Below are 122,073 nucleotides of genomic sequence, written 5' to 3'. Positions count from 1 at the left end.
AGAGATACAATATTCATATAGAAACCAAAATTGACAACTATATTATTTAGTATTTTTTGATCAGGTTGTTAAACAATAATTTTCAATAGTATACGCTAAGGCCAACCTCATCTATACTTAAAAACGAAATTCAATGAAGCAGACGTGTCCTTAAAGTTTATTGAATGAGAACGATCTAACACGGCCTAAAAGTATTGCTTAATAGATCAAGGTCATAGAACAATAGTGATGTATCAAAGTAAAACGAGACACGGGAGCTCAATTAATATAACTGCCCACACATCCCACGCGCATGTTACATTCCTCTCTGGAGATGATTTCATTTTGTGTTTCTACAACAAAACATTTGCAACGATTATTTTTGAATGCACTCTAAAAAAGTAATTTGGTTGATATAAGTTATTATTTTGTAGTGTCTGAATAATATAAAAATGAAATTGAGGAAGATTAGTTGTATTAAAAATTTAAAATCAGTTTTAAATATTCAGATATGTTAAAATACTAACTTTTACTTCAATTTTGTTCTTTTGTCGTAACATAAAAAATATTTCAAAACTCTGTTCGATGTTAGGTTGTGCGTCAGTCTTTTAGAATAACTGCCACTTTCTATCACAAAAAAAATCGATTTATGATTATAATTATTATGCACATAATTTTTTACATGGGAATCTAAAACTGCAGATATTAAAATCTAAATACATGTAAATAAAAATTAAGAAAATTGTAAATACTGTTTACTTGATTGTAAATAAAAGCTAGTAATAAAAAAAAATCAATGTAAATTATGTGTGTATATTATGTAATAATAATAATAATAATAATAAAATATACCTAAATTAAATATTTGTCTTATGACGTAAACGCGCCATCTAGATGGTAGATATAAAACTAGCAGCTACAGTTACTTCTTTGTTATGTTGACAATCGCGCCATCTATACAAAATTATTAAAATTACTTCAAAGCAGGTAAACGTTGGTTCGGCAGTGTTACAAATATGTATTAATTATTTATTGGTTTCATGGAGACCGTCAATAGGTGGCACTAGTAACCCAAAAGTATATTATAATTTCGCTGACTAAAGCTTGTTCTGTATATGAAGCAGCTATGCCAAAATTTATTTATTACTTTAATTATTTGTTACTTTAATTGCGTTGCTTTCATACTACAGTTATTTAATTCACAGGAAATAACAAAGATTTTATATTTTCCACAAGTTGTTTTATCAGCGATAATAGAGACTTATATGTTAGTTTCCGGATTGAGTCGGATAAAACCAGACAACGATGATAAGAATGAAAATCTGTGAATGATATTGGTAAGTAGGTACCTAAAGCAAACCAAAAACTATAGTTTTCCAAAGTCGTTTAAAAATGTTGTTTCGCGTAGGTATATTAAATAACATGCTTTTCAATTATTATAGATTAATTGTCTTTGGTAATATATTCTACCTGTGTACCAGATTTGTGACTTACATAATATAAGCAAACTTTTGAATCATCGTGATACAGAAACCTAATCACATTTTGTATTTCCATCACGTGGGTCTAATAAAATCGTCACAGCAAACATCCTCCATATCTGTGTACCTGCTTACAAAGCAATATATAGGCTAGTACAAACGGATTTTGTAATTATTATTCTGCTGCATGTGTAGGTATCTAATCAACCGGATATACCTTCATATCGAAAAGAATTTAACACAATTCTAAGCGGACAGCTTCCCATTGGAGCTCATTTGACTTCGTTCGCATGGAACAAGACAATAACCCCATATAATACTTCATATAAATATCGTGTGTCATAATATGTGCATAGAGTTACCCATAGCTCGTAAAGTAAGGTAGGAACGCGACACGTAATATTCGATTCATGTATTTTGTAAACAACCTCTGGCTATTTACTAGGGTGTTCAATAAAAAGTGACGCAATTATCTTTTATTAGATGTTATTTTAATTTGCGACTTAGTCATCTACCAGGTTTATACATGTTGTATATCTTTATTCTAAAGCTGAAATTCCCTTTTAAAAAAATCTTCGTAATCCCTTGAAAATCGTGTACCGCGGCAACTACTGCGTCGTCGTCTTCCAATTTATGGCCCCTAAGAAGTTTCTTTAATAGCGGAAATAGGTAGATTATTGGGAGCTAGGTCCGGTGAATATGGATATTCCTTCAAAAAGCCAGCTTTTTGATGGGCAGCCAACGCAACTCTGGACTTGTACGCGAAAGCGTTATCTTGGTGAAACTTAACAACTATAGTAAGTTTGCCACGCCGTTGCTTGCGTATTTCCCCTCGCAAATTTTTTATTTGTACTGCATTCAAAGTCCCCGTAATAGTAGCTTCGAAAATCGGTATTTTGCTTTGGGAGCCCAGCGCGTCCTGTGCTCCCGCATGTCCAGAATGCACGACACGATGCAAAAAAATAACTTCTATGTTTCTTGGTGATTTTTTAAATCATTATTACCTATATCTAATGTTTGGGCTGTACACACCAGTATTTATTATTTTTTTATTTGCAAGGAGAATGTATCGCAGTCTTACTATTTATTGAACATCTCACGTATGTATAAAGAATAATGCCGAGAAATAGTGTTGAATGCCGAGAAATAGTGTTGATCGTGATTATATAATAACAACAATAGGTAGGTACTTGACATATCCACAACGAATCAAATCGATTTACTTATAAATAACAATAGTCGATAAACTGTTCGTAGAAATTTTTATGCGAGAGGCAAAAAAAAATATATTTTATTTTGATGTATTTATTGCTTTGTTCCGGCTCAGTTTTGTATTTGTATTATATAGTCGCAACTACTGAACCAATCTCGAACAATTTTAAGAATACAAAATTAGAAATTAGAAAGGGTTTAAAGAACCACAATCAAAAACAAACGATCGCCTTATTTATACAAATGTAGCTATTGAGAATAGGTATATGGTACTATGAATAGGTACTCATATTTTGGTGGTATGGATTGTTGGACATCATCCAACATCTTCAGTAAGACAAAGTACAAATATCTATTACCTAACAACCTACTTGCGTTACCCGTTTGCGTTATTTAGTTTTCGAAAGACCTCCCAGTCGGCATAATACATCTTTATTGAAACATAAAAGTGAATTAATTTATTGTTCAACAATACACTCTATGACAATATAATACTTAAAACAATAATAAATGTTATACTGTTCGGCGTAGTTGTGAGACTGTAATTCTAGTCTCAATTTAGATAAAGATTATAATATTATTACTGTGGTACTAAGATAAAACAGTTTATTGAGGGAAGTTTGTAGAAAAGTCATTGTGGAAACTTACATTTCTCAGATCGTTATTGAGTGTGCAAGTGTTTACATCCATTGACGAGTTCTTCACGATGAAAGATTCCATTTGCCCGAAAGTAAGTATGAAAAACACTAACAAAATGGCTGTAATTACTCCAGTCAAATGAAAATATAAACCACAATTTCGACAACAAAGTTTGCATTTTAGATATATTGTAGTTTTTTTTTAATTTTATTATATGGCTGGTAACGAATATATTGTAGTTTTACGGTATGATACAAAAACAATGTGTAAGATTCGCAACCCTCGGCAATGGTTAAAAAAATTAAGAAGAGTTTTTTGGCAATTACTCGAAAACGGTAAAATTTTAAATTAAAATTTGTAGAGCTTTAAATTTTACATATAGAAGGGGCAATAGGATTCGTAAATTAACACTATTTTATTATTCTTCATACATCTAGCATAAATTTAATAAAATAAATTAATGTCGATAACAAAATAATTCTTAAATTTAAAAGCGTGGATATAAAAATATGTTTTCTTTTTATTTTCCTAGCTATGTTTTATAACGCTGACATTTTTTCTTAATTAACATTACGTAATAAAATATAGATAAAATGAAGATTGCTAAAGTGATTTTTTTTTTTTGACCTTGACAGCTCAGCTCGGGCTGTAGTGTATTAAAATCATATTAAACCTACTGAATTAAATAATAATAATCCAGTGTTGAAATTTGCTGTGTGTTGCCTGTTTCTTGGAACATTAACAGCAAACGATCATCCTTCTAGGGCTTGAGACAAATTAACTTTTCTACAGGCGTGACCCACTAACGCTAAACGAATTTGAATGGGATTGACATTAGCTAATGCTTCCTAACACTACAATTATTATATTAAACAAATTCGTTTGGCGTTAGCGGGTGATGACTGTCGAAAATTGATTAAGTCTTCAGCCTCTGGGCTCGACACGTCATGATTTTTAGCACTTCGACATGTTGGTTTCATCACGATGTTTACCAGCATCGTGAGGGCTAGCGCACACCGGTTACTTTTGTCACTGTGACTGTTTCCTCACTCATAACAAGTTTATGGATACGTATGTGCGCATGTTACGACGTGACAACTGGGTGATACTTATGTACACCGACCGGCGGATAAGTTGTACAAAAAAGGTGTGAAATTTAAGAGCTTGTTTTTCACGTGAGCTACGCGAGCAAAAATCCACAAAGTAAGGCCAGGCCGCAAAAAAAAGTAAAATGTACAAATATTTTGAACAACTTTTATTCCTTGTTCCAAGCATGGACACTCGAGAAACTTCAGGAAACGCAGAGGACATTGATGAAGAAGAAAGTAGGGATGCTGATGAAGAGGAACCACAGCGAATCCAATATTCCAGAAAGAAATATACGAAAACAATACCTTACGAAAAAAGCCTTCTAAATGTTTTAGAGAAATGTGCTGACGATAACAAATTTATTGAGGCTATGACGAATAACAAAAGCAATTCTGATGACGATGACAGAGAAAAGCATTTTAAGCTATCTTTGGTGCCACTGTTAAAAGCAGTCCCAGAGGAGAATAAATTAGAAGTACAGTTAAGAGACAATACTCGATGTAGTATACCGAAGCACACTAGTGGGGGTCAGTCGACTGTCTACCGCCGTGGCGTGCGGACGTTACTTGAGTTCTGGGATCGTACCTCTTATAAAGTGTACCTATCGGTGGTGTTTCTGAGTATTTTACAAGTGGCGACGAGGATGGGATATCCTGCAACCCTAACTTCCGATAGTGGCAATCAATTTACAAGTGACAATTTCAAAGCGTTTTGTAAGGAGTGCGGAATTGTAATTTACAATACAATACCCTATTGGCCACAGGTTAAGTAAAACAGGTTAGGTAAAAAGGATTGGAAAGAGGACCTTCTAGAAAACCTTGTAATGTACAACAGCACCCCTCATACAGTAACAGGAAAAACCCCGGCTGAACTCTTCTTTTGTAGACAGTTTCGAGATAAAATTCTCATGGCATGTACATGGAACATAAAGTCATATATTCAGATTTTATAGACAGAGATAGGGAGAATAAAGAAAAAGGAAAGGAATATGCTGATAGGAAGAGAAAAGCGGCTAGACTTCAAAATATGACAAGAGAAAATAAATTGGCTCCTAATTGTGGTCCAGAGTCTCACACGGTAACAGATGTAACGGTGGAGACATTAGGGTAAGAAATGATTCAACGGGGAAAGAATACCGCAGAAATGTTGTCCACCTTAAGAGGGTTAAAAATGGTGAGTGGCAAATCATTAACCACCACGCAGACGACGAGGTAACGAAAATCAAGATTAATGACTTATCATCCTAAAATGTAAAAGAAACAAAATTAAAGTTAATTTTCGAATCATTTGATAAGTTTTTATTAATTTTAATAAGGAAGGGATGTAGTATACCGAAGCACACTAGTGGGGGTCGGTCGACTGTCTACCGCCGTGGCGTGCGGACGTTACTTAAGTTCTGGGATCGTACCGCTTATAAAGTGTACCTATCGGTGGTGTTTCTGAGTATTTTACACTCCTACAGCGCCCAACGAAATTATTCTCCTATGTATCCATCTACAAGTTACATAGGAAGTCCTTAAAATTCACAAATCAAACCCAAATATTCTGCCTCTTTGACTTTGCCGAAATCGGAATATCATGGCAAATAGAAAAATAAATTTATTTTGTGGGCAATACTGGCAAAATTGGATGAAGTGATCTTGATACAGTTAAATTTTTATTTATGTCTTTAGTATTAATGACCATGAAGTTATTAGTATATAGTTATATTATTAGTTATATAGTATATTAATTATTTGTATGAAGAATGTTGTTATACATTGGGTTCTTAAGATAGGAAATTACTTTTTGTACTAATTTATTATATATCATTTCAATCATACAAATAACTTAAAACCTTATTCAGACCTAGAAAACGATTCCAAGAACTCCACTTGCATTTCTATTTCTTCATCAGATGATAAAGATAAAGAGGTATTTATCCACACAATTTTATACACACAAGACACAAATCGATGTGCCCTCAGCTACGATTCGCCGTATATACCTAAAATAAAGTCTATGTATCAAAACCACTCATTCCAACTTACCGGATCACATATTTCAGAGTTTGCGCTGACTATAATGAAGATTCCCAGGTTTATGACATTTGCCAGGAATACAGTAACAACACAGGAAATAATTGAATTGATCCTTGCTTTTAAATTTAAAATAATGTTGTATTTTGATTAAAATAAACATCATCTAAAATTAACTAATGTATTTTTTTTACTTACCTCAAAGTTACAGCGAGTCTTTTATCAGCTGTCACAGACATGCTCGTATTTTTGTATGTTAGTGCAGGTCCTAAACAGCGAAGTAATTCAACAAACATTTCTTTGGATGTTCTCGAAGTTTATAGAACAAAGAGTGGAACTTTCCCCTTAGTAGCCTGTAACTCCAAAGGGGGTATACCAAGTATTTTTTTCGCTTTTTTTTCATAGTTTCAGAGTTCACAGACAATGACTGTCCCTTCGAAATTCATATCGGCAAATGACGTTTCGATTTCAAAAATGTTTTGTCACCCTTCGTGAGCGCACTCTACTTTAGAAACATGACGAGACAATAACAAAAACTTTTATGTAACGGTGACAAAAGTAACCCGTGAGCGCTTACCCTTAAGAACATGCCGTGACAATGACAAAAACTTTAATGTAACGGTGACAAAAGTAACCCGTGCGCGTTTGGACTTCAAAACATGACGTGACAATGACAAAAACTTTAATGCAACGATGACAAAAGTAACCCGTGCGCGCTAAGCCTAAAAAGTCCGTTGATTTTTGACAGCTGGGATTAGAACGCGTTGAAAGTTGAAACCTCTAGCCCAAAACTGCTCTATAATATATTTAAATATTTAGGTCAAATTAAGTGACCTTGGCCTCTTTTTTGAGTAATATTGTAATGTACAAAAACTAAAATACTGGTTGTTACAAAATGTTTTGGTATTAATTAAATAAGTGAATTGTTACTAAAAAATAAATAGTTCATGTTATATGGTTACGGGTTGAATGACTGACCGTGCTAAAATGATAAAATTAGCACGAGTTTGAAGTTAATTATAACTGTTTTTAAGACTCGTGTTCTAACCGTTGCAATGTACATATTACCTATAGGTAGGTACTACCTATACTTTAAAACAATCTTATTCATAAAAAATAAAATGCCCGTTTTCCTTATTTAAGTAACTAAAATAGTAAAAGTAAGGCAAATTTATCACTTTCAGCCATATCTTTATTACCTAAAATGTCGTTATTTAAAACGCGTAGGTAAGTTCCCTGCAAATAATGTGCAGACTTTAGAATCACAGAAGTCGTTCTTAAGGTGTTTTCTACTAATTGTATTTATTTAAAATGTGTTATATATTATCTACATATTAACTTTTATGGTCTAAGCTATAGTAAAAATATCGAAAAAACAAAAGCTTTACCTAAGTTAAAAGATTTAAGGTGAATATTATTTGCAAAAAGGAATGGATTTCTAATTTACCACAGATAAAATTTTAAAACCGCCTTTTATCTACATTTTCCTCTATTCAAAACATCTCTTCTATCAAAACCTAGTCATAAAGTTTACGATGAGATTAAAATGGAATGTCTCAAATACACTTGAGAATAAACATTCAAACACTGGGTTTTACTTGTATCTCTAGTAAAAAAAAAAGTAGATATTCAACTGCAGTGCGAACCTGCGCGGAGGCACGTCAAACCACACCCACATCGAAGCAATCCTTTCACAATGTCTTATTACCCAACACATTCGTCCATATTTTAAATTAAAATACATACAACTTGTTAAAAGGTGTGTTAAGTATTAAAATATCAACAAAATTTTCAGTTCAAAAATGACCTTGACCAGTGCACCTTTCTTTCTCTTTCTCTCTTCTATTATAAAATATAGACAACACGGAAAAGTCAAGGTCTTTACCTTGTACGTAGCGAACGTGTTTTACAATTTACAGAAGTTATATGGATGTATATCTAATTAATATGCAAACTTAATGTATTATGCAGCTCATTCAACTAAGTATTAACATTGCACGTTTTTCTGCATTTGTCGTGTTCATAACAATACATATTTATTTTCCTTGAACTTCGCTTAGTACAGCAATTTGTCCGACACGTGTTAAATAAACTTGTAATGATAACTTGATAACTATGTAAATGTTTATAACAAGATAGTAAAGGTCCCTTATGGTATTAAATGAAGTATGTATTGACATGCGTTGCGTGATATTTACTGCATTTTATTCATCATTCTGGTTTCACAAGTATAAGTAAAGTTGCGCCGGAATATTATGTTGCGTTATTTTGAAGCGCAACATTGCGTGAAGGGCGTCACGTGGCGCGGCCGGCGGCAAGTACATGAACGGTCGGGGGCAGTGTTCACAACCTGAAGCCAGGCGGTTATCGTACCAGGGCCGTAAAATTATCGTATATGTGATCCATATACGATAAATTATCGTACAGTCAGGAAAATGGCTAAAAATACTTTAAAAAATCATATGAAACGTGAAAATAAAATGTTGCAAACGCTTTATAGTTTCAATCTTGTAAACTTGTGTTTTTCAAATTGAAAAAAAATAGTAATAATTCAATCTCTTCCGTCAAAGAGGAACAAAAATACGCAATATTTTCTCGTTGAACAATATGGTGTTCGTTCTAAGTGATATACCTATTGTCCGTAAACATCGCATATTATTTTTATCACTTAAAATTCGTTAGGTATTAAAATATTATCGAAGACTTCCAAATCTGCGTCACCATACAAATCGTGAATTTTTTGGCTGTGCATTCTGATGCGTTTTTGTGTTTGTACATTAACGCTTTGTTCATCTGCTGTAGTTGCCTTGTGACAGCATAAGTTCCTAATAGAATAATAAGCCAATAGATGGCACTTACACTAAAAACTGTAATTGTTATTGGGCTATCTGTGTAATCATCAAATTTTTTATCAGACTGGAAATTATCGTACAATCTGCGTACGATAGTCATGTACCATCGTACATCGTACGTAGTTATGAAATTATCGCAAATGTACGATAATTATCGTACGGTTGTGAACCCTGGTCGGGGGCCGGGTGTGACGTCATTCGACGCGCGGGGGGCGCGGCGAGGAGGGCCGAGGGTGTGGTGCACATGCGCCAGCCGCTTCAAGGTGACCTTCGACTAGCAAAGTTGCCTCTTAGCACTCGCGCTCACGTCGTCGGTTCCTTTCACTTATTAAATATTAACGACACCTTCACGGTCTAGACTAGACGAACCGGTATTCGCCCAAGCGGATATCATCATTTTTCTGTACCCTGTGGAATTTATGCCATCATCCTGTGGACTCCAACGCTTCTCGTTCATCACCTTTTATCTCAGTCCGCGAGACTGACAAGACAAATCGATATGCGTCAAGCACGAGACGTCGTAAGTACACATAGTTCATACAATATTTGCTTGAAATTTTCCAAACATTTTTAATGGTTTCGTAGTTTTTCTAAGGAAAACATGATGATAGGACACGAAGTTCATATATTATAAAATTATACCTATTCATGTTAATCAATATAAATTCAGCAAAGCTTAGCATTCTTTTTTTTTGTGGTACCTTAATGTGTTAGAATTTTATAAAATTATGTATTGAACAAACTAACTCTAGTACCTAATAACCATAATGTTTGCCTGTAACGATATCGTGGTTGATACAAAAGCATATATCTGATGAATTCTGCAACTTAAACATTTTGTCGATAAAAAAGTGAGATAAACTTTTACAAAAAAATTATATTCGTAGGATTCACAGAAGGTCAATGTTAAGGAAGGTCAAACGAAGGCATTGTTGATTTCTTGACATGACAGCTACAACCTTACGCAATTATCCTTTAAGTTTCGTGTTTTTTTGTTTATTAAGGATGACTAAAGTATGACTATAGTATAAGAGTATTAAATTGAAGATTCAAAAGAATTTTCTTTGCTTTAGGAAGTTTGTAATATAAAACATAGACCTTTAAAACTGGATTTTAATGTCATTAGGTCAACCAGAACGATATAATATCATGATAAAATGTGTGCTAATGTATATTCTTTATAATTTTCCAAGGATAATTCTCGCAAAATTCAAATTTTAAAAGAGGCATAGCAGGGTTTTCGCTACCTAACTTTTTACCACTACATGTTCAATAAAAACGATTTTAAATTTATATTCGTAGATAATCGTGAATGGTTTAAGCCGGTTATAACTGATTTTACAGGCGATTATTAAAATGCTAACATTTTAAATTGAGAATCGCGACCAATACTGATGATCTAGTTATCAATCAAACTTGCTAATCTGTACTCAAAATAACAATATAATCGTGGCGAACATATTTTAACGTGATGCGTCATGAAAGATTTTTGTAATGTCACAGAATGGAAAGTTTTTTAACAATTTAATATAATTAAAGTCATCATAAAATTGCTATCACTGATAAGACCGATGCGGTACTTTATCCGAATGTTATAGTATGAAGTGCTGATAAGACAGTCTAGGTAGTTTTATAGATAAAATACTGAAAAACGTTTTAAGGTAAAATGATTTTTCTGCTTTTTTATAAGTAACTTTCCGATTTACAAAATAGTAAGACGTATTTGATTTTCAAAGATCATAATAATTATGAATAAATAATCATATTATTATTATAGTAAATATTTTATAAAATACATAACCAATCAGCACAGTTGAAGATTATAGTTTTTACCTAGCTAAAAAAAGTCTTCTAATTGCATTCCTCTAAGTTTTCCTTAGTAGTTTTATTATACATTTAAGAAAAGTGCGCGCGTACAAAGTATACATGTCAGAAGCAAACTAATTTTCTAGTCTTGTTCATATAATTTTTTACAAATCTAAAACTTTAGATTTCCGAGATTTAGTGATAGGGAAAAGGAAGATATGTTAGGAATTTATTTAATTTAATTGTCATTAAAATGATAAGTGTCGAAAATTAATACAAATAATAAATTTAATTGCTTTAATTTTTTTCTTCGATAATAAAACACGTGGCATTTTAATATACAACTCGTTATTTGAGATAAAATATACAATACTAATTACTAATATTTCATAAATTCTCTTTAAGAAATTTTAGTTTTAAAAATAGAATTTCTTCTCACTCTCTCTCAATCGCTCTCTCTCTTTTCTTCGACAAAAACGCTGCACTTCGTGACGTTTCCGTAAAAATGTACCCTCATGCGCCTAAAGAAGTTTCATTTCAAAAATCGTAAAAAAGAAGACCATAAAATTATTAAATATCAGTATAACTAAAACATTATCTGTGATACTAATCAATCCGTAGCTTTCAGTTATTACGATAAAGAATTGATTGACGTCATAATTTCTCGTTGCTCTATGCCTATTTTAGATAATATACATTTCCGTTTGTGAAGTGGATCAGAAACTGTCACGAGACAAATAAAAATAAACATACGACATGCGACTATCGTAAGAGCTGCCAAGAGTGAGCGACTCTGACGATAAATAACGTCGAAAATAAATAATTGTGAATGTATGTAAATTAAAAATTCTAAACTGATTCATATACTAAACATTTAAGGCAATAATATCTGAGGCAATTTGTAAAACTACTAATATTTTTAAATCTAATTCAATTTACAATTTAATATAAATTATCACAATGGTTTTTCTTCATATTTTTGCCATCAAAATGGTGGTCAAAACTAATTTTGCGGAAGTAATTGCTACCTGCATATCTAATTCCACCTTTTAATAAAACTTGAATGTATACGCATAAACTAAACTATTCTGATTCCGATTTCTAATATGTATTCTAGAAATAAATAAACATATTTTTGTTTCACATATATGTATAGTATATATGTAAGGTAAACCGCCTTTCTATAACATTTCGATTTAATTCCGCATTCAAAACTGGTTTCCCTGTATTATATATACCAGATTTTTTCCTTTATGGATTGCTTTTCGGAAAACCTACACTAAAAATGTTTGAATTAGATTATTATTAATTTGAACGGCTAACTGAATTGTTGCCGTTACAAAAGTTTATTATTGATATGAAAATTAATATACAGGTTAAAGGTGGGTCATTACTACTTTTTTGAGACAAAAATAATTAAAATAACAAACTATCTTATCAGTCTTACTTTTATTTGTATCTTTATCAATACAATAATTTAGAAAAATATTCTGTAAAATACAATGATCACTAACTCTTTAACTTCTCTCAAAGGTCAATTACACATTCAGTCTATTTTCATAAACTAAAATACTAAAAATAGACAAGAAAAATGCTTACAATCGACACAGCAAACACGCAACATCGATGTTCAAACCTATTGAAAATGAACATATAGGTATTGCATTTCTACATCTCTAATAGTGGTAGTTTAGGTAATTCGTGATAGACATCATTAAGACCGCTAACACACACGGTTTATTGTCGGTCATGTGCACGCATACAAATGCAGGCTTTGCAAATATAGAGACACCTTCAACTCGGGGAATTTATCTGACGTCACAAACGAGCCCACGCTTCGTCCAATCGGAGCCAAATGTAAGAAGGCGCGTCGGAGAGGGAATGATAAATATTTCAAAAAGCTTTGCATACATTTTGTTTATGTGATAGTTCATCAATCGTAAAATTATCAACAATTTTATTCAACTTGGCTGAAATTTGTATTAAAATTACATTTCGATGGGAAACGCTAGCTGCGCTATTCTATCACATAAAATATTTGCACACGTGAGGGAGACAACATCAGTTTGTTATCATGAATGAAAAGAATGCGTCAGTTTGTTCAACGTACAAACGAGGTACAGACGGCGGCCAGAGCACGTCATAGCACATTCGATTGCCGTACTTCACTTCATAGTTCATATTACCTTGCTAGTTGCTACTAAAGCAAGTCGTGCGTTAGCTTAGCGCGTGTGTAATTATTAAAAAAATAAAAATGGGTATGGCTATTAACAACCTACCTCAGGTGAGTGATGAGTCCCTTGTTGAAATAATTTTTAAATCGAGTCGTAGTCGCCGGTTCTAGGCGAGTCCAGTTCTGTGTTAGAAAATTGCATACCACGAATTTCATATTGGAAAGCAATTCTATAGCAGTAGCGACAATAGTACGATAGTAGTGTTGTAATGACCGCTTTGACCTTGTGAAACTTGTTCGCGATAAAATGGACGGTTAGCTTTGACGGTTAGCACTGGCCACTATACGTACATAGAAAAATTACAATTTAGATGAGTTAAAAATATTCGGTTTTATTATTAAAAGTCGCGGTAAATTTTTTTTATCGACTTATTACTCATTCTATATCGTCATGTACACAGATTATTAAACACAACTTGTCATCGTAAATTTTAATCTCTTGCCAAGCCTCTTTCCTCGTTTTAACGTGCCTCCCGGTAACTAGTAGGTAGGGATTATCATACCGGTAATTCCAATGACTGGTTAAATAACCATAATTTATATTACGGTTTTAAGTTTGACCATGTTAATGTGCAGTACAAAGTATATATGTATTTAAATAGAAATTAAAAAGAATCAAGCTTATGTGACCTCGAAAATTAATCCTCGACATTAATATGTCGAAACTATGATTGCTTAATGTATTGAGTATAATAATGTGTTATAATTATTTTAACTCTGACGAAATAAAATACTTAATGCTTTTAAAGCCACTAGCATCTTATTTTATTTATAATTAGTCACTAATTAAAGAATTCTGAATAAATATGTTATTATCAGATAGCCTTTATTTCCTTTCGATTGCGTTTTAGATTCGCGAAGAATGCGAAGTATTTCACATGTCGGACAAGCAGATCAGGGAGATAATGAGCAGACTCCACAACGACCTGATCAAAGGTCTCGGAAAAGACACTCATCCAAACTCAATCGTCAAATGCTGGAACACATACATTCAAGACTTACCTAATGGAAAAGGTAACTAATTAATAATACAAAATTTTTAGTTCTCAATTTTCTTTTGCATGCATAATTAATAAAAATTTACATATGCTAATAATTGTTTTTGTTATAGAACGTGGTAAATTTTTGGCGTTAGATTTAGGAGGAACCAATTTTAGAGTTCTTATAATAAATCTTGGGGAAAATCATTTTGATATGAAGTCGAAAATTTACGCTATACCTACTCATATTATGACTGGAACGGGATTGGCACTTTTTGACCACATTGCCGAATGTTTATCCAATTTTATGAAGGTTAGTACCAATGCATGTTTTAATCAGTAATACGGCAGTTAAAATTTTTGATATATTGATTCTTTAGCTATATTGAGATAGCGTATCTTTGTAAATGTATTAATTAATCTATGCGACAATTATTGAATAAAGATTAAAATTTAATTACCTTATTTTTTAGGAAAATGACGTTTACAAAGAACGTCTAGCCCTTGGTTTCACGTTCAGTTTCCCGTTAAGACAACTGGGCTTAACTAAAGGATTGCTACAACGTTGGACCAAAGGTTTCTCGTGTTCCGGAGTTGTCGGAGAAGACGTTGTTCAAGGTCTTAAGGATGCTATCGCTAGACGAGGGGTAAGCTATCTATAACGTTTAGAACTGGGAATTCTGTAGTTTATTATTTATTATTGTTAGTCACACATGACCAAACTTCTTTGATACACGACGGGTTTATATGAGAGAATAGTATCGGTCTTCGAAATTCAAAATAAGGCATACGATTTTACAGGACCTAAAGTTGTCTGTGATGGGCATACTTAATGATGCAACGGGGACTCTTATGTCATGTGCATTTAAGAACCCCCATTGCCGAATAGGAATCATAATTGGTGAGTTGACGATGATATAAGCTCTCCAATAGCGTAAGGCATGATGAGAGAGCCAATGGAGGCTTTCAATAATTCTATTCCTCAAAATTCTTATCTGAAAAAGCCACTGTTAAACGTTTAAAACTGCATGCGAAATCTTTTCATCTATTGCACGTTAGGTTATTGAGGTGAAACTTCTTTAGGCGCATAAATTTTTAATATACGTCACGAAGATGTGCGGCGTTTTTGTCGAAGATAAGGGAGAGAGCGATTGAGACCGATTGAGAGACAGTGAGACGGTTGAATTACGTCATAGAAATTCTATTTTTTAAATTAAAATTTCGTAAAGTGAATTTATGAAATATTATTGCAAATAATTTATTGAAATCTCAAATGACGAATTGTAAATTAATATGCCACGTATTTGTATTATCGAAGAAATCTATATATATAAAAGAAAGTCGTGTTTGTTACAACACTTATAACTCGAGATCGGCTGGACCGATGTTAGTTATGTCTTTTTTGATGGATTTTTTCCCACTCCGAATAGCAGAATAAGTAATAAAATATCGGATAAGTTATCGAATAACAATAAATAAATAAATAAATTAATTTTACGAATGCACACGGCATGTGGTGACATTTGTTGACAAAACTACGCATCATTTTACGTCGAATTCGTGTCACTTCAAGAAATTCCGAACTTGAGGTAAATGAGGAGATGCATAACCAGGCTTTGATCTTGATCGAAAACATGTGTTACCTCATCAAAAAATGTTGTAAAGCAGAAAGTGCTTTAACATGCAGTATCGCAATATTGGCGATAGAGAGAAGAGGCCTAATGTGTAAAACTGCCATTCTTCTTTTGCAATGGCAAGCAATAAAACATTTCTCTATTTGCAAAAAAAGTTATCTCCTTAATGAAATCCTAAAATAAGTTTAACTAAAGTAACAACGATATTATTATTAAGGCGGAACGAAGTTAGCCGGGTCAGCTAGTAAATTAATAAAATTCATTAAATTCCTAACATATCCTCCTTTTTCCCTCCCTCTTAGTCTCGGGAATCTAAAGTTTTAGATTTGTATAAATATTGTTCATATTTATACATATTTAAAAATTAGTTTGCCAAAAAAGTTTCACTTCTGACGTGTACTTTGTACGCACGCACTTTTTTTATTATAAACGATGGGCAAAATACGTTACAATATTTTGGGTTGTTATTGGTTCAAGATTGAAAGCCTCTCAGTATCATCATCAACCACGGGTTTAAACATAGGAACCACTTGGGAATTGGGATTCAAGACTGCAACATAACAGCATGTTTCTCATTGTAGGATGTACAGATTGATATATGCGCTATTCTCAATGACACCACGGGTACTTTGATGTCTTGCGCGTGGAAAAACCACAACTGCAAAATAGGACTTATTGTTGGTAGGTTTACTTTATTTATAGAGGTTTTATTGACTCAAATTAGTATACTAATACATAACAGGGGTCTCCAAACTACGGCTCGAGGGCCACATCTGGACCACAGACAGATTTTGTCCGGCCCGCGGAGAGATAGCATACTTGAAAACTCCTTTTAGAGAACATATTTTTTATACCAAATTAAATTTAGTTTACTGAAGTATTCTAATTTTATGTTGAATAATTATTAATATGACATTGATATGGTCATGGGCTAACTACTCATAATATTGATGTAGGCTTATTGTTATTGGTTTTGTGATAAAAACATAACTTATAACAAGCATAATGACATATGGTTTTGGCCCTCGGAACTTACTGGAGCAATCAGTATGGCCCTAAGGCTGGAAAGTTTTTGAGACCCCTGTACTAATGTCTTAATAACGTTATAAGAACTAACGTTGCGTTCATTATCATTTCTAACTACATTATTCATTGTATTTAACCTTTCACATTAAACATCGAGAGTATGTTTACTCCGCTGTATACTGTTTGGTCCGCTTGAATACTTTCATACATTTCATGGTCGAATTACCAGAATGTTTCATGTACAAATTTATATGACCTAGTTTTAATATTAATGGATAAAATAAAACAGGTACGGGTAGTAACGCGTGTTACGTGGAGAAGACTGAAAATTGTGAATTATTTGATGGCGAACCAGGAAAACCTGAGCTTCTAATTAATACAGAGTGGGGAGCCTTTGGCGATGATGGCACATTGGACTTCGTCAGAACGGAGTTTGACAGAGAAATCGACACTAAATCTATCAACCCTGGAAAACAGATGTAAGTCAAACTGTTGTTTTTTGAATTTTTATAACGAAAGTGGCAAGCGAATTTATCGTATACTACTAGATTTTTATGGATAGGATTTTAATGTATTAAAGACATGTCAATGCACACACACACAATGCAAACACTCCAGTACAGTTTCGTTTTTTAAATAAATTAATTCCTCATTTAACATTTTATGTTTCCCGAATTTTTGCAAACATACGTTAATCGTTTACGTAAGCTTCTCAGTTGAATATGCTATACTTATATCAATTGAATATCAGATTTCATATCATATCCTAAGAAAAATATGTCGTTAAAACGTGATGCATGTAGGGTATAGAGTATCGTATAATCCAGAATTGATTGTCAGCGATACTACAATCAACAGAGTTGAGTCACACATTGAGTCATTACATAACAAATAAAGTACTATGCTTTCTTAATAATATCACAGATATTCAATATTCAACAGCAATCTTTCTTCTATAAGCGAAGACGTAGTTCGCTTAGCCGTTAAGCTGCTTAGTAAACGTTATTAATTTTAATTGATATTAATGTAAAAAAACGCGCGAAAATTACATTATGATACGTGACAGTTTATATAACATTTTGTTCCTAATCCCATAAATTTACTTCACCATAGATAAGTAAGTGTATGTAGATTGTAGAGTAATGTCATTAGTTTTACTAAGCAGAAATTGTGTTTTTATCAAGTTTACGACATATACAAGTGTATAATACGCTCGAAACTGCTTGGAGTGAGTCAAAAGAAACATGGATAAGGAAAACTAGGTTCTGCCCCGACATAATATCAACAATTGATTATTATTATCTATTGTATATTATGGTGACATTTACAGTATAAGGATATTTTTTATGTAAAGTTGAAATTTGTTGGCACATGTTTTATTCCGAGCTTACGTTAATTTAAATATTAATCTTCAATAATATAAATTGCAAAACGTATTACTAATATATGTGATAAAAGACAAAAAGTTTAAGTAAAAAATTAAAAGAAACTTTTGCAAATACTCTATACAAAAAATAGGGAATATTTTTACTTTGTGTTAAGGTATTTCCGTATATTTTAGATCTTATAATTATGTTGGAAATCATAGAGCAATTTTAAAAATGCATTATTCCCTAACTCGTATTTTAAGATTGAGAGGAGAGAGATGTCATCAAAGGTATTTGATTTTGACATACGGAAATCATAATATTTCGCGCCAAGTTTCGACTCTAAGGACACCCAAAATGGCAAATATCTTGTTTTTGATGTGGTTTTAGTATCTTTGAGATCTATATGATTTTAATACTATTTACAGTCAAGAGAAGATGATATCAGGCATGTATATGGGAGAGTTGGTGCGTCTTGCCCTCGTAAAATACACACACATGGGCCTCTTATTCGGTGGTCGTGGATCTGATCTACTCTTCCAAAGAGGAAGCTTCTACACTAAGTACGTATCAGAGATCGAGTCGGACAAACCTGGTGATTTCACAAGCTGTATGGATGTACTTGAAGAACTTGGTGAGTTGCTTTGACCATATTTTAGTCTAGTCGTAAAAGCATTATATTATCAGCTTACGTAATAATCTGCAAGAAAACAAACGAAGAGCTCATATCGATCTTTAGAACCTGTTTTACTGCTATCGAATTCATTTTTACAAAACTGTTATACAACATATCTCTCGTAATATATATGTCTTAATCTTGTCGTATTCCGGTAATGTGTTGATTTCTCTAGGCTATTGAATATCTAAGGGCATTGGGGTATTACCAGTTAAAGTTCACTGTTATCAGAAGTTGTAAACAAATAGTATGAGGATGTCAATATAACTTTACTTATGTTGAATGGTTACGTAAGCGCCCGATTGTCTCCCGTTTTTTCTTTAAATAAGATATTAATTTAAATACTTATTAGCTCTAAATTAATGATAAATTTGAATTACGTCGGTTTGCGATAAAAACGTGACGCACATTTTGACGTTAATTTGGCACCAGGTGATGTTTGTACATTATATAATGAATATTAAGACGTTTTTGCAATGGCGCTATCGTTTGGTAATTTGAGATGAGGCTACGTGAAATAAATAAATTTATAATTACGAAATTCCTCTGTAGTTGTGTTGCGTTTATAGAGTACTAATTCTTATTAATTAGTACTAATAATACTAATTAGTATTATTAAATATATAGTTTTATTACGACAGAAATTAATTAATATATAATTCAATTGTTTATTAATAAGCAAATTATTATTAATAATTTTTTATACACACCATAAATGTTTTACCTTTGACTGGATATTGATAAAACGGAATAGCTAAATTTGTTTATCTGAGAGACGAGAAAGTTTTCTATATCCACATACTACATTTAAAGGCCGATTTATATTATCTTAGTGTTTAGGAGAGTGCTTTAGTACAACTTGAAAGGCAAGTCCTTTAGCGTAGCGTTTACTAAAGCAAGTAGCGTTTACATGTTTCAACTAAAGTACTATCCTAAAGCACTCTCCTAAACACTAAGATAATGTAAATCGGCCTTTAAATTCCGAAATCCATATTCCAGGCTTGTCACACGCAACGGAAGCGGATATGGCGGGCGTACGACACGTGTGCGAGTGTGTGTCGCGTCGGGCGGCGCATCTTGTCTCTGCCGGTATTGCCACTCTACTCAATAAGATGAATGAGCCCCGAGTGACAGTAGGAATCGATGGCTCTGTGTACAGATTCCACCCACATTTCCATGCACTTATGTGCGAGAAGATCGCCCAACTCGTTCGACCTGGCATACAGGTGAGTTATCCTTAAATTACGGGTTTTATAAGATGCACTAGAAATTCTACAATAATTGTTATCGTCTTTATATCGATTTGGCTATGGTTTACCTAAAATTTTATTAACTTAAAAGGAGTCGATTCTCATACATTCTCCCTTCGCGTATAATTTATTTTCTTTGGTATCTTTATCAGGTATTTGATTTGATATTGTAGAAATATACCATTAGCTCTCGAATCATGTTGAATGTGTAGTTTATTATTTCGTGTTGCGTAATAAAAATGCCATTAAAAAACATCATTCCACCGTGAAGAACGTAGTTAAGAATATATCTTTGAAACCAACAACAAAACATTCTATTTGTTTGTAAGGTCCTAAAGATCTCGATTGTTAGCGCTATATTTTTGTGGAAAAAAGTTAAGTTACGATTAAAGAGTCCGATTCGAATAGATTTATTGGGCCACCCATTTCGTGTTGACGTCAAACAATAGTTTAGTAACTAAAGTGATAATAGTACCCAAAGTCGTGGCCTTTAAGCCCTCTATCAAAACGAGATAGTGGCCGAGCCCCCGTGTCAATGTCGAAAAGTTCAATAGATAAAAATGTTTTAAAACAATAAAATCAATATTGCGTAAAAATTGTTTATTCATTAAATAATATTTGTTATTGGAAATCACGTTAACATTATCGTTGAGCGTCATATTGTCGTCATTGGCGGTCGATGACAATTACAAATAAAGGCAAAACTGGGAGATTGGAACATTTTCCTGTAAATGTGGATTGAATTTATAACATATATATTATATATATTACAGACACATTCACCTATAAACATTATTCAACAATTAAGTAATATTTCAACCGCCACGCCCCACTTTTTTAAAAACTTATTGTCATGGCGGAAAAAGAACCTTATATATTCAGATACAGATAAATAAGCATATTTAAATTATAATGGCTTTCATAGAGATTTAATTAAAATATTGGTTCCGCTAACATTTGGAACAAAGAAACCTGTTTTAAAATATCAACAACCTTGTCTCGCGATAAATGTCTATTGAAATAAAATAATGTTACCGACAGCCTCGGCCTTAATTAAATTAAGAACTAGATGGTTGTGCCTTTTTAAAAAATTTACCTGTTAACAATATTGGTTAAAGGGTATTTTATTGGCGACCTACGCGACTCCTCAATTCATACCCAAAAGCAGTAATCAATAAAAATACCTAACTTTCATTTCCTGAATATAGGCAAAATATCATATCGAAAAATCAGAGTAAATCGTTAGATATTTACATAATAAAATACTTTATAACGATGACAAGAATTATTTTATATTGATACGACTAAAATCCTTATCATTTACTTCGTTTCGGTCACAAAATACTTTATAGTTGTGTAATCGCATCTATCGCGTCTTTTTCCAATCAAATAGATCTTTACTTAATTTGACTTAAACTTTGACTGTAGTTAAAACTACTAATTCGTTGTTTTTTTTTTAATTTTCAGTTCGACCTAATGCTGTCGGAAGATGGCAGCGGTCGCGGGGCAGCTTTAGTAGCTGCAGTTGCTTGCCGGCAACAACTAAGCTACGCGTAAACATACCTTAATCCTACTACGCGGTGCTACGCTCAGTGATCGCACACAACGAATTTATACAACAAACATCCTACAATATTCGGTAATAGTGAGTTTGGAGATTATCCAGTGACTTTTTGAAACCAGTTTAAAGACTTGTTATTTTTGATGTAAGTGCGATTACTTTTAGCCATTTTCCGCGTCTCGAGTGGTATAGACTGGTGGTCATCATTTAGTATTAGTTTAGCTATTTTAAATTAGCGCTGTGTGCTTGGACTGGCAGTCTTACGCATCGCTCTCTGTTGGATAGGAAATTGTAGTTATCATGATATTTATATGAATTAGATAGACGTCAAGTACTTTATATGTAGACGTCAGCTGATAACTACGGCATTCCTATTTAATCCCACGTTAAGAATTAATTGGCACTAAGATCCAATAGGTCAATTGTTAATAGAACACTTAAAATGTCACTTGTACTTACGATTTTAGAATAGTCTAGTCAGTTTAACGAATACTTAATATTTGTACAAAAAAATTTCATCGTGTACATCGTTACAAGACTGATATTTAACGGAATGCTATATTGGCCTTAGTGTCATTTAACGGAAAGCGCCCTCTGCATTTGTCAGTTTCACCCTCAAGTCAGCGAGCACGCAGTTTAAGTGACTTTATTTAAAAATGTAGTTAATTATGAGTGATGGTCTTGTAATATAAGAGTCTACTTTTATACAGAAGTTTAAGATTAAACAAAACACGACGAAAATTATTTTTAAAAGTTGTTTACATTTCTTGCAATGGATGAAAATTTTAAATTAATTTATTATGGCATTACTATATTCGAATGTAGCAATACATGTGAATCTCAGAAATTATGCTAATCACATCACAATCCACATATGATGTTGTAATTGTCATTCCATTGCCTGATTATTTTATTCATTATTACACGTGAATTATTATTATAAATTAATGAAGATATTATTTTAAGTGTGTCGTTATTATATTTGAATGATTTAGGAAATAGTTTTACGATTCTAATTCGATTAGCGTAGTGAAACGATATTTTCAACAATTCTGAATAATTGTGTTTCGATATTTTACTGTGATAGAACTAGGAATTAATGTTTAAATTGTTTGCTGTTTTGGTTTCTGATTATTTTAAAGTATAGTCTATATGTGTTGCAGTCGAAAGGAAAAAACGCCGGCCCTAATCCCGGAAATAAAAAAATATTCAAGCACAAATAGGAAGTTTATTGGCAGCAATTTGATTTATTCAAATATTAAATCAACATTGTTTGTAATTCAATTTATTTATGATTCAGATTACATTAAATTTTTCATTATAGTTCCTAGTTAAAAATAGGTGCATTTTGTGTTAGTGTTGTATTTTTGTTGCATATAACAATATAGGTGTTTTAAACATTCGTTCCTTCGCTAAAATATGCGAAGGAGAAAGTGTGTTATGTAAGACCAATTATAGTTACTAGTATTAATTATTGTATGACATCCATTTATGATAATTTATTTATTCACATCTACAGTGGATTTCTAAGAGGCCCAAATAAAGTACAAACTCTAAATCTTTCAATATTTAGTGCACAAAGCAAGTGTACAAGTTTTTACATTTTCCCACAGATATTGTTTTGCTCAACATGTCATTGCATATAAGGTTCAAAAGGAGTTTGTATACTTTCTGCAAAGCTACATTCCAAAGGTATTGAAACATCTATAAAATGGCTTAAAATGTTTTTAAAGCAGAAGTACACATATCACAAAAATTGCTTTACAAGACCATTATGTATTAAACAATAAAGTTTTAGTAAATAAAGCTGGTCTTTATAAAACATCATCATTGTGTATATATAAATTCAATTTTATAACCAAATTATTTTGGAGAATAATTTATTCCTGTAACTAACCTCAATGAAACCATTCTAGAAAACAATCATTTTAATATAGCTAGCTCAATGTATCAACGAGCTGCAGAATGTTACTTATTTGGAAAATAAATTTTTTAAAACAGTTTTGTTGTTTTATACCATGAAAATATACACAAAATTATTTTTATCACTTTATTGTCACAATACATCGATGACTGTGCACTAAAATACAAAGTGAATCTTACCCTCCTACAAAGATTAGTGCATAATATACTGATGAAATTGTATACATTTTTGGTGGTATAAGTCTCTTCCACAGTAAAATATAACAAGTATGTAGTTTATTAAAGCATAAGTTAGAATACTTATTTGCTCTTGCACATTATTGTTGAAGAAAGTGATAGAAATAAAACCTTAAATGTTTAATTACTGGTTACCTACTTGCTTTATTTTAAAGGGAACAAATAAAAACTACTTAATGACTAATATTCACTTGGAAGGAAAAAATTAAATAAAGGAGGGATCATTATGAGATTGTTTTAAAACATGTCACGGAATGTTATTTAAACATATTTTAGTGACAAAGAGAGCACTGGAAATATATTTCTCAACTTTGAATGTCTTATAGAATTCTTCAGCTGAGCTAATCAAATGATTTTTGAAAGAGGAGAATTTTACACCACAACACGCTAGATACAATATCCGGAATTACGAACATAATGATACATAGAAAAATATTTACACAAAACTTAAAGTGTTACAAGTCAAGATCATGCTCCCATGGTTTTGTCAACATCATCAATATCAATCTTATTGCTTAGCAATGCTTTGGTATTTGTTTATCTGTGAATATAAATTGAAACCGAGAGTATAAACTCTAACATTAAACTATTTGTTTGCTGTCTATAGCTCAAATAGAGAATAAATTGGCACTCATGAATAGGTGAAAGATAACGTTTGCTGTATTTAGAGAAAAACAATTCTATTAAATTATTTTGGTTATGTTGTAAGTAGTGCTATCAGGTGTAAAAATTCAATTGAGTATATAACTTAATTTAATTTTAAAGTCTTTCTACGACTAATATTGAAAAACTATACATCACATCCAGTTATTAATGTTGAAAATAAAATATACATTATTCTTACTACAGTCATCAATCAGTACTTAAGTGATTTTCAATTTCAATTAAAACTTATGAGACTCAATCCATGCTTGCAATATCCAAACTTAGTTGGAATACAATTCTTATATTAAATAGTGTCATATAAACAATTTTTTACATGTCGAAGACCTAGACAAATCTTGGATGTAATAGGTAACATTCACTAACAGTATTAAAATTCATGATTAGAGAATTGTGTAACATTATAGAATCACTCACATTTTGTTGTTTAGTGAAACTAAAAAATTATCTACACACCTATTACTAATATCCATTCCATTTCATGACAGTCTTCTTTAGAACTTTCCAATACAAAATATAAATTAATTATTGTATTAAACTCGGCAAGCACAATCTGATGGAGTCCTAGATGGACGCTTTGGTGCAGATATTCTTTTTGCAGTTCCAGTTCCATACTGAATACCAGATCCTATTCTCTCTGGATCTAATTCACCAGTCTCAATTTTAGCAAGAATTGTTTTGGAGCATTTTAGAAAAGCTTCCTCTACATTCTCTCCAGTTTTAGCACTTGTTTCAAGGAACATCAGCTCTGAAAAAACAATGTCAGATTAAACAGCTTCATTTATTAAATATGTGTAAACTCATATACAGAGATGTCATTAAAATATGAATTCAATACAAATTGTATTATAAACTTAATGTTGGAATTAATTTAACAGATATGAAACTGTCAAAATAAAACCACAAAAAAATCTTAACTTTTCATACTAAACAAATAAAGTGTCAAACTAAGACATTATCTATATTAAGAATTAGTGATCTATGAAACCTTCAAGTCAAAGATATAAAGGAGACTGACACAGGGTTTATGCTGTATATCTACTATCCATAAATGCTGTTTTTTCACTTACCATTATCTTGTGCAAACTGGCTAGCCTCTGAAAATGTGACTTCTCTAGATTCTTCTAAATCTTTTTTATTACCCACCAATAATATCACTATGTTAGGACTAGCTAAGGTGCGAGCATCTCTTAGCCAATTTGCAAGGGCATTATAAGAATCACGGGATGTTGTATCATATACAAGCAGAGCCCCTGCTGCTCCTCTGTAATATGACCGTGTTACAGATCTAAACCTTTCCTGGCCAGCTGTGTCCCATATTTGAAGTTTGGTAGATTTTCCACCAATGTTAACAATTTTTGAACCAAACTCTACGCCGATTGTGTGGCATCTATCTTCTTTAACTGAAACAAAACCATATAGTAAACCAACAAAGCTTTTTTGATCATAGCTTGACAAATATATTCACATCTACAACATGTATAAACATATTTTTTACACATTACTCACATTTGTTTCCAATAAAATTGTTAAGAAGACTAGATTTTCCTGTGCCAGCGCTTCCAATGACAAGGAACTTGAATAAGTATTCTGGAATATAAAAACTAAAAAATCTAGTGACGAATTTAAGAATTATATATAAGACTTAGTTGTAATTATCAATCAATAGCTTTAATTTCAAAGCATACCATGAACATTTAACATACCATACGATTCCGTCATCTCAAAAACAAACTCTTCTGAAGCTTTATAGCAGCGTAATTAAACAGCACTGAACTAATGCTTCGTAGATGTATCAGAAAATATTTTATAATAATAAATTTATGATCTACGTAACATATTCGTGCAATGTTATCATTTTATTTTGAAAGACAAACAACAAAATCAAAAGATAGACATTTCACATTTTACACTTGAAATTTGACTCATGTCGCATGCTATGCTATCAGCTATGGTTACTTTTTTTTATGGCTCTGGCACGATTTATGCATTAGCCAGCGTCAAGTATAGGATTTTTTATAATTCGTGCTTGTCTTTAGAAATTCCACCGTGTCCTCCATGTACGGTTTAGGCACTCGCTCGGTACCGCACAACCCTCCCAAAGGCCGAGAACAAATTTAAATTAAATTAAAACTTGTCCTCGAACCGGGAATCGAACCTGGTACCCCTCACCTAGCTGCTGCCACTTAATAAGACCGCTAGGCTATGAGGCCCCTATATCATATATGGTTACTTAGAATAGAACGTAGACGGACTATGGTATGGTATGGTTCTATACTCTATCTACGGAATAGAACAAGGGCCTTAGTCAAGATGCCTTAACAGTAGTGTATTTAGAAAGTCAAAAACTAAATTTGTATGGAAATGACAGTTCGTGTCGAAAAGTTTTATACTACTTGAGGCATCTTGACTAAGGCCCCAGCCCCCAAGTAATTTCATATTGTGTATAAAGCACAGTGCCCACGATCAACACGATATTGCCATATTAAAGATATAAATTACTTAAAAAAAATTAACCATCTTCCAAATTCATTAAAATGTATATACTAAAAAGTTAAATGCATTAAACGATAAATAATGTATTTATGTTCATCCCATATATCAATAGAATAGTCTAGTATGAAGATCATATTGGGCAGCGGAAAGAGAAAACACAATTTTTTTCAAGATGAATGATGATTTTAAATGACGAGAGCTAAATAATATAGGAATCAAAAAAAATATTTATTTATTTTTATTTCTTGATTTTTAGGTAATTAAAAAATGGATATGACAACTCTGGAAAATGATTTTTCTTTTATTCATGAAGATAATTCCCAGTTATTATAGAGCTCTTTTCTAATAGAATGGACTAGCGGCTATAGCAATTAAATAAAACGCAAATAATAATTGAGAACATTGTGTTTACTTGTATGAGAAAATATATTATATTATAATAAAAATGACACCGCACATCTCAAAATAAAAGAACATAAAATAAATTCAAATACAGTGCATCATAGAAAATTATATGTGGACAGCATCACGACCTTCCAACATTTTTAAGTAACAGTATTTAGCTTATTCTTAGCTAATTACATTCAAATTAGGCCATACGCGCTTGAATAAGTTGTTACGTGATTTTTTCGACGATTTATTTCTTAGTTACAATTCAAATTCATTGGCGGAATAAAAATACAAAACGAAAAATAATGTTAGTAATGTTTATAAAAATGTATACTAATGACTAGTATTAAAACCGGTGATGATGCTAAAGCCTTATCCTACCGGGTAATACATATACAATATACATCTATAGGTATAATAGTTTTGGCTAGATCGAGTAGAAAGCGCTTCATGAAATAAAAATACAATACAAACATGTGTGTTTTTATTCATGGTTTTCACAATTAAGTTTAAATTATTTAGTGATTTATTTACTTAAAAATTTCCCTCGATCTAGGGAGATTTCATACCAAAACTAATGAAAAATGATTTTGCAAGGTGGCAACTGGCAACACAAATTTTCCCAAAGTCAAATACAACACTGATACGGGTAACGGGGTAGTGGCCTAGCGCCTAGCGGTCTTATTAAGTGGCAGCTAGGTGAGGGGTAGCGGGTTCGGTTCCCGGTTCGAGGGCAAGTTTTAATTTAAATTTGTTCTCTGCCTTTGGGAGGGTTATGCGGTAACGGGCGAGTACATGGAGGGCACGGTCGAATTTTTTAAGGCAAGCAGTGAGTATGCTACCTAAGAAAAGAGACTGTGAATGTTTAGAACGTAGCAATACGTTCTAGGCCGAGGATGGCAATAAACAAGTGCGAATTATAAAAATACTTGACGCTGGCTAATGCACAAACCGTGCCAGAGCCATAAAGGAAAAAAAAAAAAAACAGTGATACGCAAAAAATTGAAATTGGAGATCGTTTTAAAATTGCTTGAAAATTGATTCAGATTACGGCGACGTTCATATAAGATAAAACATGTTAGGATTACAAAAAAAGGTGACTATTCCTGACTTCGAAAGAGATACCTGTCCGTACATGATGCTTAATGAATATCTTTAATTTTTAATATTAATGTTTTCCAGTTACCGACTTTGATTACGCGACAAAATATCCACAAAACTCCCATACGAACATTTTGGGAATATGTGAACATGATGTTTAATAAGCCTGATCTAGAGCGCATCAAAACATTAGGTCCTGATCGTGCTTGCGCCGAATGGGTTCTACGAAATGGTGGCAAAGTTATATGGGCAGATGGTAAAAAGTTGGCAGATTACAATTCTCTCCCACCTGAAACAGAGTTTGATTCCAAAGTTGCAGTCATTGATGGGTCTGAATCCTCTATATCACATTATGGCTTTGCCCATTTAAGTATGTTCAGCACTTGAGTTCTGTTATGACTAAGGAACTAAATAATTTTTGTTTTTAATACTGATATGTTTAGGTGGATGTACACAGCTATGGAAAATTATCCTTCATAATAATAAATATGTTGATGATAGAGCCATGCAAGCATTGGAACATGGAAAAAATACTCTAACCAATCTCCAAGTATCACAGTGCATTAATGTGACAGATGTTGGTTTAAAAGAACTGAGTATTATGACAAATCTGCAGACATTAATCCTGTTTAATTTGACTAGTGTTGACAACATAGAAGAATGTATTAAACAATTACACTTAAGTTTACCTAAGTGTAAAATAATAGGTGAGGTTGCTTTTTTTCTGTATTTGTAGTTGACTCTAAGTCTACACTATAAGTACAGAATAACATATTATTTTTTGTATGTAACCTTCTTTCCTTCAAAAGTTCTTTCACTAATATAAAGCTATATTTTGTCTAGTAAAATATGTTATAAAACATCAATATGATATGGAGTGGAGCATCAAAGAATAAATGTTATGTTGATACTCCACTCCAATGTTTGTCCTTATGAGAATTTCTCTCAATTTGTTTGATTGAATGCCTCTCCATGTTTATCTTGAGATCAATCTATAATTGAAATATATTTTCTGGATAGTCCATTTATTGTGGACAGCTATATCATAACAGCAGTCTAAGACTGATATAACACCAATTACCAAGTCACAGTTATTGTATGATAAAACTATTATTACTAAATTGTATTTTCAGATGCTGAGGAGGAATTAAAGAACTAATAAGTCTATAATAAAAGAGATCTGTAGTAATGTAACAAAATAAAATTTATGCTGCTAATAAATTATAATATCAGAATTCAACTGCTTTTCCTACTGCCTCATTGACAGTGTTGTATCCATTTTGTTTTAGTAGTTCAGCTAACTCAGCTTTTATTTTAGTTACAATTGGAGGGCCATGATATATTAAAGCTGTGTATATCTGTAAAACACTGGCTCCTGCTAATATTTTTTCAAAAGCATCCTTTCCATTAAATATACCACCAACTCCTACTATAGGTACTTTCCCTAAAATGTTTTATACAATTAGGCCTACACTAATTGGCAAATATAAATTATAAGTAATAATATACAAACCTTGTGTTAATTTGTACATAGTTTTAATCATTTCTGTAGATTTATCTGTTAATGGTTTTCCACTTAGTCCACCTGTCTCTTGAGCATATTTACTACTATGTAGGCTAGACCTATCTATTGTAGTATTTGAAATTATAAGGCCATCAACTTTAGTTTTCTTTTCTGATATAACTGAAACAATATCTTTCATCTCTTCTATGCTTAAGTCTGGGGCTAATTTTAAAAGTAGTGGAGGCCTTTTCTCAATTTTTAATGATTCTAATGTTGTATTTGCCTCTGCTAATAACTTTTGTAATTCTGTTTTGCTTTGTAATGATCTCAATCCTGGTGTGTTTGGACTGAAATGAGATAAAATTTGAGATACTTTACATAGTTACCTACATTAATTAGTATTAATAGCTTAAATAAAATGGACTTAGATAATAACTTTTAAAATAAGTTTAACGATTTTACCTGCTAACATTTATAACAAAATAATCAGCCACTTTGTGAAATTTTTTGATTCCATCTGAATAATCCGCAGCAGCATCAGTAGAATGTTTGTTTTTGCCCAAATTGATTCCTAATAAACCCTTATCTAAGAGAGCTTTGTCAATGTTTTCTATCTTTTTGAGAACAACATCGTGACCTTCACTGTTAAATCCATATCTGTTAATAACAGCTTGATCTTCAGGTAATCTAAAAACTCTAGGTTTTGGATTTCCAGCTTGGGGTTCAGGTGTAACAGAGCCAATTTCTATGATAGAGAATCCTATTCTTCTTAAACCATTCACTGCATCTCCATGTTTATCAAATCCAGCTGCTATACCAATGGGATTGCTTAATTCACAATTTAAGAAAATTGTTTTCTAAAACAAAATGTTAAAACTGTAAAATTGATTTTTTTTTTTAATTTCATAATAAAACATATTATAACTTACCAATACAGTAGGATCCTGAAAGTTCTCAGAGGGAAAGAAACCATATTTCAATGCTGAAACACCTAGTCTGTGTGCCCATTCGGGATTTAAACGCTGACTTATAGGTTGTAATATATGGGTATAATATCCTTCAAAATCTTTTTTGTAATAGATAAACTGATAGGACATTGATCCCCCCAAAGTTAGATAGCAAAGTGATTTAATCTTTTTCTGTAAAAAGCGGATAATTTAGAAAGTAAGACTTAAATAATAAGGCTAAGATTAAACATTTCTTGCTGTACGAACCAAATTTTTTTGCGCTTGACTCATGGTGAATTCGAATTACGATAAACACGCATTAAAATTATTGTATAATATCAAATATGTTCCTAAGCATAAATATTCTTTTTAGGAACAATTATTTCTGTATTTTTTTAAGTTAAAACCACTATGTACTAAAATTCACAAATATATCAACCTTTAAATTACATATTTTTGTAGAATAAGCATAGATGAAAACAATAGCAAATATTTGAAGCTTTAAAGTAACAATGTCATAACATAGAATAGAATTTTGTATCTATATTCTATAATCTACTTCAAGGAAACCCTATAAAGACCCCCTTGCCCTGTGCCCTTGCCCGTGGGTCATAGAGTATGAGTAATAATAATACTATATCTGTGCAATAATATTGACAGAGGCAGAATTTTATTAATTTACTAAAAACTAATAATAATAAGATTAATATTCTTGAATTTTGAACTATTGAATTGAATATTGATTTTAGGGGGAGCAGCTCCAGCCTCCAGTGGCCTCAGCAACTTATCCTTCAAAAACATTAAAGAAGAATGAAAGCAATTTTGATATTCGATAGTGTAAACGATTTGCTATATTCAAAATGGGATGAAGAGTTTTTGTCTCGAATGAAATCGTTTAATGATCAAGTAAGATAATAATAATATTTACACACTAATGTAATCAGTTTAATATCATTTATTTGTGTATTACTATGATTAGAAAAACTAACTAAATATAATATTAAGTTCTTAACAAAATAAAAAACATATTACAAACTTTCAGGAGAGTAATGAAACTATAACAGACAGTCATCATATATCTCAACTTCTTTCACCTATAATAACATCACAACGAATAATGGCAGCTCAATTTAGTAATACTTATACTTCCATGCAATGCAAAGATAAAACTTCCATTGTGTTTGATGAGGTATGTAATTTTTTGTATTATATTTTTATAAAAATTGTTAATACCCATTAACATTTATAACCATAATGTATTTTAAATAATTTTATATTTATTACTTATTTTCAGTGGTTAGATCATGTATTTATGATTATAAGCGAAGACAACGTAGATGATTCACATCGTGAACTCCTAGATTGTAAAACCTTGGTGCAACATATTTGTGGACAGAACATAAACCTGTAAGTTTATTGAACAAGTAATTTAAGATAAAATCTATCTTAATTTTATGAGGTAATTGATGTAACATTTCTGTTAGACTTAATATTCCTCTTTAGCAAAACTCCAGTTGAAAATAACTTATATAAAATTATTATTATTACACTGAAATATTGTGTATAATAAACCAAATATTTCATGAATTGAAACATTTGAATAATTGTTGAAAAACCTTGGAAGAAAAATTTTATTTTCTTAATATTATTGCAGTCTTCACTCATTAGTATACCAAGACTGGTTGTCAGTGCTCCTTGACAGTCGACTGAAGGGTGATTCAATCCCAGGAGCAAGCGGTGTGATTGGGGAAAGTGGAGCTACAATAGCTGCCTTGAATGCCCTTAAGACCATCTCAAAAGAACTTAAAACTGCATCCCATCAGCATTACCATTTAATGCTTTTTGTTGGTGATAAGATATTGGCTTTGTATTCTAGGTAAGAAATCATATATACAAAATAATATGAAATATAAAATTAATATTAATAAATAAATAAAACCTTAGTAACTTTGCTTATCCACTATGTAACATGTTGCCTACAAACTTCAAACCATGAAATTTAAATATGACTACTATCAACAAGTATGACACTAAGACAAACTATGAGTAGCATAGAAATATATTTTTTTATTCGTAAACAACTTAAATCTACACACTTTACCAATATTATACACATTCTGCTTTATATTTCAGTCGGGGTAGTGATGACCTAATGCCACCAGACTTAATTCTTTTAAGTACACAGTGTATAGCAGCTCAGGAATATTGGAATGATTTGGATCAATTAGGTGGAACTCAAAATTCTCGTCTGCCATGTAAGTGACATAGGGAGCGTTCAAGTATTACGTAACGCAATTTTTGGAGATTATTGATCCTCCCCCCCCCATGTAACTCGCCGTAACGTTATTCAGTACCCAAGTACAGTACTGTACCCAAGTATAATAAAACGTTTCGTGACCACCTAGTGACTCTTTAGTTACTATTATGTGGTGTAAGTCGAAAAAAATATTAACGCGTAATTTAATCCCCGCCCCGCAACGTAACTTTTTACAAAAGGAAAAAAAATACGTTACCTAATACTTGAACGCTCCCATAAAGGTGGGAACTGACCAACGTTACGAGGTGTAATGTAACATGTAATGTAATGTTACACAGCGAGCATTCCGTGCAGTCAGTACGTCGTGTTACGGGGGAAAACAACGTAACACGACGTACTGACTGCACGAATGCTCGCTGTAGAACATTACATTACATGTTACATTACACTTCGTAACATTGGTCAGTTCCCACCTTAAGAGTACTTGTACTGGTGGTTTAATATCACTGAATTACTATAATATTAATATCATTTAAATAATATACATGTGCATTTTCCACTCAACTCTGGTGTTATTCAAGTTTTAAATTACTTTAAGCGAAATATAATTTGAAAGTAAGAGTAAGTATGTTTGTCAAGAGAGTTTGATTAAACTGAATTATTTTTTATGAATGGTTGTTTTTATGTCATAATAATCTTAGGATTTATCCAGATACCAATCATGTGTCTACCGTTATGTAATTTCACTAACCGTTGGTGGACCAAATGGTGTATGCGTAAACTTTTCATCTGGCAAACAAACCACACACTGTTTTCGTAATTCTTGCTATGTGTGATAGATTTCTTGTATTTTCACACTTTTTTTAAATAATCCTTTATTCGTATTATCAGGAAGATCTTTTTAGCAAACAGACCGCCTGTGCCTAGACATAATTTTAATTTTACTAAGGGTCTGTTTCACAATGTACAGATAAGTTCTACATAAGTTCCAAATTAGCTATTTATTACTTATTGGTAGGATAAACACTATTGTTGCGTTTCACGACTGTCAGATAGCGCTATTCGTCACATAAAGTCCATCATAAGTTATGAGGCCGATGAAGTGTCAAATAGCACAAGTTATCTTCCAACTAATTTATGTGTTGCATAGCTATTTGGTGCTTAATCCATACATTGTGAAACAGACCCTTAATATGTTAAGTGCCAAATAAAAAGGTGTTTGTTTGTAGGGTTGTCAGAACAAAACAGTGCTATAGTGAATATGTGCGCGGGCACTAGTGGCTCGCCTTGTGCTCCTCACTCGCTGCATCTCGTAGAAGTGGCGCCGCGAATTCTTTTCGTTGCTCTCATTGATATGGATCTAAGGTAATTTCAGATAATATTTAAGCGAGTTTCTTAAGGATTACTAGTGGATTAGTGGTTAATCTAGCTGGTTTCTCAGCAAAGCAATTTTTGTAATTGTAAATTCGTTCTTGATTAATTGTCGTATAAATGAATCTGAAATATATTTATCGAGATAAAATTTAGCATAGTTTAATGTATCTCCTTTTATTTGCGAATTCAGTAATTTAAAGGCATTATAAAAGGCTCGAAGGTTGGGGAGGGAGTTACTTAAGATTTTTCATTTGTTTTCAGAGAAGTAGGTATTGCTGCTCATCTGTCTAGTCAAATATTAATGAATTTGAGAAAAATTCTGTTGCAAAGGAATCTAGAATTATTGCCAAATTCTTTAGACACGTTGGAAGCTGCTTTGAAAAAGGTAAAAAGTTACTTTAAAAAAAGTATGTATGTATATATATTATATACCTATGTATATGGGTATGATAATTATATAATGGTCAATAAAAACAAAATTGGTTGATGCCAAGTAAAATAGGTATATTACAATCATTATTATATAAGTTTATAATTATTTAGAATTTTTTTAGGAAAACAAATAACATAAATGTTTGTTTGAATTAAAAATTGAATAGTATTAATTTACAAAAAAATTTTTTTTCATTGACGCTTTAAAAAAAAAAATGAATTTATTAGTGTATAAACTGAGAAGTTCCGCTGCTACCTTTTTAATTTTCTACACTACTTAACATAGAATAAAAATTGCAGACTACAGATGCCTTACGCAAAAACAAAGCAAATTCGAATCTATGTTCTCGTCTGACGAGCAGAATGTTGGAATTACGGAAATCGTGTACCACAACCACGCCTTTGACACCGGAAACAACAGCCACGGCAATGCATACAGCCTTAGATGCGGTCATAGAACTATTGAAACCGGATATCCCGAGCCTCCGAACGGAACAGCCTTTGAAAGACCTCAAAACCCTGCTCGCGCCATACATTGAATTTCTTCAAGTCAAAGCCAGACGATACTTCAGTTTGGGATCATATCCTTTTTAAAATTGTTAAAACTGTTTTGGTGTAAGTTATTGCAAGCAATGGTTTAGGTATTATTGGATGATTAAAATTAGTTAATTATATACTAGACAACTAAGTTTGTTGAATTAAAGATAGCTGCTTTAATTCCTTTTGAAAATTCCTAAAAAACAATAGGTTTGCTAAATACTATCAGGGCACTGTCGTAGCCACTAATGGCGACTATAACAACCGTATATCAAAATCTGATACATTTTGATGTCAGAATTAGCGCTAGGACTCATTTCTGAATCTACCCTAACACCCTTAGGGTAGATTCAGTGTGTTCAAATTCCATCGTACAAATAGACTTTTCAATTGATACTTTGTTCGTACGGTGGAAGTAAACATTGTGAGGAAACCTCATGACCCAGAAAATCTACACCTATGAAGAAAAATAACACAGAAATCTTTTGTTGAGATGGTTTGGTTTTAAAATACTAGGTCGCACATTACAAAAGCAGACAAAAATTGTGTATTGTAAAAACCTTAAAATAAAGCAATTAAATTTAATAATGAAGTCTGTTAATAGTAATAGCCAAGCCAAAGGATTCTGGAATTGTTTAGTGTTGTTGCTTGTGTATGCTTGCATTTATGCACGTAAGATTTCTAGATCTTGAAGATTATAACGCAATGGAGCATGTGATATTTCTAGGTATATTTCAATTGTTTAAGATAATCGGATAAAGTATTTTCAACTATATTATTAACGACGTCAATGTACGGTTTACGTACGGCGACAGTCAACGTAGCCTGTAAATAGATCCATAGTTTATTTCTGGTGAATCAAAAATGATTCTGAATAAACGCGTAAAGTGCTCATTACTTTTAACAACATTAACTTACTGTATTGTGCATGCTTCATATTGTATGTAATAACTTAACATGGGTGATACGGGTGACCTCGAAGGAAGTTCCCTAACCCTGCACAAGTATGTGGAAGAGTTTCCCGGTCTCATTCACTTCATATACGTGGATCGTACTACTGGCCGCTTCTTGGCTCCTGATATGGCGGATTGCGTTGATATGTTGACGCCGGATACGGTAAGAAATATTATTGTAATTTATATTTTAAATGTACAGTGTGTATGCTAAGTAATTATACAAACCTGAATGTTAGGAGTAGTAATGCAATGTCTTATATATGAACTCAAAGGTTAAATATAATTATATCGAGATACAGGTGCCAATAGTTAATGTTAAAGAATAGACACATAAAGTTTTCTTAATTTATATCTAAACCACTGCTGTTTAAATGGTGTGCTTCAGCGGTTCAGTCTAAATTTATAAGCATCATTGTGGACTGTGAAGGCTTAAGAGTCTAGAGCATTCTGGGATGGGCACGGGATTAGCTCTACGGTGTCTATAATATAGGTATGCCATGAATTTTTTAAAATCGAAAACAGATCCGCAGTATAATGCGTCGTACCATGTTTGCCCTCCGCGAGGGCTACGGTGCCGCGACATGGCGTCGCGGAGCCATCCACGTTTGCGCCGTGAGATGGTGGGAGAGGAAGGGCCAGCCCCTCCGCCCTGCACCACATCCACCCGCTGCCGTTAGAGCCTTGGCGCCTCCCGGTGATATATTGGCTACGTTTTACAGGTACTACACTTACTATCATTACATATTACATATCATACATATTCCCAGGTTCAATTATAAATTATACTCATAAGTTACCACTTAAAGAACTCTATCGAATGTTTTTAGCTTAACACTTACTTCTGCAAATGGGTCAAAATATTCTTCAATTGTTTGGTACAGATTGGTTTATACAATACAAAAATAAATATTTACAGGCAACTGATGGAATTGGTATTTCCAAACGACAGCCAAGGTGTAAGTATAAAAGAGTTAGTTTGTATTCATCTTGGCTTACTCCCAGCTTCTACTGCGGTACAGCAGGCACGTCGCCTCGCTCACTCTGTATATGAACTCGCGGGAGAAAATCCAGCAATTGCTTCCGATCTGCTCTAAATTTAGTTATTTAATAAGTACGTCTGTAGATTTCTCATAATTGAATTTAATCTCTCATAAATGTCGTGGCCGTAGAATTGATGTTCATGAAGTAAACAAGTAGACTTAATAAAATAGAACCATTTCATAAAATGTGAATACTATCCTACCAATACTCAACCAGCTTATTAATAAGTCGATACTATTCGGCTTCGCTGTGATATTCATACAATTATATACATATATTCAAATTTTTAATTTGTTTTAAATTGAATTTTGCTAGTCCTTGTTTACAATATAACCATATTAATATGTATAAGCTTTAATGAGTAATGTTATTAAAAATTATTTTTGTAATTTTTTATTTGTTAGATATATATTTTTATGTTACGGTTCTTGCCATTATGTTTTAATGTGTTACATACAATTTTATTACTGATTATTGTTGTTGTTTGATAACATTCCAATATTGCTTTAATCAACTCTTAGATAAAATTGTAAATTATTGTTTGGTAATATTACTTGTGTGACGTGACTCACAAGAGACTCCACTAGCTTTAAAAGTAGTAACCAAATTTATGTGAAAATATAACATGAACTCAATAAAATAATTACACAGTTAACAAGTTATTTAATTTCCTTTTAGGTAAAATTAAACAAAGGTATATTTGTAATATTCTTTATTCGAAAAATAACATTCATAATTGTCACATCCTAATATAAAGGATTGAAATGTTATTCTTTTGAGATGATTATGTACAATGTGATTTAAAAAATATGAAGATCAATGATATTTTTAAGATACAATAATATGAAATACATATTATTTAAGATATGTTCTAACAGTCAAAAGTAACAAAAATGTTTAACACTAGATATATTTGAAGAAGTTGATTTTAACATAATGGAAAATATTAAGTAGAAATTGGTAACTGTAATGATACACTCCTAAGGCACTTATAACTCAGGTGAACTCCCACCAAAACATGTTGCATTGTCATTTATTATAATAATTGGCTTTTGTACTGGTTTTTCTTCCACATCAAAGGTAATTAAATCATCACAATTATTGGGTTTCTGAAAAAATTTAATACCTATATATCCAACTTTTACACTAAATTTTATTAATGTTTATCCTGTTATTCATAAAGACTATGTTATACTACATTGTTACCAAATTATCTTTCTGTCAAATTATATTAATACTTTGATGAAAGAGAACAGATGAGTGCATAAGTAAGAGACAAAATTAAGGTACAAAATCGGAAAATGAAAAAAAACTAATTTGAGGTTCATGCAGCAGAATGGGATGTACTCTACAGGAAATGGCTAAACTTCACTGTATATACTTAATTTTATCTTATCCTACTTTTGTCCCTCTGATATAAATGTTTTGTTTGTTTTAATTAAACAGTCCACAAGTCAGAACACCTCCAATTAATAAACTGAAAAGTAACTATAATTAATGGCTATGACATAAGAAAAAGTTTTTGTATACTTACTTTACAAGTAATACTTTCAGAAGTTCTCTTTTTCAAAGCAGAAGCATAATTTAATATTGGTGATTTAGAACTTGATGGTAATGAGGGACTAGGAGATCTCTCAATCACATTATTTTCAATTTGTTGTATAGAATTTTCCTGGTCTGTTAAGTTTTGACTATTACTTATTACTATGTTTGGAGTGCTGAGCAAATCAATTATGGGAGTCGAATTCAAAGCCTCTATACAAGCGTCAACCATTTCTACTTCTTTATCTATATATTTATCATTCAGTAATTTATTGTAAGCTGTCTCCAAATCTGCTGCTTGCTTTTCAGCTAGTATTGAGTTCATTTGTTTTATTTCAGCCTCCAACTCTCTTAAGGTAGCTTCATTTTTGGCAGCAATTCTGGCTTCTTCAATTAGTCTAACATCTACAGCTTCTTGTATTATCAATATTGCATCATTAGCATTATTGCTGGAAACTTTACTTTCTTTAACTATTTTGTTAAATATACAATGGGGTGATAATCTATTTACCTTTTTATATCCAGTTTGTTTTTCACCCAAATTAGCAGTTACATCTTCAATGTATTCATACATATCAAAACAATTAATTTTTCCAAATCTATAAATTAATGTATGCGTTGAGCCTCCTAATGTAGCTTTTGTTGATAGGTTACAAGTAACAAATGTTTTCTTGCCATGATATTTTACAAAATATTTCTGCAGTCCTTTTGATATTAATTTGTCCCGAAATGTTGCTTTTAAACTACTATTTCTACGGTACTTGTACCAACCTACAACTTCACTAGCAGCATTGGAGAGTAACTCTTTAATAAAGTCTTCCTTAATTCCACCTGAAGGTAGGTAAAACAATGAAACTGATGGTAACGGTAATACCGTTCTTATTGCTATTTCAGTGTCTAAGCGAGCGCTATCGTTATGAGAATCGGATATATGGTTTCTAATCTCAGACGTCACATCACCAATCAAAAATCCTTCCTGAAAATTTAAAATTTACAATGAATAATACAATTACAATGATTATTTAGAAATGAATTAATTTAACTCTAGTATAACTCACTTGGCTGTTGGAGGAATTTAAACATTCATACAGTAAAAAGGAAAGCGCAGAGCCATTAAGTGACACCTTTTCTGTATAGGCCATTTGAATGAATTTATTTAATACTTAAGACGAATAATGAAATTATGGTTTATCTTATATTTAACAATTATTTGGATTCCATTTTATATTTAAGGAAACGATTTGTTTTATGTATTTTGTAATAAACCTTATGGTCACTTGGCAGCAACTAATCCACAGATGTATTAGAGAAGCCAATGAAAATTCAAAACTAAAAACTGTATCCACAGACCACAGACTTAAATATCTACTACTGAATCATTACTCATTTATATTTCTATTATATATTTTTTCCGAATAGTTAACAGGCATAAACTTTGTTTTATTTGATAGAACATTTCGTTTCTTTCGCAGGATTCGATTATTCCGAATAAAGTTGTGTTTTATAATAAATGTAGTTTTAGTTTTCCATGCAATGCTACTCATTTTAAGTATCAATAGTAAATGACTAAATACGTATAGTATTTAATTTCATAGAAATACCTACAGTTACTATCAATGTAAAAAATTATAAAATAAAATCAAGTATCAAGTAAGTTTAATCCACAAAATATATCAAACTTTCAGGGATACCATCCTATTTTTCTTTGAATTTGCCGCGCTTTTTCGTTATCTTCTTTCATTAGCCAGAAACTAGTAGGTGATGTATAAAGTAGCTTTAGCAAAAAAAAAGTACTTTCACAATTCACAGGCATATCGTAATGTTTCTTCTAAGCCTAATGGCAAATATATAAAGAAATAATAAATACCTTATTTTTTAATTAAATTTTTCACCAATAAAAATAAAACATCATATGGTAACTTGTTATGTAATCTTTTGGGATATTGAATTTATTACTATAACACATTATACTAATTGTTTAAACAATTTGACTTAAGTTTTATTACTTTATAATTAATGTTTTCTTTAAAAATACTTCATAATCATTATAACTTTTTTATTTTCATGGCATTAAGTTCCTGTGCTGATATTGCTGTTTCAAAATTAAGCAGTCGGTTGTTTTACATAATTCCTCATACTTTGTTTTTAATTTTATTTTATTGATGCTAAATCAGCAACAAATTGACATCATGTTTGCTTTGACAAAAACTACTGCAAACCTTCGTAAATTAAAATACGAAAAACTTTGTTGTGTCTCATTTTCTCTAGAAAATAAGCGACCGACATAATATTCCTTCATTTGCTTTTATTAAATTTATTCTTATTCTATTTTACCATTATTTTTTTAAGAACCTTACTTTATCTACTCTGTAAAAGTCTGTGCTTGTAATTTGTCATCTGCTGTCTACATATAAATAAATAATTTAAATTTAAATTATTTTGCAATCGTAAATTGTGATTTGATGCGTGCTGTGGCGTTACATTTACATATTGATTAATATTTAGATTGTTCTCTATTTAAGGGTGAGTTTAATTGTAACAACAGGAAAGTTTTTGATAATCACTTTTGCTATATTAATGTATAATAACTAAGTACGCCTATTAAAATCTTATCGCAGAATATTAACGTATTCAAATAAAATAATAATAGACGATAAGAAGTTATAATGCCTTTAACATATTGTATGTGTTAGGAAAGATAATAGCACTGTAATTCTTAATTTAATTTTTTTGTGTTGTAAGAGTTTAAATTATGGAACCTTTAATTTTTGTTGTAGGTCATGCAATCTAGAAGACAATAAATTTGTATGCAGACAACACTTAATTTTATGTGTACATTGATAAAAAACCAAAGGTACAGACCAAATACTTGCATTTTAACATTAACTATGGCTGAAATAAATGTTTGCAAAAAAAAGGATTGCTTGGCTCAAGATAATATTTTATCCAAGAAATATTATAGAAGAGCTGAACACAGGTACAACTACTTTAGTAATTATCAATTTATAATCTCAATATAAGCCAAATGTTTCTTCAGTTAATCAATGTTGTCGGAGTAATGTTAGTGTACCCTACTAGTTGAAATATCTTGTGAACAACAATGAAACTAAACTAATTTCTGGTAATTGATTTATTTGATAATGTGATTAATTCTGTTGGTACATATTATTACTTTATTGTCTTAAAATTATCTCATATGACAATAATTAGAAAATAATTACCGAGATTTGCTTAATTATGTTTAAACTTAAGAAAGTTCTGTATATATATATATATATATATTTCAAGTAATATGGAATTGAGTAATAAAACCTATAGAAAAATATTTTACCAAAAATAGTGTAATATTGACATAAAATATTAGGTGAATGTCAAAGTTTCTATAAATTTTAATCATATATATATAAAAGATAGGAAAATATTGTTTTTAAATAACATAATTAATTATATTTTCAACTTTTACTGGCAAGCCTTATTATTATTATGCCTTATAATAAAAAAAAACACTGCAGCTCAACATCTTAAGTCTGGGCCTCAGATTTCTATTATCTGTTTTGTGATATTTTTTCTCTTTCTTAATATACAAGGAGGTGATGCAGCCCTCTGTGCCTGACACAGGCTGTCGATTTTTAGGTTTAAGCAATTACCATACGAGTGAGAGTTAATTGTCGAAATAAGAAGCCTATTGGTGCATAGCCGTGAACGCACGACCTTTGGTTTGAGTGGCGCACGCTCTAGCCACTAGTCCAACACGGTTCAGGCTATAAGAAAATTACTTAATGAAGAAAATGATAGCATAGTTCGTGAATTTACATCATTATATTTATTACATTTGACCTGATAACAGTTTTATCACGATGTGGGGTCAGTTTGTTACGATCTATTTGTGCCTTTTTGACGTGGATATCAATAGTTGTCTGAAATACTTGGTAGTGAGCTGTCGTACTTTGTTTTAATTTAAATAAAATGCCCGACGCGTTTGAAGTAGCCTATCCACTTTCGCCGTCTGTAAGTGCGCAAGAGATTCGCGCACGCGCCAATTCTTCTTCACAACGGAAGCCAGTTGTGGCAATTCTAGGAGATGAAACCGTAGAAATACCTGATAAATCAATTGCCGGTGTTGACAAACCTCTATCGAGAAGGGAGTCTGAGTTAGGAAAATATTCAGAAATTATTCCAATAATGCACAGTACGTGGCTTGATCGAAGGCACTTGGAACATAGGTACGTATTATGACGCAAATGTTTTCAGAACTCACTAGAAAGTTACCTACAATATGAGGTAAAAAATATCAACTGTAAAGATATGAGTTTTTTGACCTCAAAACGGTTATATGTACGTAAATAACTACTATTTTATGTTTATTAAACGCATTATTTTAAAGTATATCGTAATAGTAGTGTACTGGGAAGAGATTATGATAAATTTTAAGCACCATTTATTTAAAATGCATAATAACTAAAATAACAAAATTTGTAGTTAATTTAAGTTTGATTGCTATTCTGAATTTTTATTTGCATCAGGTTGGCCCGCATTGAAAACTGTTTTATCAGAATTCTACACAAATCACAATAAGGTCAATAACAATATTGACTTCAGTCACTATCGCTTGTGCGTCATTTTCTCAAGCCATTAATTATGTTAAAAACTATAAATAAAAAACTATAGATAAAACTGGGATTTCGAAAACGTAAATTTTAAAATTTTGACAAAGATATATCACTACATAGTATAAAACAAAGTCGCTTTCTCTGTCCCTATTTATGCTTAAATCTTTAAAACTACGCAACGGATTTTGATGCGTTTTTTTAAATAGATATAGTGATTAAAGAGGAAGGTTTATATGTATAATAACATCCATTAAATATGGATGGAGAAATACTGTTATTTTTGAGGTTTCTAATGTGATGTCGTAAATCGTAAATAATTAAATTTTTTCCGCTTACATTGAGAACCCTACGAGATTTATCAAAATAATGTACTAAGTATTGTACACATTGAAAATGTCTACAGAAAACTCCGCGATGGTATATGTCTATTAGGGATATCCCACAATAATTATTTTTTGTCATTTACTTTTTACGACAAATAATGGCTAATTTTCGAAGCGATTTTAACCAATACAGTGTTAATCCATATCCAATTAAATACCTTAAATACATTGTTGATTAAATATAGATCTATATGGCCCTTTACAGCATGTGATTTAAATGAATATTTTCGAAGATATTACAAATTTAAAAATTGCGGGACGTAGCGTGTCGGAGGCCGCGGCTCTCCCTATACTCTATAGCACTTTGAATTTAGTATCAACATTCAGCATTGCATCCGTGCGAAGCCGGGGCGGGTCGCTAGTCTTCTATAAATTCAAATTAAAATTAAAATTGTTTTAATCTCGATGGAGCAATTATTATAGTCAGTGTTGAAGAAATATCAGATTCAGATTTGATCCTTTACCTTGCCTTAATACCGGCTATTTGTCATTTGAAATTTCGTATTGTGTTTGATAGTATGAATCAGCTGGCGTTGGAGCGGTCGCGGGGGAGGTTATAAAGGCCTCGTTAGCTATGTGAATGGTGTTCGTACTTCGTACTCAGTAATCGCGGATACTTTGCCGTTTGACAACGTCGAATTGTATGACAAGCGCGTCTTATCACGATAATCGTATGCCAACAGGTTTTCGCATAGTTATAAGTTCTAACAGTGACCGTGACATAATTTACATACATGTACATCATCGTTATACCGTTTATTTGTTTATGTGAAATTTGAATGCTGCTATGAGTTTTGGTGCTATTTCATATCCTTGACAGCTATCAGGTTTACCTTTCTATTGTGTATTATTATTGAAATTATTATTCCTGCTATACTTATCTTTGCTCTAGTAATTTTCAAGCGTTAAAAATTAAAATTTGAGTATTTGACAAGATTCATTTTGTAGACCAATTCCTTTGTCTCTATAAAAACAAATTTTAATAGAAAATTTAAATAGGTTAAAATTCTATGCGAGTTCAATACAATTTGACTATATGGGAGTGTATTATGTAGCCACAAAATTTTGTATTATCTTGATAAAGCTGATTATTAATTTCGCGATAAGCTCTTTAAACACTATACGGCTCATAGATGATAGAATGTCTGGCGAAATTATATTGATTCGTTTCTCATCGCTCCCCCAGACTGCGTCCTGCCCTCGTCCTCACAAATTAAATTATTCATCCGTAGCGTTTCAATGACCAACACTTTATAAACTATATAATCATATAATTTTTAACAGAATCATAATTTTTGTAATATTTGAACTAAAGTCTTTTGTCTCGTCCAACCAAACTTTGTTCTTGCAGTTTAAACTCATTCACACATTTGATCTATGAGATTTCACAGGAATCATTATTCTCTTAACCTTGTTGCTGTCAAGGATATTCAGTCAAATACTTCCTGTATTTGAATTCAGAGTAACACAAATACAGTTTGAATTATACTGCAACAGTTGATTTTTACTTCTTTGTTTACTAATATCGAACACAAGGTTATTTAAGAACGAAAGTGCAAGTGAGTTAAAAATAAATTGTAATGCCATGAGGTATCAAGAAGTGATGGCAAATGGAACGTCAGATATTCCCGGTATGAGTAATGGCTCTTCTTACGGAAAAGGAGATAGATATACTGCGGCTCCTAACGAGTGAGTTTTACAATGTTTCCTATAAGTAAGAATCTTAAAGTTTTAGTAAATTTTACCCCAATTCTTCATCTATCTTAGCAATTTTGTCACCGACAAGCGGATGCTTAGATTTGATATTTCGTGGTATTCTTTTATACTGTCTCGTTATCTTTGTTTAAAAAATTCTTTCAACGTCAACATCCGAAATGCTTTGCGTGTGATATTGAGCATAATATAAACACGATTCAGCAACTAATTCACTGGATGAAATAACTATTTCGAGATCACTGGAAATTCTGGAAATAAATATCATCTGCATTTTATTGGCATTGAATCTAATAATATTTGGCAAAAAGGTCATCGTGGCACAAATTTGTGTTTAGCTGTCGGTAGTGTCTTAGTCTATCCCATTATTAATCGGCCCAACGCACCTAGTGACGACAATGCAATTTATATCGGTGCTATCACCTGTCCTGCACAGCAAAATTGTTGACATTGGAAATAAATGTTATTTCAAGAATAACTTTGCATCTGTTAAAGTACCCAGTAATTTATCTGTGTTCTTAAATAGAACGAAAACAACACGTTTCGTAAGTCACATCTAGGCTTTAGTCGGTGAGAGTGTAGAAATCTGTTACAATATTCAAATTATGAATAGTTGTTACGCCTACCGCTTTGAATATATTATCGAGAGTTTGAATAAATTTCCGTCATAGATTTCTATTGCATAATATCTCTTATCTTTACCATTCTAATGAGGTCTGATGTAATATTTATGGAATATTTTAATGTTAGTTTCCTGTTTGCCCAAAGCAAAACTTGGTAAACAGTGTTTCTTTGCCCGAAATATACATCATTAATGGTTGTAATTACTTTTAACTCGTGTTAAATTAGCTAAATATAACTGTCATATTTTACCTGGATGTATGAATAAGAAAATTATATTGTTTTTTGTATTTATTGATATGCGGAAGTTATTTTATCAATAAGAAAGAATATTTTTAGGAAAACTAACTAAACTATATAAAACACAGTGGGCCGTTGCGTCATGTGTCGACTGTAAATAGGAATAATATGAATTCACTTTCCGCGAGCGTGTTAGTCTTTTTGTCCTACGTTTTCACATTATACCTACATGAATATGGTAATTGTATTTGAAACAGTTAAATGCTAATACAAATATTTGTTGCAGGATCTTTGTGAACAGATCTCTTCATTTAGAAAATGTAAAGTTTTATGGCTTTGATATGGATTATACTCTGGCTGGTGAGTGATTTATTTATAAAAACAAGTACTGAGTCATTGTCGCAGTGTTTGTTTTGTTATATATCAGTAGTAATTGTTTTATTACAGAGTATAAATCGCCGCAGTATGAGACATTAGGATTCAATCTTACCAAAGAAAGGCTAGTACATAAGGGATATCCGCAAGAAATTTTGGAATTTGAATATGACCCCTCGTTTCCTGTTAGGTAAGTTAGTGGTTTTTCATAGATTACAATTTATCTTTGTGTCTTACGGTGTACATACGATTTACGATGTTTTAATTAAGAATCGCCAACTTCGACAGTGCCACAAAGAGTTGGCTATGCACAATTTTTTCGAGAAACGATTTAAATATGAACTTAGCTAGTTTATTTTAAGTGTAAAAATGCTGTTATCGACGAGTGATCTACTCGAAATAGTGAATGATGTCATACTACTGTAAAATATTTGACGCATAGGTTTAATATTACGCTACGAATTTGGTCACTCGATACATAAATAATATTCTGAAATATTACTTTTATTGATATGCATCCTGAGCCTTAAACGAGATACAATTTTGCGTCTCTATTGAAAAGACATACATTTCGCCTTCGCTGTTAAAAATTTTCTAATTTCGATTTTTATTACTATGCAACATCTGTTTTCTAATCGATCTCTCGTTGTCCCTCGAGTAAGGCCTCTAGAAATACTTTCCGTTCAATTGTCCAGCCTTTCACCACATTTCCCTTGCTTTTTCTTTGACCCAAGGGATGCAATAAGTCAAGAATTCTGTCAACTGTCCCTATTGACACTTTCATGTATGCTAATATTTTTTTATTTCTTAAATTTAGTTTACGTTCTTGTTCAATTTGACTCACTTAAAAAATGAGATTTCGTGATTGTAATTTTATATGTTTTTCAGAGGTTTGTGGTTCGATACCTTGTATGGAAATTTGTTAAAAGTCGACGCGTACGGTAATATTCTTGTATGCGTGCACGGATTTGAATTTTTGAAACAGTAAGTAATTGTTTATATATTTTATTGAAATCTCTTTTCACAATAGATTATACATGGCAGAGCTAATATTATTTAATTATTTATTTATTAAAAATCCAACAAAATTGGTCTAGGCTTTAAAACAAATAAAAGACTCTTTGAAGTTATTTTAATATTTTTGTTTTCAGTTCACAAGTATACGAATTGTACCCAAATAAGTTCTTAACGTTGGACGAGTCTAGAGTGTATGTGTTAAACACGTTATTCAATTTGCCGGAAACATATTTGATTGCTTGTCTGATTGACTTCTTCACAAACTCACCTCAGTACGCAAGGTATTTAGGTATTTTTATTTACTTTTTGTGATGTGTATTAAACTTAACCTAATCTTAACGGAGGATCTTCGAACAGTCTAAGCACTGACTGACTCGAAGGCTCCAGTCGAGGATTGAGATACTGGGATAGCTCAATTCTGGGAATGATGTCAAGGTCAAAGATCTGTTTTGAATATTTATTTATTTATTTATCCGACTTAGTGTCTGTTTCACAATGTACGGAGAAGTTCTACATAAGTTCCAAATTATCTATTTATTACTTATTGGTAGGATAAACTCTATTGTTACGTTTCTCGACTGTCAGATAGCGCTATTCGTCACATAAAGTCCATCTTAAGTTATGAGTCCGATGAAGTGTCAAATAGCACAATTTATCTTCCAATTACTTTATGTGTTGCATAGCTATTTGGTACTTTATCCATACATTGTGAAACGGACCCTTACAAAGCTATCTTTATCATTGGACGTGTATTTGTAGAGATTTAAGAAAATGTTATAATATTTTTTTTTAGTTAAATGCATAAACACTAAAGCAGTTCGTCGACAGTCGTAAATGTTTCCATTAATTTTAGGGAAAAAACTGGAGTAAGATGCGAAGATTTAGCTATGTCATTCAAATCGATATTCCAAGATGTCAGAAATGCGGTAGACTATGTTCACATTCATGGGGACTTGAAGAAGAATACCATAGAAAATCTAGATCTGTATTTGAAGAAAGACAAGAGGCTCCCAACTTTCCTTTCAAGGATAAGAGATAGCGGTGCGAAGTTATTCATTCTCACGAACAGTGACTACAATTTTACAGACAAAATCATGAACTATTTGTTCGATTTCCCTCATGGCGCTAAGGTGAGTAAATTTTAATTAAACTGCAAGTTTTGGTATGAAGTATACTATATATCGTATTCCTATGACTATGTATAACCAAAAAATTAATCAATAGTTCTACTACAATACACAGAGACAAGGTAAACACACACACACACACAGGTTTAGTTAAACTTCCCAGCACGTAAGATGCAATCTTTAGATGCGCAAAAGACTTTGTCTAATAAATCTATACTTCGCGATTTTCCCCTCCCTCACAAAGTCTTGTAAAATAACACTTCGATACAAACAAAGGCGAACAAAAATAATATCTAAATAATATATTTTTTTGTTGGTGACTATTGAAATATTTGAATTTGAGCTATATTTTATCTTCAGATTACGTGTCAATAATAATATTTTGACTGATATAAAGTTATTTTCGCTGTGTTTCACATACCTTATAGTGACGAATTATTATTTATAATTAAATTTGTTATTAAGTTTGTAATTATTGATTAATAATTACAAACGGCATTGGTAATTTTATCTTTTAATCATCATCTTAAAACTCTGGGCACTATAGGTTTTCGATGATGATTAGATACATTGAACAAAAAAAAACACAAATTTTAAAAACTCATTTTCCTCCAAATTGTTATTACTTATCTGAAAATTAATTAGTCATAAACTCGTATATTCTAGTAATTCCAGACGTAGTTTAATAATACATTTCATTGTGCTATTTAAGTCGATTTAAAGTAAATTATGAAACGTCAAGGATATCGGATAATAAGGACAAAGTACTTAACTATTTTGCGTTGTAACATAATTACATAACTTTAATTACAATGCAATAGAATCGTCTGCGGTTTGAAAACAAACATCTCTAAGAAATATCTGCGGTAAATATCTAATAACACACGGCTCCAAGGCAAAAAAATGTTAATAGCAAGTTGTTTGTGTGGACAATTGTCTATACCTGTGAAGCATTGCTTTTTAAGTAGTGGTACACTCGTCTTGGAGCCTAAAGTCTAGATGAACTAGTATTTTTGTCAAGAGGCGATGTACAGAAATACAAGTGTTACAATAATAATGGTTGAAATTCGTTTGAACAAGTGCGCATTATAAATGGGAAAAGAAAATTGATATTCAACCGTAAACTTAAAATTTACGTGACATTTTATCAATTCTAATTATATCACGTTCTTTATAAAGTATAATTATTAATTAAGTATCAAATAATCAGTAAATATTATGAAGAGTTTGCGAAGTAGCGTTGTCAAATATCATTATTATTTTCTATACAATTATTCGACATAGTTTCATATTATGTCTTACGACCCTGACATACCATAATTTTTTGCACACAAGTGATATATGTATGTAACGTATACTTGATTTATTTGTCTTGTGTTTGTTACGACCTTGGCATACCAAATTTTTTGTTATACCATTTTATGTAGGTATATGTTTTCAGTTACCAATTGCCGTAATTATTAATTGCTCTAGAAAGAGTCATATAAGAAATAAAAAAATTAGTTTTGTATTTATCAATTTTTTCCTATTTCGATATCATTCTATACACATTCTCACAATCATCATTGCCGGGTAAAGAGTAATATCTAAAAATTCATCTTTATTAGAAAATTCATTAAAATATTTTCCAATGTTACATGTTTCGGTGTTAATACATTGAATTAAACATTTTATAATATAATTTAATACACTGATTTATATCAAGTTTTAAACACAAAGCGATAAATATATTAATGAAAAATAATAAAATGACCAATAATAATATATCAGTTGGAGAAAATACCTAGCGAATACAATAGTTATAACAGTAGAAAGTTGAATACTAATGATATGACGTTCTGATAATAAATTTATCGTTACTTTATTTTGACAAAATTAACAACAATATACCTACTCTACATCCGGCGATAATAATATCTCTTTAAAGCCACCAGTTTCAAAGGAAATAATTTCTAAAAACAAAAGACGTCTTCAAGACCAATGATATGATATACCCTATATAAAAAAATATTTCACAGCCCGGCGATCCTCACAGGAATTGGAAGACCTACTTTGACTGGATCGTGGTAGATGCGAAGAAGCCCCTATTCTTCGGCGAGGGCACAACTCTTCGGCAAGTGGACACTCGTACCGGGGCACTCAAAATGGGTCACCATGTTGGACCTCTGCATGAGGGTCTTGTGTATTCTGGAGGTAATTTCCTTACCAGTTGTTTAGGTGAATTGAATTAGAACTTTTGCTTGATATAAGGCCTAATTTCACCTTGAAAATATACATATTTTATTGATATGAGCTGTATTTATAGAATATTATTGACAGTAATGTTTGCATTAGGCAAACTTTTTTTACATGCGTAATAGTTTGAAAGATTAAATTACCTTAACTGTAGTATATCGCGTATTTGCGTATTTCCTTATAAGACATTTCATAATATAATTTTTGGAAGAGTATAAGCTTTTTCAAAGACAATTCATGCAATTTTTATACGCTTAATCTTTTAATAGGGAATTTTAGTTTTGGACAGCTAAACTTTAGTAAATACGTTTCCATATTTCTGTCCCTGCGCAGTAAATAATATTATCTCGTTCTTAATTGAATCAACAATTTTTATTTCCTGTTTATCATATTATTATCGATTATTTGAAGACAGATTTGATTGTTTGCTTGTATGCATCAAAAATTCAAAACTTATTTGAAAGATTTATTTCGCAATTAGAACCGTACGCTATTTTTTTAAACTAAGGTTTCTGTACGAAATTACGATGTAACCCAACTTGTGAAAAATACCAAAAGTATGTAATATATGTACATACGATGATTTATAGAAGACATCAATATCTACATAAAGTCCTAGATACCATGTCTCACAAAAAATATTATTTTTGCATTTCAAAGTCTATTTACCGAAGAAAACATTAGGCTATAGAACATCCTGCTACGACCGAATTAATGCTAGTTGAACCACAGAGCATATCCAGTTAAATTTAATTGTCGTCTCTGAGTAGTGGATTATGAGCCTGACACATTGAACTTAGCACAAGATTCCTTATAAGTATATTTCATCAGATTATACGTAGCTCAACAGAGTAGTCAATACCCATTTGGGTTATAAAACTTGTATTATTTAGGTCAGTATTTTAACGTCTTATAATATCTAGTGTGAATATTACGTGGCCTGTGGGTTGATTTGTGTTATAAGCAACTAGCGAGCACAAACGACCTTATATAGTAGCCGCAAATAGTAATGTTTTGTCTTGTCAAATAAAAATAAATGTTTAGTTGGATTTGCTTAATACAAAGCTTATATATTATGTATAGGTTACATAAAAAATCAAAATTGTGAATCTGCGCCGGTATCCTTTATATATAGACCAGTGCAGATAGCCTTCAAAATAAATAAAAAGTGAAAAAAATTACAGTAGGATGAAACCCATTAGAAAGGCAGGGGAATATGATCAAAATGAAAGGAAAAATAAATTACGGTCGATCTGAGGTCGGGAAGGGGTAGGGGGGGGAGTTTTAAGGGAAAAAAACGGTTTACCTCGATTTCCGGCAAAACTAAAAGTCCTATCGAAGAAAGTTAAATGGCAAAGTTGTAGGTAATAAAAAGATCTAAAACTTTTGTATTTACACATTTTTCACATAACCTCAAAATTGGTGTGAAAAATTCAAAAAACCAAGTTTTTGGTTTTTTATTTTTATCTTTTACAAAAATTTATTTTTTTAAACGAAATTTGGTGAAAACTTACCTTATTATGTCCCAAATATACTGTAATTTATTTGATTAAAAATATTTATTTGTTCGCGTTATTTTGAATTAATATCGAAAAAACACCCTAATTTTCAATCGAAAATTCTGACGTCAAAATTTCAGCTTTTTTCAAAGGGTTGGTGTGCTTTCAGTTCGTTGAAATCTCTACTTTCCTATGGTAAAAAAATATATATATATTACCATAGTAAATCTTCTCAGAAAACGCAAAAAATCGTATGCAGTAACGCCCAGACCTGTCATCCCCTTCCTTACTTCTCTATGAAATACGAAAATTTTAGCCCATCTAAAGGCTAAACTTTTTTTTTAGGTCACTCAGGTATATATAAGTTATCTTAAAATAGTAATAAATAGGCATCTGATTATAATTTAAAGAAGATTCATAGAGAAGTAGGGAAGGGTATGACGGGTCTGGGCGTTACTGCATACGATGTTTTGCATTTTCTGAGAAGATTTTCTATGGTAATATATATATATTTTTTTACCATAGGAAAGTAGAGATTTCAACGAACTGAAAACACACCAACCCTTTGAAAAAAGCTGAAATTTTGACGTCAGAATTTTCGATTGAAAATTAGGGTGTTTTTTCGATATTAATTCAAAATAAGGCGAACAAATAAATATTTTTAATCAAATAAATTACAGTATATTTGGGACATAATAAGGTAAGTTTTCACCAAATTTCGTTTAAAAAAATAAATTTTTGTAAAAGATAAAAATAAAAAACCAAAAACTTGGTTTTTTAAATTTTTCACACCAATTTTGAGGTTATGTGAAAAATGTGTAAATACAAAAGTTTTAGATCTTTTTATTACCTACAACTTTGCCATTTAACTTTCTTCGATAGGACTTTTAGTTTTGCCGGAAATCGAGGTAAACCGTTTTTTACCCTTAAAACTCCCCCCCCTACCCCTTCCCGACCTCAGATCGACCGTAATTTATTTTTCCTTTCATTTTGATCATATTCCCCTGCTTTTCTAATGGGTTTCATCCTACTGTAATTTTTTTTGGTTTCAAAAATTATCGGCACTGGTCTAATATGTTAACGTAAAATTGTAAACACCGAATAATAATACGTTAAATTGTAAGCAGTTCGTTGAGGTTCACAATCTTTCGACGGTTTATAATCTCGCGAGATAGATTACAATCTAACGGTGTTTACAATTTTACGGTGACATATATATAGCCCGACCTTTGTTCCCTATATCTACGTATATATAGTTATTTCGATTTCTCACACGTGTCACTTTGCGACCGCTTTCGCTACTCAATGTTACCGTATCAGTGATGAATTATACAGTACTAACGTAGGACAAATTTTAAGAAAATAGAAATTGCATATTTGTATAGCTAAAAAATTAAAAGAATTTGTATTTATTATCCTTATCGAAGTGAAAATCAATGATAATACGTTATCATCTGACATTAACCTAAGAATCCGTGTTGCTATTTAGTGATAATATTCAGAAATTAAAAATCATCTGCATGATTCCTTTTGAAAAACGAAAGATGACTCCCGCCGCGTAAAAACAATAATAGTTTCAATTTGGTACAAGAACAGGTTAATTGCTTATTATCGTTAATAGATAATAAATGAAACCTACGTGGAAAAGCGATCTATTGGTATTTCAAACAATTTGGTTATCGAACGAAATTCCAGATTCTAATTCTAGTTCCTAAAGGCGAAAGTTGCACTACATATCGTGTCATCGACTGATAAATAATCTGTTTACAAATTTCAGCTTGTCAATTCTGTTTATTAAATTATTTATAAACACTAAAGTTTTATTTCAATCTGTCGTTACGAATGCAGGACACATAAAATTTTATTTTTATCTATGTTTGTGTTTAAATCTGTGTCTTAATAGAGCGTTGAATAAGTTTATTATTTGCCTTGGTTACTGCGTCATAAATAATCTTATCTTATTGGTTACTATGGAATATTATCACATGTTTAAGTCGTCATCAATTGTGATAATTAATTTTTGATGAAAATAACGTCGTAACCATCTGTTATTTAAATCCACGTTATAATTGGGCCGCTGGAATCCTAGACATTATACTTTGTGACAGTGATCTGTTATCACTAGTGACTTTGGTATAAAAATGGTTACGTGATCAGGCGTAAGGTAACGCCAATCCTTTATAGTTTTATCACTTAATACTGTTGCTGACGAGATGAAAAAGAGACTAAACTGCAAACTAGTAACGAACTAGACTGAATGTGATCTTCATTTGTTTTAATACTGTTCGTTATGTTAAACACGTTGAAGTAATATTTAGATCATGTTTTTGTCTTACTAATAAAGTAACTACTTTCGTGAACACTCATCACAGTGCGCTTAATTCGAAGGTCATTCCGAGTAAACAGTTCATTGTTTTGAGAAAAGATATTCAAACTGAGAATGTGTGTATCGCGTTCCATTCGAGTACCACGCACATACGTTACGCTTTTATTAGAATTATAGATAATAAATGAAGTTTATCTTGTAATATCAGGCTTATTTATAATAAATCAGTAATATGGGTCAGAATAAACGTGTTTACCGATTGCTAATTTTAAACCACTGTTTCTCCAAGTTGGTTATCTTTTTTGTTTGTGCGCAGTTCGGAAATAACAGCGTAACCATTGTAACAAACATGGCATTATCTTTAACGCTCATTAATTAGACCGTATATAACGACGAAAAGACTGCGTTTTTTTCTGACATTAAAGGTTCGTTAAATGGAAAGAATTGTTATTTAACTATTAGATATAGTAGCAACCAATGTCGAGCTATTTAGATGTTTTAAGGAGTTTGAACGAGCGACGTCATGTTGTTTTGTAATCGGAACGTGTACATATACATATTCTCGAATTCCATATTTTTTTATTTATATTTTACTCACACATATTGCACATGTAAGAATTTAAGAATACAAAACCGTTTACGACGACATCGTTTAGAACAACATACCGGTTATACTGACCAAAACCAAAGGTCCCGGCTGAATTCTATTGTATTAAATAATTAATAACAACGACATCGGCTGTTACGACTATCGGTTTTTACGACCAAATATGAGTAGTCCCTTCGATGTCGCTATAACAGATTTTGACTGTAATTATTATATTTCTACTAAGCGATCTCTCTCGGTCAACCCTTTTTTTATATCTGAGGCGGAAATGCATTTGCGTATCCCCTGCCCCCGAAAGTAGCACGGGTATGTAGGACTTGATCTACACCAGAATCTGTTATATTCAGAGACTTGGTGAGCAAAAACTCACCCACCCCGGGTACACAACCTACAAGGCCGCGTTAAACAGGTTCCGGGGTGGGTCACCCATTCTAATGCAGAATCAACGGCTTAACTGCACTCAAAACCAAGAGGTAGCATGGGTAGATCTTCTCCTATTTACTCCTGGTCTTATAACCCTAGGATTCGTCATAGAGCGCCTCTTGTACCACAAAATCAATGTTGGCTCCCAAGCAACCCTATAAGAGACTAGAAATGTGAAGAAGTTGTTTAAAACATAAAATATATGATCATAATGTAAATTTAATATTTTTCATATGGCAAAGAAATACTTGAAAAGTGTGCGTTTGCCCTTGAACTTCATATCGGTGTTGAAATTATAATGCCGACACTTAATGAGCGTTAAACACGCAAATAAGTACACGCACACACAGAGTGGCAGTTATAATTATTAATTAGAAAAGCGCGCTAAGTTAAAAATTCGTTCAAGCAATTTATTAGTACTAATCGGGTAAGTGCGGCAACGTCGCATCATATTCTAAGTACCAAAACCGCTATGAATTTTCATAGATATTTAGAGTCAAGCGAACCCTGTTAAAATCGCTAAAGGGTCTTGTAGCTAAGTTTTAGGTTCTATTCCCGGTCGATGCCCAAATTAAAATGCCTTGAGCAATATGAGGGCCCTTGGAGTGGCTTTACTGACTAAAGTAGTGTAAACATACAGTGAACATTTAAACGAACACGAATTTTACTAAAAAGTTTAAGATCAAAATAAAATCTACTAGAACTGATTTATATTTTTTGCCGTTTTATGCAATATTTGGTATGAATACTTATTTCTTAATCCACAGGATCCTGTGACGTATTCACGGAACTGATTAGCGCCAAGGGAAAAGACGTATTGTACATCGGTGACCACATATTCGGAGACATCTTGAAGTCCAAGAAGATTGGTGGATGGCGTACATTCCTCATAGTTCCAGAGTTAGTCCAAGAGCTTCATGTTTGGACAGACAAGTGCCAATTGTTTGCTCAACTCCAAAATTTGGATATACAACTCGGAGATATGTACAAGTGAGTTATTTTGGAGACATTACATACAATTTTCCTGACTTGGTTTAGGTTTTTCTAACTAAAAGTGTAATAACAAAGTTTTTGTCACGTAAACCTTATGTTATTATTATTACATGGTGTAATGGTTGCAGCTCCTTTCAAACGTTGTGTACAAAAAAAATGGCGATTAAAAAGAGTGGCGGAGAGTTTATTGCCAGTTCTTCTTTTCCGTTCTACGCCCTTGATTTGAGAACTGGCAGTAAATGTAAAATTAGAAGCATTATTATGTATTTCTTTTCTGACGAGTCATAAGTGTACATTATGTTACCTATATGATTAAATGATTTTTTACTTTTACTTTTACTTATCTGTTAAAGTAATTTTTATACACTATCTTATTATTAACGACATATTTGTATACTTCGTTGAATTTTAATTCTTTATTCAATAAAATATAATTTCTTTACAGAGATCTCGATTCGAGTACAAAAGAGAAGCCAGATATATCAAAATTGCGTGCGGCCATTCGTGACGTCACACACAAGATGGATCTTGCTTATGGTATGCTCGGGTCGCTCTTCCGCTCCGGGTCTAGACAGACTTTCTTCTCGTCACAGGTATGAGAAAATTAAACAAAATCCCTTATTTATAATGTTTTTACCTTCTACCTACCTAGGTAGGTACAGTATATTTGAGGCTTCGGACGTTGTATTTAGGTGTAAATAATATTGAAATTCAAAGATACATTATTGCTACGCACAATTTAATAAGTAATAGTTTACCAAAAATTAAACATGTTAGAATGATTATCGAAATTGACAAAATAAATTAAGAATTGTATATCAATTAATAAAAAACTTATAAACTTTTTTGTCAATTCAAAATCTCCTCTATCATTTTTTTTCTTCAGTCTATGCCCATGGGAAACAAATCAGTTATTAATGTCGTCTGAAATAACATTGTCAATTGTCAAAAAAAATAAAATTCAAATTCTTTTTTTAATTTAGGTAAATAAATGTACACTTATGAACGTCAATGAAGAAGTATATATTAAATGCTTTTAATTTTACATTTACTGCCAGTTCTCAAATCAAAGGAGTAGAACGGACGAGAAGAACTGGCAATAAACTCTCTGCCACTCTTAATTACCCGTCCTATATTACTGTTCCAGGTGGTGAGGTACGCAGACCTGTATGCAGCATCATTCCTTAACCTGATGTACTATCCCTTCTGCTACATGTTCCGTGCCCCGGCTATGCTCATGCCCCACGAGTCTACAGTCGCACACGAACAACGATTCACCGTTGATACGCCCACTATTGACAGGTATGTTATTATTAATTAATTAAAACTAAAAAAAGGGTGCGTGTACTTATGAACGCGCGTAAGAAGTTATACTTCTTTGGCATCATTAAATATAGTTTTTGATTGAATGCAAATAATTAATTACAATTAATTAATAATTAAAAATTAATAAATAATCAAAGAGTGGAAAAGGAGTCATTATAGTCAATAAAGTTCAGTTTACATTTGAAAAATTAAATAAATAAATATTTATTATTATTCTCTTACATTAAGTGTAACATAAATTCTATTATTATTCGAATGTTGTTTTTAAATTATGTCCAATGCCGTAGCATCTTTCGTGGGCAACTTCATTCTGTTAATTTTGTGTCACGGTCACGCGCAATGTAAAATTTCACTCTCATCAATTTTTCATAACGCGCCTAAAGAAGTATAACTTAAAAAAATACAAAAATTAAGTAGTATTTAACCCTGAGTTCGTAGCACTATACGTAGAATTGTATTCAAATTCATTTATTCATATAGGTAACGCACTTACGAACATCAATAAAGAAAGACATATTAAATGCTTCTAATTTTACATTTACCATAACAAATTATATTTTTGTATGGAAAAGTAATTCGACTTTTGGTTCCTTAAGAAATGAGCAAGCCCTCTGGCATTGCGAGTGTCCATGGGCGGTAGCATTTCTTAACATCAGGTGAGCCTCCTGCCTGTTTGCCCCCTGTTCTATATAAAAATGCGTTTTGTGAACTTTATTTGCACTAAACGAAAGCATGCACAGTTATCGAACGAATAGGCTATTTGACAGTATGAAAAATAAAGTGTTATTGAGTAATCCATATAAAACATGGCTTTATTAAAAAAAAAGTTATGGGTTTATTAAAAAAAAAAGTATTATTAATAATATTTTATCATACTTAAGTCACATGACACAAAGCGGTCACAGATTAGTCGAATTTGTTGAATTTGAATTAGTTGAATTAGACGTAACATGCTTGTAAATATTTCTACGTCTATCCAATGGAGTTATGGAGTTTAATTTCGTCAGAGGTTGAGTTTGTTGTGATGTCATAAGGAATGGTGCGACGCCATCTTGTCTAAAGAAGCGTTTTGGCGGGTTCCTGAAAAAAACTATAATCATGCATTGATATCTCATCCTGTCTCAAAAAATAACCAAGGAAATGAAAAGAAATGTCTTACTCAAAGCGTTTTTATTATTCTGTATTTGTCACTATTATTATAATGGTTATACCATTGGGATATTTTTAGGTTGATATCACAAACAATTGATTTAATAAATAAATACGCGGCTCTTATCTGTCGCCGCATCCACTTCACTCGTTAAGTTCGATCTCAATGTTAGATAAAGTAGAGGATAAAACTGTAACAAACTATTGACCTGACACCCAGAGAGCTAAACTTGGCCTTCTACTTAATAATTATATTAAAACTATATAGATCAATGATCGTGGTGATTAGAATTGTTTTTTATTACATAATATTGAAAAAACTTAGCTTTTTACTTACACATATACTGTACATTTCATATATTAAGTTAGGAAAGAGAATTGCTTGAGTTGGTCTTGGTTATATTTTCGCCTTGGGTATTTTTATATAAACGCCAGCGATCACTTTTGTACGCTCAACGTCAAATAGGTTCTTTATAAGCATTGGTCAACAGTAGTTGCAATTAATGAAAAAATTACTTATTATGTGTCACTGCAACAAGTGTTTAAAAGTACATTAACTATTATTCTTATTATTATTAAAAAAAATATTTTTTTATTGAATGTTACTAAAATAAATACACACGAGATATTACAAAAATACCTCATTCAAAATAATATAAATTATGAATTGTATGAATGTAAATTCGTTAATATTTATCCACAGATCGAGACAGGCATACGCCCAACGCGCTCTCAGCGCTACTTGCGTGGCCGAGATTTCCTCTGATGAAGCTGCTGGATCACAGGATACGGACAGCAAGGTATAAGATAATTAATTAATAGTAGAATATTAACTTGTGGGACTACATCGTGTATTTATTGAATTATATATTACTATACCGCCATTGATACATAACATATATAGAGGCCTAGACCTATATAGGTTGTAGAACCTTTTTAGGTCAAGGCCTCAGATTTCTGTATCTGTTCTTTGACCATTTCTAATAGGCGAGTAGGTTCAACCTTCCGTGTCTAACACACACCGTCGACTTTTGGGTGTAAGGCATGCCCGGTTTCTTCACGATGTTTTCCTGTTAGGCGATCAAGTATTACGTCACGCAATTTTTCGGAGATTCTTGACCCCCACGACATCAGGCCCTTGGTGGTCTGTATCTTACTCCATATAAATATGTTTTATATTTTTTCTAGAACTCAACAGTACCCCATGTCCGTCCAGAGACGCCCCGGCAACTGACACACACACACGACGAAGATTGTTCTGACGATGAAGATGTTTCTAAGGGGTCACACAAATAAAACAAGGTATTTTTAAACTGGGTTATTATTCAATTAACCTTTTGTGTATTATGCTGATTAGTCTTTCACTGATTTAATTATCAAAAATACTTAACAGTTAAAATTTAAAATAAAGTTAAAAGAAAGAAGTTTAAAGGTCACTTTTAGACTTACGCCTATATCATACGCGTAAAAATAGGACATGAGATTAACATAACGTACTCCTATCTATCTATGAATAGATATCCTAGATTCTATGTGTACTTTATTTATTGTGTTGCTTAATTATAAACCTTAAACTTAAGTTTGTATTTTTCGCATGGTTACGATGTTTTTATTTAACATGGTAGTCTGCGATAGGAAGGACTTGGCTTAGTGTCAATTCATTTATTCACGAAAATTATACTATTTTTTTCATAATAAGTGTATAGATTTACTGTCGAACTATAATGACGTAACGGTGTTGCCAACAAATAAATAAATAAAAGCGGTACTACTATCTTGAGTCCAAATTAGACAACAATGTCTGTGAATAAAGCTTTATTTGCACTGTATTTTTATTCGTAAATAAAGTATTAACAATATTAAGTCTTATTCTAATGATATAATATCATATACAAGCTCCTAATCCGCTTGCAAAGTGGCAAGGGCTTCCCACACTCTTCGCCATTCGATTTCAATGCGCACCACGCGCCGCCATAAATTATCTTTAATATTCCATCATGTTCGCCCTTCCACGCTTTTCGTAACGATTAAAGGTAAGCCGTGGAAATCACTACAAGAGAAACCTATTTATTTAATTCATGTGTATTGTTGTAGGTACAATAGTCGACCGACGCAGAGACACTGGCCTGGTTTACGTTATGAATATAATTGTTTCCCTTTAAACCTTTATGTTTAATGTATAAAAATTTAAATATTAACAATTTTAGACATCTAATTTGTGGAGTCCTAAAGGATCATTTTTAGTGACAAAATGTTTATTATTATAACCAATACGACGTATTCACCAATTTACACTGGACCGTAATTAGGCCCCTTATTGCCCGATTTTAGTCGCTGGATGGGTGTTCGATAGCGCTTAATCAAGCACTTTAATAGTAATAAACGTTTTCTCAAACTGAGCTTTGTTATCATAGGAATAGTTTTAAGCGCTAGATTGGCGCAAATAAGGGTCATGTTTAAAGCGCTTCGAGCGTCCCCATTGCTATCAAGAGTCGACATTTGCAAGGTTCCCAATTCCCTCGCTATACCGGATATTTGTGGCTGATCAAGATTAAAAGGAAATTGTGGCAGCATTTTTTGGCTTTTAACAATTAGTTATAGTATGTTTTGTTGGACAATGGCTTATTCATTCTACTTTTCTAACAATTAAGTTTACGAACAACAAGTTTTTTTAAAGTTGAAAATTTACCAGTAAAGCACAAGTTTGAAATTTAAAAAAAGCGTTTCTAGTGGAATTTATAAGTCATTGTATGTTGTGTTTTGTAAGATTTATGTTAATAATAAATTTTATTTTTTGTTGTGTAATATTCACAATTGGTATAATTGTTAAGGTAAGTTCGAATGTCAATTTATTACAATATTAAAATATATATAATTATACAGTTATCAGTCCTTATAGTCACATACTACATAAAAAATTAAATCTAAATTCAGCGACTTGATGTTGTTTCTCTCTATATATTACCTTGTAAAAGACAGAGACAGCTACGTCATTGCTCTTTGAGTTCTTACGGCTTTGAAAAGGGACTTCTTCAATTACTGTACGCACATGAATAATCTCTGATAATAATTATTGTTATTAGGTAGAGTTAAATGTAGCTATAGGTGACACTAAGTGTAAAGTGGAGTCTAAATTAAAAAGAAAAACTATTTTTACATCCTAATTTAAATATTTCCAATGAATGTCCTTTCAAATTTTTGCGGGTGTCAAGCGAACCTCAAATAAACGATGTAATTGAAAAATAAATCCGAAGTTAATAGTCAACATATGTTTTAAATCAAAGAGGTGACTATAATGGCAATATATTTTCCATGTGTAACGTAATGCTTGCGATCTCTAGTTTATTAATAGAAAAGACTAAGGGAGGCGAGTGTCAAACCCAATACAACTTAATCTTTGTTTTATTTCTGAATCTATATATATAAATCTCTAGGAAAAAGGAGCTTTTTCAACTATTGGTATTTAATTCGAAGATAAAAAATGCTTTTGTTTCCATAGAGTTATTTTGTTCTAGCCAGTCTAGACTCCACTTAAAATTGACTGAGCTGCACATATTAATTGTTATTTGTGATTAGATACGTATTGTCCCTAACTATTGATTACAAGTATGTGATTATTACTAGTGATTTTAATATATTTTTAAATTACCAGAGTAAAATTGAACACAATAAATAGAATGAATCATACATTGTGTATTTTATTTATAACCTTCATATAATATTATAACAGCAATTCTTCCAAGTAGTCTTCGAACTCTTCTTCGCGAGATTTTTCTTCTGTTTCTTGAACACCTATAAAAATATTAAGCATTAAGGATGACGACGAAGATGTTCACAAAGTGACAATACATTTTTAGTTTTCATTCCTAAATCCGATCAAATGCTATTAATGTTTCTATATAAATATTAAACTTGGCTAAGTTTTATGTTTAGGCATACAATTTTTATGTGTCAAATGGACGGTGTTTCTACTGTAATCCTAATAGGTTTTGTCTATAGTATGAAACGCGGAAAGGTTTTTGTCGCAGGGGAAATTCATCAGGAATAGGGTTTTTATTCCGATGTGGGCTGGACAACCGTGTCTCAGTTCGGACCCTCGATAATACGCGTATGGTATTACGTTTTGAGGTAAGCAAAAGCTACACTGAATGCAGCGGGCCACTAAGTCAAACTAGTTATCTAAAATCCATATTCTAATGTTACAGCCTCGTCTTGAGCACTGTAAATATGCCTCTTCATACAGAAAAAATGGTTTGACAGATTGTAAAACTAAGTTTAAGTTTGATTGACGTTCTAGAATATGTGCCTAAGAGGCGGCGCCGCACTTCTTAAACTTCTACTTGGCCACATCGAATCTTAAAATTAATATCTTTGATCATGACCTTTCTTCCACAAAGAGTTTCCGTCATCGTTCACCGCTGGGACTGATGTCGATGGCTCCTCAGATATGTCTTCAGTTTCAATTTGGGGTACATCATCTTCTTCAACTGATTCTTTACCACGTTTCTTCTTTTTATGACTCTTCTTTAACCTTTTAATCTCCCGCTTTTTAGATCGGTAGTTTATTTTTTCGGAGCATTCTGGACAAAGACCTGGAACATTTTCATTTAAGATAATATTTAATTTTTAAAGTGACGTAAGTACATAATATTATAACATGTGTCAGATAATGCTATCGGATTATGACATAGAAATCCGTAAATATACTAAGGGCCATCAGCTTGAGCTTTGTTAAAACGATCCCGTTGACATGCTGATGAGTGTAGATTCCTAAATGGAATCGCATTTTTTCGTACCATGGCCTATTAACTGAAACATATTAGAATCGCAAGACCCAACTAAATAACGATAATTTGGTTTGGGGTCTCTACGTATGTTCTGAAATTTAACTGTCAAACTTGCTTGTACATGATTATAAAATTATGAAACAATAAATTTAATCTCAAAATTATTTTATATAATCAATCAATTACATACAATAAGCTTTTATGTCTTAAGTATAGATAATTATTTAAATGACATAAGTAACATAGCGAGGCTTTTTAAACGTCAAACTTTATTTAGCTTTAAACTATTAACAACTAATTATTCTAGCTAACAAATTGCGCTCGCTACCTTATAAAATACAATTCTAAGATAGATTGGTGTTAATTACATGAAACAATTACGAATACTTATATACCTAATAAGTACCTAGAATGTGGAACAATAATGTATTAGGAAATACTCACGAACTTTAACAAGTGCGTTCTTCTTTTCGTCGCCTTCCCGGTAAGCAAAATTAACTTCCCACGATTTTAGCCCTTGATCGCTGTTACACCCCTTAGAGCCGCAGTGGAATTGTCCCTTCCCAAGAACAACTTCTTTTTCGATACGCCACCTCAGTGCTACCTAAACGCAAACCGAAATCTTCGAAGAAAAATTCGACATCTTGTAACAACATATCTTTGGTTTACGCAAGTACCTACTACACATTTAAATAAAGCTTGCTAATTACATATAATGTAATAAATTTGTGTTTATATCCGTTGAGAGTTTTTTAATCAGAAGTTTTTATTGAGAAACATAAACGTAAAATAATATATAGCGCCTGTGTTGTAGTTTGACTATAAGTTCTCAACGGACTAGAGTTCGACTATTTACTTGGTGTACCTTCTTTTGTTATTATTTGATAAATATTTGTCTGTTACTGAACTCCTACAATCACATTTTTATGTACAATTTTATGCATAATAAGAAACGGTATAATGGGAGAGATGCAAAGCCTACTAGAAGAGTAGCGTTATAGATTACTGTTTTTATAAATAACATACTGTTAGCTAATTGAAGCATATCACCGAAGCTTTGTGATGCATCAAGTAGCGTGTTTCATGTTAGGGATAGAGAAAGTCAGTCTTGATAACGCCGCCCATTGTAGGTACTCCTATATTTAATTAATATTTGCAACTTTTTATTTAATAACATGATAACAAGTTAGTTAGCTAATGTGCATGCGTTTTCTTTATATTGTTTACAAAACATGTTGTTTTTATTTCAGCAGTTATTTTATAGTTGATGAGTGCGAAGATCATGCAAATAGGCAATTAGGCATTCACTTATCATCAAGTAAAATGTAAATAATATTATAATTATCTTTTGCTACCTAATTAAAAATATTGAACGACGAACAATAAATAAGAAATAAATCGACGAAAATATTTTTTTAACACAAAATGTGAAAATAATTAATTTTTAATTTTCCCGATCGTATTCTGTTTTTAGAAACAAACGCTCAGCTTGCTTAACCCACCCACTGCGTCTAACACGTTAACCTTAGGTTCAATTCCTGGCATCCGATAATTATTTTCTTCTAACTCTATAAAGAAAATTTATTTGTTTGTCCCATGTAGGCCATCTTCCAGGGTTACGTGTCTTAACTAACCTTACTATTAAATAATAATTGTGTGAGTGATAATATGTACTTTATTTTAAAGATAAACCTATTGTATAAATTTTATTTTTCTCTAAATAAGGTTAGGTAGGTACCGATTTAGACATCGGATAATAACTATCGAATGCCTCATTCCAAATCTCATGGGAGGCCTTTTATTAGTGATAATTTATTCGTTAATTTGTTAGGCAGCTTGCGCCTTGATATTCAATGTCGAATACAAGAAATGGTGAGCAGATGTGCGCTACTGTATCTGCGGGTTAATACCGTACGCGCTATATTTAGCCTACAGAAAGGCAGTACCGCTATTGTGCTCTCCCTGGCTTGTTACGCATTATACAAAGGAAGGTCTCTCGGGCAAAAAAAGGCCATTCAAATTCAGAGGGGCAGATCCCCATTTTATGTTAACAGTTAGGGGAAACTAAGTATCTCAACGTTTTTTCATCTCATATTGCCTCTCCGTTATTATTATTAGTTTAAATTAGACTATAAAACCTACAATTTTATGCTGTTAATGTCTGTTTATACGCATTGTTCATATAACAAAGGACTTACTTTATTCTCTTTATATCTGCTTAAATCACATATACAATACTCTTTAAAGAGTTTATCATAATATTTTTTAGCTAACTGCTTCTCCCATGTGTCAGCCACATCGTCCTCTTCCCAAAGAAACTTGTGATTTTCTCTTATAACATCAAGATCTGTTCTATCCTTAGATGTGTCACGTGTAAGACGTCCCGTAGAGCCCTTTGTATTTAAACAATACACATTAACCAAGTACTTATGCAATTCATATGGATTAAGATTACGTAACCTTGCCGACATCGCAACGACAACCTAGAACAAAGGGAAAATGTCTATTTTAATTTGGAAACAAAATAAAACATGACTTGCAACAAACAACTCTTTAATAAAATCAGTAATTATTACAATTTTCATAAAAATTATTTATATATTAAACGGATCTTATTCTAATTGTCATGATGAGTTTTATAACAAGGTGCAATTTATATAAATATCGCAGTAAGAAGGCATCAATAAATAGTGTTTTGTGCAGAAGTTAATATCTACTCTGAATATTATTGTCAGTCTTGTAGATTTTTGTGTTCTTTTTCCATTTGGCTCAACCTTAAAACTATGAACAAGTCATGCATATAAACCCCTAAAATTAAATGTATAATAAATAATATGTAATTATTGTCTACACCTAAATACAATATGTTGTCAATAAAATAGATATAAAGTTATTGGTATTAACAACCAAGTAACATTAAATGAAGTGGCACATAGAATGACTTAAATTTATATAACTTTGGTTTTTAGCCAATCTTTGGGATAACAACATTTTACTAAGTCAATACCTAATTGATGTCATTCTATACATGGAAAAATATAAAACTATAGTATCAGAAACATGAATAATTAAACAATTATTTGTGATGCAAATTTAAGTTCACTAATAAATAGCATTTTAAATATAAACTAATTTGAAACTAAATTTACAGTTTGAGACCATGTCAACAGGAAAAACTTCAAAGTGCCCTATTACCTAATTACAGTTAAAAAAGTGTAATTGACTTCCCCATTTGGCATAAATATATGATAATATTTATTTTATTAAACTTTTAATATCTAAAATATATTATGTATTTGGTATATTACTTAAAGTAAATATATAGAAATAGGCACATTAGTTAGTTATTGCTTTGGTTACAGCACAGTATATTAAGAATACAATGTAATATTATATCTTATCTAAATTTTGGCAATGTGTACACTTCACTAGCACAAAAATGCTTTAAAGTAAAGATATACAAAAATATATTGAGTTGTTAAAGCTTTCAAATAGAAGCAGGAACAATTTGTGACAAGTTTTATAGAAGGCCCCAAATGTATTAATATTTCTCCTATCTCTAATACAAACATTACAGCTTGGCTATCGGAATCTTTGGACATTTGACCTATATCCACATAAATATCACTTTATCATATCTAAAAAGGCAACATTGGGTCGAGATATGTGTGACATTTTACATTACAGCACCTGCAAAGGTTTTATAACTACTTACTAGGTTTACTGAACATGCAAAAATAACTAAATTTATAAATAAAACCTAACTCAAAAGCAAATACAGCAGCACACTATATGAGTAGAATCACTCGCAATAACACACCATAATGACTAATTATAATATGAACTAGAAAGAATTTTTTTCAATTTGGTATAAAACATAATATTCTATAAATATTAATTATGACTAAATTTTTGGCAATGGGAGAATCTAAGCTTCATTAGAAAAAGCATCATAAAATATGATGTAAACATAAGCACAGCTACAAATTTATTCCTCAAAGAATTGTATAGTTGATGCTCATTATTATCCATGTGTTTTCTCATGTTTTTTCATATTATCAGAACGAGTGAATGCTTTATCACAGACACCACAGTAATATGACTTTTGTTTTGTGTGAACAGTCATGTGTCGTGACAGTTCACTTTTGGTAACAAACTTCTTTTCGCAGACAGTGCATGCATGTTTGCGCACATTGAGGTGAAACTTCATGTGTATAGAGAGTGAACTTGACTGGGAGAATGCTTTATGACACAACTCACACACAAATGGGCGCTCTCCAGTATGCTTTCTCAAATGGTTCATGAATCCTGTTTTCGTATAGTCTTTCTGACACAAGTGACAAAAGCTTGATTTAGAATCCAGCATTCCTGGAAAATGACTGTTAATGTGCTTTCTGAGTTCCCAATAGCTAGGGAATTTTTCTGAACAAACATGACATGGATATTTTTTCTCTTCGGTGGGTTTAGCATTGCAATTATGCGATGACAACAACTGTTCACTGGAAAATATTTGGTTGCACTGGCTACAAGTATGACTAGCCTCAGAGTCTGTAGACAAGGTTACTTCTAAATAATTTTCAATGGACATGACATTCCCGTTTGAGCTGTCGGCGTCGTCGCTTTGATTGAGAATAGTTTGATCGATTTCGATATCTTTGGTATCCATTTTGGCTAGATAGTTTCTATAGTCTAATAAATCTTTTCCTGAATTGTTATTATCAGGTTCTACGAGATGTAGAATAGGTGACTCACTCTGCCCTCTCTCAGGTGAAGGTTTCTCGTTGTCCGAATGCTCGGGCTTTGACGATACATTATTGTCCGACTCCCAATCATTTTCGATAATTTCAACATCAGAATCCGAATCTTCTTCACCTAATCTTGAGTTAATTAAATGAAATTCAATGTCGTCGAATCGCAACACATTAGGCGGAAGTTTAACCCCGACAATAGCCTGAATCGCCTGCCATGAAAGTTCCTGGGGGTTGTTCTGCATATTAAATCGTACTATTCTAACCTACAAACGAGTATATTCGGATTACTACAATGAAATCTTACTTAGTTAAATTCTAATAAGGTACCCTGACATATTTACCTGTTACGTGCACGATTTTGAAAAATAATAAGCAGCTGACACCAACTTTCTACATCTAAAAATATTATGCTACACAGTTTACACTGCACTTAACTGCTTTGGCCTTTGATGCCATAAAATAATGCCACAGTCCACAGAATCAATTATCTAAAAGACACAGATCAAGTATAAAGCATGCACAGAATACTTGAGTACTTAGGGTGAGATCTATAGTGCGCACTTAGACTTTGCTCAGACTTAACTACAACCATTCTTTACTTTTTTAAAGGATAATAAAGAAGGTATTGCATGAAATGAAACATCAATTTCTGTCTTAGCTTGAGCTTAGCTTAATCTCACCGTTAAAATGTCTATAAATATACTAAATCATAGTTTAACCTTAGTGTTTTTCGTAAGTAAAGTCTGAGCAAAGTCCAAGTGCGCACTATAGATCTCACCCTTAGACTATGATCTACTAATTCTATTGGATTTTTTTGCAAACTTTTTATATGACAACACTAAAGTTAGTACGGTCAAAATGTCTTGATATTTTTTTATTTTAAACAAGTACATATTATTAGTTTTAGTTACTTTAGATAATGTTATTGTTCTTTTACAAATTATTTTTAATTGTTTAATTAATTGAACGATATGATATAGCTGCATGGAGACGCTTTTTGCGTACCATTGCATCGAAACGTGCAGAATGCAAGCCAATAATCTACTTAGATGAAACTCATGTCCACAAAACCTATAAGCCTAAAAATTGCAAGCATCCACTAGTAAAAAAAAAATGAATGTCAAAGTATCAAAGTGAGTTGTTCCAACTTTCCTTTTTACTTTAGGGCTGCCATGCTGATATTTTTTAAATTTACAGCGCTTTTTCAGTATCAACTTTCATTAGCCAGACTCTAGTTTTGCAAGTTTTCAATGAGGATTGTTGGGAATACTGTCCTGTGGTAATAATATTTATTATTTACCATAGAATAAAATACTCCGATGAGATAATGGGTATGTTCCGATATACACTGCGAGTACTGTATAGTGCTCCCACTGTTCAAAAATTCGTTCCGCTATGGACTGCCAGTATACAGCCGCAGCGTCCTAGGGAAATATATGACGTCACAAATCCCCGCTATACTTCTACTGCGAGCACTGGCGTTTTCGAGGTAAGGTACTCGCAGTGCTTTGATCACGTGATCAATCAAAACCACTTGAATGCCTAACGGCTGATATAACTTACAGTTTAATAACAAACATTTAAAATTCTAACTTACTTTCTTTGTAGTATTAATTCAATCGACAGTTAATATTAATATAGATTTTTTTAATGCGATAATACTCCAATAATAGTTTTTCTTGTTGAATTGAAAAACTTTGATGCACTCATTTGAAAACTGTGTCGAAAAACGAAGCTGACTAGTATACTGGACTGCGTTCCGTTTTAAATTGTAACCAGGGGGTCTAGCCATATTGGTGTCGAAAAGTATTCTACATACACTACCGCTTTTGCGTAATTGTACTGTCGAAAACGCTTCGTTCGTAGCCAAGAGGCATGTCGATACATTACCGCAAAGTCGACAGCGTAGATGCGAGCTGCTGTTCGTAGCACCTTATTCCGTCATATTGTCTCTGGATTAAATGTATTCCTAATGTCACTTTTATAAACAAATAGAAGTTAAAACTTTACGATATTTTTGTAAATTTGCAATTGGAAGCTGCAAAAGGGACATTAGAATGTCAGCAAGGTTGGAACAATTTTCGATTTAAGTGGAATTTACGGAAGGTGCAAAGTGAATATATAATTTTAATTGCATGTTTAAATTAATTACGTTTTGTTTCATGCTTTCTCTGAAATTTAAGGCTACAAATAAATACAATATTTTAGAATTGCATAATCGCGATATATAATAATAATTAGTAGTACTCAAACTTTGATATTTTTAGGATTTGACCTCACAACTAATCTGCAAAATGAAGAAGCAACATATTTTGTTACCGCTTAGAAGAAACAATAGAAATAGTACTGTGGATTGATAAATAAAGAGTTAAAATAAGGTTGACTAGAAGTTTGATAAAGTCCAAGGAATTAAAAAACAATAGAAAAAAAACGTAGACTAGTGAAAACACTGAAATTAGAGTTTGATTTAAGCTTTAATTAGGTTTGGTGTTTGTGCTTGAACATTTTTAATGTCAATTTGAAAGCAGATTTTTATATAAGTGTAGATTTTATTAGTGATTTGCTACTAGTTGGAATTATCTCTGTTTATGTCCATCAAACAATTTCAGTTTAAGTTAGAGTCATAAAGGTTGATTGTTTATATTTATAAAAAAGAGGGATTAATTAAAATTATAAAATAGAAATTTAGTCTTAAATTATAACCCTTAACCAACCTTTGACTCCATATTGATGCTCCAACATCTTAGATATAAAGTTAAGTTTGATGCTTATTTTAAGTTAATATTTATGTCAATTAACTTTTGGTTATATCAGTGATTTGCTACTAGTGAATACGTAAATGCAAAATCTGTTTAAGTAAGAAATGAATAAACATTGTATGTTATGTATTTGTCAGTTTTATTTTTGGTAATTTACCTGTCTTCTTTGGTAGGAAAAGCCATTAAAGTGGTTCACAATATTAGTTTATTTTACAAGAATATACAGATAATGCATATATGAATGTCCCGTACCTACTAATAGTTAGGAATATTAAACAAACAGGTAGCAAAATAAAAATGTTTCAGTTATGGTTATTTTTTATTAAAATAAGGTACAAATAAGCATATGTAACAACTTATTAAACAATACAGACATTACTACTGAACACACACAGGTGCATAAAATTAAATGCATTACTACCTAATGTAGATGTATTCATATTTATATATGTAGATAATTAACTAATAAATGTAAGTGTTAGTTTGCAGCAATGTCAATATCTTGTTTGTGTGCTGTTATATACAAAAAATTGTTCAATTCATAAAACCTAACGTTAGATGTTGTGATAATTTCATAAAATTACTATGATACCTACAGTTACTATGAATACATCCTGGGCGATTAAAAAATAGTGATTGTTTCCTTAACACAACAATTGTAAATAATAATAGTTATTGTAAAGATATAATTCTTCCCAAAATCTACAAATGCAGTTTGTTTATAATAATGTCTCATTAACATTCAAACTGCTGAACTTATTAAGATTAAATGTAGAAGAACATAGTTTCAGTTACTGTTTCCTGTTCTTGAGGTAATGTTACTTAACCAACCATTTTTTCATACTCCATAGCTTCTCTTTTTCTGAAAAGAAAATATTTTAGTTAGTACTTTGATCAAATAGAAAACTGACAAACTAAACTGTAAGATCGGTCCAAGGTTTGTTCAATAGGTAACTTTAGTATTAAAACTCTTTACTTAATTCTAAACTTAAAAATATACTTAATTTGTCACTGCTGCTTATTGTCAATTAAAGTTCTTAATAACCAAACAATGTCAGTAACTCCCAAAGGACTTGAATTCAAACTTCTCATTCATTAACAATATTATAATAACTTCTCTAGTATATTAACTTAGTAAATAATTAAAGAAAATATCTGCTTACCATTCCTTAGTATTGCTCACTAGATTTTATATTTCCAAAGTTCATGAAGTATAAATCCACTTTATTTGATTAATATAATCAATATTATATCATTAGCTTCTATTATAATTACAATAAAATATATTTAGAACTTCTAATTATGTTCATTAGTGACTGCTTTATCATCTGAAATATACAAATAAAATGTACAATAATTTTACTTTGTGATTACATAATATATGCAATATTAAATGGTATATGTATTTTTTAAATTAAAGAACAATTTCATGAACTTACATGCAATATAAATATCAATAAGAGATATCCAATATAACTAGGATTTACCTCTACTAATTTGCTGATTTTCTTGATATTTTCATATTTATCTGTGTCTATTATGTTATCTTCGCATTGATTCATAGAAAAACTAAAACTCTTAACTTAAAAATATGAACTCTAGTTTAAATTATTATAATTACACGAGAACGTTAAAAAAAGATAGATAACAAATTAAAACCATTTCGTTAAAACGTCCAAAATATGACATGTTTTTAAAACGGTAGCCATTAAAGATGGCAATAGTTGTACTTAATTATTGCAAACAGCAGCTTTTGAGATCACGCTAAAACATGGCGGAGAAACGCCGTTTTTTCTACACTGCCGAAACATTAATTGGCCGTTGGCTACCGAATAGCGTAAGCGTTAATGTGTGTCTTTTCGTAGCACTGTCATGGCGTCGCTTATTGTATCCCGACTCACGCCTTTAGGGCCTAGGCTACCGACTGTTGACACGAGCTGTCATTTTCATACAAATTTAGTTTTCGACTTTCTACATACACTACTGTTAAGCCATCTTGGCTAGACCCCCAGTATAGCTGGCTATAGAGAAACGGTTTCACAGTATACTAAATTGACGGTACTCTGTACAGTGGTCGCAGTGTATATCGGAACATACCCAATATTTACCGGTTGGTACTTGGTGGTTACCCTCCAAAACTAAATAAACAAGTGTAAGATTAAGTAAAATATTTCCGCAAGCTAAACAGCGAAGCAGTCTATCTAAATAACTAATCCATCTAGCGCAACAACTTCTTTCAGTATCATGTATTTTCCTTTATCTAGTGTTTTTGGCGTTTAAAATTGTAAATTCTAATTAGTGAAAATATAAATAAGCGAAACACAAACGTTATTTATTAACCTCTTTTGCGTTTTCTAAGCTGGTCCAAAATGATTTTTAATATAAAAATTTAGAAAGTTAAACCAAAAGTTTTAAAAATCAAAATGAATTCTTTAGTCGAATTACAGGATTATTTAAAATGTAAAGATAATTCTGTAAAGTTTTTAAATCATTCTGAGGTTCCTATAGTCTGTCAAAGTGAGCCATGTATGTTGGGAGTAGATGAAGCTGGTCGTGGACCAGTATTAGGTAAGAAATTAGTTATGTCAATTGTGTAATGTATTTATATGGTCAGTAGTTTAATTTACATGGGAATCATTGTCAAGATGTAATTTTAAATTGTTTTAGGACCAATGGTGTATGGAATAGCTTATTGCCCAATAAACCAATCTAAAGTTTTAAAGTCCCTTGGATGTGCAGATTCTAAGGTTTTGACAGAAGAAAAACGGGATGAGATCCTCGTAAATATGTTAACTAAAGATGAAGCAGTTCAGAACATTGGCTGGGCAGCAGAAATAATATCTCCTAATTATATTTCAAATTCAATGTATAGAAGAGCTAAACATTCTTTAAATGAGGTATTAACATTTGAAATGTTTAATTTTAAAAAACTAATGTTTTCTTAGCAATGTTTACTGTTTATACTAGTTGCTCATGGTACACATATCTGAAAGGTTGTAATTACAAACTTTACTTATAAGTTTTGAATGTAAACACTATTTAAGATAGCAGATAACTCAGGACTATAAATAAGTAAAGATTTATTAGTTGTAAAATTTTTTCAGGTGTCAATGAATTCAGCTATAGATCTTATAAAAAAGGTAATTGAACAAGGTGCAAATATTCAAGAGGTCTATGTGGATACTGTAGGTCCACCTGAGAAGTATCAAGCTAAGCTGTCCGATATCTTTCCAGGAATTAAAATTACTGTGAGTAGTTCAGGATATCTTATGAAGTGTGTAAAACAAATGTTAAATGCTTAATACAAGTAATTGAAATACATGTATGTCAAACTCAAAACTCAATTCGTATGAAAACTTTTTGACATGAACTGTCATTTCCATACAAATTTAGTTTTCGACTTTCTACATACACTACTGTTTAGGCATCTTGACTAAGGCCCCTGGAAAGGTGTAGGAAGGACCTAGTGTGTATTCAAAGTCAAAGTCAAATCATTAATTTCAATTAGACCATCTAAAATGGCACTTTTGAACGTCAAAAAAAAATACAAAGAAGATTCTAGTTGCCCCTTCCAAAAGGTAGTTTCGTGTGGAGAAAAATGGGCATTATTTCTCTATGTAAAACCAAATTCACACACTGCCAATTTTGTTATCTGTCTAGTCAGCTATACAACAAACTTAATAGAATCCTTAATATTTACCCTAAATTATTATTCGAAATTAAAACATTAATTACCAAGTGCATTTGTTCACTATACTACAAAGAAACTGAATTGCTAATTCAAGTATAATTTAACCTTTCCATTAACTTTCACCTCCCATCCTTTCCTTCCCTAAGATTATCATTATGGTGCGTACAAATACCTGTATCCTTAGTTTAGTAATTAGTCTTAGATTTCTGTTTTTCTTTATATTATATTTTATATAGTATTTTGGATTCAATTATTGTTAAGTTACTATTTCGTTATACCATTGGAAGAGTGGAGTACCCTGATGTACAGGTCTCCCTAGAGTAGTTCAGGGGCTCCAATATCTGCTAAAAATGTAACTTTTTTTTAAGTTACTTTTCCAAAAAAACATCACATCACAATTGATCTTATACATGAATTAAATTTGGATTTTAAAACTATATGAATATTCTTAGTTTAGTTTTTTGGTTGGACATGCTAATGTCTGTAACTAGTAACTTTTTTATATAACTGTTTAAATTTAAAAATTGTTTCTGTCCATTTATTGAGGATGGCTACACAACATCACACCACAACCAATTAAAGGCAGATAAATATGCGGAGCCCTACTAAACTTAAAAAAAAAATGTGACACCGCCACCCATGGAACACTTATACTGCCAGAAGCCTCGCAAGTGCGTTGTCGGCCTTTGAGTAATCGGTACACTTTGTTTGAAGGACCCTAAGTATATATTAACTTTGATAAACTTCTTCCAGGTAGCCAAAAAGGCTGATTCCATATATCCGATTGTATCAGCAGCTAGTATAGTGGCAAAAGTGACAAGAGACCATGCATTAAAAGTATGGCAGTTTCGTGAAGGACTTGACTTAGATTATACACAGTTTGGCAGCGGATATCCTGGAGGTGAGGACTGAATATTGCAAGTTTTAACACATAGCAATTGCCCAAAATTAATTTGTGTACCCCTTTAAAAAAACTGAGATTGAAAATTTAAAAAAATAATAATTGTCTAATATTTAACAAAGGATGGACATTAAGAGTCACAACTGTTTTTATAATTAAAGTGGCTTTACTTGATGTACTTATAATCTTAGTTTTAGAGTTTATAAAAATAGAAGGACCTTATGAATAAATGAAATGACGCGTAGCAATTAAGATTTATATTTATTGCATAACTGCCAGGCCGGTTCTCTTTCCACCGACTAGTCTTGATTGTACTGATATTACAAGAACCTATAACTTTATTGTCACACATTTATTTGACGATATTATCTGTAAAAATGACACATAAATAAGTATTAATAGTCTACCATTTAAGATTTTGATTAGCCCAAAAATCAAAGGTCCTGTCTCAATATTTCGTGAAGCCAATAAAATAATATGAGGCCATAAGTTCACGATAACTATAGTTCTACTAGCGGACACGACAGACGTTGCATGATATTTCAAGCAAATAGGATTTTAAACAAAGTATGAAAGTACCGATTGCAGCGCCATCAGCCGGGCTGATTTGTGAATCTAAACTCTAAAGCATCCAAAGCTCCACCCAAACGCATGCAAAAAAAATCACTCAAATCGGTCCAGCCGTTTAAGAGGAGTTCAGTGACATACACACGTACAGTAGAATTATATATATGTAAGGTATCCTATATTTGAAGTTAGATCAAACTGCACGCGGTGAGCAAATTTGATTGAAATCGGTTTATTAGTTTAGGAGTCCATAGCGGACAAACAACGTGACGCGTAATTTATATATATTAAGATAGTTATTGTCTTATTGGCAAAAAGGGGTCTGTTCCACTCATTAAATAGATACATTATTGTTAATTTATTTTATCTTCCTATTTATAAATATTAGATTAGAATTTCTATAAAAACTAAAATATATTAGTTTGAAGCAATTCGTGTTGAAGACATTTTAAAACAAAAATGTTTTATTACAGATCCCCTAACAAAAAAGTTCATACGAGATCAAATTGATCCTGTATTTGGATATCCATTGTTAGTCAGATTTAGCTGGTCGACAGCAGAATTGATGTTACAAGAAAAAGCTATAACCTGCACTTTTGAAGAAATAGACGATCCAACAAAAAAATCGCCTAAGTGTAAAGCAATAAACACATTTTTCGCCCCAAAGTTAGAAGGAGTTAAGAAAAGAAAAAAACACAAATTTTTCGATGAACGATATTTGACTATAGGTAATGCGTTTGAATAAATGTGAAAAATACAGGATTTTACCGAATTTAGCTTTGCCTTGTTAAAAATTTAATTATGCGTAATAAGAATATTATTTTCATATGAATGCATGTTGAAATATTGTGAAAATAAATAAATATGAAATCTTTCATGAGGTTTATTTAATAAAATTCCCACTAAAACAGTTATATCCAAGCAGTGATGGTTTGCGATTTAAAATGACAAAGTGAAAATGCATTTAAATAGTAGAAATCAGCAAATTTTAAATGCATTAATGCCACCGACGTGTCGTATAATTTTCCATAATATGGGGTGGATACATAAATTTGTCGCTTTGGACTGCTTCCACATTCTTTTTCATTGTTTTAAACGCGGCGTGACTAGAATTTTCATGCATTACATAGTATTAGATAATAGTCTAAAACCATAAATCTTTTCGAATAAGTCGTTTTATTCTGGTCAGGTGTCCGCTATTTTATTAACAGTTTAACGACGGAAACATTTTGGTAACATCACTCTTGCTGAGGTAAGTAATTCCCTAAGTATTCTTGTTGAGGTAATTCTGTAAGTATTCCAGCAACTGCACGTCTAACAGAAAAATTTGCCAGATTATGCAAGGTTATAAGAACATGACCTAAGAGACTTTCACGACCATTAAGGTCTATTAAGGATTTCTTTATGCGTCGAAAGCATGGGGCTCATCCAAGAAAGGTTAGTTAGGGGCGGACGCGTGCCTTACGGTCACATTAGTATGCGTGGGGCAACGTATGCACCTACTTACCATGAGCAATGCGGAACGCACTTGGGGTCACTTGGAGAATTTAATTGTGTTCCATTATCATATTTAGGTTCTTTTACGGTAAGTCAAAAGTGAAAACGAATGGTCCTCCGACTCGATTGTCATTCGTCAGTCGCGATCGATGGAGACAACTTCTTCTAAACAGTAGCTCGCTTATACCAAAATGTCTCTATTTCGGTATTGTATTGTCTTAACTGTTTGCGCGTGTGCCTCAGCAATCGTTGGTCCGGTAGCCAATGGTACAAAGAGTGTTTCCAAAACTGATACTTATCTCGACGCATACTCGAAAACTCGAGTCGAAGCTGAAAAAGCGAAGCAGGGTGTTGTTATAATAACAGCTAAAGATGGAGAAAAGAAGATTTCTAATCGAGATGATAGTTTCTCCGGGTACGATTATACGCCTTCGTACTCAAGCAGCGACAGTTTCAGTTCATCAGGACCTTCTAACTCCTACGTACCGCCGTCAAGTTATGGCCCTCCTGTAAAGTTCGAGTCGGACATCACCTACAGTTCTCCTCCGAACACATATGGACCGCCAGCAACAAACTATGGTCCTCCAGCCTCAAATTATGGTCCTCCAACAGCCAGCTATGGACCTCCATCACCTGCCTACGGCCCACCCGCACAATCTTATGGTCCACCCGTGCATAAGCCTTATCCACCAATATATGGACCCCCAAAACCGTCCTATGGAGTTCCCTACACGGCACCAGGCTTTGGATTCTTCGACAAACTATCTCTAAAGTTGGACATTCTGACGATTGCAAAGTTAATGCTTAAATTCCTGATTTTCAAGAAAATAGTGACCATGATAGCAGTAGTTTGCATGTTGTTAGTGATCCCCAAGTTGATATCTTTTAAGAAAGACAAAGGGGGAGACAACCCCGATGAAGACGAACGCAAATTTGGCAGTCGAAACTGTAAGTATATTTAGCGATTGAGTCCAGGAATTCAAGTGATATCTGTAATCATTTAATGCAATTTATTTTTAGTGTTGGAATTGACGTCAGCACAGCAACTCCTGGAGAGGGCAATGTATGTATACGGCAGCCAGCAACCGACTTGCGGAGTCACGTGTCGTGTGAGAAGGGTCCTGGATGACATATACGAATTTGAACCATATTCCAGGTACGCTAAGTCTTAATTTCCGACCAACGATGTCTTCCTGTGTTATAGCAAAAGTTTGCAAACAAATGGTATAGTTTAAATTAAATAAATTAAACTGTAATTCTACATAGTAACTGACACGTGTTAGCAAAGCTTACAAACATTAAAGGCTAAATATTTTTAGACGGCTATTTTAATGTATCCTTAATAATATAGGTTTATTTATTTCAGGCTTGGCAGCAGGGATTTCTAAGCAAATGAGAAAAACGAGCAAGTGCCATTATAGTTACACTCCTAAATTATTTATTTATTGTATAATTCATAAGGTAATGGACTGAATAAACCATTTAATTTTTATTTCGTGTTTGTTGTCCGTGTCCGCATTGAGTGTTAGTTTAATAATTTGAACGCATTTCTGACTAATTTAGGTTATTGTGTTCACGATTCGAAAAGTGCACGCCTAATTAGCACTCTGATTAAATTTTTGTTACTGTTTTATCATAATTTTGATTAATTTTTGTGTATTCATGACACAGTTTTGAATACAGCTATTTCAGCACACGAAAATATTAACCGTGTTAGTATAAATACCATAGATAATCATCGCCCAATGACAAACAAAATATTTTATTTAAGAATCAATTCGTAATATGGGTGAATGCACAAACAAAATGAAATAATTTCGTTACATACGTAATAAAAATGTTAATTGATCAGTTTCATATTGAATTCGCGAATATGTAAAAGGTTAAACTGATTGTACAACTTTTCCTTTATCGCTGTATGTTAATTGCATCCAGGTTCAATTATTACGATTAATCGCATTTAGAAATTATTTATTGCTATGAACGTAGTTGAAACGTTAGTTTCTTTATATTAAAATAACATTTATCGACCGGTTACGGCTATACATATTTTTTTATTCATAATTCTTATAAGGTCATAATCAATTTAACCAAACCATGTTTTCTACGTAAGTATAGGATTTCTAGAACAGTTTAAAGGTTGCGCAATATTTATAAAAACATCACGATAACGATAACAATAACGCACATTCCACACATTTCTGATATTTATTCCTTGATGAGTAGGGTCACACGTTAGCACTTTGTTGGTATTTCCTTATGCGCTTGACAGTGAAATCCATGATGCAGCCGGGGTTAGAAGACACGACCTTGAGATTTGCATCACCACTAGGCTAATGCTCTATTCTGGTCTCGTTACGAAGCGTTTCTTAAAAAAATCCTTTTCACTTGTTTCGGTGAAAGTGCACTTTCCCTCTATCAAGATTGGGATCAAAGACCGAGTATTTAAACAATGCTACGCACAATACCGTATGTCACCTTCGGAGAATACTAATGAAGATGTTTCTTTCCTCAACGTAGGAATTGATTGACAGCTTAAATATACTTTTTAATTTTGTTCTCAAATAAAAAAACTAACATTCTATGCGTATATTGAATAATCGTTACTCACTTTTAGGAATGCTTTCGAGGTTCTTTCTCGATTTTTAATACATACATACCTATACACAACAGCATAAATTATAATCGTATAATCCAGAGTCCCCAAACTTTGTTGTGTCGTAGACCCCTTGCCATGTTTTTCCGTGTTGGGTAGACCCCCTACTTACCTGATATTGATTTCCTGTAAATTTCTATATTAAAGTAAAAACACATGTTTATTTATACATCTATTAATTGAATTTAAATTAAAACTACTCAAAATAAAATTTTGTAACTGTTATGTAAAATATACGTAGCATTAAATAAACATAAAATAAAATAAGATAAAATAAAATAAAATAAGTCAATATTTTTAGTGAGAAGGATGAACCTGATGCTTTAATAATGAATTATCAACATTTGGCGTCAATTTTGAAAGGGTTAATCTTTTTCTTCCCCATTTTCATTTCATGGACCCCCAAAATTTTTTTCGCTGACGTAGACCCCTTGCAGGTTGTCATAGACCCCTAGGGGTCGATATAGACCACTTTGGGAATCACTGGTATAATCGATAATAATTTAAATTTCTATAAAACGTTAAATTAGGTTTGTTTACTTTAATATAATATAGCTCGCATTCACGTCAAATTAAAAAGAATTAGACGAGAACTTCCTGGAATAATTAATGGAAGTTAAAATCTTTATCCTTATTTCAATTGAATAATGTTGGACATGTTATGCCTTTTGTTGCTTGCTAGAGGTAATTTAAGCCAATTCAGACAATTGAGAGTTCACCCCATACATCATCCGAATTTATTAATAACGTAAGAGTTACGTCTTATTTAACCAGGCTGATATGATGAAAGAACTAGGACGTCAAATAGATGATTTAAGGTAAAAAAACTTACAGTTTATGCGTACCTATATTAAATAACCGTTACTCACTTTTAGTAATGCTTTCGAGGTTCGACTTTAAACAGAATAAAAATAAATTACAACCGTAAATCTAAACATAGCGTATTTTTAATACATACATACCTATACACAACAGCATAATTATAATCGTATAATCGATAAGGATAGCAACGATACATTTTAGCTTAGAAACGTTTGTTGGCGTATTTGGCACTAAAGGGAATTTAAACATAGTCAGTTCCGGTAGTGTACATAATATGTAAGTACATATATAATAGATTAACATTGAAATTAATAATAAAATAATATACATTGAAATAAATAACTAAACTAAAATATATCATTAAAAGGAGTCCCTTTAGGCAAGGTTCCGAAGATACTGGCAGCGTTCCCCCTTTGAATTGCTAGACTAATTCTTTGTCCGAGGTAGCTGCCAGATCTTCGGTCTCCTGTGATGTCGACTAACCTTTTTGAAATTTATTTAAAAAGCCTTAAAGCGCTAGGACCCCACGGACCAAGGGTCTCGACACCGAATGGGACAAAATCATATTCTAAGCCCAGACCCCTGTATTTGCATGCTTTATTTTTTACAGCCGCTTCACAAGCCGCACCAGCTCTGTAGTTGGTTCCATGTAGATGGGAAGGGGCCAGCGTGTCTGAACAGGTTGCATCCCATACCAGTACCCGACCCATCTTCCATGGAATCAAACTCATACCGTCCGGTCTCTTGCCATCGTCTCTTGCAATACCACCCGGCTCAAGTAGACTTGGCACGTTGACGGTGGCAAGGGAACGGCGTATGATATCGTTAAACTAATTAAGATGTGATAGATTAACTAATTTAATATTTGTATTTTTAAATTTATTTTAGTTTTCTAATACATGTACTATTACTATTTATACAAATACCTTTTACATGTAAATTAGCTATATAATTAATTTATTCAAAAAGCACCGATTTCTTAGTAAATCTATACTAGTATAGAACTGTAATAAAGAATTTATAGGACCTCATAAGAAAGAAACTACGTTCAATTAAAACACACATAATTGAAAGTTTAAATACAACTAATATACATACAAATGTATTGTGAGAAATTACTAATAGGTAGAGTAGTGAGAAGGTACTTAGTATGGAGTATAATGGAATTAAGTCATATAATATAACTCATTACACTAGACTCGACTCAAATCGAGTGCGCGTATCAAACAGAAGGCTACACAGAATCATCTACTTGACTATAAAATAAATTGCAACCCATAAAGAGCTGTAGCGTCACTGGATTTTAATTATATCACCTCGTGCCTCTAGAACATGCAAAAAGGAATCCTGCCGAGGTAACTGAAAGTAGTTAATAAAACACATCTTTACATTTTATATAGCTTTGAGAGTGCTTATTTATAAACTATCCTGTCCTTCATATGTCTATGAAGTTTTGATGGGTGAAGCATCGACCCAATTAACTACCTATAAATACGTACTAAAAGAGGATGCTGATGCCAAGGGAATATTTTCTACCAATCATGCACGTTCGCGTAGATTGTCAATTGTTTAACGGAGGAAGTACACAATTTTAAGGCATTTCGTAACTGTAATTGTTGGTGAGGCTACGAAATTTAATGCTTAGCTATTATAACGTAAAGATTATGGAGAATATACACACAACTGTGGTCTAATCTAAAATAAATCTACCGAAGGAAATTTCCTTTCCATAAGGAGCTTCCACGTCGCCACAACGGTTTGGGCAAACCTTGTCTTCCACAATGGAATCTTCCTTCAGTTCCTTCCTTCTGTCAGATAATTAAATTTTGTTAAATTAACTGATATCGACCTTAGTACGTAAATTTCCTTAGGTGCCCGTTTTTTTACAAAAGAGTTAATATGATACTTCATAATGCCTCAAGTTTTAATTGATAATGTTATCGAAGTTTTTTCTGAAGTAATTAAAATGTTTATACCTAATACATAATAAATTGACAACTAGGGCGACCATCGTCACGATACACGACAATGAACTTGACGGAAACCATTGTCACGCCCGTACAACGCTCAATGTCCTCAATGTAACTATTTAGATACTATAGGGGACTGGCAAGTGCAGTGCACAATCAGAGTCTAGTGTAAAGAAATATCATAATAAATGTATTTCTATCAGTATAGATAATTTTATTATGTACTGTAGCTGTTGGAGTAAGGGGATTTTTTAGTTTCTGTATGGTGGCGGTAAAAAAGGTTTCTTAACCGCCAGTGGCTTAGTTATAGCCCATGCTGTTCTGCTCCTAGATTCGCAGAAGGTTGATTCTCTACATAGTTTAAAATTATCATTGAAACAGAAGCTGAATCTCAAAATCTACTGTAATGTTAAATAATTTATTGAACCGCTCTACGCAGAGGTACGGCCACTGGTAAATTGATTTTCTTAGAAAAAAAATTTGTGAAATGAATTCGTTTCTATGACGTTTACATAAAGAGCGAAATAAATTTTTAATGATGCTTAGATTCGGTCATTAAACATTCGCAAGCAGAAATGTAAAAGTTAAGCTTGCTGACTTCTGTAATTTTTGGTTCCACTGATTTTTCAGATGGAAAATCAATTTACAATTATAATTTTATTCCTGGGTATGAATTTGTTGTGCTATACATATTGTAGATAGTAATGCGGTATTGAACTGTGATGTCATACTTAAATACGAAAGTGCTGAAATAATCTGGTAAATATCTTATAATTACATCGTTCTACGTTTTACATAAAAGTAGTCGGTAATTAGCAATTAGTTGTTAGACTATTAACTTTCAAGGTGTTTCACATTTCAATAATGTTTCGTAAAATGCCAATAAACTTTATAATAGTAAATTTAACAATGAATTTAAAAAAGGAATTAAATGTTCGGAATGTTCGAAATTCAAATCTGTCATTCACTATGCATCAATCGTAGTGAGCGTGACGATCTCAGTATGTTTTACAATAGGTGTATAATTTTTGTGCAAGTGGGTGCTCTATTTAGTCCATTGTAGTGTTAGGCTGGGTTCGTATGAGTCAAGTGTAGGAGCAGTGGTCTGGAACGCGTGGTTCACTGTAGAATCTGCACGTGGGGGCACCACACGTGCAGGGCCTGACGCACAGTCTGCACACAGTTCACGCAGGATAGCGAGAAATCCTCCCAGTCTTTGTAAGGAAACTAGTGATGATTGTGAACCAGTATAACATTTGCGGCGTCTTCAATTATAAGAACATGTTTGCGGAAAGGAGTTTTACCATAAACAGTAAGTGCCTCTGTTTATTTATTTTTTATTGGGTATATTATTTTTGTATATCAGATGAGTTAAAAAAAACTAAAATTTTCTTATTTTATGACTTTATACACAAGTACTTAATATTACGTTCGTCAGAAGAAATGTGATAGGTACTACTGAACTGATAAAGTAAAATAAACAATGATATTGCGGACTTTAAAAAAACATAAGCTGATTGCATTTCTCTATGGTAGGTACTTTTAAGAACTTATATAATATTTAAAGTCTGTGTCACTAGAACCGTTACGGTGCATCAATTCAAAACATTAGTGAAAGAAAGACATTGTTTAGATTTCCGAAACATGTAAAACCTACTTGTTCAGCCAACCGTCTCTACAAACTTATGTAACTTTATCTTAACTATGGCTTTCATGTTATCATAAAAAAAAAACTTAGTTGAAAAATAGTGCCGTAGTGAAACTTAGAATTTCGGATTTGCAAGAGAAAGTAGATAAATAATATTTTTTTGTAATCTCTTGAGAGTGCGGTATTTAACATTAAAATATATATTAAGGCTACATTATGTATGTTTACAGTATTCGAATCCTTTTTTCCGTGATACATGTCATAAATTAAGAGTCTAAAAAATCGGTAAAAAATTAACATTAGTGTGAACTGCTGACCATGAAGTGGCATCTTAATTATATACGAAATTAAAATGCACGGCGAAAGTAGATGCTGTATGTTATGGAATTTCCCTTGTTTCTCAATTCATTACTATTTTTATCTCCCTTGATATTTCTTATCAAACTTTATCAATCAAGGTATCCTAGATTATGTTACGATACAGAATGTTATGTACATATTCAATTTCGAGTGGTCGTTTAGTTATCGAGTTATTCTGGAATATGCAAACAATGTGTATTTACGAGTGTAGACAGCGACACTCTAGTATAGTTTTCTAGTGCTACTTGATAAGTGATTACAGGAAATATATAGATTTGTTACGTACATATAAATAAAGGTAGGTTATAACAAAATTAAAGGTTATTAAATAGCTTCGCAAGCATTTATTTTTTAGAAATTTTATTGTTTTCTCTACAGATGTAGAAAACTGTAAAGTCGAAAGTTTTGAATATATTATTAAATTATTCTGAATTAATTGTTTAAATGCGTACTCCGTGTATATTAAACTATTATAAGTTGCTAGAGGAGGTAATTTAATATTTTTAGGAAGGACATTCGCAGCTACGTCGGTAGAAATCGCATTTGTTGTGTTTCTATATCCGGTTTTAGATTTTCTACTAGTTGCTATATCTACTTTCTGCAGGTAGATTTAAAGAAATATTTGGTCGATGACCTCGCTTAAAAGTGTCTAGCCGCTACTGGTATTCTTTATATATTTATGTTCATACAGGACATGTATCTCCACTTAAATTAAGAAGTGACTGAATGACAAGCTGTGTATTCTTATCTTACGTTGATTTAAAACCACATTACACAAAGGGGCCACAGTTAACGCAGAGATTAGTCATTCGAACAAGACATTAATTAAATTAACTTCGTAGACACAGCGATTTTATAAAGTCACACAATGTTTTCATTTGCCTTAGCCTTTTATTTTTTTGTTGCAGTAATGAAAGCTGAATAACGTTGGTCATCTGACACAAAAATTTAAACGTTTTTGTACTAAGGGTGACATTTTAAACCGCAAAAATGCCTGAGCTAGGAACAGTGATGCGAGCGATGGAATTGCAGCGACTGATTGAAGACAAAGTATCGGAGTGGCGAGAGAGGTCAGCTCGGGTCGCGGGTACAAGTGTGGCCGACTCTTATCAGCAACCACTCAACTTCAAACGACACAAGTACAGACGCAAAAACAGCGCTGAAATAAACAGAATTATCGCAAAATACTCGAAAGTTAAAAGGACAGACGAACGACACTCTGTCCTGCAGACGTGTCCCGAAGAGCCGCCAGTCCCGCCCGCCAGGCTAAAGAAGGTACGAAGCAAGTTTTCCAAGAGCGAAGACAATCTTGCTAATATTTGTGTCATGGACGAACGTCCCGTCGCTATATCTCAAGAGAAATCTCAATTTAATGTCTCTAAATATAACACAAAAAGCTGCGAGGACATAAATGCTTTTGTCGATGTTGGACGTACAAAGAAAAGTAAGCTATTTGAGGAGAAAAGTATTTTGAATACCAAAGCAACCCCCGTTATGAGGCCAAAACTACATAGTATTAGTGAAGATATTCTAGATATATCTGATTTCGGTGATAGCGGTGTTGATTTAAGACCCAGAAAAGACTTCGTGACCTCTACTCCCTTATCAAACAGGAAGACATGTCCCGTTGGTGATTCTGTGTCAGTGATTGATTTTGAAAAGTGTTCAAACAGTGTCAGTGACTTAAAAAAAGGTAATTCCGAACCAGATATTGCTAATAGAAATTCTGTGGACTCGTCTAAGACTTTAGATGGTAGAAAACGCTGGAGTCTTCTTAAACCGTTGAAGCCTACGTTTCGAAAAGGAACTTTGGATTGCTTAATACGATGGCGTGGAAAGAAATCACAAAATCAATCCAAGTAAGTATTTATTTTATGATTTTTTAACCTTTAAATCGTTTGTCTTATTTATTTATTTTATACTTAATTTGCATTCGTCTAATATCGAGTCTTGACTTTTGAACGATATGAGAACGCGTTAAGGAAAGTTGTTAATAGATCCAGTAAGTTTCCAGTTGAGATTAATTAGTTTACTATACAACCCGTATATCTGTTATGAAGGACGCATTCCTTTATACGTAGGTAGTAGGTATTTAACAGTACATTATCATTATGTAATTTCCTTTGAGGAACCGGCATATTATCTAGATAGATGGAATGATGAAACTATTATTTTTTATAATGTTCATAGTTCGAATAGTACGTTTTTATATGTGTGTGTACCAAAATTAAACATATTTAATTTAGCGATTCACCTGAATTACGTATGAAGTTTGAAGGCGTATAGGAATTAGAAGAAATTTATCGTAAAATAATTGTCAGCTTTATTAATTTGGTGGCCATGTGCCACGCGTTTTATGCGACGAATGTATAACGATTAACGCGTCATCAATTTTCAAATATATTTTTATATACATATGCTGCTAGCTAACAAATGTTTTTTTATGAGACAATTAAATGCTTGAGTACAATAATAGTACATTAAAAATTAAAAATAAATCAGTGGCACTACAGTCTACAACCTCTTTAGATCTGTGCCTCATATTTCTGAATCTGTTTCATGATCATTTTTCAATCTAATAGGCAAGTAGGTGATCAGCCTCCTGTGTCTGACACCCACCGTCGATTTTGCGGTCTAAGACATGTCGGTTTCCTCGCGATGTTTTCCTCCACCGTTCGAGCGAATGTTAAATGCGCACATAGAAAGAAAGTCCATTGGTGCACGGCCGGGGATCGAACCTACGACCTCAAGGATGAGAGTCGCACGCTGAAGCCACTAGACCGACACTGCTCACACACTACATTATCTAACAATATAATATTTATCAACTTTTACCACTGGCCTACCCCAAGAAAAATATACGTGTACTGACTTTCATGTTGAAAGCACAAACATATATTATTTTACCGTAATAAGCTGCCCTCTACATTAATCGGCAATAACTAGTAGTAGTAATTATTGTGCATGACTCAGTATAATTTTTTACGTTATTTTAATAATAAGACTGAAACCTAGATGGCGCTAAAATCAATGGGCACTATTCTCTGTGCAGAAATAATTTATTATTGTTTCATTTAAATAATAAGCTTAAACGTTACAAAAATGTTAAATGTTAAATACAATATATTGATGTGTATTTTTACAACAAAATTAAAGCTACGTTCATTTTTCCTACTCTTTCTTGCTCTCTTGTTTCATATTCTCCTTTAGAAGCACCATCGTATTGTAGAACTGTTGATCATAAACTTTAAATGCTTTACTAATATAATCGTTACCATAAACTTAGATCATGAAAAATACCTAGTTGGTAATTAAGTTGTCACAATTCCCTACCAATTATAATAACCCGTTAAACAAGGAAATCTTATGACCCATTATTATGTATAAGGCTACATTGTTATTTTTGATGCAGATGTAGATAGTAGACGATATTTAAAAATATTATTTAAATATATTATCGCTTTATTGTAGCGTAATTAATGTCAAAGAGTTCCCATTTCACTAATCAAGAGTCAAGGGGCCTTAGTCAAGATGCCTTAACAGCAGTGTATGTAGAAATCGAAAACCAAATTTGTATAAAAATTTGTCGACACGAACTGCCTTTTTCAGACATATTTAGTTTTCGATTTTCGACATACACTACTGTTAAGGCACCTTAACTAAGTCCCAAGACTGAGCTTAGTCTGAGTCGCGTTAGTAAAATGTCTGACTCCAGTATGTCAAAAATGTTTTGACATACAAAATGCACAGATTTGGACACGAAACTTAGCGCGAACTTTTTTAACGGAATTTTAACTTTTGTACCAAAGACAATAAATATATATAATTCAGGTTTGATTCTGAAAATACAACAACATTTTCTACTCGGAACCGAAATTTTTGTGTTTCCTAGAACAGCAAAGACGTCAATTCTTGTAATTACGTCACTACTTCGTTCAAATAAGTTTTATATTTTATTATGGAATACTTATTATTATAGGACGTTATGTTTAGAATATGACAGAACCGGAGGAGTAACTAAACGTTAAAACCATATCCAATCTATTCAAAGCTGCATTGAATTGAGATCACATAATATATTATATCTATTCGCGTAACCTAGGGGTATTTCCTTAGTGACAAAGTACTTTGAGAATCTTTTACAATAAAATACATGTAATATATCCTAAGTCCTATACACTGCAGTAAGTTGGTTATTAGCATCACAATAAGTACAACCAATCTTGTAATTTGTATTGTGAATTGCTCGACCTACTCACTGTCGGCATTGAGTCACCGAGGATTTTAAAAATATGGTTTACATTACATTCATTTGTTATCTTAAAATAATTGCATTCATTTCCGCGTCACTTAGTTTGTTTATTCGACAATACTTTGGTTTTCTAATATGTATACGTATTAACAGATAAAGAACGTTGTTCTTATTTAAAGTTATTTTTTATCCGACTACTATGCTACTAATGCTAGTAGCATTGTAAAACAAATTATGATTTAGATTTCACATAACATAATTGTTCTTGTAACCATATAAAATAACGTTTGAAAATTATTTTTAATTTAAATTTGGGAAATAACTGCGTGCACAGAAAATTTCCCACTGTAACAGCGTATTCTTACCAGTTGGGTAATCAAACAAACTCGTGAATCATTGAAAGGAATCGGAATAACCGACTTCAGTATTATATTGTTTTTCTGATTCCGTACGTTTTAAATTTAATATTATCTTTATTCTTTAATTTAAATCGTGGGATCGAATAACACAGTCTGAGCGTCAATAGCAACGTTTTTGATTGTTCTAATTTATACATAGTTTTTGTTCAGCCTTGGTACGCAAAAAAAAACACTATACATTGAACCCAATTCAAACAAAGCTTTGCATTGAGAAATGTGAAGTCTCGTTAGCTGTTTGCCAGTCGTTGGCAAATCGCGATACGCGAAGCCTGAACATATATCGGCTGTAAAATTTTCAGTTTTATGTGAAGTTCTAAAGTTTTTGACGATGGATCCTTTAACAAAAGATGATCCATGGAAGTTTGTGTACCGGAGCCTGCAGGACAGGGAAATCGTTAGTCGTAAAAAGTGAGTTTATTTCTGGTGTTAAAAGCTCTGAATCAAATAATTTATATACCTGAAACCCAATCTTTAAAATTAAAATTAATTGAACTGTACAGCCGTAAATAAAATGTAATTTATTGAAATAATGATTTGCATATTAGCCTATTTTATAACTTACTTTGGCTTACTTATATTTTATGAAATATTATTGTTATCATGATTTCTAGGAGATGATCTGTTTGTTCTTCATAGATAGTACTGTTTACACGGTAGACGATAACGATATACGACCTGTCTGTCAACTTGGTTAATTCTTTGGTTGAAAATTTAATCACCAACAGATTTAAAGTCAAAGCATAACATTGTATAGTAATGAACATTTTTTTTTAAATAAAGCTGTGTTTGCTAGGCACTCTTCCAGATCGTTAACAGGGTAAAAACCCTGCACCTTTAAGTCTGCCTGCTCTGTCCTTACCTATTATAAAATGGTGGCCCCCGCAGTGGCGTAAGTATATGGGGCCCGTGGCAAATCTGCTTTCATGGCCAATTCCTTTGATGGGGCCCTATCAGTAAAAATCGTCCCTACTCAGTTTAATTTTGATAAACTGCGAGATTTTCAGCGTACTCAATTACACGTTGTATATGTCTCACTAATGGCCATAGGCCACCTCTCTTAGGTGAGAGGGAATGGTCTGTAGTCCCCACGCTAGCCCAATGCGTATTGGAGACTTCACATTCATCCTTAGAACATAATATCTCTTGACCAGGGGCCCTCTTGGGTCGGGGCCCGTGGCATTTTGCCAGCCCTGCCACCCTTTTGTTACGCCACTGGTCCCCCGGCCATGTCTATTTGTATTAACCCAAAAGTCCAATAAATAGTGTGATAATGATTTTAATCACATTATACGTAGGTACATATTTTAAAGGCCGGCAACGCACCCACTAAAAATGGGGGTCTATGGGCTGAGATGACTGCCCTTTTTGGGCGCCCCGCAGGCTTGTTTGCCCCCCTATTATATATAAAAAAAATAAGTAATAAATTTATATAAAATCATTAAATAATGAAGCGATTATTGCTAATGAGGTGTCAAGAATTCCGAAATACACCAAAACCACTCGGAAGTTAGTGTTTCATTTAAGAACGAGTGCGTTGTTTATGAGACAGGCGAGACGAGCCGGTTAATTAGCATTAAGTGCCGCTTTTGAACACACCTACAACGGCAATGCACAAGCAACCTACCAATACGAGGATTCTTGAAAGAGCTATGCCGGCCTTTAAGGTGGTACGAAGGCCACTAAGTCTTAACAAATCGCAAATGCCTGGAATCGATGCTGGTACTTTTATTTTCATTCCTATAATAACTTTTCGCTTTAACACTTTTATACATAAAAGGATTGTAGCTGTGTGGTTTTCTCGGCTATATTTACCCGTCTAAGCTACAGTCATCAGTTCATCAACATTTAATAAATATGAAATAACAGCTATTTGACGTCCAAACCACAGATTAATACTATAATAATTTTCCTCAAACAAAAGGAAAACAGTTGTTAATACATTACAAATAGTGGTATTTTAGATATTTATTAATGACAAGAATACTGATATTTGTTAAGTACCTTCATTCCAAGTTAATAATATAACATATGCACGTATGTCATACCGTATAGGTAATTACTGGGAATAACTAGGATTCCATGAAGTTCACAAAAAAAGTAATAGGATATTCGCGCATAGATTTATTAAAAGGGAATTCTTTGAAAAACTATTACGTAGTAATTGATAAAGGAGAATAACCTGGATGTAAGGTTTTTAGGAAGCAGCAGAAGGTTTTGGGCCTATACGTAGTCGTATTCACGAACGAGGTACTTTAATACTAGTTACTATAGTAGAGCTAAAACAGCTTTTAGAGAACTGAGCGGCAGATAGTAAGTAGGTTAGAAAGAAGGACTAGCAATTGCTGAAGTATTTTTTAAATGCCGGTTTTTAGTTTTATCACGATAATCGCTGTATTCGCTTTGTCGTCGCTTAATTTTTACCAATTAGTCGTAGAAACTTCTACATAGACGAGATATTCATTTGAGTGCCGAAATATGTCATACAATTGACGCTAATATCATTAAAATTTTTATATTACTTTTTTTTGTTGATTAAATATCAACAACAACATAACTCGTTTTATTCCGTCGTAATGTTATATAGAATGGTAATTTAAAAAAAATGCGTTTAAACAGACTATGAAATGTGGATCCCATACTCTGATCCAAGATGTTTAACTTTACGCACTACTGCTTAACAACTTAGAAGCATTAAAAACAGGCAACAGCGGACGGAAATTGCGTGAACAGGTGAAGGCTATTTACAGAGTTCGTGATGTCATAATTAGTTGTTACCAGTAATCGTAAATGTATTTTGAAGGTTTCTAAAGCATATAAATATTTGGATTGCAGACAATTAAAAGGAGGTCGTAGAGGTCAGCAAAGGTTTCGTGAAGTGCGCGCGCACTTTTACTCTAGAAGACACACTCCTCGATTTTGTTAACCTGTTGCACTTTGCAGTATTCTACATGAAGTGTGTAAACTACATGTAGAATACTGCCTATACCCCATAAGCATATAGAATAAATATCTAAAATAGAACAATACAATACTTATGTATTTAGAAATATTAATATCAAAAAGTTCTGTGTCCGTCATTTCGGTTTTAAAAACGAAAATAAGTAATTTACAATTTTGATCTAGTTTCTATAAAGAAATGTAAGTGATATGGACAATGTTTGTAATTTGATCACCATGCGTGATATTACAAAAGCACGTGCGTTTTATGTTGCTGGTTACTTAGTGCTACGGTTGCGTTTTAGACCGACGAACGTGGCCACCTTGAATTACGTCACTTTCATTCCATTGCTATTGCAGAGCAAAACAATCCTAGTGGTGTTTGTATTCTTTTTCATCGCGTTAAAAGTGCGTCTCAGTGAAATCCTTTTTCATAACGAAAGTGCATCAATAGATGTATGCGTTCAGTGACCTTTTGCAACTAAGAGGAAGAAATAAGCGACGATCGAATATTTATTCGTAGTCGCCAAACGTCTTCGCCAGGTTGTTTGTGTTTACGTCATTTCTCTGAGCATGACTCGTTCGTGATCGCTAACTGATTCATTTATCTGCATTTTGTTATGGTAGCTTCGACTCACGAAACGCCTACAATTGAAATATTTCCTTGAGAAATAAGGTTTAATTTACAAAAATGGATGAAGAAACAATGTGGAAAAGTTTTTATGATAAGTTGCAACAGCAAAAATCTGTAGAAGAACAAGTTCACGAAAGTCGGTATGTACCATAATCTTGTATATTATTATATTAATTTTATTATAAATTTCGTATCCGGTCCAGAGAAAGTTTTATAAAGGCGATTGGCCTCATTGATTTGTCAGCGTTTTAAATACCAATGGAATGTGTATAAAATAATTAGCAAATACTCAGTTGATATTATTTCTATTCTATACCTATAGGTACAAGATACCCACTATATTTATTACGAAAATGGGTGGTTAACAATAATAAAAGTTTAAGTACTAGGATTTTTTTACACTGTCATTTAGACGGCGTAATGATTTAGTAGATACAGATATCATTCTTATAATTTGTATTTTAAATAGGTCTTAAATTATCTTGGCTCTATTAAGGTAACTAATAAATAGAATAAAATAACTTTATTAAGAAGAAGATAGAAGTTTTGTCAGCCAAATGACTGAATTAATAAGGCTGAACATTTCATGTTAATAACTAAAATGTTGGTTTTTTATATATATTTTTTTTGGGCTAGATTTATTTTAGTCATACGTTCGTTTTCGTTTAAATGATGGCGCTATTCGCATCCAGGGGGTCTAGCCATATTGGTGTCGAAAAGTATTCTACATACACTACCGCTTTTGCGTAACTGTACTGTCGAAAACGCTTCGTTCGTAGCCAAGAGGCATGTCGATACATTACCGCAAAGTCGACAGCGTAGATGCGAGCTGCTGTTCGTAGCACATTATTCCGTCATATTGTCTCTGGATTAAATGTATTCCTAATGTCAATTTTATAAACAAATAGAAGTTAAAACTTTACAATATTTTTGTAAATTTGCAATTGGAAGCTGCAAAAGGGACATTAGAATGTCAGCAAGGTTGGAACAATTTTCGATTTAAGTGGAATTTACGGAAGGTGCAAAGTGAATATATATGAATTTTAATTGCATGTTTAAATTAATTATGTTTTGCTTCATGTTTTCTCAGAAATTTAAGGCTACAAATAAATACAATATTTTGAAATTGCATAATCGCGATATATAATAATAATTAGTAGTACTCATACTTTGATATTTTTAGGATTTGACCTCACAACTAATCTGCAAAATGAAGAAGCAACATATTTTGTTACCACTTAGAAGAAACAATAGAAATAGTACTGTGGATTGATAAATAAAAAGTGAAAATAAGGTTGACTAGAAGTTGATAAAGTCCAAGGAATTAAAAAACAATAGAAAAAAAACGTGGACTAGTATGAACACTGAAATAAGAAATTAGAGTTTAATTTAAGCTTTAATTAGGTTTGGTGTTTGTGCTTGAACATTTTTAATGTCAATTTGAAAGCAGATTTTTATATAAGTGTAGATTTTATTAGTGATTTACTACTAGTTGGAATTATCTCTGTTTATGTCCATCAAACAATTTCAGTTTAAGTTAGAGTCATAAAGGTTGATTGTTTATAATATATTTATAAAAAAGAGGGATTAATTAAAATTATAGAATAGAAACTTAGTCTTAAATTATAACCCTTAATCAACCTTTGACTCCATATTGATGCTCCAACATCTTAGATGTAAATTTAAGTTTGATGCTTATTTTAAGTTAATATTTATGTCAATTAACTTTTGGTTATATCAGTGATTTGCTACTAGTGAATATGTAAATGCAAAATCTGTTTAAGTAAGAAATGAATAAACATTGTATGTTATGTATTTGTCAGTTTTATTTTTGGTAATTTACCTGTCTTCTTTAGTAGGAAAAGCAATTAAAGTGGTTCACAATATTAGTTTATTTTACAAGAATATACATATAATGCATACATGAATGACCCGTACCTACTAATAGTTAGGAATATTAAACAAACAGGTAGCAAAATAAAAATGTTTCAGTTATGGTTATTTTTTATTAAAATAAGGCACCAAATATCTTCCTTAACATAATGCAGTCTACATAGAAAAATAAACATATGTTACAACTTATTAAACAATACAAACATTACTACTGAACACACACAGGTGCACCAAATTCAATGCATTACTACCTAATGTAGATGTATTCAATTATTCATATTTTTATATGTAGATAATTAACTAATAAATGTAAGTGTTAATTTGCAGCAGTCAATAGGTATCTGGTTTGTGTGCTGTTATATACAAAAAATTGGTCAATTCATAAAACCTAACGTTAGATGTTGTGATGATTTCATAAAATTACTATGATACCTACAGTTACTATGAATACATCCTGATTGTTTCCTTAACACAACAATTGTAAATAATAATAGTTAGGTATTTTAAAGATATAATTCTTCCCAAAATCTACAAATCCAGTTTGTTTATAATAATATCTCATTGACATTCAAACTGCTGAACTTATTAAGATTAAATGTGGAAAAACATAGTTTCAGTTACTGTTTCCTGTTCATGAGGTAATGTTACTTAACCAACCATAATTTCATACTCCACTTGTCTTATTTTTTACATTATTCATAAAATGCTTCATTCCCCATTTTCAGGTACATAATATACCTAACACTAAAATTAATTAAAAGATAAGACTTTAGTAAAACTTGTCCATTTGTGTTTTTTTTAAATATTTTAAGTTGTCTTATTAGCTTCTCTTTTTCTGAAAAGAAAATATTTTAGTTAGTACTTTGATCAAATAGAAAACTGACAAACTAAACTAAGATCGGTCCAAGGTTTGTTCAATAGGTAACTTTAATATTAAAACTCTTTACTTAATTCTAAACTTAAAAATATACTTAATTTGTCACTTTGCTGCTTATTGTCAATTAAAGTTTTTAATAACCAAACAATGTCAGTAACTCCCAAGGGACTTGAATTCAAACTTCTCATTCATTAACAATATTATAATAGATATCTCTAGTATATTGACTTAGTAAATAATTAAAGAAAATATCTGCTTACCATTACTTAGTATTGCTCACTAGATTTTATATTTCCAAAGTTCATAAAGTATAAATCCACTTTATTTGATTAATTTAAATCAATATTATATCATTATCAGCTTCTATTATAATTACAATAAAATATATTTAGAACTTTTAATTATGTTCATTAGTGACTGCTTTCTCATCTGAAATATACAAATAAAATGTACAATCATTTTTCTTTGTGATTATATAATATATGCAATATTAAATGGTACATATATATATTTTTCAAATTAAAGAACAATTTCATGAACTTACATGCAATATAAATATCAATAAAAGATATCCAATATAACTAGGATTTACCTCTACTAATTTGCTGATTTTCTTGATATTTTCATATTTATCTGTGTCTATTAAGTTATCCTCGCATTGATTCATTGAAAAACTAAAACTCTAAATACGAGAAAGTTAAAAAAAACAGATAACAAATTAAAATCATTTCGTTAAAACGTCCAAAATATGACATGTTTTTAAAACGGTAGCCATTAAAGATCAAAGATGGCAATAGTTGTACTTAATTATTGCAAACAGCAGCTTTTGAGATCACGCTAAAACATGGCGGAGAAACGCCGTTTTTTCTACACTGCCGAAACATTAATTGGCCGTTGGCTACCGAATAGCGTAAGCGTTAATGTGTGTCTTTTCGTAGCACTGTCATGGCGTCGCTTATTGTATCCCGACTCACGCCTTTAGGGCCTAGGCTACCGACTGTCGACACGAGCTGTCATTTTCATACAAATTTAGTTTTCGACTTTCTACATACACTACCGTTAAGCCATCTTGGCTAGACCCCCAGATGTGTATCATAAAACTTGACGTTGACGGTCACCTTCAAACAGCTGTTTTTGACAATTGACTTGTAACATGTATTTGATTTGGTCGGAGGACCGAGGATGTAGTTCATAACGTGAATGAATATTGATTAAATAAATAAATTGGACTGGATTGGTTTCCTTATCGTAGTCCTCCAATAACCTCTGAGACCGTGATATGTAAAAAGTTATCTTATCGTTTGAAACTGTTATTTTTCGACTAAACTCAAAGTCACGTCACTTTAAAATGAGTTTTATTCGTGGTGGGTTGCTTTCAAAACAAAGTATTAGAACGATGGAATATCGACATCTTCATTTACTAAAGAAACAAGGTTATATAAATGGAGAGTGGGTAAACGCTAAGAGCAATGGTTCTTTTCCAGTGCTAGACCCGGCGAACGACAAAGTTATAACTGATGTACCTGATATGGATGCAAGTGACGCGAAAGCGGCGGTTGATGCTGCTGCTTGTGCTTTTAAAACTTGGAGAGACACCACAGCAAAGGAACGATCATCTATACTTAGAAAATGGTTTGAAAATTGTCAAAAAAACAGTGAACATTTAGCTGAAATTATTACAGCAGAAGCTGGTAAACCTCTGATTGAATCAAAAGGAGAAATTGTTTACGGAAATTCCTTTTTGGAATGGTTTGCTGATACAGCTCGTCATATAAACGGAGAGGTTATCCCAAGTCCTTGGCCTAACAAACATATAATGGTAACACGGCACCCTCTTGGTGTTGTTTCAATTATTACACCATGGAATTTTCCTTTCGCTATGATAACTCGTAAAGTTGGAGCACTTTTAGCAGCTGGTTGTACATGTGTTATAAAGCCAGCTGAAGATACTCCCTTAACGGCTCTAGCTGCAGTTGAGTTGGCTTTGCAGGCTGGTGTACCAAAAGGTGTTATTAATGTTATAACTTCAAGTAGGAAGAATGCTCCTGGTGTCGGGAAAGTTTTGTGTGAAGACCCTCAAGTTGGATGCATCTCCTTTACTGGTTCAACAAATGTTGGCAAGATATTGTATGGAATGGCAGCTAAAGGTATCAAGAGAGTTTCATTAGAACTAGGTGGAAATGCCCCATTTATTGTTTTTCCAAGTGCTGATATAAATCATGCAGCTGATCAAGCTATGTTGGCTAAGTTCAGAAACAATGGGCAGGCATGTGTTGGAGCAAATAGGTTCTTGATACACCAAGATGTATTTGATCAATTTGTGCAGTGCTTCCAGTCAAAAATTCAGGATCGTTGCATATTGGGGCCTGGTAATAAAGAAGGTGTTACATGTGGGCCCCTAATTAATGATGCTCAAGTCAAGAGTGTATCTAACTTAGTTGATGATGCTGTTTCCAAGGGCGCAAAAGTCTTAGTTGGTGGAAAAATTGCAAAAAACATCGGAGAAAGGTTTTATGAGTCTACAATGTTAATAAATGTTAAAAAGGAAATGAAAATATTTGAAGAAGAGATATTTGGACCAGTTGCTGTTTGTCTTAAGTTTAAGACTGAGAGTGAGGCCTTGGAAATTGCTAACAGCACTAAAAGTGGATTGGCATCATATGTTTTTACAAAAGATCTTGGTCAGGCATTCAGAATGTCTCGTCAGCTTGAGTTTGGTATGGTTGCCATAAATGATGGTGTTTTATCAAGTGCTGAACCACCATTTGGAGGAGTTAAGGAATCTGGCATTGGAAGGGAAGGAAGCAAACACGGAGCTGAGGAGTATACTGATATAAAATATACACTCTTTTCAGCTTTGGACAAATAATTATATGATAATCAAGAAATATATAAAGAATAACTTATGTATAACCTTAAGGAAAATGTTTGCTATTTAACTATTCCAGTCTTCCAGAAAATGTGATGATAGTTTAAAATTATATTAGGGCAATACATGAAGCAAGTTATGGATGTTATGCTATATAATTGTCTTGTATTTAGTACATAGAAATAAGCATTTATCGCATTTAATTGTAATACCACATTGTAATCTCTTATATAGATAAAATAAATAATTTGACTTGATATTTTGTTTTCATTTCTTAACTAATCTAACCAAAGGGTTGACGATGGTTACTTAACATACTTTCTATTTCTATTAACATATATTTCTTAAACAAATTATGTATTTTAATGTTAAAAATTGCTTGCAGAATCCAAGAAGTTGATGACAGTTTCTTTGAGAAATTTGGGTCCATATTAAAACAAGTGTCACAGAAAGCTGCTTTAGAAGAATCAACTCCGCTTGCACCTTTAAAAGAGGCTGAAGAGCAGGATGGTGAACAGAAAGTAATAGCAGAAGTAGGAGATAGTAGAAGTATTACCAGAGATTCTGATAGTGGCAATGAAACACTTCTTGATACAGATTCCGAACCAGAGGATCCTGAGAAGTTCGATTTTTATGTTGAAGCTGTTGGATGGAATGTAAGCTTATTTATACTTTATTAGCATAAGCTTAACTTGCTCCTTGAGTTAATTTTATATATTTCACCCTTAAACAATAATTGATTCCTTTTGGTACAGAAGCTTCATACCTATAAATAATCACAGATCAGAGAATTCAGAGCTTATTAAAATGTTTACAAATTTTGTAGTAATTTATTAATGTAGCCATGCATTTATTTGACTAAGAATTATATGTTATTTATATATTGTTTTAAATAAAACATAACTCTCGGTTTCGTAGTTTAGTGGTGGCACTGTGGCGTAAAACTAAGTTCCGTTCCCGACGAAAATAGATTGCTTGGCACCCAAGTTGACTTAAAAATTAAAATGTGTCTACCCCATGGTCCGTGGATGATACGAATACCTATCATAGACAAAAAGTATTTGTAGTAGTAGTCTGTTAGTATTTTTTATGTATAGCTTTTTTTTTTTTGATTTTGGAATATCGGTTGTTTTCATTATATAGAACAGATAGCAAAGAATGGAATTGGAATTTAAAAAATGGTATACGAAGGTCAACCACCTGGTTAGAACATTGACACTCTTCGAATGGTAGCATAATGGTCAAGTAGTGGCAATTTGCCAACTTATTTTCATCAGTAATTTTGTCAACTTCCATGCCAAGGTTGATATGCCCAAGAATACCTATGCGTTTGAATGTCAATCCTCTCCGAACGATTATAATCTTATGTAAAAAATGCAAGTATGAACATTAAAAAAATGATTACGTATAAGGGGTCCTTACCCATACAAAAAACCGAGTCGCTAAACCTTGGGCTTTTCGCAGACAAGCCGTCGATTTTTGGTCTGAGACTTGCTAGAGTATATATAATAAGTAAGCCAATTCCGCATCTCTATGAGTTATTATATAGAATAAATCACCTTACCATGTGATACTATGGGAATAAGCACAACAACATTATTACTAAGAGAATTATATTTAATGTATAATTGTATAATCTGTTTAAAACATCTAGATTACGTAGTCTGGATATTCTCAAGTTGCATTACGTCTATGTAATAGTTATTCACGGATTTGTTACTATAAAGTCTTCATAAGCGTTAATATTAATACAAATAACTCAGTTATGCAAATGAAGAGTAATAAAGCATTACTCATTAAATGACGTCATTTTTATACTTGAACGATTAGCTTCCTTTTTAATTAAAATGTTAGGTATATAAAATTCATATGGTTGGAATAGTCCACTCATGTAAAAAGCAGACGTAAAAGAAATAAGGCTGTTTTGCAGATTGATATCAAAATCCGACTTCATTATTCTCTTAACCGATCTGTTATAAATAAGCCGATAGTAATGTAAACTAGTTAATAAAATAAATGCTTCAACACGTGCGCACGCACCGAACTCAGGACCTTGGATGGCTACGTGTTTATTGTTACAACACCACTTACTTTATTGTAAACATGAAGTCTTAACGAATAGTTTTAGATATTTTATTAATCGAAGTATGAGGAAGTGGGTTAAGAAGCACCTTTTAGTTTGTTAATCTTATGATTGTTTATAACAGTCTAGTCTAATAATATTTTCCAATTCTTAAGAGGCGAAAGAAAGGGAAGTCAAGGGGCAAACATACAGACGAAGTTTTCTGTACTTTGTGACATGAAAAAACAATTGCAAGACCAAGTCCATTTAATTTAATACATAATAATATATATCATAATTTATACATCAAACGGCCCGCAATAGATTCTCATTCCTACATCTAATGTACTGCTTTATGGGATATTATATGTAATTGAAGAGCGCATAAATCTATTTTTCCATTAACGAAACGTTACGATAGACCATCATAAATACTCCTTAATAAAAATTATACTTAGGTTTTATGAGTTTTACAGTTCTCGAGATATTAAAGGTTTCTAAATGAGTATATAAAATAACTTTTTATTATTTGGTCGAATATACGTTGGCGGCGCCTTGCGAAAATAGAATCAGTCATGTTCGAATCCCGATTCCCAGCCAGACTCGTCAGTTCAGAAACGGATCGCAGCAGATTCATATCTGTTATCTAACCTGACGTTCAGTATGAATTGTTATATGAACATTTAGTTCTAAAGTGCTGATAGTGTGTGAAAGTGACAATGAACGGAACAGGGACGCTTCGGACTCGGAAGCTTAGGGGTGTAAAAAAGGAGATTCTGGAACGGCAGACTAGCATGATCATACAATCAATGACTGTATGTAAATATCAATTGGACTTGATTTGATTTAAATTTTGGTAACCGGAAATGTTTGGTGACTAGACTTGTGTTTTAAAGAACGGCAATGACTTCAGCGTTTAAAAATAAGTTGTCAAAGAAATGTAGGTACATTGTTCTTATTTAAACACATTAAAGTCGAGCAATTAGCAATTTGGGAACAAAGCTACCATTATGCAGTAGGTCAGTAAATCTAAACCACCAGTTTTCCGTTAGATCAATTTTCCCACGACGGCGCACTGAGTACTGAACTATAAAATATTGCATTTTATCGACAGTATTATATGCGGTTTACAATTGATTGAATGGTTTGTTTGGGGTTTACCTTAGCAACCCTTGTTATTGAACGAAACGCGGAAGCGAAATTAAAAAGTGTATTGGTACTGAATTAATGAAACTAGTGTATTATTACGATTCTACGGTATGTCTTTAGTGTTTTGTTTGTTTATAGACGCTCTCTTTGAAAAAGATCAAAACCGCTCGTAACCTTAAATTACACGAAGCATTCTTATTTTGAAATTATCATAAAGTATTTATATTTCCGGTATCGACGTGGTATTTTTTTAATTAATGTAATAGAAAACCTAATTAATAAATGTGGTATGACCTTCATTATTTAGATTAACTTTTTTATAGGTCGATGAACTCTACTTGGAAGTGCTGTATGAAATTTTACACAATGTCGGCGGATGTGACATAGGCTGTGAAGTGGGGAGTCAAGTGATGCTTTCATATGTCCAAGAGGCGTTCAAGATCTCAAATGAGAAACATACAGAACTGTTAACCCAAGCTGAGGCCAAAGAGCCCCCAGAACTGATGCTAAATGTTGAAGTTATTGAGGGGAAAGATTTAGTTCCTAAAGACCCAAATGGTTTAAGTGATCCCTTCGTGACAATATACCTCACTTCCAATACAGCACATAGATATAATACATCTGTTAAAGCAAGTACATTAAATCCTGTTTGGGAAGAACATTTCTCACTGTAAGTATGTTTATAATTTGAAGTGACGCATGGGCACTTACATCTTTGTTTCAGTTTCTTAGATTTATAATTTATTAGCGAGGTGATCAGCGTATTGTTTCGTCCCCTAAACAATGACTATTTCTTTAAGTTATTACAGTAAATACACTTTAGTTCCAGTTGCCTAACATTTTCTGTAAATATTTTTTTCAGTTTACAGAACCTATACTTCAGTCTAATTTCCATATTATAAATTAATCCCATTTCCTTCATGTGTATTTACCGTGTCTAGTTCACGCTGTTACTAATTTTACGATACAGTAACAGAAATTAACTGCAGTGCAAGGTCGCTGTGAATTACCTATGCATCAGATGTTTTACTTCCACGAATTGTCATTTAAAAAGAAAATAGGATTGAATATAAATAGAAAAATGATAAAGAACATTTTAGATTATCTATTTTTATGTATAATTTTGTCAATCTTATAAGGATTTATTTTCTTGTCTTGTCAGATGGAATTCTGCTTAGGAACACAACATTGTGATATTGATACATATCAATAGCTATATTTTTCATTAATAACAATATAATCAAGGTCAAAAAAGTATTTGTAAAAGTTCATGTTGGAAGAAGCAATATTCTATATTTCTATTATATAAGTAATATATATTTAATGATATATATTTAAATTTAATCTGTCTGTTCGATTTGTTGATGATATTAATAAGTTAATACATTTACAGGCCGATGTCCGGAAATGTTTACGAAGATTCACTAGTCTTAGAAGTATGGTAAGTTTTACACCAACTATTACTTTTAATTCAAAAATTAAGATGTGTATGCAGTATCGTGTTAATAACCAATGTTGATGATTGGTATAACACCAATCTTCCTTATGGAACCAAAAGGGATCTTTAAAAACGATTGCGATTTCTTCGCATGTTACAAATGGGACATTAAACGACACTAGCGAATAGGATTTGTGCCTACGAAATAGCTTATGTTGACGAGTACTATGAGCGGTAGTACGCAGGAGACGAATAATACAGTCAGCCAATTGCAATTTCCGCTGGCTTAGGCTATGATTACGTTCGTTCGGATCGAATTAGATATACTCACAGATTAAGAAAAAATCTGACTTGATATTCAACATTTAGGAATATATCGGAGTCTGGTATCAAAATTTTTGCTTTGACACACCTGACATTTGAAATATAATTAAATTTAGTGTGTATACTGTATAAGTCTCATTTAAGTGCACAAAAGCGCATCTTTATATGAAAAATAACTTTTTCCTTTTCTTAATATGTGAATATTTTTGTACCTATATCTAATCTAGTAATACACAGTATTTACAATTTTCTTAACCTTAACAATAATAATAAAAATAATTAAAAATTAACGAAAGAAAATTATACATATATTCAACTTTCCCACATTGAGTTTAATTGTTTTGTCGTGTATAGGTACTGTGCATACCTAGGTTTAACTGCAATCTTCGTGCCTATGACAACTAAAAAGTTCCTCACGATTTGACTTGACAATTCTAGGGACTTCGATCCTGCGGAGACTGTGAAAGAGAAAATGACGAAAATATTTGAGGTGAAGGGCGTAAAGGGTCTCAGAAAACTGATGAAGGAAATAGCCATTACTGCGTCTACCGGCAAACATGATAATGAGCTAATTGGCACATCCAATATACCACTTAAAGTAAGTAAAAGTACAATAAACTTAAATAAATCTCAATTTAATCTAATTAAATAAATTGTTGGCTTCATATTTATAACATCAGTCTAGAAAATAACTTTTATTGTGTAACTGTATTATATATTGTGACTTGTGATAACCACGGTTCCAAAAAAAAAACAAATTTAAAAGATTTGCAGATATTTTTACGTGACGATAAAAAGCGAATAAAACGTGCGTTTCACTAAAAGTTAACTATCACGGAGGGTTTTGCATGAATTTAAAATAAAACTTAGGTGTATTATCTAACTAAAAGATAGATTAATAGACCTGGGCATACGACTATATATAAATAACCATTGTTATAAATGTATTCCTAAAACTTTAGCATGACCAAGGTCAGATTAAAATATTATGTAAGTTGTTTAGAGATTTTGTTACCACACGGTATGAGTTTATTTATTTTAAACGAGCTTGTGTTGCGACTTCATCTACGTAAATTTAATTTTAATTACCCACCGTTCATAGACTAATTGATGAATATATTGATTTTTGTTTCACTTACCGGGTATTGTGCTATTATGGCCATTTAGGTATGTATGGATTTTCTTCATTGTATCAGAATTTTCTTTGTCGCAAAACAGCTATTAACTAATAAAATTTTATGAATCGTTTTAGTGAAATCACGATTAAATTTTATTAATATAGCGATTACATAACTATTTTTGTCCATATGTATGTATGTCTAAATACCGCGTAAAATTAGTTTAGTAGAAATAGATAGCTAAAGGAAAACCTAAAATATTCTAAATAATTATAATTACAAGAAAGATTAATAAATATATCAGATAACATCGACTGCGATCTAGAATAATTTTTAGGCAGTACTGATTTCGTACGTACGAATGTATACTTTAGTTAATCTGTGTTAACCTTTTTTTTATTTAAACTTCAAAATCTAATTTTATAAAAACGTTCTGTTCCAGTTAAACCTGCCCATTAAAATTTTGGTTCTATTTTTAAAACTACTATCAAGTAGTCACTAACATAATATATTATTATATTTTCAGTCAATACCAGCTGGAGGTATGATAATGTGGTTGAACCTTAGCAAGAAGAATAAAGTACGAAGACAGGGAGTTGTGAAAGTACGGTTCAATTTCTCGTCGGAAAAGAATTCTCAAGTTGCTGCGCAAGAGCATCGACATTTGTTAAGGATTTTATTGCTTCACGAATTGGAAAGTTCGAAGGTATAAATATGTTTTTGCTGTAGTTATTTTATAGGATGGAACTAAATAACTGAGCTTTGTTACACGAACAATACCAATTGTATATCAATTTCAAATAAGAGTGTTTTATCTGACTTGGCGATACTAATTATTATTTAGTATTACTATTATACTATGATATATTACTATTATTAGGTGTGCGCAAAGACAAAAGTTCACTCTTTAATCCATAATTCTAATACCATAGTATTAGAATTAATATCATAAGAAGAATAGGATAGGTACGGAGGTGTTTAACACTGCCAACTTTCTAAGATCTAATTTTTTATTTACGATTTATTATTTTAATTTACCCGGCCTTAATAATTGCCCATGTACTAAGTTTGCTCAAAAGTTTGTTCGTGACTTAGGTTCCGTTGTTAAAGAGTTAAATAACCTTATGGTTGACGCTAAACAGAAACGCTAAACAATTTGATTAACATTGTCTGATTTAGTTTCTGTAAACATCAGTATGTCTACATAACTTATAACAACTTTGTAAATAGGTAACATAAATACGTCGAAAGTGATAGAAATTTCGTCTCCCTTAGTATGGACTTGTTTACTTTGTGGACTTATTTACGATTTATATTAACTATTTACGTGGTTCATAAAAAACAGACTTCTGAAAAAAAAACAGATGATAAACCTATTGTGTCTGACACACGCCGTTGACTTTTTGGGTCTAAGGCAAGCAGGTTTCCTCACGATGTTTTCCTTCACCCCTCGAGCGAATGTTAAATGCGTAAAGGCAGAAAGTTCATTGTTGCCCAGCCGGGGATCGAACCTACGACCTTACGGTTGAGAGTCGCACGCTGAAGCCACTAGGCAAACACTCCTCACTTACTGCCACTTGCATGGTACATAATTTAATAAATATCTTTAATTTAATTTCAGGTGGCGCCATTTTGGTGGTGCGGCAACTTTAGTGCTCCAGCTGAAGGCATTTTAACTCAACATGCGGCACAAAGTGGATTAACACAAAATGATAACCTGCTAGCACAGTGGTTAGTGTTCTGTGCGGTCACCGTGGATCATCCACTCAGTTTTGCGCTCTTCAATAATTTATTGGAAAAAATAACCAAACCTCTACAGTCGGGTAAGAATTAAAAAAATATATAAACATCTTTTGATTTTGAATTGTGTCGATTCTGGTATCGATAAAATTCGTTTCTTTAAGTCGGTTAAAATGTTGTTCCATTTTTAAAATTATACTTCTTTAGGCGCGTTATGAAAAATTGATGAGAGTGAAATTTTACGATGCGCGCGCACCGTGACACAAAATTAACAGAATGAAGTTGCCCACGGAAGATGCCACGGCATTGGACATAATTTAAAAACAACATTCGAATAATAATAGAATTTATGTTACACTTAATGTAAGAGAATAATAATAAATATTTATTTTTTAAATTTTTCAAATGTCAACTGAACTTTATTGACTATAATGACTCCTTTTCCAGTCTTTGATTATTTAATTGTAATTAATTATTTGCATGCAATCAAAAACTATTTTTAATAATGCCAAAGAAGTATAACTTCTTACGCGCGTACATAAGTACACGCACACTTCTTTATTATTTACATTTATTTAGATACAAATTTCATGGAAATGCAATTTACTAAGTAAATAATAACAATCTCGAGAAAATTAGCAATCTACTAACAGAATAGCTTCACATAGGCTTAAAATGACATCATGGCTTGTTTCCGTCGCATTTGTTAAATAAACAGACTTATTTCTTTATCGTGATCTTATCAACGTGTCATGTGAATGCTAGATGCATTCAAGGTTATTAGTTTCCACACAGCTTTTGGTGTACGTGGTAACACTGACAATGTTTAGAATTGGCCAGTTAGAAACATTGCTAATGAATTTTTTTGAATTTCAATTTTAGAACTCTTTGTTAGCCTAATGTAGTACATATATTGCATTCATTTGTCATTTGTTTTTGCGAATTGGCAGCGGTGTAACCTAGGTATAAGAATTTGTACCATAAAGGCATATTGATTTCCCGTAACTCACCACGACTATTTTTAGCAGACCCGCATTGCCGGTTCTTATATAATTAGTTGATAACTGTACTGGAAAAATGACACTTAAAATATAAGTACTAAAAGTTTGAAACTAAGTTAAAAATAAAACAAATTAACTTCTTAATACTGATAGAATAGAAAATTCTAGAAAAATATAATTGAATATGTTTTATAATTTTTCTATCAGCTTTCAACAGAACAGCAATCATAGTATTTGATTAATACATAGTCTTCTAATTTTAAGACTCGCATGTTTTGGGTTTAACCTTTAAATTTAAATTAATCCAACGATTGAACAACAATTGTCTTAAATACTTTAAGAGGTAAAACTCCTAAGAAATTATTAAATATTATCAACACGAGATTGTCTTATACTGATATTATACGAAGATTATCCTTATCGCGTGATCTGCTAATTGAACCACGGTTTTTATGGAATTTAATTTAATTTAATGTGTAAAGAAAACCAGTGGCGCTACAACTTCTAGGTTAAAGATTATTGTATCTGTTTCGTCATCATGGTTTTTTTTAATAGACAAGCAGGTGATTGGCCTGGTTTTCTCACGTTTTTCTCCGTACGAGCGAGTGTTTATTGCATACTGCACAGCCGTGATTCGCTTGAGCTCAAGCCACTATATCTACTCCGCTTAGAATAATGTGTGGCATAGTATTAATGATATATTTATTATTTATTTTACTCACATACATGCACTTAGTTCCGTGCACTTTTGTGTAGCTTTTGGTACGTAACTTAGATTTGCGTTTTGAAGAAAATTTTTCGCATCAAAATATCTAAAAACGATTTCAACTAATGTAATGGCGTTGGTCAACTTATTTGACCAGATATTATATTTATATGAACTTTTCCAGGTCTGGTAAACGAAGAAGACGTCAAACTATTCTGGGACGGTACGAAGAAACTCCTACCAACCTGTTACGGCCATGTCAGAAAACTAAGAAAGAAGACAGCAGGCGACAAAACTGTCATGAAAACGCTTCGTGAAGTCCTACGAATACTCTACAAATTGTCATCATTGGACATCCCAGAGACAATAGAGTTGTTCCCCACAAACCTTTACGGCTGGTTAAAGGAGAATGCAGATGGAAGTAAATTGTCAATGTATGACGTTTTGCATCAAGCGGTGGTTCAAGGGGCATCCGATTGGTTCGTCCATATTCTTGATAATAACGAATGCAAGGATAAAACGGAAGATTCAAGGTTGCAGCATTTGATTCGAGTTATTCAGTTAGTCCGGTCCGACTTGCAACGTGCAATTGAGTATTTCGACAGAGTTTTTGTTGAGTAAGTATCTTGCTATATAATATTAATGCTTACTTTTAAAGCTCATATAGCTCAGTTATGTTAGTTAAAGTTTAGTATATAAGCGGTGAGCATAATTTAATTAACTTTGAGACAGTAGTAGAGGTGGACTTCCCGTCTGATTATATGCTTTCTGTCACTATAAGATTTTGAAACGCACCAGTATCAGTCAATCACAAAATTTTCAGTTAACAGATTGATTATTGTACAAATTGCATTATGAGTTGTTTTGTATAAATAATTTTTTTTTTAAAAGACAATTCACACCAATTGACCTAGTCCCATGCTAGGCTGGTGAAACTTGTCTTATGAGTACTAGGCAACGGATATACATACATATTATAGATAGATAGACATATAAATACATATTTAAACAAGACCTAAGCACAACACCAAATGCTCATCACATCGATGTTCGTCTCAGCCGGGGATCGAACCCGGGACCCATGGATTCGCAGTCAGGGATACTAACCACTAGACCAATGAGTCGTCAAAATTGAATTAAACCTATGTAGAGATAGACTCTAGCTTACGTCTGCCTCCATTGAAACATCCAGTTATACAAATAATGTACCTACAAAATATCGCGTTAAAGACATTTTATTTAAATAGAGCATCTTCGCAAATTGTATTTTCCAAACAATAAAACTACGTAATTATTACAAATACTTTCAGAGTAATGAGCTTTCCATATTCCAAAGCACTTTACGGCGTATACGAAGATAAAATCGCGTCTCTGGTAGAGCCCGAAGTGTTGCAAGTGTGTAAGAGTTTAAAGCGGTTGAGGTACAGCGAGGGGTCGAATAACAGCGTGTATTTGGCTGGAGGCTTAAATGGAGATACTGGGCTGGGCAATCCTGACGTTGGATCAGAACCTTTGGCTATGGGGACTACCTTATTCGAATTATATTTGGCTTTACAGAGGTTTTTGACGTAAGTTTTACTGTAATTTTTAACTAAATATTATGATAATGTTGCTTAGGTAAAATTTATTCAAATCAAATCAAAATCATTTATTCATATATGAATGCGCTAATCAAAACGGCTGCGCTATTTGCTAATGTAACAGGAAACAATATCAAATTTAAATTAAAAAATTACTTTATAAGTCAAACAATTACAAATTATGCATAATTAAAAGTAGGACGTCGTCATTTAGTTCATGTTTGAATATGTAAATTCGAATACACATCCTGTATTCGAATGAGAATTTCTCGTCAAGAACAAGTTTCTTGCATCGGCTGTGGAGCGTCATTGTTTCAATTAGTTCATGTTGTTCGTGCAATTTTATGTTTATTGGTGGGGGTGTTATATTGTATAGTATGTCACTGGCCTGAGTGTGTAATAGGTTAATTAGTTAATTATTTAAATATGTTCGACGACCTGGTGGACGGAAAAACTGTGTCCAGTTTGTGTTTCCACCACGCCAACTTCTTTCTATTTAGGATCATGTATAGAATAAATAAATAAAATAAAAATAAATGTAACACAATGTACACTTATGAACGTCAAAAAGAATTACTTAATGCTTCTAATTTTACATTTGCCAGTTCTCAAATCAAGAGCGTAGAACGGAAGAGAAGAACTGGCAATAAACTCTCCGCCACTCTTTTTAATCGCCAAGTTTCTTGTTTTACATAATGTTTGTAAGGAGCTGCAACCATTACTCCATTTTTCACATGACATCTTAAGTAATAAATAATAATAAAATAAATTAAAAGCAAATATTTGTCCTCTATCAGCAGAAGGCATGGTGAAATAGGAGCACGCACTTATATTCTCGTGGGAATAACACGTTTATTTTAATTGTCCTTAAAAATTAGTTGATATTTTATAATATAGCTTTTAAAGTCTAGTAAAATTTCTGAATAGACAATAATCAATAGACAATAAATTGGAAAGAAAAATAAATTAATATTTTATGGGAAGCAGAAAACTTAAATAGTTCCAGTGTTTTTGATTAAAACAAGCATATTTAAGTCATAAGAAGAAATCTAATAAAATGTCTCTCTTAATATTTCAGACTTGGCCAAGGCCTGAACGAAACAGAATGGCAATCCTATTCAATATCTAAATTCCATTCGTGGTTCTTCGGCGGCGTGGCTCAGTGGTTAGACATCGCTGCTTTTAAAGCACTCACGCGCATCGAAAAAGCTGTTGAATTAGACAATTTGGTTCCTGTCGATGGAAATGTGAAATATAGTAGTTCTGGAGTAGATACGTTGGCTATTTTCTACCAGATCAAAATATTCTGGCAACAGCTGGCCTGGCCTGATGTGGAAGGATGTTATACGTTTGTGGCCAAAATTGTTGATGTAAGTACTGACATGGTTATTTACGGATTATGAAACCTTGTAACCCACAATGAAGCCCACACATTTAAAGCAAGGTCATTCTCGTCAAATAAAAAAAAAACAAAGTCCTCTGTCCATATAAAGCGAACCAATTATTGTTCGTTAGATCAGAGTTCGTGCATTAGAATAGAATTGAATCCAGGTCTCTCGAGTCATACGCCCTGTGTTTAAACGCTACAAATACGGTACTTTATCACACACAGTACAGTTTACTTTATTAAAATGTGAATCTTTGTATAACGGGTAGACCATTATTTGAATGAACCAGATGTAGGGATGCCAGATTCCTTCTTAAATGTGATTAATTGTCTCTGGCATGGCGACTAAAATCCCATAATGTAATCCACCAAAGTTTCTTGATTTAGCTTTAACCTGACCAAATTAAGTCTAAGCGTTATTACTCGAAACATTTTATTTAAAAAAAAATGATTTTGTTGAACCATAACTAGAAGGAAGAAAAATTATAGTATTGTCTTTTATTGACTTAACTTTTAGACATAGAAAAACACTTTTTTAACGGACTTGAAGTTATGATTTGTGAGCTGCGATACTTTTTGACATTCAACACCTTTTGTCTTCAAAATAATTATAAATTTATAATAAATCATAACTTCAAATCCGTTAAAAAAGTGTTTTTCTAAGAAAAATATTTTTCTTCCTTCTAGTTAAACAATGACAAACTAATCAAATCTTGGTTTTACCACCTTTTTTTTACCTATGAAGTATTTCATTACAATTGTTTAATGTGGTCAAATTAAATTCCAGGACATCTGTCGATGTTGCGTATTTTATTCTGACAAAATGGCAACCCGCGTTGAAAGCGTTGGAACGATTAGCACAGTATATGAAGAGCGATTTGAAGTTACCACAGAGTGGTGTGTTGCCATAAATAATATAGACTATGTGAGACAAAGTCTTACGCCATTTGTTGAGGAATTGGGAATGGATGAGATCATACAGAAAATGTGTGAATCTCGATCGCCGTTGGAAGCGCAGAGGTATTTACTTTACTAGTTATTTTCTTATCTCTGAACATTTATAAATAAAATAGTGTTACATAGTTTATAGTTCGTCTCCCAAACCCGATGTAGTGAGTTCGAACCGCAGTGGACTTTTTTTTCTATGTACGCAATTAACATTTGCTCGTATGGTGAAGAAAACATCGTCACCGTCATGTTTAGTTCTAAAAATCGAGAGTGGGTGTGTAGGTTTACCTACTTGCTTAAAAGAAACAAAATGATTACGAAACAGATACAGAATTTTGATGCCAAGACCAAGACGTTACAGCTCCACTGCTTTTTATTTAATATTTATCAAAAATCTAATTGAAAAACTTATAAAGGGAGGTCTTACAAGCTGGTTAAATTTAATGTTTTGGTGACTGTGTATCTGTGTTTTAGAATAATAATAAATTGAATATAATCAATAAAAAACGCACCGCCTTCGCTATTAAGTACATTTTCTAAGATTTATACATATGGTAATATTAGAATTATGAACAGATATAGATATAGACAGACAGTTTTACCAAAGAGTTTATATAATTACGTTTTTATTATTTCAACTCTATATTGCATTGCATTGTTTATTAGTCTGTGGCGTCAGCTGTGCCACATACTTTCCAATATCTTCGTTAACATTAATTTTCTACAATCCAACTTTTAACATATTATATGGCTGATTTCATATCCGTTATTTTTTACTTCAATTTATTATAAATATAATGTTTTTTTATATTACAGGTGTAGAGACACCCTGCATAATGTTATAGCGAATGCAATAGATACTGTTAAAAATAAAATTGTCGAACTCCTTGAAGTCATGATTAAGAAGGTGAGCATGCGTTTACCCAATTACCTCATCATAGAGATTTAGAAGATTCACAGATACAGATTATTCATAAAACTAAATCATTTTGACTGCACTCTTTTAATTACAGTACCCTTTCGGCTGTTTCTGTCAAATGGTGATTACGCTTCAATCAAAAGAGACCGATAATTTTAGTTAAAACGGTGAAATTAGATGATATATTTTTTTTTAAATAAGGGGGTAATTTGACCCTAGTTAATGTAGTTAATGAAAATGAATAAAATAGCCTTCGTTTTTACACTAGCATCAAATATATTTATGTATAAGTCTATTGATTAACAACCATTATCATTTGAAGATTTTTTTATGATCAAACAAATTAATTTAAAGTTATAAAAATATAGTTTTATCAATAGAATATGCCTTGTATTATACTATTCAGAAGTACAGAACTTTAAACGAACTTATTTACAATTCTCACTACTCCACAATAAATAATGAACCGTATTGCTTGCCCCAGAGAACAAACTCGAAAACACTATTACGACTGTTTTAATGTTCTCTTATTTTTGACTTCCTTGATCGATTTCTCTGAATTTATGAAAAATGTTTTTATTACCTCGTTTTATTTTTCCTGTAAAAAACTATAGATTTTGCTCTTACCACTTTGTTCCCCGAGGCAAGCGATATAGTTAGTTACCAGTAGAATTTGTTTTAATAATTAAATTTATTTATAAAAGCGCTCAGTTTTATATTAATTGTTGTTTTTCAGATGATGCCATCAATTACCCGTTTCCTAATGGAAGGTGCTGAACTCCTTCACCAAGACTGCTCAAGCATGGACCGTGTCATGCGATACCTCGAAGCCAACCTCGATACGTTATACCAGCACTTAAATAATGAGAACTTCTCACGAACCCTCGATATTGTATGGGAACAACTAGGAGAGGTCTTATACGAATTGATACAGGCTAATTTGGAGGTAAGTTTTATTTTAACACAATTTTCCGCCTTTTATTAATTTAGTCTATTTTTTCGTTATTTTAACATTGTAACTAATATTGAAATGATTCTTAACAAATAGAGTCTAGATTATAGTTTAAGTTTAACGCGGGTCCCGCGATATATATTTTTTAAATTTTTTATGTCAATAGTTTTAATTACTCGAAGTTTCTTTGTTTTAATTGAACATGACGTCATTCCGTACTGAAACTGACCACAGTCATCGTTTACGTTGTCTATGGTCTATAAATCGGACGTCATACATCATCATGTATCATCGGTCTGAAATTAGTATTTATTTTGATTTTTTAAAACAATGATATTATAGTAGTCAAGTCACAGCTGACTTAGTCACGTGATTATAAAGTTGACCTGCTTTTATATGTTCATGAAGTAGCTACACAATATTCAGACTCTGTTTGTTAAATCCTTTCAAAGCGTGTATATTTTAATTAAAATAATAATAATTGTGCAATTTTATGTGATCTAGTGTAATACGTGATGTGTTTAATTTTTTTTTCTATATCAACATGGCGCTGTGATATTTTAGCGCATTTTCGAGATAATTATGTAATTGAAAATTTTAAATTTTTGTAAATATAACTCTTTAATTCGTGTATTATCTAGATCACGTCTCAAATAATATTTTCCATTTTCACTAACAACCTAACTTTAATTTATAGAAGCCAACAGTCGCTACCCGTATTCGCTTTAGATTCCGTTATCACAAAAACAAAGTTGCGCCAACGATCCTAAAATTACGGGTAAATAGTTGCTATATATCGCACGCGTTAATAATGCACCATTAATATTTTTATTTAATATTGCAGTCGTTTTCAAAATATGTTCCTTGAATGCATTCTTATGGCGCGAAACATACAGAAAAGGCGTAAGGTGAAGGCGCGGCGCAGGCGCAGAGCCGGCGTGGAACAGATAAGGCACGGATGCGACTTAAATTATATCAAAGAGGCCAAGAGACGGCACAAAGAGTCATTACGCTGGCTGACTTTATCGTGATAGCATGTCTTCCTCTTCAGATGACGAAGATGAGAAATTCCACTCTAGTCGCGACTGCTAGCGACGCGGACAGGCGGCGAAACGACGTGCCTGTGCCACGCCGCTTGAGTATAATTAACAACGTGCCGCTTACGTACATTTTGTATTGACGCGTTTTGAAGCGGCGAGATGCCTGAGCCGCGCCTTCACCTTACGCCTTTTCTGTGTGTTTCGCGCCTAAATATTTACGGAAGCGTCATCTCATAGTACGTTACAATCATGGAGCATTTTTGAAAATGACAATTATTAACATTTTATTTATTTTACTGTTGTTTGATAGCACCGCGGGGCAAAGATAACACGGTATATCAACCCGAGACGGCTGACTAAATCGGCAGCTGCCAACTTAGACTCGGTAAAAATATATTACAGAGCACCTTGGTTATGTATATGTGCTGTATATATCCTTGTCTATGTCTGATCCTAGAATAGTCTGTCGTACCCTTTGTGTGTTTTTAAAAAGGAATGGAAAAGTATATTTGTATGTTGGGAAATTGGTGGCAGAATTTGCTTGTATATTTTATATTAATTTTACTTTTCTATATATGCGAAAGGTAAAATCTAATGTATGGTATGTGGATTTCTAAATCCTATTTTTTATTATTTGTTATAAATTATTGAACACGTGTAAATAAAACGCAGAGTAATGTAAATTAAATTGGTCCGATGTTGGTAGCATCAATTGATTATCTCATTCTTTTGCTTGACTATATATATTACACTATCATGGTTTGTTATATTTTTATATTATTTTTGTGACATAATATAAAAATATTCACACAAATGTTATGTTGGGATATATATATATATATATATATATATATATATATATATATATATATATATACCCAAAATATATTCAAAATGTGTTTTTTTTAATTATTTTTTTTCGCTTGAATCATTCTGTGGACCGATTTGTTTAATACGTTTTATTCGGAAGAGCTGGGGATCGGTCTTTGAAGCAATGTTATTTCGGCTGAAGGGTATTGACACTTCAGCATTACGGCACCGCACAATATTTGAATGAGTACCCTGAATGCAAAAATAATGCATGATATAGGCATGTAATTGTTAATATCAGTAGAAAAATCATACAATATTGATTATTATATGGTTTACAATTTAATTTAGCAATAATTTGATTAAAAAAATTGATGGGGTTAAAATTGTTGTAATTGTAAAATTGGGATGTAAAGCGAAACAAGCGAATCGTAAAATAGCATAATGAACAAGAAAAACTATAATGTAATATGAATGATCGCTTATCATAAAAATGAGCGTAGATCAATCACATTTAAACAACCAGTGTTTTAATTTTTCAAAAATAAATTATAAACTTGTAAATCAGCCAAGTACAGGGTGGTAAAAGCATTACAGCTGTATATTCAAAAGTGTTCACAGAAATATATGTATTTAATAATTCTGAAATTTGCTATAAAGGTTCCGCTTTTGTTATAAATATAATAAATGTAAACCCCCACTCCCTCTGTCAATAACGTTTACGCATGGAATTTTAAACCCCATCCATTTCCAGAAACGTCGACCACCCGCGTTCTTTTCAAATCTCCACGAATGTCTCAAAATAATGGTCCGATCGTTCCGGCAAGATAACAAGGAGATCTATACATCTGATACCTTGAAGCGAGTGGAGTATTTACTCAAGTTACACGGTATGGAGACCCGGGAACTGATCCACCAGTACCATTTAGAAAGATGGCAGGAGCAACAGACCGTTAGTGAGCCAAAGATGGGAATGTTGACCGTGCGAGCGCAATTCATTGATAACAATCTCAAGATCGAGATCATGAATGCTAGGAATTTGATGCCCACGGATTCTAACGGTGAGTTTGCGCCACGTATTTTAGAAACTCTTATCTGTTTTTTTTGAATTCAAGTGAGATTATTAAGTAATCTTATGGTATTGAATTTCGAAATATTACATACATGTGATGAATCCTAAAACATTTTCCTTCACTAAAAATAGAATCCCTTGAAGTCTAAACTTTCCGTTACGATAGCGATAGAATTTTATTGTTTCATATTTAAAGTGTAAAATTATTTTCCAAGCTCCCTTGGGAGTCTGCAAGAAGAACAATGTTTGAGATTTTCATGGCGTGGGAGTACCATTTAACCAAATAAACAATTATCACCTAATATACATAGTCTCCTAACGGTAATAATACCGCGTTTTAAATATAACAACTATCCATTGATAGGCATGAAAATTAACTAATTCATTACACAAACCCAATAATAATGATTTAAGAGAACAATTAACTCATTTTATGTTCTTTGCGTCCAGGAATCAATTTGGTTTGAGGATTTATAAAACTAATACTTATTTTCTTTTAGGATTATGTGATTCGTATGTTCGAGTCGCGTTATTACCAGAGGACACATTTGTAAATGTTGAAAAACCAAAGACGCAAACACATAATAAGAATCTCTTCCCGTTGTATGACGAAATGTTCGTTATGTAAGTGTTTAGTCGTATCTAGTTTTATTCATATAATAGTATCAATCGCTTATACTGGGAATAAATAAGGCGCAACTGCGTTTCTATATATTATGTCAAGTGACATAAATTAAACATCGTCGATCAGACGGCAAAGACAACATTACAAAAGAGTTTATATAAAATACAATATAGACAACAGTTTGTATAGTAAAATATATTATGTTTTCCATACATTCATTCAAATTTCAATGAACAATAAAAGTTTTACTAACAATCAAACATCAGTAGGGCATATCTCTCTCTCTGTATTTATATTATGAAACGATTCGCAGCTCCCTTTCGCCAGAGCAGCGTAACACACAGGACGGTCTGTTACACTTCGTAATAAAGGATAAAGACATGTTCAGTGTTAGCAATACGTTCGTTGGCGAGGCGTACGCACACTTCAGTGAAGTGCCCGATACGCCTGCCCCCATATCCAGCCTCCCGCAACAACATTTGCCGCTGTCGAGACCCAGTAATATTGGTAAGTTTATGAGGATTTCATATTGAAATTGCCCGAGGTTTCATTCCCGTTGGTGATAAAAACTTACTTGAAGTGGACTGACCACCACAAAAGGAATCAATTAGGCTTCTGAGATGAGCGCTTTCAACAAGATATATATCATATAAAAGGTATATTAAGTATATAAAATTAAAGGTATATTAGGTATATTAAGAAAAAAAAACATGGCGATTAAAAAGAGTGGCGTAGAGTTTATTGCCAGTTCTTCTCTTCCGTTCTACGCCCTTTATTTGAGTACTGGCACTAAATGTAAAATTAGAAGCATTAATATGTATTTCTTTACTGACTAGTCATAAGTGTACAATGTGTTACCCATATGATTAAATGATTTTTGAATTTGAATATATATACGTGTAAATTTTTACATACTGTCCTTTTCGTTCAAAGTAAAAGAAAAAATAACTGGAAAAAATAGTTTCTAAAATACTAGGACTTTCTTTTTATACTGTAGAATTTTCAGACGGCGACGCCATCAAGGCCCTGGAGTCCAGACAAGGAGACAAACAAGCACGCGAGTTCATAAAGAAACAAAGACAGAAAATGCCAAGTAAACAGTTTTTCTCATTAGGTTGAGTTCACAACGCACAATTTGTAAGAAATTTTTGTACATATCGTATGTAGTACATACAAGAACGTATATAGGCGTACGTATACGTGTTGCCTAAGTACATACCATACCGATATTTATACGTACCGACGTACGGTGTACGATTGATCTGAAGTTTAGCTATGCCCCGACAGTAAAATACTTGCCTACGTTTAATATGTCTAATGAAATGATTTTATATGTTGAAAACAAGATTTCGAATAGTTTTGTATATTACAACCAATGAAGCTTCCTTAATACATTTGTAGAAACTTAATTAATTGCTTGTAAAATTGAATTTAGAACTTTTATACAAATATAATTAAAGATAAAACGATGAATTCCTTGCATAACGAAGGTGCTTGTAAGAGATTAACTAGGCGTAATTAGTTTTAATTTTCTCGCAATAAAATCATAATCATTAATTTATAGGATCATTAATATCGTGTAGAAACACGTAGACTGACAGATCATATTTTATTATTGAGATAACTCGTTTATAAAGTTGATTTCGTAATTTTGGCCCAGAATAGTTTGAGTCATGAAACCTATACAAATAAAATCATATGAGAAATATGTTCTTTGACTCGGAAATTTAATTTTTTCTTTCAAAAATAATATGGTTGTTGAATCCTAAATTATTCGAATATTTTTAAGTACAATTCAATATACTTTTTATATAATACGTCATATTGATTATGTATTAAGGAAAAATCTTATGAATCTCATATGGTGTGTTCTATTAAATACCGAATCAGGCCGGATTTTGAAATTGTTAATTTTCCTTTTATATGCATTTTCTACGTCTCATTGTAATAATTGTTAGTATATATTTGAAAAAATAATAATACGTTACATTAAGGCTTTGGGTAACAACATAAAATATTTAATATCAATATGAAGTAGTATGTATTAAAAACATTATTTAAGATTCAATACAATAACTCCATCTGAAAACACTGTAATACCGCTAAACAGCTTAAAGTGAGATCACTAATGATAATTGCTTATAACTGTTTTATTAGCACTAAAATCTAGTACTGGTTCAGCAAATTATCGTTTTATAGAAATTTCTTGCATATCCCCAAAGCCTTATTGCGTGAGGAAATGTAATACATATATCTATAGTTGATGTTCTGTGATAAATGCGCGTGCCTTATATTTATTTGTAATTAAAAAGTAATGAGGACGTTCGATTTTTAATTTTTGTTTAGAGTTTTGAAATTTTATTATTCTATTTCGAATCTTATGAATAATATATTTGCCGCATTATTTATTCGTCTCAATAAAGCTGTTTTAAATGCAAATTTGTTTCTTTGTTCATTATACAATAGACAGCGACGATATTTTTGAATATTTTAAATATCGAATAACAAGTGTTTGGTATTTTTATTGGCAACTAATGGACTTGACGCCACCTTGACAAGTGACCTATTTGTATATGAATGCTGTAGAATTAATATTTATAAATTCCGAAGGAACTCGTGATATATGCGAGTCTTTTAAGAATAACAAAGTTATGCTAAATATACTGTTCTTAAGTAGGAAATTCCTGTGACAATATTAAGTATATTTCAGTGTTCCCTAGTCGACAATTTTCTAACAAATATATATTAAAATAATTTTAGATCCATAAATTCTTGAAACCACTTAGATCAAATCGATTGGTGGGTCGAGAGTCGCAAGTGAAAACTGCTTAGCGTCTTTTGTTAATAAGAATTGTATTGCCGACTGTGGTAGATAGATGCATAGTTGTATTACAGCCGTCACAGCCGCGTAAAGTTGTTTAAAGCAAATTAATTACACAAGACGCCAGTAGCTGACGGACTCTACAAAGGTGTTATTACTTCGTGCATATAAAGAGTTCACAACTGTTACGCACTGCCTACCGTTGGTATGTATTCATTGTTGTACGATACGGTATTTCGTAATG

General features: G+C 32.2%; 12 protein-coding genes and 2 long non-coding RNA genes across 32 annotated transcripts; 8 read left to right on the top strand and 6 right to left on the bottom strand.

Annotated features, from left to right (window-relative positions):
- The first annotated feature begins 3,119 nt into the window (after positions 1 to 3,119).
- On the top strand, positions 3,120 to 23,804 carry LOC125063007 (hexokinase type 2). Of its 4 annotated transcripts, none has more exons than XM_047669197.1 (9): positions 3,120 to 3,402; positions 14,161 to 14,323; positions 14,421 to 14,602; positions 14,763 to 14,936; positions 16,505 to 16,604; positions 17,239 to 17,428; positions 18,745 to 18,950; positions 19,992 to 20,218; positions 21,710 to 23,804. In XM_047669197.1, exons 1-9 carry the CDS (start codon positions 3,379 to 3,381, stop codon positions 21,797 to 21,799), a joined length of 1,356 nt encoding a protein of 451 aa, XP_047525153.1. In that variant the 5' UTR covers positions 3,120 to 3,378; the 3' UTR covers positions 21,800 to 23,804. The 4 variants fall into 4 exon arrangements, with proteins under 4 accessions (XP_047525153.1, XP_047525154.1, XP_047525152.1 ...); XM_047669198.1 differs by lacking the exon at positions 3,120 to 3,402 and adding an exon at positions 9,541 to 9,790; XM_047669196.1 differs by lacking the exons at positions 3,120 to 3,402; positions 16,505 to 16,604 and adding exons at positions 13,175 to 13,360; positions 15,091 to 15,190.
- Positions 23,805 to 23,839: 35 nt separating this feature from the next.
- LOC125063009 (ras-related protein Rab-4B-like) lies at positions 23,840 to 26,547 on the bottom strand. Its single transcript, XM_047669199.1, has 4 exons — positions 26,333 to 26,547; positions 26,136 to 26,216; positions 25,697 to 26,029; positions 23,840 to 25,374 (listed from the first exon to the last, which is right to left on the bottom strand). Exons 1-4 carry the CDS (start codon positions 26,346 to 26,348, stop codon positions 25,160 to 25,162), a joined length of 645 nt encoding a protein of 214 aa, XP_047525155.1. The 5' UTR covers positions 26,349 to 26,547; the 3' UTR covers positions 23,840 to 25,159.
- Positions 26,548 to 28,467: 1,920 nt separating this feature from the next.
- Positions 28,468 to 29,848, top strand: LOC125056265 (ATP synthase subunit s, mitochondrial). Its single transcript, XM_047659298.1, has 4 exons — positions 28,468 to 28,608; positions 28,695 to 28,983; positions 29,057 to 29,320; positions 29,747 to 29,848. The coding sequence occupies exons 1-4, from the start codon at positions 28,588 to 28,590 to the stop codon at positions 29,770 to 29,772; spliced, it is 600 nt and encodes a 199-aa protein (XP_047515254.1). The 5' UTR covers positions 28,468 to 28,587; the 3' UTR covers positions 29,773 to 29,848.
- Positions 29,800 to 31,598, bottom strand: LOC125056248 (dihydroorotate dehydrogenase (quinone), mitochondrial). 2 transcript variants are annotated; one of them, XM_047659288.1, is made up of 5 exons: positions 31,504 to 31,598; positions 31,047 to 31,256; positions 30,580 to 30,974; positions 30,127 to 30,464; positions 29,800 to 30,057 (listed from the first exon to the last, which is right to left on the bottom strand). In XM_047659288.1, the coding sequence occupies exons 2-5, from the start codon at positions 31,212 to 31,214 to the stop codon at positions 29,843 to 29,845; spliced, it is 1,116 nt and encodes a 371-aa protein (XP_047515244.1). In that variant the 5' UTR covers positions 31,215 to 31,256; positions 31,504 to 31,598; the 3' UTR covers positions 29,800 to 29,842. The 2 variants fall into 2 exon arrangements, with proteins under 2 accessions (XP_047515244.1, XP_047515237.1); XM_047659281.1 differs by having other exon boundaries at positions 31,332 to 31,572.
- Positions 31,599 to 31,672: 74 nt separating this feature from the next.
- Positions 31,673 to 38,316, top strand: LOC125056223 (Hermansky-Pudlak syndrome 1 protein homolog). Of its 2 annotated transcripts, none has more exons than XM_047659263.1 (11): positions 31,673 to 31,970; positions 32,107 to 32,253; positions 32,359 to 32,471; positions 32,719 to 32,940; positions 33,198 to 33,319; positions 34,551 to 34,686; positions 34,957 to 35,080; positions 35,428 to 35,708; positions 36,669 to 36,780; positions 37,143 to 37,339; positions 37,537 to 38,316. In XM_047659263.1, the coding sequence occupies exons 1-11, from the start codon at positions 31,875 to 31,877 to the stop codon at positions 37,712 to 37,714; spliced, it is 1,728 nt and encodes a 575-aa protein (XP_047515219.1). In that variant the 5' UTR covers positions 31,673 to 31,874; the 3' UTR covers positions 37,715 to 38,316. The 2 variants fall into 2 exon arrangements, with proteins under 2 accessions (XP_047515219.1, XP_047515211.1); XM_047659255.1 differs by having other exon boundaries at positions 31,675 to 31,970; positions 36,633 to 36,780.
- Positions 38,317 to 38,358: 42 nt separating this feature from the next.
- Positions 38,359 to 40,515, bottom strand: LOC125056239 (BRCA1-A complex subunit Abraxas 1-like). Its single transcript, XM_047659273.1, has 3 exons — positions 40,262 to 40,515; positions 39,196 to 40,179; positions 38,359 to 38,770 (listed from the first exon to the last, which is right to left on the bottom strand). Exons 1-3 carry the CDS (start codon positions 40,343 to 40,345, stop codon positions 38,651 to 38,653), a joined length of 1,188 nt encoding a protein of 395 aa, XP_047515229.1. The 5' UTR covers positions 40,346 to 40,515; the 3' UTR covers positions 38,359 to 38,650.
- Positions 40,516 to 41,578: 1,063 nt separating this feature from the next.
- Positions 41,579 to 63,534, top strand: LOC125062361 (cytosolic purine 5'-nucleotidase). Of its 5 annotated transcripts, none has more exons than XM_047668237.1 (14): positions 41,579 to 41,726; positions 41,981 to 42,180; positions 47,057 to 47,130; positions 47,218 to 47,335; positions 48,034 to 48,129; positions 48,297 to 48,443; positions 49,016 to 49,292; positions 51,308 to 51,482; positions 57,147 to 57,369; positions 57,818 to 57,965; positions 58,520 to 58,674; positions 60,551 to 60,647; positions 61,036 to 61,149; positions 61,942 to 63,534. In XM_047668237.1, exons 2-13 carry the CDS (start codon positions 42,011 to 42,013, stop codon positions 61,141 to 61,143), a joined length of 1,788 nt encoding a protein of 595 aa, XP_047524193.1. In that variant the 5' UTR covers positions 41,579 to 41,726; positions 41,981 to 42,010; the 3' UTR covers positions 61,144 to 61,149; positions 61,942 to 63,534. The 5 variants fall into 5 exon arrangements, with proteins under 5 accessions (XP_047524193.1, XP_047524190.1, XP_047524218.1 ...); XM_047668262.1 differs by lacking the exons at positions 41,579 to 41,726; positions 41,981 to 42,180 and adding exons at positions 44,740 to 44,867; positions 45,733 to 45,885; XM_047668251.1 differs by lacking the exons at positions 41,579 to 41,726; positions 41,981 to 42,180 and adding exons at positions 44,755 to 44,867; positions 45,658 to 45,885.
- Positions 63,521 to 69,845, bottom strand: LOC125062384 (protein FRA10AC1 homolog). 2 transcript variants are annotated; one of them, XM_047668285.1, is made up of 5 exons: positions 69,727 to 69,845; positions 66,833 to 67,117; positions 65,079 to 65,238; positions 64,230 to 64,439; positions 63,521 to 63,639 (listed from the first exon to the last, which is right to left on the bottom strand). In XM_047668285.1, exons 2-5 carry the CDS (start codon positions 67,103 to 67,105, stop codon positions 63,569 to 63,571), a joined length of 714 nt encoding a protein of 237 aa, XP_047524241.1. In that variant the 5' UTR covers positions 67,106 to 67,117; positions 69,727 to 69,845; the 3' UTR covers positions 63,521 to 63,568. The 2 variants fall into 2 exon arrangements, with proteins under 2 accessions (XP_047524241.1, XP_047524231.1); XM_047668275.1 differs by lacking the exons at positions 63,521 to 63,639; positions 64,230 to 64,439; positions 65,079 to 65,238; positions 66,833 to 67,117 and adding an exon at positions 67,171 to 69,648.
- Positions 69,846 to 72,264: 2,419 nt separating this feature from the next.
- On the bottom strand, positions 72,265 to 97,974 carry LOC125061215. Of its 2 annotated transcripts, none has more exons than XR_007119006.1 (3): positions 97,861 to 97,974; positions 73,308 to 73,472; positions 72,265 to 73,006 (listed from the first exon to the last, which is right to left on the bottom strand). It is a non-coding gene; the product is annotated as an uncharacterized LOC125061215 (long non-coding RNA). The 2 variants fall into 2 exon arrangements; XR_007119007.1 differs by lacking the exon at positions 97,861 to 97,974 and adding an exon at positions 73,632 to 73,789.
- On the top strand, positions 74,303 to 78,178 carry LOC125061203 (ribonuclease H2 subunit A). 2 transcript variants are annotated; one of them, XM_047666450.1, is made up of 5 exons: positions 74,303 to 74,712; positions 74,812 to 75,041; positions 75,249 to 75,392; positions 76,589 to 76,736; positions 77,777 to 78,178. In XM_047666450.1, the coding sequence occupies exons 1-5, from the start codon at positions 74,568 to 74,570 to the stop codon at positions 78,046 to 78,048; spliced, it is 939 nt and encodes a 312-aa protein (XP_047522406.1). In that variant the 5' UTR covers positions 74,303 to 74,567; the 3' UTR covers positions 78,049 to 78,178. The 2 variants fall into 2 exon arrangements, with proteins under 2 accessions (XP_047522406.1, XP_047522414.1); XM_047666458.1 differs by having other exon boundaries at positions 74,310 to 74,383.
- LOC125061212 (COPII coat assembly protein SEC16) lies at positions 78,642 to 80,292 on the top strand. The gene is made up of 3 exons (XM_047666471.1): positions 78,642 to 79,748; positions 79,821 to 79,956; positions 80,167 to 80,292. The coding sequence occupies exons 1-3, from the start codon at positions 78,992 to 78,994 to the stop codon at positions 80,186 to 80,188; spliced, it is 915 nt and encodes a 304-aa protein (XP_047522427.1). The 5' UTR covers positions 78,642 to 78,991; the 3' UTR covers positions 80,189 to 80,292.
- On the top strand, positions 85,375 to 121,447 carry LOC125061153 (protein unc-13 homolog 4B). Of its 7 annotated transcripts, XM_047666380.1 has the most exons (20): positions 85,377 to 85,560; positions 87,165 to 88,115; positions 100,523 to 100,793; positions 103,672 to 104,018; positions 104,742 to 104,789; positions 105,549 to 105,708; positions 106,755 to 106,934; positions 107,850 to 108,051; positions 109,860 to 110,292; positions 110,986 to 111,243; positions 112,334 to 112,625; positions 113,430 to 113,662; positions 114,407 to 114,497; positions 115,246 to 115,455; positions 116,159 to 116,239; positions 116,812 to 116,886; positions 118,066 to 118,372; positions 118,884 to 119,007; positions 119,322 to 119,515; positions 120,015 to 121,447. In XM_047666380.1, exons 2-20 carry the CDS (start codon positions 87,247 to 87,249, stop codon positions 120,125 to 120,127), a joined length of 4,488 nt encoding a protein of 1,495 aa, XP_047522336.1. In that variant the 5' UTR covers positions 85,377 to 85,560; positions 87,165 to 87,246; the 3' UTR covers positions 120,128 to 121,447. The 7 variants fall into 7 exon arrangements, with proteins under 7 accessions (XP_047522353.1, XP_047522336.1, XP_047522344.1 ...); XM_047666397.1 differs by lacking the exon at positions 116,159 to 116,239 and having other exon boundaries at positions 85,375 to 85,560; XM_047666388.1 differs by lacking the exon at positions 116,812 to 116,886.
- Positions 96,305 to 97,586, bottom strand: LOC125061216. The gene is made up of 2 exons (XR_007119008.1): positions 97,529 to 97,586; positions 96,305 to 97,226 (listed from the first exon to the last, which is right to left on the bottom strand). It is a non-coding gene; the product is annotated as an uncharacterized LOC125061216 (long non-coding RNA).
- LOC125061192 (succinate semialdehyde dehydrogenase) lies at positions 98,421 to 100,394 on the top strand. The gene has a single exon (XM_047666438.1). The coding sequence runs from the start codon at positions 98,617 to 98,619 to the stop codon at positions 100,135 to 100,137; it is 1,521 nt and encodes a 506-aa protein (XP_047522394.1). The 5' UTR covers positions 98,421 to 98,616; the 3' UTR covers positions 100,138 to 100,394.
- Positions 121,448 to 122,073: the final 626 nt, after the last annotated feature.

This window comes from Pieris napi, chromosome 2, assembly GCF_905475465.1.
Source record: "Pieris napi chromosome 2, ilPieNapi1.2, whole genome shotgun sequence".
Lineage (NCBI taxonomy): Eukaryota > Metazoa > Arthropoda > Insecta > Lepidoptera > Pieridae > Pieris > Pieris napi.
This window is presented reverse-complemented; position numbering and strand designations above follow the sequence as displayed.

Bases quoted from the DNA above. Each gene is read 5' to 3' on its own strand.
- LOC125063007 (XM_047669196.1), top strand. From the start codon at position 13,331: ATGGGTATGGCTATTAACAACCTACCTCAG. The intron at 14,937-15,090 runs GTAAGCTATCTA...ACGATTTTACAG, and splicing joins ATGCTATCGCTAGACGAGGG to GACCTAAAGTTGTCTGTGAT. The intron at 17,429-18,744 runs GTAAGTCAAACT...TACTATTTACAG, and splicing joins ATCAACCCTGGAAAACAGAT to TCAAGAGAAGATGATATCAG.
- LOC125063009 (XM_047669199.1), bottom strand. The intron at 26,030-26,135 runs GTGAGTAATGTG...GTTTTGTTTCAG, and splicing joins CAATTTTATTGGAAACAAAT to TTAAAGAAGATAGATGCCAC. The intron at 25,375-25,696 runs GTAAGTGAAAAA...TTGTTTTTTCAG, and splicing joins CCAGTTTGCACAAGATAATG to AGCTGATGTTCCTTGAAACA.
- LOC125056265 (XM_047659298.1), top strand. From the start codon at position 28,588: ATGTTAGGATTACAAAAAAAG. The intron at 28,984-29,056 runs GTATGTTCAGCA...TGATATGTTTAG, and splicing joins TTATGGCTTTGCCCATTTAA to GTGGATGTACACAGCTATGG. The intron at 29,321-29,746 runs GTGAGGTTGCTT...TTGTATTTTCAG, and splicing joins ACCTAAGTGTAAAATAATAG to ATGCTGAGGAGGAATTAAAG.
- LOC125056248 (XM_047659281.1), bottom strand. From the start codon at position 31,355: ATGAGTCAAGCGCAAAAAAATTTG. The intron at 31,257-31,331 runs GTTCGTACAGCA...CGCTTTTTACAG, and splicing joins GTCAAGCGCAAAAAAATTTG to AAAAAGATTAAATCACTTTG. The intron at 30,058-30,126 runs GTTTGTATATTA...AAAACATTTTAG, and splicing joins TATGTACAAATTAACACAAG to GGAAAGTACCTATAGTAGGA.
- LOC125056223 (XM_047659255.1), top strand. From the start codon at position 31,875: ATGAAAGCAATTTTGATATTCGATAGTGTAAACGATTTGCTATATTCA. The intron at 31,971-32,106 runs GTAAGATAATAA...ACAAACTTTCAG, and splicing joins TGAAATCGTTTAATGATCAA to GAGAGTAATGAAACTATAAC. The intron at 33,320-34,550 runs GTAAGTGACATA...GTTTGTTTGTAG, and splicing joins TCAAAATTCTCGTCTGCCAT to GGTTGTCAGAACAAAACAGT.
- LOC125056239 (XM_047659273.1), bottom strand. From the start codon at position 40,345: ATGGCCTATACAGAAAAGGTGTCACTTAATGGCTCTGCGCTTTCCTTT. The intron at 40,180-40,261 runs GTGAGTTATACT...TTAAATTTTCAG, and splicing joins TAAATTCCTCCAACAGCCAA to GAAGGATTTTTGATTGGTGA. The intron at 38,771-39,195 runs GTAAGTATACAA...AAATTTTTTCAG, and splicing joins CTGAAAGTATTACTTGTAAA to AAACCCAATAATTGTGATGA.
- LOC125062361 (XM_047668234.1), top strand. From the start codon at position 43,170: ATGCCCGACGCGTTTGAAGTAGCCTATCCACTTTCGCCGTCTGTAAGT. The intron at 49,293-51,307 runs GTGAGTAAATTT...AATATTTCACAG, and splicing joins ATTTCCCTCATGGCGCTAAG to CCCGGCGATCCTCACAGGAA. The intron at 57,370-57,817 runs GTGAGTTATTTT...ATTTCTTTACAG, and splicing joins CAACTCGGAGATATGTACAA to AGATCTCGATTCGAGTACAA.
- LOC125062384 (XM_047668275.1), bottom strand. From the start codon at position 69,627: ATGCAGAACAACCCCCAGGAACTTTCATGGCAGGCGATTCAGGCTATT.
- LOC125061203 (XM_047666450.1), top strand. From the start codon at position 74,568: ATGAATTCTTTAGTCGAATTACAGGATTATTTAAAATGTAAAGATAAT. The intron at 74,713-74,811 runs GTAAGAAATTAG...AAATTGTTTTAG, and splicing joins TGGTCGTGGACCAGTATTAG to GACCAATGGTGTATGGAATA. The intron at 76,737-77,776 runs GTGAGGACTGAA...GTTTTATTACAG, and splicing joins TGGCAGCGGATATCCTGGAG to ATCCCCTAACAAAAAAGTTC.
- LOC125061212 (XM_047666471.1), top strand. From the start codon at position 78,992: ATGTCTCTATTTCGGTATTGTATTGTCTTAACTGTTTGCGCGTGTGCC. The intron at 79,749-79,820 runs GTAAGTATATTT...ATTTATTTTTAG, and splicing joins CAAATTTGGCAGTCGAAACT to TGTTGGAATTGACGTCAGCA. The intron at 79,957-80,166 runs GTACGCTAAGTC...TATTTATTTCAG, and splicing joins GAATTTGAACCATATTCCAG to GCTTGGCAGCAGGGATTTCT.
- LOC125061153 (XM_047666380.1), top strand. From the start codon at position 87,247: ATGCCTGAGCTAGGAACAGTGATGCGAGCGATGGAATTGCAGCGACTG. The intron at 88,116-100,522 runs GTAAGTATTTAT...AATTGCTTGCAG, and splicing joins AAATCACAAAATCAATCCAA to AATCCAAGAAGTTGATGACA. The intron at 115,456-116,158 runs GTAAGTTTTATT...TTTAATTTATAG, and splicing joins TGATACAGGCTAATTTGGAG to AAGCCAACAGTCGCTACCCG.
- LOC125061192 (XM_047666438.1), top strand. From the start codon at position 98,617: ATGAGTTTTATTCGTGGTGGGTTGCTTTCAAAACAAAGTATTAGAACG.